Source organism: Cotesia glomerata, linkage group LG5, assembly GCF_020080835.1.
Source record: "Cotesia glomerata isolate CgM1 linkage group LG5, MPM_Cglom_v2.3, whole genome shotgun sequence".
In the NCBI taxonomy this organism is placed as follows: domain Eukaryota; kingdom Metazoa; phylum Arthropoda; class Insecta; order Hymenoptera; family Braconidae; genus Cotesia; species Cotesia glomerata.
In genome coordinates this window covers 23,252,361-23,396,539 of record NC_058162.1, presented here as the reverse complement: position 1 = coordinate 23,396,539, position 144,179 = coordinate 23,252,361, and the positions used below count along the sequence as shown (strand labels likewise).

At 29.2% G+C, this 144,179-nt stretch overlaps 10 protein-coding genes and 1 long non-coding RNA gene across 25 annotated transcripts in view; 7 read left to right on the top strand and 4 right to left on the bottom strand.

The window, feature by feature from the left end:
* LOC123265618 overlaps positions 1–10,343 on the top strand; it is a 101,232-nt gene extending 90,889 nt beyond the window's left edge. For 4 of the 5 annotated variants that reach the window (XM_044729412.1, XM_044729413.1, XM_044729415.1 and 1 more), the window contains 5 exons: positions 29–331; positions 400–717; positions 938–7,461; positions 8,049–8,235; positions 9,423–10,343. In XM_044729412.1, the coding sequence (XP_044585347.1) occupies positions 29–331; positions 400–717; positions 938–7,461; positions 8,049–8,235; positions 9,423–9,661 (7,571 nt within the window). In that variant the 3' untranslated portion in view covers positions 9,662–10,343. The remainder of the gene's footprint in view (positions 1–28; positions 332–399; positions 718–937; positions 7,462–8,048; positions 8,236–9,422) is intronic. The other variant, XM_044729411.1, reaches the window with a different exon arrangement.
* Positions 10,344–12,137: 1,794 nt separating this feature from the next.
* Positions 12,138–15,853, bottom strand: LOC123265632 (RNA-splicing ligase RtcB homolog). Its single transcript, XM_044729450.1, has 2 exons — positions 15,657–15,853; positions 12,138–13,711 (listed from the first exon to the last, which is right to left on the bottom strand). Exons 1-2 carry the CDS (start codon positions 15,750–15,752, stop codon positions 12,287–12,289), a joined length of 1,521 nt encoding a protein of 506 aa, XP_044585385.1. The 5' UTR covers positions 15,753–15,853; the 3' UTR covers positions 12,138–12,286.
* A 264-nt stretch (positions 15,854–16,117) lies between these two features.
* LOC123265637 lies at positions 16,118–19,734 on the top strand. Of its 2 annotated transcripts, none has more exons than XM_044729463.1 (2): positions 16,118–16,356; positions 18,187–19,734. In XM_044729463.1, the coding sequence occupies exons 1-2, from the start codon at positions 16,339–16,341 to the stop codon at positions 19,492–19,494; spliced, it is 1,326 nt and encodes a 441-aa protein (XP_044585398.1). In that variant the 5' UTR covers positions 16,118–16,338; the 3' UTR covers positions 19,495–19,734. The 2 variants fall into 2 exon arrangements, with proteins under 2 accessions (XP_044585398.1, XP_044585397.1); XM_044729462.1 differs by having other exon boundaries at positions 18,184–19,734.
* A 7,401-nt stretch (positions 19,735–27,135) lies between these two features.
* On the bottom strand, positions 27,136–46,762 carry LOC123265648 (transmembrane protein 47). Of its 3 annotated transcripts, XM_044729476.1 has the most exons (5): positions 32,401–32,473; positions 32,070–32,335; positions 29,954–30,017; positions 28,795–29,131; positions 27,136–27,908 (listed from the first exon to the last, which is right to left on the bottom strand). In XM_044729476.1, the coding sequence occupies exons 2-5, from the start codon at positions 32,081–32,083 to the stop codon at positions 27,613–27,615; spliced, it is 711 nt and encodes a 236-aa protein (XP_044585411.1). In that variant the 5' UTR covers positions 32,084–32,335; positions 32,401–32,473; the 3' UTR covers positions 27,136–27,612. The 3 variants fall into 3 exon arrangements, with proteins under 3 accessions (XP_044585411.1, XP_044585412.1, XP_044585413.1); XM_044729477.1 differs by lacking the exons at positions 29,954–30,017; positions 32,070–32,335; positions 32,401–32,473 and adding exons at positions 29,214–29,290; positions 46,745–46,762; XM_044729478.1 differs by lacking the exon at positions 32,401–32,473 and having other exon boundaries at positions 32,074–32,163.
* On the top strand, positions 32,316–33,156 carry LOC123265652. Of its 2 annotated transcripts, XR_006509621.1 has the most exons (4): positions 32,316–32,450; positions 32,527–32,674; positions 32,822–32,952; positions 33,033–33,156. It is a non-coding gene; the product is annotated as an uncharacterized LOC123265652 (long non-coding RNA). The 2 variants fall into 2 exon arrangements; XR_006509620.1 differs by having other exon boundaries at positions 32,527–32,952.
* On the top strand, positions 35,441–41,880 carry LOC123265643 (mitogen-activated protein kinase 1). Its single transcript, XM_044729470.1, has 4 exons — positions 35,441–35,718; positions 37,774–38,431; positions 38,578–38,766; positions 41,664–41,880. Exons 1-4 carry the CDS (start codon positions 35,594–35,596, stop codon positions 41,787–41,789), a joined length of 1,098 nt encoding a protein of 365 aa, XP_044585405.1. The 5' UTR covers positions 35,441–35,593; the 3' UTR covers positions 41,790–41,880.
* Positions 46,763–47,727: 965 nt separating the features above from the next.
* LOC123265629 (nuclear cap-binding protein subunit 3-like) lies at positions 47,728–53,088 on the bottom strand. Its single transcript, XM_044729447.1, has 3 exons — positions 52,874–53,088; positions 51,295–52,763; positions 47,728–47,917 (listed from the first exon to the last, which is right to left on the bottom strand). The coding sequence occupies exons 1-3, from the start codon at positions 52,991–52,993 to the stop codon at positions 47,794–47,796; spliced, it is 1,713 nt and encodes a 570-aa protein (XP_044585382.1). The 5' UTR covers positions 52,994–53,088; the 3' UTR covers positions 47,728–47,793.
* Positions 53,089–58,116: 5,028 nt separating this feature from the next.
* Positions 58,117–81,493, top strand: LOC123265628 (solute carrier family 23 member 2). 3 transcript variants are annotated; one of them, XM_044729445.1, is made up of 7 exons: positions 58,117–58,369; positions 58,448–58,561; positions 58,612–58,728; positions 59,070–59,186; positions 61,518–62,008; positions 64,067–65,207; positions 81,474–81,493. In XM_044729445.1, the coding sequence occupies exons 3-6, from the start codon at positions 58,711–58,713 to the stop codon at positions 65,181–65,183; spliced, it is 1,743 nt and encodes a 580-aa protein (XP_044585380.1). In that variant the 5' UTR covers positions 58,117–58,369; positions 58,448–58,561; positions 58,612–58,710; the 3' UTR covers positions 65,184–65,207; positions 81,474–81,493. The 3 variants fall into 3 exon arrangements, with proteins under 3 accessions (XP_044585380.1, XP_044585381.1, XP_044585379.1); XM_044729446.1 differs by lacking the exon at positions 81,474–81,493 and adding an exon at positions 66,732–66,818 and having other exon boundaries at positions 64,067–65,190; XM_044729444.1 differs by lacking the exon at positions 81,474–81,493 and having other exon boundaries at positions 64,067–65,293.
* On the bottom strand, positions 66,571–139,986 carry LOC123265635. 2 transcript variants are annotated; one of them, XM_044729457.1, is made up of 5 exons: positions 139,646–139,986; positions 117,405–117,458; positions 74,665–74,759; positions 73,971–74,357; positions 66,571–67,548 (listed from the first exon to the last, which is right to left on the bottom strand). In XM_044729457.1, exons 2-5 carry the CDS (start codon positions 117,442–117,444, stop codon positions 66,673–66,675), a joined length of 1,398 nt encoding a protein of 465 aa, XP_044585392.1. In that variant the 5' UTR covers positions 117,445–117,458; positions 139,646–139,986; the 3' UTR covers positions 66,571–66,672. The 2 variants fall into 2 exon arrangements, with proteins under 2 accessions (XP_044585392.1, XP_044585393.1); XM_044729458.1 differs by lacking the exons at positions 117,405–117,458; positions 139,646–139,986 and adding an exon at positions 77,349–77,800.
* On the top strand, positions 91,401–106,433 carry LOC123265633. Of its 4 annotated transcripts, none has more exons than XM_044729454.1 (2): positions 91,401–91,411; positions 104,952–106,433. In XM_044729454.1, the coding sequence occupies exon 2, from the start codon at positions 104,961–104,963 to the stop codon at positions 106,416–106,418; it is 1,458 nt and encodes a 485-aa protein (XP_044585389.1). In that variant the 5' UTR covers positions 91,401–91,411; positions 104,952–104,960; the 3' UTR covers positions 106,419–106,433. The 4 variants fall into 4 exon arrangements, with proteins under 4 accessions (XP_044585389.1, XP_044585388.1, XP_044585387.1 ...); XM_044729453.1 differs by lacking the exon at positions 91,401–91,411 and adding an exon at positions 102,455–102,483; XM_044729452.1 differs by lacking the exon at positions 91,401–91,411 and adding an exon at positions 102,575–102,619 and having other exon boundaries at positions 104,926–106,433.
* LOC123266143 lies at positions 124,064–128,205 on the top strand. The gene is made up of 4 exons (XM_044730172.1): positions 124,064–124,196; positions 124,402–125,187; positions 125,238–126,976; positions 127,186–128,205. Exons 1-4 carry the CDS (start codon positions 124,064–124,066, stop codon positions 128,203–128,205), a joined length of 3,678 nt encoding a protein of 1,225 aa, XP_044586107.1.
* Positions 139,987–144,179: the final 4,193 nt, after the last annotated feature.

The following is a 144,179-nucleotide window of genomic DNA, read 5'->3' as shown; positions in this document are numbered from 1 at the left end:
CTTGAATGTAAATGATTATTGACCCTAGGACCAACAAGCAACCCATGTGAACCTTCACCGTGTGGCCCTAATAGTGTTTGTAAGCGTTTCGGAGATCAAGTATCATGCTCATGCCTTCCCGGGTTCTTTGGCAACCCTCCAAGTTGTCGGCCCGAGTGCGTTGTAAGCTCCGACTGCGAGCAAAGTCGCGCTTGCATCAACCAACGCTGCCAAGACCCTTGCCCAGGATCTTGCGGGCAAAGCGCCCTCTGCGTCACCAGAAACCACAACCCTATTTGCAGTTGTCCGCAGAGATACTCTGGAGATCCATTCGTCCACTGTTCTCTAATGAGTAAGTCCCAAGCCTGATAAAATTTTTAGGAAATGTCCTATGAGCTAAGTTTACTTTGTTTCCCGTAGAAGAACCCGTTGAACCAGAGAGCAACCCGTGCAGCCCCTCGCCCTGCGGATCCAACGCCCAGTGCACTGTTTCTAAGAACTCGCCCTCCTGCAGTTGCCTACCCAATTTCGTTGGCTCGCCACCAAACTGCCGTCCTGAATGCCGGGTCAACAGTGAATGCCCTACCCAGTTAGCCTGCATCAACCAGAGATGCAGAGACCCTTGTCCTGGTTCTTGCGGCATCAATGCCCTCTGCCAGGTCGCTAGACATCAACCCTCTTGCTCTTGTCAGCAAGGATTCACTGGTGATCCTTTCACCCTATGCTCATTGATTACCAGTAAGAATTTTTTACAGGATTTTATTTACTGTGCTAATTAATCTGATTTGCTTTTTTGTCAACAGCGTTGTATATTTGTAGATAAATTGCTTGTAAATATCTAAGAATTGCATGAAATCTTATATATATTTGTAGATATGTCCATATGTCCATAGCAATAGAGCTTATTTAATAGAACAAAGTTTCCAACAGCAAACTAATCGGTTTTTCCACTTTCCAGCTCGACCCGAGCCACCAGTACCAGCCAGACCTTGCAATCCATCACCATGCGGAGCCAACGCATTCTGTCGGGAGCGCTACAACACAGCGGTCTGCGAATGCTGGCCAGACTACCGAGGAAATCCATACGAAGCTTGTCATCCAGAGTGTTTGGTCAACACAGACTGTTCCAACGCCCTAGCTTGCATAAGAACCAAGTGTCAGGATCCGTGTCCAGGAACCTGCGGCGTAGGAGCTGTTTGCACGGTCTCCAATCACGTACCAGTCTGCTCGTGTCCTCTTCCAACAGTAGGTGACGCGTTCACGCTGTGTCAAACTCCACCAACGAACAAAGTATCAGACCCATGCAATCCGTCTCCTTGTGGACCAAACACCATCTGTGAGAACGTCGGGCAGCGTGTAATCTGCAAATGTCTCCCGGGATTGCAAGGCGAACCTTCGAGCTTAGCAGGTTGTCATCCAGAGTGTGTATTAAGCTCAGACTGTTCCGGGGACAAAGCCTGCGAGAACAACAGGTGCGTTGATCCATGCGCTCGTGGAGTCTGTGGAGCTGGAGCTGTCTGTCGTGCCATCAACCATAGTCCAGTTTGCAGCTGTCCTGTTCCGTTGATGGGCAATCCGTTTGTCGAGTGTTTCGCTAAAGAAGAACCAGACCCATGCAACCCCTCGCCTTGCAACATCAACGGGGAATGCAGGGTTCGTAACAACATCGCTTTTTGCGTATACCCGGAATGTCTCATCAACTCAGACTGTCCACGCGACCGCGCCTGTTTCTCTCAGAGATGTCGCGATCCTTGCATAGGTGTTTGTGGAGTCAACTCACTCTGCCAGACCATCAACCACAACCCGATTTGCTCTTGTCCTGCTGGATTCACAGGTGACCCACAGATCCAGTGTAAGGTTACGGCCATTGAAGTACCAAAACCTGAATGCACGAGGAACTCCGAGTGTACCAACGACAAGACTTGCTGGGAACAAAGATGCATGGATCCATGCTCGCTAGGATCTTGTGGATACAACAGCAGATGCCAGGTGCTGCTCCATCGCGCCGTTTGCGTCTGCAATGAAGGAACCACCGGAAACCCTCAACAATTCTGCAGAGAAATTGGGTGTCGCAGCGACCACGATTGTCCAGTAAGTCAATCCTGCGTCAATGACCAGTGTACTGACACCTGCTCATTGATGCAGTGTGGAACAAATGCGATTTGCCGTTCTGATAGGTACCACAAGCCTCAATGCGTTTGCCTCGATGGTTATCAAGGAGATCCAAACCGTCATTGCGAGCGTACCGAGTGTCTACAAGACCCAGACTGCCCGAACTTCTTAGCGTGTAACAACAGCAAATGTACTGACCCTTGTTCTGGATACTGTCCAGCAACAGCGCAGTGTCAAGTGATCAACCACCGACCAGTATGTCGCTGTCCTCCAGGATTTGTTGGAGATGCCCAAACGAACTGTCAAAGAGATCCAGTGGAACTGCCAGAGTGTACGACTGACGCTGACTGTCCAAGCAAACTTGCCTGCTTTAGCGGCTCCTGCAAGGATCCTTGCAGGGAAACGCAGCCTTGTGTCACCAATGCCAAGTGTACTGTCGTTGACACTTTGCCAGTCAGAACGATGATCTGCGAATGCGCTCCTAACTTTATCGGCGACGCTACCGTCGCTTGCGCACCAGTAGCTCATCAAGTCGAGGAGATCTGTCGGTCCAACAGCGAGTGCAAGTCAAACATGGCGTGCATCAACAGTCATTGCGTTAATCCTTGCACCATCAATCCTTGCTCTAAATCCGCTGAATGCCGTGTGGACAACCATCAACACATCTGCGTCTGCCCTGCTGGAACCACCGGAGATCCTTTCGTAGGCTGCCACAGCCACACTCTAACACTTCCTGAGTGTACCAGCAACTCAGATTGTTCTTACAATCTTGCTTGCATCAACCAACAATGCCAGAACCCTTGCTCTAACGACAGGTGTGGGCTCAATGCTGACTGCATCGCGATAGGACATCATCCAACTTGTCACTGTCCTCAAGGTTACGCCGGAGATCCGCAGAACCAGTGCTTCCTACCTGAATGTCGGGTAGACAACGACTGTCCTTACGACAAGACCTGTAAGAAGGGCTTCTGTACCAACCCATGTAATGGCGACGTCATGTGTGGTCGAGGAGCCGAGTGCACTGTCGCTGACCACCGAGCTCACTGCACTTGTCCTCAAGGAACTCAAGGAGACGCGCGTATCGCATGTATATCCGCGATCTGTCACTACAACGAAGACTGTCCTGATGACCAGGCTTGTGATAGGTTAAACAGAGTCTGCAGACCTGCTTGTGACGATGAAACCTGCGCAGAAACAGCCACCTGCATCGCTAGGAACCATCAACCCAAGTGCGTCTGCGCACCGGGTACCACTGGTAATCCTTACATCGAATGCACCACCGAGCTCCAAGCAGAGTGTCGTGCTGACTCGGAGTGTCCTCCATTGCTAGCTTGCATAAACACGCGTTGTCAAGATCCTTGCGTGCTTTCAGACATGTGCACTTCAGAACAGCAATGTCGCGTGCTGAACACGGCTCCGCTCAGAACTATGATCTGCGTCTGTCCACCGGATACTTACACCAACGCAAACGGAAAGTGTCAGAAGATCGTCTGGCAAGACGTCCAATGTCATGTAGACGAGGAGTGCAGCAACCACGAAGTCTGCTTGCACGGAAACTGCGTGGAAGCTTGCTTGGCTACTCGCTGCGGAATCAACGCGCAATGCAAATCTACGTCGCACAGCGGAGTTTGTGTCTGCGCTGCTGATTTCACCGGCAATCCTTACATCGAGTGTTCTTCTAAACCAAGAAATCCTCTGCCTCCACCACTGCCAGAGTGTTACAGCAATAGCGAGTGTGCCAATGACAGACAATGCATCAACCTCAAATGCGTGAACCCCTGCGTGGCTGGTGATCCTTGCGGCAGGAACTCTCTTTGCCATGTCGACGATCACAACCCGATTTGCAAGTGTCCTATCAACTACATGGGAGATCCGAGAATTGAGTGCATTCCTCCAGCAATAATCCTTGGATGTCTTTCCAACGGTGAGTGCGCGGGTACAGAAGCTTGCGTCAACGGACGGTGCATCAATCCTTGCAACTGCGGACCAAACTCCAACTGCGTCGTCGCAAATCACTACCCATCTTGCGTTTGTCATCCAGGATACTCTGGAAATCCTCAGCTAGGTTGCACGAAATTGGAGTGTGAAACAGACAAAGACTGTCCTTATGAAGAAGCGTGCCACACTGGAAGATGCGTGAACCCTTGTCTCTTGGAGAATGAGTGTGTTATCAACGCGGAATGCTACGGAAAGAACCACCGTAGCGCTTGCCGTTGCGGTCCAGGTTACTTCGGAAACCCAGAAGTGCTTTGCGAGCGTGCTGAGTGCACCAGCAACCACGAGTGTCCTCAGAACCTCGTCTGCGAGAACAAACGCTGCGTAGACCCTTGCGTCGATCGTTCTCCTTGCGCTTCCAACGCCATCTGCTTCGTTAGAACACACACGCCATCTTGCAGATGTCCTGAAAGTTTCCCAGTTGGTGATCCGTTCTCCTACTGTGAAAGACGTCCTCCAGTAGGCGTTGAGGAACCGGAGTGTCGCAAGGACGTCGACTGTCCCAGCAAGCTCGCTTGCATCAAAGAAACCTGCGTAGACCCTTGTCATGTCATCAGACCGTGCCTTGAAAACGCCAGGTGCGGAGTCTTGGACACTGTTCCGGTTAGAACCATGGTTTGCACTTGTCCAGACGGGTGGGTAACAGACCCGGACGGAGTTTGCCGACAAATACCAATCACGCTCGTCGGCGCTTGTACGTCTGACTCCGAATGCGCTGACCAGGAAGCCTGCGTCAATCGCAGGTGCAGAGACCCCTGCAACTGCGGTCGCAACGCCAACTGCTTTGTTCGCAATCACAAACCAATCTGTTCTTGCGAACAAGGCTACCAGGGTAACCCAGAGGTCGCTTGCTACTCAGTAGAGTGTCAAACTGACTCTGAGTGCATGCCAGACAAGTCTTGCATCAACAGCAACTGCGTCAATCCTTGTTTATTCTCTCCCGAAAGTTGCGGAGTTAATGCCGAGTGCTTCCCTAACAACCACGTTGCAGAGTGTCGTTGCCGTGATGGCTACATAGGAAACCCAAGAGACAAGTGCCATGTAATCGGCTGCTACAGCAATGGAGACTGTCCAAGCGACCTGGCTTGCGTCAACAAACAATGTACTGACCCATGTCTCCACGCTAATCCTTGCTCAACCCGCGCAGAGTGTCACGTCAGAGGACATCTGCCAACTTGTAGGTGTCGGTCCGGTTACGAGGGCAATCCTCTGGTAGACTGTCGCCCAGAAGTCGAACCTGAGTGCCGAGTGGACGGAGATTGTCCTTCACTATCAGCCTGCTTCAACCAGAAGTGCCAGAATCCTTGCTCAGTAATCGAACCATGTCTTAGTCCATCAGAGTGTCGAGTCCTTGCAACTCTACCCGTCAGGACCATGATCTGCGTGTGTCCTCCAGGATACATCAGCAGCGGAAGCGGAACTTGTCAGCCTACAACACCTATTGTCCAAATCGGCTGCACCAGAGACAGCGAGTGCGCTTCTAACAAAGCTTGCGTGAACGCAATCTGCAAAGACCCTTGCGCTTGTGGCAGCAACGCCATTTGCAACGTCATCAACCACAAGCCAATCTGCTCCTGCATCACCGGCTACGACGGCAACCCTGACGTCGACTGCGTTCCTATCATTGGATGTCGCTCAGACAGCCAGTGCGCTGGAACCCACACTTGCGTTCAAAACACCTGCGTTCCAGCTTGCTCTCCTTTACTATCAGTCTGCGCTAAAGGCGCCGAGTGCTATGGCATCGACCACCAAGCCGTTTGCGAATGTCCTCCAGGCTACGCAGGAAATCCCCGCGTAGCCTGTAGCCTCCTCGGTTGCCGAAGCAACTCAGACTGTCCTACCAACAAAGCTTGCATCAACAACCGCTGCGAGAACCCTTGCACCAAGAATCCCTGCGCTGAGGAAACTCAATGCAGCGTTTACAACCACGTTGTTGAGTGTTCCTGTCCTCCAGGATACGCGGGAAGCGTGGAAGGAGGCTGCTACAAAATCAACGTCCAATGCAAGCAGGATGATGAGTGTCCTTCCCAAACTGCCTGCTTCGATGGAGAATGCATCAACCCTTGCACCAAGATAGAACCCTGCGGAATCAACGCAGAGTGTACGGTCCTGGACACCAAACCCGTTAGGACAATGATCTGCGAATGCATTCCTGGGTACAGAGGCAATGCAGTAGTGCGTTGCGACCCTACGCGTGTTTGCGCTGTAGAAAAGGGACAGATCAAGGACCTGGATGGCAATTGTGTCTGCCCACCTGGCACTGCTAAGAACGTCCAAGATATTTGCGCTCCTTGTCTTACGGATCAAGGCTACAAGGTCACTCCTGATGGAAGGTGCGAGTGCGCGCTGGAGCGCGGGTTCATTGTTGATGATCATGGAAACTGTATCTGCTCTACGGAGCATGGATGGCGGCTTGATCATGATGGTAACTGTTCTCCGATAGTCCAGTGCTTGATCGATGATGACTGTGCTGATAACAGGTACTGCAACAAGATCTCCAAGACCTGTGATGATCCTTGTCAGCCGTTCAACTGCACTCAGAACGCGACTTGCACTGCGATAAGACACCGCAGCGTTTGCACCTGCATCAAGGGCTACACCGGGAATGGTTACACTTTCTGCGAGCCTTCCAAGACTAAATTCAGGACTGATTTCCCACAACCTGACATGGACGCTCAGTGTCTTTCAGACGGAGTCCAGGTTCAGATTCGGGTTCAGTCGGAAGGATTTGAAGGTGTGTTGTATGTCAGAGGTCGCAGCAAAGAAGAGCAGTGCAGGAAGATCTTGTCCATACCCAAGCATGACAACACCCAGATGGAGACCTTCAAGGTTAAGTTTGGTAACTGCGGACTGGTTCATGTTAATGGTGAAGCCAGCTTCGTGCTTGTCATCCAGAAACATCCTAAATTGGTGACCTACAAGGCTCAAGCTTATCATGTCAAGTGTATCTACCAGACTGGTGAGCAGAATGTTACTTTAGGTTTTAATGTCTCCATGCTTACTACTGCTGGAACCATCGCTAATACCGGGCCGCCTCCGACTTGTCTTATGAAGATTGTTACTCAACATGGCAGCGAGATCCAGTCCGCTGAAATTGGGGATAATCTTATGCTGTCGGTTGAAGTTCAACCTTCGTCGATTTATGGTGGGTTTGCAAGAAACTGCGTCGCGAAGACTATGGAAGACAATCAGGAGAATGAGTATATTGTCACGGATGAAAATGGCTGTGCTACTGATCCTACGATATTTGGGGAGTGGGAACAGGACCATGAGACTCAGACTCTTATGGCGAGCTTTAATGCTTTCAAGTTCCCGAGCAGTGATAACATCAGGTTCCAATGTAACATTAGAGTCTGCTTCGGTAGATGTCAGCCTGTAAGTTTTTATATATTGTTTGGGATTTATTGATGATACTGAAGTTAGCTGACAACAGTCAATTGTTTTTATTTTTATAACTAGAAATTTAAATAGCGTGCCTTAATTTTAACCACTAAGGAATCGTGGCCCGTTTTTTGCGAGTTTTGAATTTTGACTAACTTCAAGACTCATGAATTTTAATTTAGAGGATCAATTATAATAAAAAAATGCTTTAAAAAATTTCCACTCATAATTTTTTGTAATTTTCACATGTGGAATTTTTTTATTAAATTTTTTTTATAATAATTTCATTGATAGAAAATTATTAAAAAATTTCTTTCAGTAAACTTCAGTGTCTTCTTTTTATGATAGTAAAGTTGCCTGAGAACTGTCAATTTTTTTAATTCTTATAACAATTACAATAAAAAAAAAATGCTTTAAAAAATTTCAATAATAGCTTTTTATAATTTTTACTTGTGGAATTTTTTTTATAATAATTTCATTGATATAAAGTTATTAAAAAATTTCTGTCAGTAAACTTCAGTATCTTGATTTATTGTTGATGTGAAGCATTGTTTGTATATAATGCTTGTTTTGATTTTTAGGTTAACTGTCGAGGATACAATGCGTTTGGACGTAAGAAACGTGAAATTGGTAATGATTATAACGACACAGCTTTGTCTGTTACTGAAGGCTTTGATGGCCAACTCAGGGAAGAAATTACGATACAATCCAATCTGATACGTACTGTTGAAAGGCGAGAGGAGAGATACACTGCTGATCCTGCTGAAAGTAAATATTTTTGATTTTAAAATAAAATTTTAATGCATGACATAATCTTCATTTGGTTTGAAGAAATTCAAGAAATGAAGTTGATAAAAAAAATTAACAACACTTGATTTTTTAATGACTAGACTAATTAAAAAAAATTAATTATTATCTAAAAAATATCTTCTTAAAAAATTTCACTTATTTTTTAACTTTTTCACATAGAATTATTTTTTTAATATTTATTTATTTATTTATTTACTATTCAATTTCAATGCCAAGGTAGTATAGCCAAATGGTAAAAGTATACAAGAAAAAAAAATTATAATATATAGTACACGTATGAATAATGAAGAGATAAAATTTCAAAATGTTAGATATTAAGAAAAATCGTTTTCTTAAATTTGGAATGTAGTTATGATAAAGAAAAAAAAATATAAATTTGAATATAAAAATTAATTTTGCAGAAATTTAATAATTTTAATAATACTGAAATCTGACAAAGCAAAAATCTGACATTTTTTTATTTTTATTACAAATCAATTATAAAAAAATATTTTTTCAAAAAATTTGTAATTTTTTTTTCATTTTTAGATGTGAATTTTTTTTAATAAATTTTTTTACCATTATTTAGTTATAAAAAAAAAAAAAAAAAACACCTATGAAAGATGTCTATTAATTTCAGAATCATTAATTTTAAGAATTTTTGTTACAAATAAATTATAAAAAAACGAAATGAGAAATAAAAATTGATATATAAAAATTTGAAAAAATTAAAAATGCAATTTTTTTTAAATAATTTTTCAAATCAAATTTTTTTGTTAAAAAAAAAAAATAAGAAATGGTCAAGTGACTTCTAACTTTGATTTTGAAGAAATAAAACATTTAAAAAATTAATTTTCATTCAAGAGTTTACTCAAATGACTTTTAATATTCAAATTTTAAATAATTAATTATGAAATTCATTTTATCAGACACTTGAAAATTTTTTTTATTCTTCTTTAATAATAAACTAGGTCAAAAACTAGTTTTTAAAAAATTGCATTTATATTTTTTTGGAGCTTTTAAAGATGAAATTTTTCAAATAAATTGTTCTCTCTATAATTAACAATTAAAAAAATTATCAAGTGTCTCTCAAGAAGTATCATAATTAATTTTATAAATTATTACCACTAATAAAAAAAAAACTAATAAAAAAATTTTAATTTCAGTCCCAGCAGCCCAGCGAGCTGAAGACATTTGTGTATCAACGACGGGCTTCATAGTGTCCCTAGTAATAACAGCTCTACTTGCTCTAGTAGCCGTGGCCATAGCCGTATCCTGCTGGCTGATGGCCTACAGACGTCAGCCAAAGACTGCCGGTCCACTGCCACATCCTCCGGAATTTCCTAATCCACTTTTTACAACGGAATCCGTTGCTGAACCCTCGCCTGACTATCATCTTTCATAAGTAGATAGTATTTAATACAGAGAAAAGTTTTTATATGAACAACTTTAATATAAATATAAATATGAATATAAATAATTATAAATATAAATATAAATATAAATAATGATAATTATAATTATAAATATAAATATAATAATAATAGGAATTTAGAGGAATGCATTCCCGACCACTTCGTCCTCACTGGTCGGCAGTGTATTTCGGAACGCATTTCCTCCAGTGACTAATTAGAATTATTATATTATTTTGTTATCTTTTACACGCTTTTACTCTTTATTGTCTCGTACTCACAACGGTGCTTAATTAGTTCATAAATTAATAATTAAAAGCGTGTTCGGGAATCATTGATAGTAATTAATGGTGACGGTCTTCGTTTCACTATCTTCCTTGTTATGAAAAAGTTTACATACTTTTTCATCGTGTTTTTCTATCTCTAGTCAATGGAGGACTTGTCTAATAATAGATTATTTAAGTAATAATAATTATATATATAAATAATTAATTAATTAATTAAATATAACAAATAAATAAATAAAACTAATTAATTATAAATTATATATGTAAATGCCACGGAGAATTTTATTCCTGTGCAAAAGTCAAAATAGTCTAATAGCTTCCATGATAAATAATGAAAATTAGACAAATTGTACATTATTTCTAATAAAAAAAAAAATAAATTAATAAATTATATATGTTTATTGGCCATTTTCCTTTTTCTGAATAAATTGTAAGAGTTGCAAGAGTACTTATTTTACGAAGATTTACCATATCAAAATTTGAATAAATGAATTCTATATGCTGACGGTCTGGAAAAAAATTTTTTTAATAAAAATTTTACTATTAAAATTTTATGAAATTTTATAAAATTATAATTAAAATCCAAAGGGTTATTGTAGGTATTAAATTTTATATATCTTCATATAATTTCAAGATTTCATAAAATTTTATCAGTTCATTTTTTGCATAAAAATTTATAAAATTTTAATAAGGTAAAAGACCCAGTTATTGACACTGGCCTAGTTGTTAGACACTTGCAATTTTATTCTAATTAAAAAAATAAAATGTTATTCGAAAATGCTCTATATCTATAGATACATAATTAAGAAATTACTTTGTATCTTGTGAACTATTAACGTTTTTAAAGATATAAGCTCACCCTGACATTACACTTATCAAGACCTTTAATTTGAGTACCCACATCAATTTTTTATATATCTCATATATTTATATATATGTATATATGAAAAATATATTAAAAATGCAAGTGGGTACTCAAATGAAAGCTCTTGATGAGAGAAACATCGGGATGAGCTTACATCTTTCAAAAAGTCAATATTTAAGAAAGTACAGTACAATTTAACATAATTAAGAAACGACCTTGTATCTTGTGAACTGTTGACATTTTTAAAGATATAAGCTCATCTCGATATTACACTCATCGAGACCTTTCATTTGAGTACCCACATGCATTTTGATATATTTTTCACATATACATATATATAATATATATAAATATATGAAAAATTGATGTGGGTACTCAAATGAAAGCTCTCGATGAGTGAAACATCGGGATGAGCTTATATCTTTAAAAACGTTAATATTTAAGAAAGTAAAGTGCAATTTAACAAAAGTCATTATTTAGTAAAGCAAAATTTTATTTATTTATAGTTCACAAGTCAAGGCAGTCACATAGTGACTGCACGGTTGCTAGTATTTATAAATTCATTAGAGTTTATTTTTTTTTTATAATTAAAATAAATGTGCCAATAACTGGGTCTTTTACTTTACTGAAATTTTATTAAATTTCATATAATTTGATTAAATTCTAAATAATTTTTTAAAATTTTATAAAGTAAGGTAAAAGCCCCAATAGATGATCACGTACCAGTATATGATCACTCCATGTATTTGTATATCTATATTCACAAATATAGGTATACAAATACATGGAGTGATCATATACTGGTACATGATCATATATTGGGGCTTTTACCTTACTAAAATTCAAATTTTATAAAATATACAAAGATACAAATTTAAATAAATAAAAATTACAATCATAATAAAAAAAAAATCGAATATTTATTTTTTCAATACCAATTTACTTAGCTTAAATATTCTAATTTAATTACAAAGAATGTTTTATACCCCAAATTTTCATCAAAAGTACAAAATCTTCAAGACCATTCATATGACCAAAATTTTACAAATGATCTTGAAAAAAATCAAATCAATAATTGAAAAACCTTCAACTTACAATTTTTATACAATCGACTAAGTATCATCTTACTTAGGAAAAATAATTAATTAACAATCAATAACAAAAAAAAGTCTTATAAAATACAAAATACACTTCAAAATGACTGACTTGTAGACATTAAAACACTAAAAAAAAAATTCTTCACTGAAGTGTAAATTTTCTTGGCTCAAGAAAATATTAAGGAAGATTGAAAATTTCTTGAATGAAGTCAAAGTTTCTTGAGCCAAGAAAATTTCTTGCTCTAAAATAACTTCTGTCTTCCTTAAAATTTTTTTGGCACAAGAAATTTGATTCTTCTGTGCACATCACCAACTTCGAAGCTCAAAAGAATGATCACGAAAGACTCCAGAGTTCACGAAAACCCCAAATCATCCCTTAATAACCGCAATAGGCCGTAACTTGATACACTTCTTCGAAATGCCAGCAGCGTGACAAGTATCAACAACATCAGTAACATTCTTATAAGACTCCGGGGCTTCCTCCATAACCAGCTTCGGAGAAGCGACCCTAATAGAAATCCCCATGCTTTCCATTTTATTCAGCACGTCTTGATAATCAAGATTCCTGCGCGACTTGGCCCTAGAGAGTGCGCGACCAGCGCCGTGGCAAGTGGAACCGAAAGTTTCGCGCATGCCCTGTGCAGTTCCAGTGAGAACATAGCTGCAGGTTCCCATAGTTCCTCCAATAAGCACCGGCTGTCCTGTTAACTGATAATCCACCGGAATGAGAGGATGGTGAGGGGGAAAAGCGCGGGTAGAACCTTTCCTGTGAACCAGGAGAGTCTTGAGCTTGCCATCAACTAGGTGTTCTTCAACCTTGGCGATATTATGAGACACGTCGTAGATAACCTGCATGTCCAGGTCATCGGGAGCCATGTGGAACTGCTTAGCAAAAGCTTGTCGACTTAAGAAGGTCATGGAGCTGCGGTTCACCCAGGCGAAGTTCGCCGCAGCAGCCATTGATTTTAAATAATCCTGACCTTCCTGAGAATTAATATGAGCGCAAGCCAGCTGCCTATCATTTGTTTCAATGTTATCACGCTTCATCGCCTTCTCCATGGCTACTAGAGCGTCAGTCGCCACCTGGTGGCCGAACCCGCGGCTTCCTGAGTGAATCATCACACAAACCTGGCCTTTCTCTTCGATCCCCATCTTGCAGGCCGCTGACTTGTCAAAAATTTCATCAACCACTTGGATTTCCGCGTAATGGTTCCCGGCACCGAGAGTTCCAAGCTGGGGAAGTCCGCGTTTTTTCGCGCGTTCAGAAACCTTTGAAGGATCTGCGTTGAGCATTCGCCCGTACTCTTCGCAGTGCTCCTTGTCTTCCGCCCAGCTGTACCCTTCGCGGAGCGACCAGTCCATTCCCATCTCCAGAGCCTCCTCCAGGTCGGCTGCCTTCATGGGAATTATCCCCTTGGAACCCACTCCCACTGGAATGTGGTCGAACATGCTTTGGGCTATTTGTTCCTTCACTGGAGCCACGTCTCTTTCCCAGAGATTCGTTCTCAGCAAACGGACTCCGCAGTTTATGTCGAAGCCTACGCCTCCTGGGGAGACTATGGACTTCGGGTCGTTTATGTCGAATGCTGCCATGTTTCCTATCGCGAAGCCGTAGCCTGAATGCACGTCTGGGAGCCCTACTGACCTTCCGACTATTCCTGGTAGCGCTGCTACGTTCGCGATTTGCTTCACTCCGGGTAGAAATCCGCCAACTGCTCCAGGGCGGCAGGAATTTCGAAGCTCTTCTAACATTAGTTTTTCTAAGGTTTTGTTCACGTAAAATACTCCTTCGACCTGGAAGTTTTGTAACGTTAATTATAATTTTCGTAATTAGTTTAAATGATTTAAGGAAGTTCGAGCGTAGCCAATGAGTCAAAATAGTGTTAAAATTTTTTTTAAATTTTAGTCTTCCCAATATTCGTCAAAATTCTTTATTTTAATTTAAAATAATTTAAACAATTTAATAATTGATGATTTTTACTTATTTAATAAAGTAAAGTAATAAAATGACTTTGGTATTTATTACTTGCCGGAATAAATAAACAGATTTGGCAATAGCGCGCTTGATTATAAGCATAACAGAGACGTGGATGAATGTGTGAGTTAAACATTTCTCTCTCTGTAACTATATTTCTATCCCTTTCTTTTTTCTCAGCTGTTGACGCGATGTTGTCAAATCTTTATTTGAATAAATGGCTGACGATAAACGAATTACAAACATAAAATTTGACTTTAAATATTTCAAAAATTATATCGGTAATGCATTATTATTAAATTGTTTTTATATTTTGCAATAATCCAAGTTTCTTGTGTATAGTTTTTTATCCGTTAAAGTTGGGAAGTTAATATTGAAAAAAATAATTAAAGTCTCGACAAAAGTTTGTCTGCCATAAGAGCCCGTGTATAAGGAGATAAAATATGTGATTTTTTAAATTTAATATCTAAGTAACTAACTGGTGAATCTTTTTTAAATTTTGGGATTAGATAAATTACGTATTTATTTATACGTATACTTAATTTCAAAGCTCAAAGTTGGAAATTATTTTTTACATTAGATTCACTCGAACCTCCTTAAATAAATGAAAATTAAATTAGCTGACATCTGAAAATATTTATAAATATTTTTATTGAAAAAATTGTTAGAATAAAATTAAACGAAAAAATTGCACATGTAGAAAATTTGAAGAATTATACGTACAATTTTTTAAAGTATTTTTTTACTTCCAATTTAATTGTTGAAAAAAATTTTTGAACGTCGGATAACTTTAATATCATTTTAAATTAAATAAAATGATTTATATGATCTAAATGATTTAATTTAAATAATTTAAATGTAATATATTGTTGTAGATTGCAGAAGGCGTTTCTTTTCAAATAAAATAATTAGAAGTAGCAAAAGTTTTGAAAAAATTTTTTTTCAAGTAAAATTACAAATGAGTTTTTCAAAATTTATATGACATTTAAGTTAGCAGTTACTTCACCATTTAAAAAAATTTTTTGAACACCAAATTTGCTCAAAAAAAATTATTTAAAAAAAATTGCATCTTCAATTTTTTTTAATTTCTACATGTCAAATTTTTTTTATCATTTTTTTGCCGTAATTTATTTGTTAAAAAAATTCTTAAAATTAACAAATGTCTGTTAAATTAATTTTCATAAATTTATTTTGATGAAAAATTGAAAAACATTTGACAGTTTAAAAAATTTTCTTAAATTATTGAATTTAAAAAATTGAAAACAATTTTATTTGTGTAATTATGAGTATGATTTTTTTTTAATTAATAATGAAAATTAATTTAGCAGATATTTAATAATTTTTGTAACAAATAAATTATGGTAAAAAATAAGAAAAAAAAATTGACACGTAGAAATTTTAAAAAATTAAAAATGCAAGTTTTTTAAAATAATATTTTTCCATAAATTTTTTTATTAAAAAAAATTAAAAAATGGTTAAGTGAACTGCTAAGTTCACATTGCTAAGTGAACTGCTAAGTGAACATTTTAATGTCATTAATTAATAAATAAAAAAAAATGTAAGCACAAATTTTTTTAATACTAAGAAATTTATTTTTTAAGCAAAACTAAAAAAATTGTCAGCTGTCTGCAGATCCAGTGTCTTTATTTTATTTATTTGTTGTTTTTTTTTTTTTTAATTATGGTAATTTAAATCAAATAATTAAAAAAAAAAGTTTGTAATTTTACATGTAGACTTTATTATAAATATATTTTTTAAAATTACCTTCATATTTGGTTGAAATCCCATTTTTATACGCCAGCAGTAATCATTAATTTTTTCGAGATATTTTAACTCATCTTCATACTTTCTTACAACCATTTTTAATAATTTGTTCTAACTTAATATTTATAAAAAATTTTCTTGATAGTAATTGTTCGCGAGCCGGCTGTCAGTTTGAGGTTACGCAGGTCGGAGTTGTAATCTGGAATAGACAGTTGATCAGAGGCTTGAAAAAGCTGACGACAGATGGCGCGAAATTGGCGCAAAAAAGCAAAATTCGGTTTAAAAGCGAACAGGCATGATACGCGGGTAGAGTTACTGTTTATAAAACAGTAACTGTTATTATAATTCTCTCAAAAGAATATCTATAAGAAAATAAGAAGTGTCTAGGATTCACACACAACAAAGTCCTAATAAATCCACGCCGCGTGAATGTAAGGACCTTAAATCCACGCGGCGTGAAGGTAAAGGTCCTTACATTCCCGCGGCGTGGATTTATCAGGACTTTTTTGAGTGTGAATAGACTCGTCTAGGAAAACAATGCAAGGTATACTAAATAAGCTCAGCCCAGTTAAGTACGTAGTGAACTTGAACGAGTCCTGTTTAAGGATTTTGGGATATAAATATAAAATAGTGCCGATTTATATTTAATAAAAGCTTGGCTCCGTATTAGCGTTGTCAAATTATGGCAAAAATATTTGAGGTTAGTTTTTTTTTATTACCTAAAAATTATTATATTATTTTGATAGAAATTAATGATACCGGAATTAGCCGACATATGTTAGAAAATTTTTGATTTTTTGAATAAATAAGAATTATAAGTAAAAAAACATCTTTAAAAAATTGCACTTGGAATTTTTCAAATTTTCAACATGTCAAATTTTTTGTTTTTATTCTTTTTAAAATAATTTTTTTCAACAAAACAATTATAAAAATTTTCCGATGCCGGCTAATTTAATTTTTGTTTAAAATTAATGAAAAGTAATTTAGCAGATATTTAATAATTTTAAGAATATTTGTAACAAATAAAATATAAGAAAAAAAAATTATTTAAAAAATTCCATCTTTAGAAACTCTAAAAAATTATAAATGTAATTTTTTGAAAATAATTTTCCAGACTTAGTTTGTTTTTAAAGAAAATTTAAAAAATTGTCAAGTGTCTGTTAATTTCAATGTCATAATTGTATTTCAACATAATATTTAAATCAGCTTACAATTTTACAATTTATAATTTTTTAATTTTATTAAAAATGAAGTAAGATAAAAGTCCTAATTATTGACACTATAAGAGACAAACTTATGATTTCATTTTTTTTTAAGCAATCAAATATCAATATCGCTGAATTTTGTTGGTGGTAATGTCTCAAATAATGTTTTTACTAATTAATTTCTTTTTTTTTTTAATGATAATCAGTGATATTTACTAATTAATTTTGAATAATTAAATAGAGTATCCAGATACACCAATTATTGACAGGTTAAAAAACTGATTAATCTAATTATTGACATACCTTAGTCCCAATTATTGACACCCGGATATACAAAGCATGCGTCGAATCATCTGCTTATTCTTATTTATCGAAACTTATTATTAAGTAATCAATATTATTAAAGTTTATTAATAATAATTTCCATAAATGATTAATTACTATTAAAAATATAAAAATTAATTTAAAAATAATTTATTGAATCAGAAGAGTTCAAACTCTTACTGTAAATTTTTATGTTAAAGTAAAAAAAAGGCGTCATATAGCGCTGTCGACTGGCTGTCAATATGAGATTCAACTTAAAAATTATCAACTAGTTATTGACGCCCATTATATAATTATTATAAAGCATACAATTAATTTCAATTCAATTTTATAAATTTTTCATATATTTTTAATTAAAAAAAAAAAGATCATATAATTTGATGAAGAAATTAATTTAAACTCGACATTTAAAAAAATGCTTTTCTAACCAAAGTTGTTAAGAAAGTAGACGCTCATAAGCTGGTTTGATGAACTGGTGCTAACTTTATTATTTTTAATAATTAATATTCAATATTTTGAACTGACAGTAATTTTTTTCAATTTTTCAATTAATTAGAATTTAATAAAAATTTATATGATAGTTATTCTTATTACAGATAATTAAATATATTTAAAAATAATTTAGGGTGTCAATATTTAGACTCCTGTCAATAATTGGGGCTTTAACCTTAGTACTGAAAAATAATTTTTTTTTAATTTGCATTCGAAATGATACTAGAACAGATACATGACAATTTTTGGATTTTATTCAAAAAATAAATTAGTTTTTTAATAATTTTACATATAAAATTATTCTTAAAAAATTTCGTTTATCAAACAAATTCTAGAAATGATTAAATGTCTCTTAAATTCATTATCATAATTCCAAGTAAAAATTTTTTTTCTCAAAATTTTTCTTTTTTATAATTAATTTTTTGATAAAATCCTAAAACCTATTAAGTGTCTGCTAGTTACAGTTTCATTAAATATAACCTAATAACATTTTATTTGTATTCCAGAAGTTATGGCTTCTGATTTCGTCAAAAACGACATTAAACCCGGGGAATACACCGTTACATTTGGCGATTTTGAAACAGAACACGACAGCGGTTGAAAAATTATTGGAAGAAGGCGCCGATCTAATGGCGGAAAATAAAAATCATCAAAATCCTCTACAAATTGCAGTCAATCTAAGCGTTGATGATGATAATGATGATATTGATGATAATGATGATGATGAGAATGAAGTAGTCAATCTTTTGATAAATCATATCTCTGAAGATAACATCACTAAGGAAGCTTACTTTCAATTCCTTCATGATTTGATCAACCATGGTCTACATATGCATGCTGAAAATCTTTTGGAGAAGTGTTTAACATTTCATATAAACTTATTTTTTCCTACACCTACTTCAAACTGTCTTTCATTTAATTTGAAGACTATCTTTAAATTAATAACACATTTTTTGATGACTTGTAATCCCGAAAAGGTTAAGGCTATACTGGAAAACGTCGAACAATTTGGTTCTCCAGAGATAAAAGTCAAATTTGATAGCGAGTTTCTGAATTGCAATTATTTTTTCAGATTTTTTTTAAAGGGCGAATATAACAAAGAATTTGATGACCAGTTAGGTATATTTATTGAGCATGGCCTTGATGTTAACATTCGGACCAAGGATGGTTGGTCTGTCATGCATTCTACCTTTGATTCAAGATGTACGGATAGAACTAAAAATTTTTTAAAATATGGCGCTGAAATGAAGTCTATATGCCTTAAAAAATTAACACCTGTTGACTTACTTTTTGGGGAAGTATTTCCAACCGAGACAGATGATCATTTGAAAGTATATAGATTTGCCAATTTTATTTCTCAGCATTTTTTAAAAATGAGGCTTCTGAATCAGTTCGTCTGTGAAAAAGACTATCAGAAAGTGATGAAAAAGGCTAACAACCTGTATCGGTATGAGGAAGAGTACATCAAAGAAATCGACAAGATGAAAGCTACGGTGATTAATAATTATGTCACTTATTATGACATTGTGCGAGCCGATTTATATAAAATGGTCAAGTATTTGGAAGATTTGGTTATTTTCGAAACATTGAAGTCTGGGAATTATGAATCTGAGTTTCCAAAATTCAAAATAATTATTAGTGGCTGTTTTTACAGAGCTTTTATTAGAAAGAAACTCCTGGATGAAGTTTCTTGCTACACTATATTTGATGTTATCAATACATTTCCGTATCCTTGTATGCGATCCATAATGGACAACTTCAGTAATCGGGATCTGAGATATTTGATCTATCAATTCCGTCTTTCGAAAAGATCTTAAATAGTTTAATATTGGATAAAGAATATTTTATTAGAAAAACATGAGTAATTACTTAATAATTTTATTTTGATACATATATAATATATATTTACTTATTTATTTTTTTATTAAAAACCAACAGTACAAGATCAATAACACAGTTACAAAAAGTTACATATTGTTAATCTAAATGGCACATGTAGCTAATGATTAATAATAACAATATAATTATATAAAATTATAAAAAAAAGTATTACAATAATAATACAGAGTTATAAAACATAATATTATAAAGTTATAAAACAAAATATTATAATATATATATACATATATGACTATCAAAAAAACTTTTTTTTTTTTATTAAACGTATCTTAAAAGTTTCTTCAATATAAAAAAAAAATCCCTGATTAAGAAATCTAATTTAAAATGATTCAAAATTATTTGAAATGATTTAAATGCATCGGATTTGAATACTATATAGATATACAATTAACATGAAGGTAATCATTTCAAATCATCTTTCTGAATCAGGGATTCTCCGAAAATTTGAACTCATCTCAAAAATCAAACTGGCACAAAGAAAGGTCTCCTTTTCCATTTAAATAACATAATAATTTTTTTTTTTTTTTTAAATAACTACACAAATAAAATTTTTTTTTAATTTTGCTCTTAACTACTTTATAGGAAATTCAATTCTCTACAAAATTGTCTAAGTCTATTTTTTTTTTAAATCAACAGAAACGAAGTTACAGAGGACTGAATAGGAGGAAAAAAATAATTAATGAATTATTACAAGGCCAATAACAAAGTTACAAAAAGTTACATATTGTTAATCTAAATGGCACATATAGCTAATGATTAATAATAACAATATAAATTATATTATATAAAATTATAAAAAAAAAGTATTACAATAATAATACAGGGTTATAAAACACAATATTATAAAGTTATAGAACAAAATATTATAATAATATATATATTAGACTGTTCAAAAACCTTTTTCTTCGATTAAACATACCTTAAAAGTTTGTTCAATATAAAAAAAAAAATTCTCCGAAAGTTTGAACTCATCTCAAAAATCAAACTGGCACAAAGAGGGGTCTTCTTTTCCATTTAAATAACATAATAAATTTTTTTTTTTTTTTTTAAATAACTACACAAATAAAATTTTTTTTTAAATTTTGCTCTTAACTACTTTATAGGAAATTCAATTCTCTACAAAATTGTCTAAGTCTATTTTTTTTTTAAATCAACAGAAACGAAGTTACAGAGGACTGAATAGAAGGAAAAAAATAATTAATGAATTATTACAAGGCCAATAACAAAGTTACAAAAAGTTACATATTGTTAATCTAAATGGCACATATAGCTAATGATTAATAATAACAATATAATTATATTATATAAAATTATAAAAAAAAAGTATTACAATAATAATACAGGGTTATAAAACACAATATTATAAAGTTATAGAACAAAATATTATAATAATATATATATTAGACTGTTCAAAAACCTTTTTCTTCGATTAAACATACCTTAAAAGTTTGTTCAATATAAAAAAATTCTCCGAAAGTTTGAACTCATCTCAAAAATCAAACTGGCACAAAGAGGGTCTTCTTTTCCATTTAAATAACATAATAAATTTTTTTTTTTTTTTTTTTAAATAACTACACAAATAAAATTTTTTTAAATTTTGCTCTTAACTACTTTATAGGAAATTCAATTCTCTACAAAATTGTCTAAGTCTATTTTTTTTAAATCAACAGAAAAGAAGTTACAGAGGACTGAATAGGAGGAAAAAAATAATTAATGAATTATTACAAGGCCAATAACAAAGTTACAAAAAGTTACATATTGTTAATCTAAATGGCACATATAGCTAATGATTAATAATAACAATATAAATTATATTATATAAAATTATAAAAAAAAAGTATTACAATAATAATACAGGGTTATAAAACACAATATTATAAAGTTATAGAACAAAATATTATAATAATATATATATTAGACTGTTCAAAAACCTTTTTCTTCGATTAAACATACCTTAAAAGTTTGTTCAATATAAAAAAAAAAATTCTCCGAAAGTTTGAACTCATCTCAAAAATCAAACTGGCACAAAGAGGGGTCTTCTTTTCCATTTAAATAACATAATAAATTTTTTTTTTTTTTTTTAAATAACTACACAAATAAAATTTTTTTTTAAATTTTGCTCTTAACTACTTTATAGGAAATTCAATTCTCTACAAAATTGTCTAAGTCTATTTTTTTTTTAAATCAACAGAAACGAAGTTACAGAGGACTGAATAGGAGGAAAAAAATAATTAATGAATTATTACAAGGCCAATAACAAAGTTACAAAAAGTTACATATTGTTAATCTAAATGGCACATATAGCTAATGATTAATAATAACAATATAATTATATTATATAAAATTATAAAAAAAATATTACAATAATAATACAGGGTTATAAAACACAATATTATAAAGTTATAGAACAATATATTATAATAATATATATATTAGACTGATCAAAAACCTTTTTCTTCGATTAAACTTATCTTAAAAGTTTGTTCAATATAAAAAAAAAATTCTCCGAAAGTTTGAACTCATCTCAAAAATCAAACTGGCACAAAGAGAGGTCTTCTTTTCCATTTAAATAACAATAAATTTTTTTTTTTTTAAATAACTACACAAATAAAATTTTTTTTTTAATTTTGCTCTTAACTACTTTATAGGAAATTCAATTCTCTACAAAATTGTCTGAGTCTATTTTTTTTTTAAATCAACAGAAACGAAGTTACAGAGGACTGAATAGAAGGAAAAAAATAATTAATGAATTATTACAAGGCCAATAACAAAGTTACAAAAAGTTACATATCGTTAATCTAAATAGCACATGTAGCTAATGATTATAATAATAACAATATAATTATATTATATAAAATTATAAAAAAAAGTATTACAATAATAATACAGAGTTATAAAACATAATATTATAAAGTTATAGAACAAAATATTATATTTATTATATTAGAACAATATATATATTGGACTGTCAAAAAAAAATTTTTTTTTTTCGATTAAACGTATCTTAAAAGTTTCTTCAATGAAAAAAAAAAATTCTCCTAAAGTTTGAACTCATTATCTCAAAAATCGAGCTGGCACATAGTCGGGTCTCCTTTCCCATTTAAATAACATTGTAAAATTTCTTTTTTTTTTTTTTATTTTTAAAATAACGAATAATTTTTTTTTTTTAATTTTGCTCTTAATTATCTTATAGGAAATTCAATTCTCTACAAAATTGTCTAAGTCTATTTTTTTTTAAATCAACAGAAACGAAGTTACAGAGGGCTGAATAGGGAGGAAAAGAATAATTAATGAATTATAATTATTAATATTATAATAACAAAACAAAATTTATTATTTTAACTTATCAATTAATTAACTCAATATACTTCATTATTCATAAAAAATTTTTGATTTTAATATTATTTCAAAATAATAAAAAAACAAAGTTTACAATAAAACAAAAATTAAATTACAATTATTATATTTATACATTTTTTGTTCACTGTTGACTAGTTAGATTTGTATATTTATGGATTTGTATATTTGTATATTTAGATTTGTGTATATATGTATATTTTTAAAACTATTTTTAACAAAGATATATATTAGTTACTAAATAACTAACTTTCTAATGTTTTTATAAATTATTTCTTAACAAAATATTGAGATATAATTACGATAATTATTTTATTTAATTATTAATAAATTTTCCCCTAATTTATTTTTTAAAGCATTAAAATAAATAAATGTATTTTATTAAACAATAATTATAAAAAGTGACACTAATAAAACCAAATTATTGCAAATTATTTCTGACCTTGATTAATTATTTTATTTCTCTCAAAAGATTTTATATTAAAATCAATAAATTTATTATTTATTCAACTATATGCAAGACAAAAGCTGTATGGCAAAAATACGTAAAAATTTTATAATCTTATAAGTACTATGATATATTTATACAAAGTTTATTTTAGTAAATTTAGAAAAATAAATTTCTTTACATTATTTAGAATTTTAATGTTCAAAGAAAGGAAATATTTAGTATTTTTGAAATCATTTACGTTAAATTTTTATAATTTGATACAGGTTTTAATAATTAATAATTCATTTAAATATGCAAGTCTAATATTAATTATTAATCCGAACAAAAACAGTTACACTGTAAAAATATCGTGCCAAGCCTTAAAGATTTCTTTTACACAGCAGCTGGTAAATTTTGTGCTGCGGAAGGTTTGAAAGAAATTTATATTATTTTAGCAAAAATAGTTAAAAAATTATTCACAAAAAATTGCATTTTTTAATTAATTTACTTGTTACAAAAATTCTTAAGAATATTAAATACCTGTTAAATTAATTTTCATAGATTTCACAAGAAGAGGTATTTACGAAAGTATTCTTTTCTGTCATGGAGAATAGAATCCTTGGTATGTAGCTCCAGAAGCTCTGAAGAAAGTTAGATTAAAGTGATTTTTTGTTGAAAATTTGCATGAAAAATAAGTTAGCCAACATCTATCAATTTTTATAATTTTTTTTTATTAAAAAAATAAAAAAAAATTTCATTTGTAAAAAACTTTAAAAATAAGTGCAATTTTTAAAAAATATTTTTTAATTCTAATTTAATGAATGAAAAAAAAAAATTTTAATGGCTCACTTTAGTATTATTTAAATTTGATACCGAAATCAGCAGACATTTGACAATTTAAAAAAATTTTTTTTTCAAATCAATAATAAAGAAAAAAAATTTTCAATAGATTTGCAGTTATAAATTTTTAGATGTGAAATTTTTTTATTAAAATATTTTTATAATAATTCAATTATTATAAAAAATCTAAAAAATTTTTAAATGTCTGTTAGTATCAATATCATTGATGAAATTTATATATTTAGTTAAAATATATACAAATACGGCTTTAAAATTTTTAATCCATGAATTTATCAATTTTTTCCAAAAAAAATACTCCAGAAAATTACCTTTAATTTTCTCTTCAGAATTGCAACCCATTGAAGAAAAAAAAAAGAAACATAATGAAAATAAAATATTTACTTATTGCTGAGTATTCTCCATGTTAAACTTTACAATTTTTTTTTTTTTTTTTATCTATTCTTAATACGTATTGCAAACTCAACTAATTATGTTTAAATAAATTAATACCTAGACTTCTATTATCTCTTACACTTAAATTTATACTGTTGAAATGTATAATGTTGCATATTGCCGATTGGCGTTTGTACCTAATAAATAAATAAATAAATAAATAAATAAATAAATAAATTAATTAATTAATTAATTAAAAAAAAAATTGATCGACGGATATTTTTATTTATTTTTTGTACAATACTGCGATATGCTCACAACAAATGACAATGGACAATAATTTGTTCTGTTACAATTAATAATATAACATCACTATATGATACACTCTAAAATATCTACATTTGATAGGCTGTTAATAAAGACATCTAACAATGAAATACTTAATTACCCGGCTCAACCATTTCTCCAATCTTGGTAACATCTCCGTCATATTTACTCATCTAACATTAATTAATAATTAATCATTACATCATAATATCATCTACATAAACATAAACTATACGCATAGATGATAACGATATGTTAGGTGATATGAAAGTGCCAAAGAGTTAACCAACATCTAAAATATTAAAATTACTTTAAAAATAATCTAATCGTCGATTTATCTATATTCGGAATTGTTTTTAAATATTTATATTTTAAAACCAGACGGAATTAGTCACAATCATATCACTAATCGCTTAATTATTTTTTTTCTATTCGAACATTCCTTTCTTCAGTAATCAGTAATACAATATAAATGTATATATTTCAGTCACATAATTATTAATTATTACAATAAATTTATTTAAACATTTAATTAATCAGAAAAACTATGTTCAACAGTAGTTCATTAAAAATATTAGTCAATTAATTTTAATTAACTTCGGTCTCACGGCTCTCAATAAGAAATCTATTATCTATTAATTAAGCATTATTTCTTCTCTTTATACGGAAAGAACAAGATCACACTGAATATTATCTCAGATTATAATCAGTGATATCTGTGGTGAAAAAAAATTTTAGATAGCTAAAAAAAATCCAGATTATACTCAATGTTATTTGGATTATACTAGCTACTATCTGAAATAGTGGCGCAAAAAAACCAACTTTTTTTTTTTTAAATCTCGAGTGAAAAAAAGTCAGTTTTTGATGTTTTAAGAACCCTCTCCAAAGAACAGCTTAAAAAGAAATTTTTAAGAGGTCGCTCCAAATTTTTTTAAATTTCAAAAATCGTCAAAAATCGAAATTTTTTTCTTTTTAAATTTTTTTTCTCGTTGCGTCATAATTTTATAGACCAAAAAAAAATAGGTTCCTGAAAGTTTCAATTCAAAATTTAAATTTTGAAAGTTCGCTCATAATTTTTTTTAAATTTTAGAGTAAAAAAATGCTAATCCAATTAAATAATCACTAATAAATTAAAAAAAATTATGAGCGATCTTTTAAAATTCACATTTTGAACTGAAATTTTCAGGAAAACCTTTTTTTTTGGTTTATAAAATTATGACGTAACGAGAAAAAAAATTTTAAAAAAAAATTCGATTTTTGACGATTTTTGAAATTGAAAAAAATTTGGAGCGACGTCTTAAAAATTTTTTTTTAAGCTGTCCTTTGGAGAGAGCTCCTAAAACGTCAAAAACTAACATTTTTTCACTCGAGACTAAAAAAAAAAAAATAGTCGGTTTTTTTGCGCCACCCTAATACTCATTATAATCTAGATTATTGTAATCAGGATTATAGTAGCTACTATCTGAAATTTTTATACTTTTTAATTTAATTTTTATACTTTTTAATACTCTTTAATTTTAATACTCAGTATAATATGGGATGATATCCAGTGTCATATTGTTTTTTCTATATAGATTAATTAATTAATTATTAGTGCTTATAATTTTACAATATATTCAATAATTAATTATTAATATTATAATTTATAATTATTAATCTAACAATAGCACTGGTACTATGACAATTATTAATTTTTATATATATATAATATATAATATATAAAATTTCTAAGGTATTATATACATATGCGTAATTATTAGTAATGCATATGGCGCAATGGATCGGTTTTGCCTGCCCGAGCTGCTTCTATTTCATTAACCGTTTGGTTTTGTACAATTAAATAGTAAAAATAAAAATAATATCAATTAATAATGATAATAATAAACTTTAGTACACAAGTACTGTTAGTCGATGAGCAATGATTAATATAAATTAATTACAAAAAAAAAATATATAATTAGTGATGTAAATAATTAAAACAGTAATATAACGAGGGACACAAAAAATAAACTATCTTGATAAGCTGCCTAATTATTTAAAATAGTTACTTGCTAATTTATTGAGTCTATTATTAAGCTGCTACTCTGTTCATTTTTTCAGACAATTAAATACTAAATTAATTAATAAAAATAAATTTTTATAATATAAAAAATATAAATAAATTTCTGTGTATAATATTTTACAATAGTAAATTATAATTTCAAGTCCTAATTGTAGAATTTATTTTATAAAAAAAATTCCTAGCTTAGATATTTAATATATATAAATATAACTACAAAATAAATAAATATTTTTAAGCTGCCGTACTTTCAATGTCCCTCACTTTCAGTTTTTTTTTTATATTTTAAAGTAAATTTTATCTAATTTAGATAATCAATTAATTAATCAGTTTTTTTATAAATAATTTACGCACTTTTGTAGCGCAGCAGTGGCAGTCACAGTTTTACGCGAATTGGTCTCCGATTTACGTTAATTAATTATAATTATAATTTATAATCAATAGATCTGTCGTTTTTTTTTTTTAATATTAAAAAAATTTTGAATTTAGCAACATAATATTAAAAATAAAAATATGTATTATGTGAAAAAATAAAATAAAAATAGGTTTTGTGAGAGAAAATAAAGAAGTGAAGAAAAAAATATCAATTGAAATCACCTAAAGGACAACATCGGGCAGGGTACAATGCCACTAGGCATGTTGGAGCCCAGTTCTCATGGTGCCATGGTGGCCCGCAATTCCGTGGCCAATCATGGCATTGTTTCCGCCACTTGTCATGTCTTCGCGCACTATTTTACGCTCTTTGTAATATACTTCCTCGCTTTCTTTGTCGAACCACAGGAGTATCACCGCACCGAAGAGGAATATCGCTGCACCCCAGCCAACCCCGTAAGCCCATCCGAACTCCCAGACTGTTCTATTCCCGAGATTCAGCTCCCCGGTGAAACACACTGGGTAAATTATCAACGCGATCAGCAGAGCTATCACTGAAAATACAAATTTAATTAGTAAATTTATAATTAAGTTTTTTTTATCGCTTGTTTAAGAAGTATTCTAATATTTCTTCTATTGATAATAAAATAATAAATTGATTCATGAAAATAGATTAAAAATAATTAAAATTAAATTGATGTTCTATATTAAGGAGAATATTAATCGCTTTTATAAATTTTAAATTAGTATGCTCAGTAAAAAATGTATTAGTAATAAGATTGTTGTAGAATAGCTAATCCTAAATTAATAAACCATTACATTATTATTATTATTATTTAAAAAAAAAAATAAAAAGTTTTCTTCATAACCTAAAAAGTTAACTGTGAAATTTTATAATTGCGATAACTTTTGAATTATATGATCAATTTATAAAATTCTTTTTTTATCTGATTTATAATTCTTATTAGAAAGTCCCCACAAAAATTTATCATCTAAAATTTCTTCTTTTAATTAGAGTTGCCAAAAAACGCTTAAAACCGGGCGCCCGCCATTTTAATAATACATTAATATTAAATAGTGACACCTAGATTTAATTTTGCGTAACAATTTAATTTTTTGAGGCGGGAATTTCAAAACTAAAAATAAAAAATTCAATTTTTATAATTACCTGAGCGTCACAAAATAAAATATTGGCTTTTTGGCAAATTTAATTTAACAAGAAGTCAAAAATTAATAATTTTCAACTTAAATTTAACAAAAAAATTTTTGTGCAGCTTGAGAAGGGTCATAAAAAAATTGACATATTAGAAGACTTTACTTAACAAGAAAAAAATTAATAATTGTCAATTTGAATTCAAAAAAAAATTTTTGTCACTTGGGAAGATAAAAAATAAGAATATTTCTCAAACAAGCCTAATAAATAAATAAAAAAATAATTACAAGCTAGTAACATGCAAATGACAGCAATCCTGTAGCAGCGATGTTTATTCCTGTGATCCTTGGACTTAAGCCCAAGCCAGGTCAGCAGCGTCCCCGCGATATCTGCCACCAGACAAACAATACACAAAGCAGCGACAGCTTTTATGTAGCCAACATCTCTGGCGGAATAGCATCCGGGTTCAGCTACAACGTTAAAAGGCAGCGGCGTGTCTGCACCATCCGCAATACAGTGTGTGAACAATCCTTGACGCCATCCCACCGCCATCAGCCAGTCCGCCGACGCCAGTCCCATTATCATCAGCAGGATCACGATTATTCCGCATACCAATGCTATCACCTAAAAAAAAAATAGATAATTATTCCTATATTTAATAGAACATTTTATAAAATCCAAACTGTCTATCAGTTGTCTTGGATACCTGGGCGATTTCATTCTCTCCCATGTGATCGTCTGCGACAGTATACATTATCATTTTGTTGAGTTATTATTTATTTACTTTAAACTTTATTTATTCACTAATTTTCTTTCAAAGGCTTGAAGTAAAAAATTAAATAGTTTGCAAGAAAAATTAAATATGTTTAATTTTTATTTTTATTTTTCTATGGAACGTCGTAGACCCGGTTTAGCCCCGCCATAGATCACTCACTCGTAGGGTGAGGCACGCTTCAGAACCCACCAAACTTATGACTTTCTTCCCTTGATGCCCTTATCTCAATATTACAACCAAACCCCAACTTGAAACTTGTAGCGGCTCTGAAGGTGTCACCAACCATTTACCAGTAATCACTTGTGAATAATTAAACTTAGAGTACTACTGGTGCTTCAGTTCAGGATCAGTGGGTTCAAAGACCTAATTTACATGCTCTATGCCGTTTCATATCTTTTTCTATGCCGTTTTCCGATTACGGATTTACGAATTACTATCGCCAGACTAGGACAGTGGGGTCTAGGGTGGCGATGCCGAGAACAGGGCGCAGTCGCCTTCGATTTTTCCACCCGAAGTCACGCTTGCGCGACTCACCTTACGATTTACGATCCACTTCACGTATTTAATCATAAGTAATAACTGATATTTATTTAGTCAGTGTCTAAGTGTCATCAAATCCAGGTCTTTGGTATTTATGTCATCGAAATTATTGATATTGCTGGGAAACTTACTTTAAATGGCTTGGTGATTGTCACTGTTTCTATTGTCATTGATTGGGCCATTGTTTTACGGTATCTGTAGAAGAAATAAATTAGTCATTAGCTCTATTGTTTATTATTAAAACAGTAAATTATTTTTTTTTGCATTGTTTAATATTGCAGAATTTTTTGTAGTGGATATTTATGCTATTTATGATAGCTAATGGGTGAATAAATTTTTTTTGTTGTATATGACAGCATTATGTAAATTTTTATTTACATAGCTTTAATAATTTTTAAATGACAAGGTTTTTTTATTGCTAAATAAATTATTTTTTAATAATATTGACATTAGTTAGCAGACATTTAAAAATTTTTATAACAAATTATAATTATAATGAAAAAAAATTAGAAAAAAATTCTACATAAAGAAATTTTAAGAAATAATGAGAATTTTTTTTTATAATAATTGATTAGTTGTAAAAATTCCAAGAATTGTCAGATGAATAATTTCAGTATCAATTTTTTAGATGAAAAATTGACAAAATTTTAAAAAATTTTTAATATTAAATTAAAAAAAAAATTAAGTATCACAATTAGAACTTTTTATAATGTTTTATAATTTATAAATTTTAATAATTAATAATGAATATATTATTAAAATTCTTTGAATATTTTTAGGAATTAATTGAAAAAAAAATTTCAATTTATTGCTTTTAATAAACAGATTGAATAAAAACATTTTTTAAATAACAAAACTGCTGAAAAAATTATTATTATTATTTTTTGGTGCTTGTAAATAAAATAAAAATGAGTATGAAATTAGCGAACAGATAAATTTTTTATAAAAACAATTAAAATTGTAATTTTTATCAAGAAATTATTAATAAACTTTGAAAAATTTTTGTAAACAAAAAATTACAATAAAATTTTCTTTTTAACAGGCGAGACCATCTTTTTCTCGCTTTGTGGTAAAATATTTTATTAAATTATCTATTATCTCTAAAAATGTTTTTTCAAAATTTCCATTCGTTTCGCTAAGCCGATTGAAACTGCAATCACTGGTCTCGGCTGTTAATAAATTATTATGAAAAAAATTTAGTAACAAAATTTTACATGGAGAAATAAAATAAAACAATGTTTATCAAATAATTAGTTATAAAAAATGATACTGAAATTAACAGAAATCTGTCAATTATTTAGATTCCTTTACTAACTAAATTATTGTGGATAATTTTTTTTTTTTAATTTCACATCTAGACTAAAAAAATTACCAGTGCAAATTTAAAAAATTATTTTTTTTTTTTATAATAAATTTACAACAAAAATAAAAAAAAAATAGTCAGATCTATGCTGATTTATGAAAATTAAATTAGCTGACATCTGAAAATTTTTGTAATTTATTTTATTGAAAAAAAGAAAATAAAAGAAAAAATTTCGCACGTAGAAAATTTAAAAAACTATACGTGCAATTTTTTAAAAATATTTTTTTAGTTCTAATTTAATGAATAAAAAAAAGTCTAATGAATAAATTTAAAGTTCTAATTTAATGAATAAAAAAAGTTTATTCTAATTTAATGAATAAAAAAAATTTCAGTATCACTATAAAAACTCCAAAAATTTTCATGAAAATTAAAGTAGCAGATATTTAATAAATTTTAGAATTTTTTAAAGAAATAAACTAGTGCAAAAAAAATTGAAAAAAAAAATTGACATGTAGAAATTTAAAAAAATAAAAAATGCAATTTTTTAAAATTAATTTTTTGGAAAAAATTTTTATGAAAATTAAGTTAGCCGACATTCAAAAATTTTATAATTTTTTTTTATTGAAAAAATGACTACAAAAAAAAAGAAAAAAAATTTCATTTGTAAAAAACTTTAAAAACTGTAAGTGCAATTTTTTAAAAATATTTTTTTGTTCTAATTTAATTATTAAAAAAAATTAACAAAATTAAAAACGTCGACTAACTTTAGTATCATGAAATTTTTTTGTTAAATAAAATTAAAAAATTGTGAAATGACTGCTAACTTTAATGTCGTAAAATTTTCAAAAATCTGCTAGTATCAATTTCAAAATATTAAAAAATAAAATGAAAATAAAGTAAACTATAAGTGCAATTTAAAAAAAAAATTTTTGAATCAAACATACTTACAAAAAAGCATACGCTTGAAGCACTTGTCAATTAGATAGTCTATCAATTATCATCGAAGCATTTGTGGGCACAAAACAAGTACAAACACACACTGGTATCATTAGTAATTATCTCGGACATTAGTAAGTATAAACATCACTAGTCAGTAGTGATGTGGGTCTGCTAATTACTCAAAAGGTAATGAGACACTGGCCACTGGACACTGGATCTGGAGACAAACTTTTACTGTCTTAGATGTCCAAGGAAACTGAGACGCCAGAGCCTGAAAAAATCACTGGATTACTATTACAACCTGGATATTGTTTTAAATACAATCGTTTCTTGAACACTTTTCAATAAACTCCAAGAAGATGATTAATGCCGATTACTAATCCTAGGTGTGAATGTTTACATCAATATATCTACACATATTTACGTTTATATTATACACTTACGCTTTTTTTTTTATTGTAGATTATAGATAAATTTACCAGCTATACTGTGTTTAGTTGGTTATACCTTATACTTGGTACTCCTAACTCTTGTGCTCCAACTTGGATTTTAGGTATAAGCCGTGGCAGGGTACACGCCAGAGATTGATGTGTCTCATTTATCCAGATCCGTAAGTTGACGTCATGCTGAAAGAGGACGCTGTGAATCAGAGCGTCAGAAATGACAAATATTTTTTTTTAATGCTCACTGCTTACAAGGAATTTTTCAACTTACATTACAACTACTTACAATCTGCTTGCTTTTTTAATTCAACTAGACTCTGCACTCGGAATCTACCTGCGTGATCACTCTTATCATTATCAGCAATTTTAATTTTTATCAATCATGCGTGATCATAAATCATGACCTAGATGAAGAAATTAAAAAATTAAAAATATTATTTTCAAGGTAACTAATTAATTTTTTTTTAATATTTATCATTATTAATATATATATAAAAAATATAAAAATGTCTACTTACATTTTAGGATTTCCCACTGTACCGGATTGAGGTAACCGGAGCTTTAAAATCCAGTATAATATCACCGTCCAAGATCAAAGTATCAGATGTTATAATTTTTAATCCACTCGTTTAGTTTTTACTAATGAAGTGCAGGTTCTTCAGCTGAAGAAATTTTTAATTAAATAATTTATTTATTTATTTGTAAAAAAACGCCCTCGGCAATTAACAACAATATGTTACATTTTCAAGTGTAGAATGTTTAGTAATGTTTATTAGGTAAAAGACCCAGTTCTTGACACTGGCCTAGTTGTTTGACACTTGCAATTTTATTCTAATTAAAAAAATTAAATGTTCGTAAAAATCCAATTTTCTTAAAATTTATTATTAAAAAATTATATTTACTAATTTATTAGCGATGATTTGTTTTTTTTTTAATTAAAATAAAATTAAAAGTATCAATAATTAGGCCAGTGTCAATAACTGGGCCTTTTACCTTAGCATCTGTAAAGAGAGAAGATAGGTTTAAGAAACTTAAGAAATTTTAAGAAATTTGAAAGAAGAGAAAAACAAAACGAAAAAAAAATTATTAGTAATTGATAATTGATAATCACTAATTGATAGTTTATAACTGATAATTTATAATCACTATTTGTACACCTGGATTTAGTTTTAATTTAATTTAATCATTAATTTAGATTCAATAATTACTAATGATTTATAAATACTGTTGATTAAGGTTAAAGTAATGCGAATATTTCTGTAATGTCGCTTGAGATTCACTTTATTCGCTTGCGCGTTAGGAGTGTTCCGTTTTTTTCTAGAATTTTGTTCAATGATTCTAAAATTAGCAAACATCTGGTTGATTCTTTTAATACTTTTTTTTTTTAGAACTCTATAGAAGAAATTTGTTGATGAAAAAAAGAGAAAATTATATACACGGGCTAATTTTTTGAAACTGAGGTTATGATCTTGACATTTCTTCTTTTATAATTGAAGAGATTCAGTAAAGTTTTTAATTTATTTAACGGCTAAAAAAGTTATAAGAATATTAAAGTTTTAATAATTTTAAATAATTCTAGACAAAAAAAACCCCAATTGTTTCCCAACTACTTTAATTTTAATTTTAAAAAGTAAAAAGCTAGATTATACATGGGACTAAATTGACAATATAAGTCGACATTACTTAAAAGTAATTCCGAAAACAGCACATGAAACTTTTGCCGATAATTACTTACACTTTAATAACTCCACAAAATTTTTAAACTTTAAATTAAATTACTTTTTTTTTTGTATGATACAATTGTTGCCGCCACACATCCTTAAAAAAAGCTATAATTTTTTTTTTTAATCTAAATGACTCAAATTTAATCTCATTTAAATTTAGATCTTAAAAAGCTATTATAAAAGATTTACGTTGATCTAAAAAATTTTTTTGTTCCAGGTATTTTACTAATCAACTGACAATTAAAATCAATTTTGATGTATAAGTTTTGATATTCATATTAATTTAGATGTAAACAAAATACCACAATAAAATAAAACATCTAATATTAAATACCTTTTGTTATAATTCATTTTTATTTCTTCTTCCATAATTTTAGAATTTGAATTCTAAAGAAGAGTTATAAATTATTTAATTTTTTTTTATCACCTGGATATGTAAAAAATCTATTCAATACTCGAATGTGTGTTTTTATAATTATAAATTGTTCATTACATTTTTTTATTAAAAAATTGTCATTTTTTAAAATTTTCAAGAAAAAAATGTATGCGACAATTTTTTTATTTTATTTAAAAAATAAATTAGTACCAAAAAGACATTTTAAAAAATTGTGTTCATATTTTTTTTATAATTTTCATGTTTAGAAATTTATTTAAAAATTTTCTTATTAAATAAAATGATCAAATCTGTTAATTTCAATATAATTTCATCATTTCTATTAAAATTAATGAAGTAAAACTCAGAAACTCCTTGAAGCGATCTAATCTAAAAAATGAAATTATTATATATATCAAATATTAAAAAACAATTACTCATTTATATATAAATTACACATTTTCTCTTTCTTTTTCTTTAATTAAATTCTAATTAATTTTTACTTTTTAAATTAATGTTATATAATTTGAAATAATTTCTACTGATGTATATAGCCGATAGGCGTATGTTGATTAATCAATAAATAAATAAATAAATATAAAAATAGAAAAAAAATTCAAATTTATCTCCAAGAAAATGTCTAATTATAATTAAAAAATTTCAAAACTCATAAATTAACCTTAAATTTTGATTTCTTCATATCTCTTGCCCAAAAACAGCATAAAAATCAGGGAAACCCCAGTTTCAAAATTAAAAATTTCCCGCCTTGCAATTCAGCGCCATCTTGCGCCTTATAGTCCCAAAAACGCCACCAGAGACCGCCAGAAGTCTCTCAAAGTGCTACAGACACAGCAGACGGCAAGCGAGAGGCTCAAAGTTTAACACAAAAGTTACAACAAGACAGGACTACAGCATCGCTGAACACTCAGCACAGAGCTCGGCTGCCCGTTGTTTCCAGCCAACATTAGTGACTTAGCGTAGTTGTCAAAATGGCGAATGAAGGTGCAGCTAATGTGAATCCGAATGCCGAGATTGTGAGAGGACAGGTGTTCGAAGTCGGCCCCAGGTACACCAATCTCTCGTACATGGGCGAAGGCGCCTACGGGATGGTCGTGTGAGTACAATTATTACTTAACTATTATTATTACTTAAACATAACATAACATAACATGTTTGTCTACTCTGTGAATCATCAACTTCTCTCCCCGCCCCACAGGTGCTCGTGTTTGTGCTGGTGCTGGTGCTGGTGTCTGCATGACAAGATAAATAATTAGAGCCAACCGTCTATCAAACATCGTCCATTACTATTCAAATTTATTCACCGTTTCACAATAGTTTATACTAATAGTAATATTGTTTTATCTTCTCTTGTCATTTTATTTTTACTTCACTTCTAGGACTACTATCTGCCGCTTGGTTCATCCGCTCCACTGTTATTTTTAATTTATCCTCGCTCTGATGGGGAATTTTTTCCTGGTACTTGTCAGGCTTTAAACCACATCACATCCTGTTACTAAATTCCTGATAAATATTATTAATTTTATTTTTATTTTTCTTATTTATCTTTATTTTTATCTAGATAATTGACAGCTTTTACTATTTTTTTTTAATTAGTTGGTGATAAGAAAAATTATTTTTAAAGAATTTCATTCATATTTAAAAACAAAATTTATTTACTTAGTATTTATATTTATTTAAAAAAAAAATCAGATATTTTAATTTCAGTATCATATTTTTTAAAATTATGAATTAATATAAATTTATAGTGATATTTAAATTAACAGATAATTGACCATTTTTTATTTTTAAAAATTGTATTCATAATCTTCTTTTTGATTTTTACACAAAATTTTATTTTTAGATATTAGATTTTAGATTTATTCAGATTTTTTTAGATCGATAGATCTTTTTTAGATCTATTTATTTAGATCTAAATCTAAATTTTTAAGTATTAATTTATTTATTATAAAAATTTATAAAGTTGTCAGATAATTTTCAATCTCAATATCATATTTTTAAATTCAAAATTACTATAAATTTGTAAATTAATACTTAAATTTGCAGACAATTTCCATTTTTTATTTTTAAATTCTATTCATAATTTTTTTGAATTTTTACATCAATTTTTTTTTAAGTATTTTATTTCATATTAATTAAATTTATTTTTAAATTAAAAATTATAAATTTATAGCAATACTAAAATTACCAACTATTTTTTTATTTAAATTATATTCACGATTTTTTTTAATGTTTTTCTTTAAAAACTTTATTTTTTATAAAAATTGACAGATATCTATAAATTTCTACGTCAAATTTTTAAATTATAAATGATAAATTTATAATAACACTAAAATTACCATTTTTTATTTTTAATTCAATTTTAAAAAAAATTTTTTTGTAGCAAATTTCAGATGCCTAATTTCGAAACACAGTAACTGAAAATTGAAAAATTTATTTAATTTTTCTTATTAAAAAAAAGTTTGCGCGCCAAATTGATAAAAAATTTGACTTATGAATAGAAAATACTTGAATATAAATATTTTTAAGAAAAAATACTTGAAATTATGTCTAAAAGTTATGATAAATGTAGCAATACTAAAAAAAAATCAGGTATAAAAATTTTGCAGTTACTGCACTGAAAAAAAAATTAACTTGATTCAAGAGGAAAATTATTGAACGAAGAAAATAATTTTGAAGAGGGTAATTCTCTAGAATCAAGACGGAAAATTCTTGAATCAAGTAAAATTTACTTAAACCAAGTAAAAATTTCTTAGTTTAAGAATTTTTTTATTCAAATCAAGAAGATGAAGTTCTTCAAAAATCCCTGATTAATAAATCTAATTTGAAACGATTTATAATGATTTGAAATAATTTAAAAGCATCCGATTTGAATACTATATAAATATACAATTAACATGAAGGTAATCATTTCAAATCATCTTTCTGAATCAGGGTTATATACTTTATTCAAAAACATTTTTTTTCAGTGTGTTTTAAAATTGGGCAGCCGATTTGTTTGTTAAAAAAAAATTCAAAAATGATCAAGTGACTGCAAAGTTTAACGTCATAAATTTTACAATTTTTTTTTTTAATTCAACTAATAAAGATTTATTATTTTATTCTATTAATTAAAAAACATTGTTTATATTAATGATAAATAATGTTTCAGGTCGGCTTATGATAACGTGACAAAAACAAAAGTGGCGATCAAAAAGATATCACCATTTGAGCATCAGACCTACAGCCAGAGGACGTTAAGGGAAATAAAGATCCTCACGCGATTTCGGCATGAAAACATAATAGACATAAGGGACATAATACGAGCACCGAGTATCGATCAGATGAAAGACGTCTACATAGTTCAGTGTCTTATGGAGACAGATTTGTACAAACTATTAAAGACACAGGCGATCAGCAACGACCACATATGCTACTTTCTCTACCAGATTCTCCGCGGGCTGAAGTACATTCACTCAGCCAACGTCCTCCACCGGGACTTAAAGCCCAGCAACTTGCTCCTCAACACCACCTGTGACCTTAAAATCTGCGACTTCGGGTTGGCCAGGGTCGCGGATCCGGACCACAACCACGCGGGCTTCCTCACGGAGTACGTAGCTACAAGGTGGTACCGAGCCCCGGAGATCATGCTCAACTCCAAGGGCTACACCAAGTCTATAGACATCTGGTCTGTGGGCTGCATCCTCGCTGAAATGCTGTCGAGGCGCGCTATATTTCCTGGTAAACACTACCTAGATCAGCTGAACCACATCCTGGGGGTTCTGGGCTCGCCTTCTGCTGAGGACCTTGAGTGCATCATCAATGAGAAGGTTATTTAGTTTTATTAATTTTATCGCGGTGAATTGTGAAGATGATTAATGATGATGATGATAATAGATTGGAGATTGTTGATTGTTGATGGATGAGGGAAGGGGAAAAGATGCTTGAGTGGTTAGTCATATTTATTTATTTGCAGGCAAGGAATTATTTACAATCGTTACCGTACAAACCCAAGGTACCCTGGACTTGTTTGTTCCCCAATGCAGATCCACGAGCGCTGGATTTGCTCGATAAAATGCTGACGTTTAATCCTAATAAGAGGATTGTTGTTGAAGATGCACTTGCACATCCCTACCTCGAGCAGTATTATGATCCCGCTGATGAGGTAATTATTTTTTTTTTTTATGAAAATTGCACATATCTGGTAATTAGATAGATAGAAAATTTTATTGATTCTGGAACCTAAGCTCCCTCAGAGCTATCAGTATTTAATACATTGGTTTGCATTTTTATATGATACAACTCAGTACAAAATTACTTAGTAATTAAGGGTTTACAATTAAGTTTAATTTTAAATTTTAGTAAAACAGAGATATATCAAGTAATACAAATAAGTAAATTGAGGATAACACAGAAAATAATATTTTCAATTTTTTAATTTAAAATTTTTACATTATTAATTTTAATTTTAAATAAGATCAAAATGAAACATTGCAATTACTGATTATCATATTGAAAAAAATAACTGAAGCAAGCATTAGAATTTTTTAAATGAGTTTTAATGTTTTTTGGATAGATTTCATAAAATTTATCTATTGCATTGGCCCTTGGGTCACAATTCACATAGAATTTTGTTACTATATTAATTATTTATTATTTAGTTGAGTAAGGCTTAAGAATGACATTGAGTTGAAAGTTTGTATATATATATATATATATATATATATATATATATATATATATATATATATATATATATATATATATATATATATGTACTATAACGCGCGGTTTGTGAAGACGATAACTCCCACAATTCTTAATGAATCTTCATGAAACTTGGTAGCACGAAGCCTAGATAGAAATCTATCTAGGATTCGTGCTTGGTAGACTCATTATACATACAATTAGCTTGAATGAGTTCAAAAATGAGCTAAATACATCAAATAGTTTAGAAATTGCAACCATTTGAAATTCTCGAAAATGTAAAAAATAATAATATTTATTCAACTAGCCATCGCTATTCTTTCGTACAATAATTAAATAAATTTTTACATATAATAACAATTTTTATAATATATTTACGACGAATTCACATCTTTAGTACATATTTTTGATTTATAAAAATCATGTTTGAGGACTTTACTAGGGAATAATTTTTCATTATTGTGTTTTAAAATTGGGCAGCCGATTTACGTTTCTCATAAACTTGAGGAATAATAATTATTATACTAATATTGTTATTAAAATCATGGATTATAGGAAATCTACCTTCCATCTTGGTGGATACCGAATGGTTTTATTTACCATTAAAATTGATAAATTTAATTATTCTTTTTTTTATTTTATTCTTTAGTGCGGTGAATTTTTGAATATTACTTAGCAAAAAAAATTTTTTGACATTGTTGTTCAATTGCAAAGGCAAAAAATACAGACTTGTCCTATTTTTTTATATATTAATTTTTAGAGAAAAATTATTACTCTAAAAAATTATTGATCGAATATCAAAGTTTACAAATTTTTTAAAAAATTTTTAATCATATAAAATTTTTTTTTAATGTTTAATTTTTTATTTAAAAAAAAAAATACTTTAAAAATTGATGTTTAAGAAATATTAATTTTTTTTTTAATTTTAAAACTGCCAAAAGACGATAAATAAAATTTTGTGAACTTTTCATGAATAATTCATAAGTTCGCTAATAAAAAAATAAAAATTTATCGCAGAGAACCTATGTCGTCATAGCGACTTTAAATAAACTTAAAAAACAAAAATTTAATTAAAAAAAATAGTAGAGCTCTTATTCAAACAATTGCAGGTAATAAATTGTTTAAAAAAATTTTTTTCACTTATAAAAATTTTAAAAAACTCTGATCAGATGTCTGCTATTTTTATTATCATTTATGAAATTTATTTTTAAAGACAAAATTATTTAAAAATATATCCTCAGTATGAAATTAAAAAAAAAATTCGTAAATATTTAATATACTTTTATTGAAATATCTTAAAAAAACTCACCTGGATATTTTTTTATTATTACACATTCTATTTATAAATTGTTTCCATTGATTATGGCTGATAATTATAGTTATTATCAACTTGTTCTGAGAAATGTCTTTTACAATGTGCAACAAGTCATTTTTCATATAATAAACTTTTTACAAGTATCAACTAAATAATGACGTATTTATTATCAATTTAAATATCAATGCATACTTCTCCGAAAGTCTTTTGAAGAAAATATGCTCTCAATAAAATTCAATCGGTTATTAAAATTTAACGAGATCCATCTTGCATTCAATAAAAGTATTATATAATCATAAAAAATTATCTTTATTATTTTTAAGAACTGACAAATCAAATAAAATTTTATAGGAAATTATTTTTTTAATTATTTTTTAAAAAAGCAATGTTTGATAAAAATCTTGCAAAATTTATTTTATCAATTTTACGATAAGTTATTTTAAGTTTATTTGTCTAATGTTGGAAATTACGGGTAATTTAACTCGTGTTGGAATTGGGGCTTCTTACTGAAGGTATAAAGTAGTTTTTATAGCTTTACCGATTTAATTGATGATATTTATTGCTTATTTTCAATTACCCGACTATGGCGTGTAAAAAAAATTTTTTTAATGATTAAAAATTATTTTATAAATTAAATAAATAAATTATGCAATTTAATTAAATTTTTATGAAAATTTAAATAAGTTATATGATTTAATTGAATTTTTATAAAAATCTAAATAAATATAAGGTAAAAGACCCAGTTATTGACACTTGCAATTTTATATTTTAACTAAAAAAAAAAAAAAAACAAATTAATTTTAATAAATTAATAAATATAATTTTTGAATTATAAATTTTAAGAAAATTGGTTTTTTGAGAACATTTAATTTTTTTAATTAGAATAAAATTTCAAGTGTCAAATAACTAGACGTCTTTTACCTTATATATTTAAATGTATACATAAATAAATAAATTGTATAATTAAATTAAATTTTTATAAAAATCTCAACTTACATAAAAAAAAATGACAATACTAAAATTTATTTTTTTATTTACAGCCTGTAGCGGAAGAACCATTCAGATTCGATATGGAGCTAGATGATCTTCCAAAAGAAGTTCTAAAGCAGTATATATTCGACGAGACCGCACAGTTCGCTGAAAACCACCGGGATAACCCAATGTAGTGAACTACACTTTAAAATAAAACGGAAAAACCTTGATCATCGGCGTAAACTTATCAAATTATTTATAAGATTGTGTTTAAATTTATTAGATTAAAAAAAAAGAAAAAATCGAGAATGAATGAAGTGATTATAATTAGTCAGTATCAATATCAGAATCAGGCACAGTCTAAAGTTTTAAAGTTTTACCAAGCGAGCGACGAAAACCGGGTGATTAAGGTCAAAAATGATCAATTTAATTAACTTTTTATATTATTGATTACAATTACTAATTAAAGGTCTCTTCTCTCATCTATCATCAGTTCCCGATCTCGTCCCACTGAGATGCCGCGCAAAGCAACACCGCGATGTCCAGTTGCATAATATTAATTTGTATGATATAAAACAATTATAGTTTTAACTCAACCAATATTATTTTATCCAGTCATAGCTCTAAATTACGTATCAGTTAATATTAACAACAATATTTAGTTATTAATTAATGAATTATTATATTAATTATAGTTAGTAGTTATTATTATTATAAAAAAAAAATACATCAGTCGATAATACCGATTAATTGTTATTCCAAACATCTGTCTGTGATTAAATCTCAAGCAATCACGTGATCGGTACGTCGATGTGAGAATATTATTTAAATAATGATTAATGAGAGAAAGATTTGAGAGAATGATTATTATTTATCATAATTAAGTGGGTATTCTGGTCTAAATGGAAAGAACAAGATGACACCGGTTATCATCTCAGATTACAATGTGTATAATATAGAGTACAATGAGTATAATCTAGATTACAATGAGTATAATCTGAGATGATATCCAGTGTCATCTTGTTCTTTTCGTGTAGAAGCATGAAATTTCAGGTAATTTTTGAAGTGCCTTAAGAAAAAATAAAATCAATATTTTTACTATTCATTTTTTGATAAGTTATTTATTAACATTATAAGAATACAGAAAGAAATTAAAAAATAAAAAAAGTTGAAAATTCGAAAAATTAGCAGCTGATAAAGTTAGGGGGGTCTCAAAAAATTGGCACGTGACTATACCCACGATTCCAACCCTTCTAGCAATCGGAAACAAGAAAAAAGATTATTAATCTAGAGTAATGTCGCTATAGTTGGAACGGTAATCGGAAAAAATAGACCTGGAAAAAATTTTAAAGTTATGAAAAATTCATATTATTTCATTAAAATTATTATAAAATAAAAAAAATAATAATAATAATTGTATCATACCCACAATTTTCCTGAAAAACAAGCTCCCCTAGAATGATCGCTCCATTTTTTGTTATAAAAAAAAAATATCATTATTATTATTATTATTTTATAATAATTTTAATGATGAAATAATATGAATTTTTCCTAACTTTAAAATTATTTCGGGTCTATTTTTTTCAGGATTCAGTTGGAACTACGGTCATCCCCAAATTTAAATTTTTACTATTTTTAAAAAATTCGAAAAAGTAAAAAAAAAAATGTTTTTTTTTTCTTTTTTCAAGCAGTTGTCATTTTATAAAAAATTTTTTTTCAACTTTTCCGTAGTTTTATCCATACTTTTATCAGCTGCTAATTTTTTGAATTTTCAACTTTTTTTATTTTTTAATTTTCTTCTGTATTCTTATAATATTAATAAATAACTTAGAAAAAAATATATAATAAAAGTATTGACTGCCTTTTTTTAGACTCTTAAAAAATTACCTGAAATTTAATGCTTCTAGACCAGAAAACCCCCTTAAAAATAAAAATCTAAATTTATAATTATGAACAATAAAAAAATGGCATTTAGCGTGTACTCTTGTCGCTGGGACATTTATTTGCATTTTATCGTTAAATTTTCGATGATCCAAGGATTGTATTATTTTATTATAATTCAGTTTTATTAAAAAAACAGTATATATATTATAAATATAAATAAAAAATTAATTTAATTAAATGTATATGTAATATATGTATGTGTGTGTATTAATTTAAAAATATACACGCATATATTTAAAGATTTTAAATGTAACTGCTGACTAAGCGTCAAGTTTTATCCAAAGAGATGCCTCGATATCATCGGACGTTGTGTGAATGCCTGGAGTGTGTTAAAAGAGATTAATTATTGATTATTAGCATTGTAATGATTAATGATAATTATGGTTTGAGATAATTAGTGTGAAAGAAGATATAGAGAGCAGTTTTTAGCTATTTCCATTATTCAATTCCATATTTACAAATAATCGCGCAAGCTATTGTAAATCTTGTTAATGTATATTACAAATATTATATTATTATAATTATTATTAATTATTTTTTATTGTAATTCTTAAAATTTCGAGATTTATTTAACTTCGTGTTCTTCCAATTTTAAATTCAGGATTTGTTTAAAAAAAAAAAATGGTTCAATAATAATATTCACTCGCAAGGTCATTTATAAATATGAAGGTAATCATTCTCGCGTTTATCGAGTTACTCGTGCGACAATTATTCGCTCAAAGCGACCGCAACATAAATAATTTTATTATTTATGAGCGATAATTAGAAGAAATTAATTTTATCAATATAATAACGATATCTGGCCTAATATACTTAAATTAAATTTTAAAAATGTTGTGTATTTGTTGTTGCTAAATCATATCGAGATTTTTCTCTTTGAAATTGAGTGTTGTGCATGTCTGTAATTATTTTTTAAACAATATGGCTCTTAGATGGCGCCACCTACATTTTAACCTTATTCAAAAAATGTAACCGCAGAAAAATGGATGAATAATTTAAGATAATGCAAGCAATAGTTAAAAAAAAGCTCAAATTTATAATTATACTACGCTGGAGATTAAAAAAAATATTATTTGCAATTGTTATTAATTATTAATTGATTAATATTTAATAAAAAAGTCTTGAGATGGGAGTTGTGATTCAAGATGGCGGATTGGTAACAATGGAGTTTTAAATTGTTGAGGTTAGGACTGTCTGAGAAATATATTAAGAAAAAATTTTAAGAAATGCATAACACTCGAAAAAAATAATTAAATTTTGGATAACTCCGAAAATAATCTTCCATTGAATAAATAAAATAATTATTAATAATTGAATAATTATTTTATTGATCCAGCTGCATTCATAGAGTTTTAAAAGATTGAAATTTTTAAAATTTTTATTAAAGAAAAATAATAAAGTTACTTGAACTGTAATGAGTTATGGTAAAAAAAAAAAAAAACCAGCCAACTCGTTAAGACTAAACCAACGTGCTGCCTTCGTAATCTTTAATTACTCGGACTTGTATTAATTTAAAAAAAAGTTAATGGGTAGTATTGATTATTGATAATTGATAAATTAATAATAAACACTCAAGTTCAGATATTAAATTGTTGTCAGTAAAAAAAAAACCTGTGAGTAATTAGTTTTTAAAAAATATGTGACGTTTAAAAAGAAAAAAAAAATATCTGCTTTTTAAGCTTGTTAGTGTAAAGAAGAAACGAAAGTAGCAAGTCAATGATCAAAGTTAACTTGAGTACCTTAAATTATAACTTATAAAAATGTTTATAATTGTAATTGTAATGATTATTTACTTGCCCATGTCAATATTTAATAAAACAATTCAAATCTTCATTTTTTCAAGACTAAGTAGATTTTTGTAGAAGCTTGTGTGCGTGAGATAAAGTAAGTTTATTGTTAACAAATAATAACTATACAGACAGAATATCAAAAAATAATTAAATATTGCGTGGCAAGTGCCAAAAGGGTGTATTACAGCAGTTGAATAGGATTTTTGGCTAAAAGGGTGGATAAATACATTTTTTTTGCCATTTAATTCAAAATCGTTTAAATGTAAAAATCAATGAAAAAGAAATTTTTTAAATTATAAGAACCAAAAAGAGTTTTAAAAAAATTTTCTTAAAAAGGGCGGAGATAAAAATGGTAAATATTTACAAGTGGGGTCAATTATTTTAATTTTCATTTTTTTGAACGACATTATTATTTAATTTTATTGATTTATTTTTTTTTTAATACATAAGAATATGAACAATTTAAAAAAAAAAAAATGTTGATTATCACAATTTTATAAATTTAAAAAAAAATTTTTATAAAATTGTGATATTCAACTTTTTTTTTTCATATTGTTGGATTTTTATGTATTTTTCAAAAAAATATAAATCAAAAACATAAAAAAAAAAAAAAATAAAATAGAAATTTTATCCAAAAACATGAGAGCCAAAATTTTTTCTAACTTTCAAAGATGATTTTTTAATTGAAATATTAATTTCTCGATATCCCCACCATAAATCCGCCATAAAAACCAAGAAGTTAAAAAAAAATTATGATGATCTATAAATTCATCTATTTTTTATGGTCAAAAATAGGTTTGACCTCACTTGTAAATAATTTTTTTTGCCATTCAATTCAAAGTCGTTCAAATGTAAAGATCAATAAAAGAATTTTTTTTTTAATTATTAAAACCAAAAAGGCGTATTTCGAGATTTGCGCCCTTTTGACTTTAAAAAAAATTGAGGTAATTATTTGCAAGTGGGGTCTACCCTATTTTTGGCCTTATCTAGGTGAAAAATTAAAATTACAAAATTTTGTTTTGATCCTGCTTTTTTTTTTACGACGCATTTATGATAAAAAATCTCGTGAAAGAAACAAATAAAGATTTTGATAGCTTCTTTGTCTTCAAAAGTTGGAAAAAATTTTGGCTCTCATGTTTTTGGACAACATTTCTATTCTATCTTTTTCTGATGTTTTTTATATATATATTTTTTTTTGAAAAGTATAGAAAAAAACGAACAATTTAAAAAGAAAAAAATGAATATCACAATTTTCTAAAAAATTTATAAATTTCTGAAAATTGTGATAATCGAATTTTCTTTATTTTAAATTGTTCATTATTTATGTATTTTAAAAAAAAAATTTATCAATAACATCAAATAGAAATTTCGTTCAAAAAAATGAAAATTAAAATAGTTGACCCCATTTATAAATATTTACTAAATTTTTTTTTGGCATTCAACTCAAAATCATTCAAATGTAAAGATCAATAAAAAAGAATTTTTTTAATTATTAAAACCAAAAAGGCGTACTTCAAGATTTACGCATTTTTGGCTTCAAAAAAATGCATGTTTTATTACAAAACGTTGATAAAAAATTCGAAAAATAAAACTAGATCAAAATAATACTCAGGGTCTAAAATTTTAGTTTTAAATTCCTAAATTTTCAAATTTCTAAATCCAAAAGGGCGTATATTTTTAGACATGAGCTCTTTTGGTTTAAAAAATTTTTTTTTATTATAAAGCTTAGAATATACTTGCAAAAATTAACAAAAAAAAAATATTGAGCGCCCTTTTGGCTTACAAATTTTTTTTTTTCAGTTTTAAGCTTAGAATATGTTTGCAAAGTGATTAGGAAAAAAAATAATTTATACTTCCATTTGGCATTTGTCACACGATATGTTATGTTACATTACATTAGCACAATGGGATCCTTTTTGTTTAATTAAATACTAGACTAATTACCCAATTAGATTTATACGCTAAGTTTTTATTTAATATTTGTATCAATCTATGAATGTAGCTTATATATATATATGTTTAATATTTAATTAATTAAAATACTATTAATTGATAAACTCGTACGTTTGAAGGCACAAGTGTCGATCTTTAAAAAAGAAACAAATTACTATTTAAATGAACTCATCTTTTTGTCAAATGTTCGTTAATAAATGTAAATGTGTATGTATTTAAAAAGAAATAATTATTAATGTATTGAAGATATAAAAAATGAATGACTTAAAAGTATTATTGTCCTAATAAAAAAAGGCTTTATTGGCCGATAATCAAAGTTTCATTGTTTCCCATCTCCTAGTTTGTGTTATTGCTAGGATTTAAAGCAGAGCAGAGTTTATTTATTTATTTATTAAGGCAATTTTATTGTAAAAAAGTTATTTGCCTTTTCATTTGACAGTTAAAATTAAATATCAGTATTTATATGTTCAATTAATTATAATTATATTATAGTTGTCAACGATCGTTGTAATTATTCCGAGTCACTTTCTTCAGCGTACTTGTCGTTTTTCACCTCTATTCTCAGGGGAGATCTTCCTCTGTTGTGGAATCCCAGCCGAGATCTAAGGTCACCTTTTACACTTTTCACTTCATTCCTGTAATTAGATTTATTTAATATAAGTAGTATTGGAAAATTTATTACAATAATTTAACAAAAATTACCTATTTTACTTTTTATAGTCTAATCTCAATTTACAACGATAGAAAATTTATTAACTGTTGATAAATTAATTTATTGAGAGACAATTTGTTCATTTATAAAATGTAACTAAATATTTTTTTATTTATTAATAAATTTTTTTTTTGGAAGAAAAGTACATTTATTAATTGTGAAGAAATATTTATTATTAGTTGAAAAATATTTATTAATAATTAATGAATTTTTTTGGAATGAAAGAATCTAATTATTTACGATGCGATGTAAAGATCATTCGTAATAAAATAATCTCATAGCTTTTTATAATAAAGATAAGAAACATTCATAATTTTCATTTTTTTTTTTTAATTAATATTCTTATAATTTATTTTATTTCTTCTATTTTTTTTATTAAAAAAATATTAATGACTCTAATCTAATGGAATTTTCAATTGAAGCTATTGAATTATAAAAAGTGTCAAAGTTTAATTTTTATCCTCACTCTTTATTCAAGAGTTTGAACAAATTTTTTTAACAATTGATAAATATTTATTAACTGATAGCAATAATTTATTATCAATAACAATAAATTGTGTTTAATAAATAATTTGTTAAATGTTGATAAATATTTTTTAACTATTTATAAATGTTTAGTAATAGCTAAAAAATATTTCTTAACATTTAATTAATTTTTTAAGAGTGAATACATCTTATTGTTTACAGTGCAATGTGAAGATTCATAAACAAATAATCCATAACTTTTTATAATAAAGATAAAATTCACTAATAATTTTTATTTTTTTTTTTATATACTTTTTAGATTCATTTGATTTCTTCAATTTTTTTATTAGAAAATTATTGATGATTCTGATCTAATAGAATTTTCTATTGAAGCTATTGAGTTATAAAAAGTGTCAAAGTTTAATTTTTATCCTCAATTTTTATTCAAGATTCTAAACAAATGTTTATTAACAATTAATAAATATTTTTAACTATTAAAAAATATTTATTAACTATTAATAAGTTTTATTTAATAAAGGATGGATTAACTATTAATCTATATTATTAAGAGAATAAGAAAAATTTTGTGGCCAGTGTATAAGTATTTAGGCTGCATTCGAAAATGCTTGATCTCTAGATACATAATTAAGAAATGACCTTGTATTTTGTGAACTATTGACATTTTTTAAAGATATAAGCTTTTCCCAATGTTACACTAATCAAGACCTTTCATTTGAGTACCCACATCAATTTTTATATATTTTATATATATATATATATGTCGGAGATAATATCGAGCTGGGTTTTCCTAGAGATAGGGAAATTCCCAATATTTTAGTTTGTCTGTTAGTTTTAAGCAAAATTGTAAAGCATAGAATATTTAATAATTATTTATAACTTAAGCCGATTATAATTTTTATGGTTATGGCGATGGGCTTGAGTCCGGAGTGACAATGGTCACCAAACGTAGCCGAGGTCACAGGATAGAAGTAAAAAGTATACAGTTAAAGATATCGACAGACAATGAGGGCTGTCGAAATATTTTTTGAGAGAAGAAGTACTTAGAGTACTGAGACGAATAGTTCTCGTTGAGCATTGATCAAGTAAAGACATCGAATATATCCTGCTGACTCCGGATTCGTTCTCGGTCTCATTCCCCGGCGCTTTTACCTTGTATATTAATTATATTTGGATAATTAATCGTAGTATTGTTTATACAAGTTAGCGTACATTATATTTCAAAATTTAGATCAGTGTTATATTTTAATTATTCTAAATTAATAAATAATTGAATAAACGAATCCAATGGACTGTACTAACGCCCCTAATAATGCTTTTCCGACATATATATATATATATATATATATATATATATATATATATATATATTAGGGTGGCGCAAAAAAACCGACTACTTTTTTTTTTGAGACTCGAATGAAAAAATGTTAGTTTTTGATGTTTTAAGAGCCCTCACCAAAGGACAGCTTAACAAAAAATTTTTAAGAGGTCACTCCAAATTTTTTAAAATTTCAAAAATCGAATTTTTTTTTTTTTAATTTTTTTTCTCGTTACGGTATAATTTTATAGACCAAAAAAAATAAGTTTCTGAAAGTTTCAGTTCAAAATTTAAATTTTGAAAGGTCGCTCATAATTTTTTTTTTTTTTTTTCTTCAATTAGTCATATCGCCGACTTTAAGTGTTGGGAGTGGTACGTTGGGGTCTTTTTGGTTTGAAAAAATCTTAACCTACGCGGCAAGGACAAATCTCAACCAAGCTGGTTTCTAAGACCAGCTTGGGATTCGAACCCACGCCTGGCAGTTGATTAAATAAAATTGTTAAATTAAAAAAAAATGATATTTTAAAAGTTGTGCTTGATTTTTAGTTCATCTCGTGATGTATTTTTATCGATTATTGTACTAAATAAAAAAAAAAAAATGCATGGAATTTTAATTTGAATAGTAAAAGGTCGCTCGAAAAAATCTAAACTAATGCACTAATAAATTGAAAAAAATTATGAGCGACCTTTCAAAATTCAAATTTTGAACTGAAATTTTTAGAAACTTATTTTTTTTTAGTCTATAAAATTATACCGTAACGAGAAAAAAAATTAAAAAAAAAAAAAATTCGATTTTTGACGATTTTTGAAATTTAAAAAAATTTGGAGCGACATCTTAAAAATTTTTTTTTAACCTGTTCTTTGGAGAGAGCTCTTAAAACATCAAAAACTAACATTTTTTCACTCGAGATTGAAAAAAAAAAAATAGTCGGTTTTTTTGCGCCACCCTAATATATATGTATATATGAAAAATATATGAAAATTCATGTGAGTACTCAAATGAAAGCTCTTGATAAGGATAACATCGGAATGAGCTCATATCTTCAAAAATGTCAATAGTTAAGAAATTACGGTGCTATTCAACATAATTAACAAACGACCTTGTATCTTGTGAACTATTGATATTTTTAAAGATATAAACTCATCCCGATGTTACGCCCATCAAGACCTTTCATTTGACTACCCACATCAATTTTTCATATATTTATATATATTATATATATGTATATATGGAAAATATATCAAAATGCATGTGGGTACTCAAATGAAAGCTCTTGATGAGTGTAACATCGGGATGAGCTTATATCTTCACAAACGTCAATAGTTAAAAAAGTACAGTGCAATTTAACAAAAGTCATAATTTAATAAAGCAAAATTTTATTTATTTATAATTCACAAGTCACGTAGTGACTCCAAGATTGCTAGTAACTATTAAATCACCTAATGTTAAAAAATCATTTATTCAAATTTTTTATTACCAAATAAAAAATCAAAATTACCTTTCAGAACTATTCTTCTCTTCATTATTCAATCTAGCCCAAACAGTAGAAGCAACTCTAGGTTTCGGCCGCGTAATAACCTTAATAACACTCCCCTTAGGACCTTGAACTTCCTTCTCCGAGACGTCGCTGCTTTCAGAATCCGATTCCTCAGGTTCCTGCACCGGTTCCTCGTCTTCCCACTCTCCTTCTTCCTTATCCTCCTCCTCCTCTTCTTCATTATCTTCCACCTCCTCAACCACCTCCTCCTCCTCCTCCTCCTCTTGTTCTTCTTCCTCTTCCTCCTCCTCCAAACGCAAATTCTTCCCATACTCCAAATTAGTAACAGTAACTCTAATAGGCTCATGATAAACCGCAGGTTTTCCCCTTCCTAACCTGGATCTCAAATCAGTTCCTTGAACCTTGTCCTGCATCTTGAGCTTCATTTGCGTGAGCCTTTTCTTCTGAACCTTCTCCTCCTCATCATCAGCGTGCATCCTCATCCTAAGAACCTTGTTCCTCTTATTCCAGCCATCATCACTGTCGCTGTCGCTCTGACTAACGCTGTCTTCACTTTTATCGTCAACATTCTGCGCCATGTTTATATTCATAACCTTGCTTTTAACCTTACCCTCCCTCTCCGTTCCTTCTATCAGTTGTTCCTTCGCTCTGACTCCCAACCGTTCCTTAATTCCGGTTCTTTCCAACAGAGGTCGCTCGCGCTGATAAACTTCAACCGGGTCGTTACTTCCCCAAGCTTCCGACAAAGAACCCCAGGGATTTTTGAACCCCTCCTTAACAGATTCCTTCTCTTCTTCCTGCCAATTGACGTCTCTGTACTTCCGCTTCCTGGACTGGGTCAAGATCCCCTTAATCCCGCCATAATTAGGGTTCCCGTGTTTTTTATAATACTCACTCATTTTTTCAGCATTCGCGGGCTTCTTATCCGACGTAGTAGCGAACCTCAGCAGCACTGTCTTGGATTTTGCGCACTCTACGCCTTTTCTCCAGATTCCTGGAGGCAGAGGAAAATCAATGTCCTTGATACTAACCGCAGGCTTCTTTTCAAGGCCCTCCATCGCGTCGTCCTCTTCCTTGACTGGCTCCTTGGAGGTTATGCGCTTGGATAAGCCTATCAGCGCCCTGGCGGCTGAAATTTTGTCCAGCCAGACGACGTTGCAAGAAATGTCGTTGATCCACTCGATTGAAGCTGGCGCGTAGTCCTTAAAGTAATCAAACACGTCTTGTGTACTCATGTTATCCGTACCTCGCATGTGCAAAGTGTTGAACCTCGTGTACTTGGCGCTCTCGTCACTCTCGGAGACTCCCATGCTCTCGTATAATTCTTCCTCGTCCTCTACGTCCAGTTGACGGGCATTTTCTTTCATTCCGAAGCGCTTCGCGCGCTCTTCTAGCTTTTGCTGCTCCTCTTTGCTGAATATGTCTATCCCGGTCGTAAATGCGCCGCCTTTATTTTCATATCTAGGTTGCTGGGATAAATAAAATTATTTTAATAAAAAAATAATTTTTTTTTTTTAAGAAATTTAGGAAATAAAAAATTAATAAATTAGAAAAAATAATAATAGTTTGTAAAACTTACCACTGTTAAATTGTCAGCTAATAAATTACGTTTTTGTATTAGAGTATCTAAATCTGTGTTTACATCGTCTGAGGCTTCAGTATAGGAGTCTGTGTCCATCGGCCCGGAAACTTCGGCCATTTTTAACACTATTTTATTATTGTTGAATATTAATATTTACAATTACTATCTTTTTTAACTCCTCATTTATTTGTTTACTAATTTATTTTCGGGTGTTAATTTTAAGGTTAATAATTACATGTTTTTTTTTGTGTAAGGTTTTTAATTTTACCGCCAGATAGCGCGCTGGTGCTCAGCGCGGGAAATTTAAATCTTAAAAATATTTTGAATATTTTTACAATCCCAAGCGGCACACTGGCAACTTAATAACATCAAAAAGTTATCTAAAAAAAGTTAGATGCCAACAATCTCCACTTTCAACAAGTTGACAAATTTTCTACCGAAATGTATCCTTAATGTCCTTATAAGAAGTTATCTCAAAAAGTAAAAAATTGATAGCATATTTACGTTAAAAAAATGTTAAGTAAAAATGATAACAAAATATAATATTTAAGATAACAGAAGGTTCACTTTTAGAAAACAAAATGTTATCTTTTTGTTGCGAAAATGAATAAATTTTTGTTAATATTATAGTTGAAAAATGATAACTTTTAATTATAGAAAAGTTACCCAATAGATGAGTATTAGTTAACGTTATTATTGAGGGATACTGTATATACGTTAAAAAATTTATGATACGAATATGAACAAATTGTACTGCAAAATTTGTATTAGACATAAATACTTATAGTTCATTTTTTTTATATTTCGTGTTACAAAATTTTTAACACAAAAACATAAAAAAATGAACCGTAAATATTTATATTTAATACAAATTCCACAGTACAATTTGTTCATATGCATACCATAAATTTTTCACCTGTATTCAATCAGTTATAATACTGTTACAAATGAATACTAATAACATTTTACAAGACATTTAAAATTTTTAATGAACATAAAAAGTACATAACTTTGATATTTACAAATCTGAATTTCTTTATCTTAATGTAATGACTATTAAATTTTTTAATTTAAAGTAAAGAAAACAAGCCTTAACATTATAATTATTTGATATTCATTCTAAAAAAACTATGTTTTTCAAAACATTTCTTTGCTCACAACAATGTATTGCAATTTTTTCATTATAATTGTAAAAAGAAGAGTCTAAAATTATATTTTTTTTTTTTTACTTTAGACCACTATTCAAACATATTACAATTTTAAATATTATTATAATTAGGAAAAACCAAATTTACTAAAATTATTAGTATTAAAATGATAAATACTCAAATCTTTGTCGACTCTTTGGGGTGTTCGGGTTCTTTAATTTTCTGTTCAGCTTTTAAGCGATCACTTCCTCTCTGAAACCATTCTTTAATACGATCTTGTACTTTATCCTTACTTTTCTCCGTACTTTTCCACCAAAAACTCTGTTGAAATAATTAACGGAGTTGGACAATTAAAATCATTTGAACACTACGCAATATAAAAATATCAATATATATATTTATATTTACTTGCCTTTGTCGATGTTATTTTCACTTAATCTTCGCCAATTAATGAAAAAAATCTGCATCCAGACTTAGAAATGCACTGAATATACTGAGTATAATTGATGTAGTCGGGACATTAGCTAAACTTGTAAGAGACTGCACGCGTTCTTGTATACGACTTATGGAGCAAAAGATTTTACTTGTTAAGTGGGTATTCTAGTGTAGAATTTCAAAAAAATCGATTTTTTTTTATATTTTCAAAGTTTAACTATTTAAGAATATGTCTACGAGAGGATTTTTGAAAATTTAAATTATTTTCGGAGCTATAGACATTTTACTGACCCGGCCTCCAAACTGGTTCGGTTGGGTCTAGTCGAACAAAAGACATTAGGGATTCTCCGTCTATCTGAATCTATATTTCTCAGTTAAACCTTTTGTCCACTTTTTGTCCACCAATTTATGACAGTTTATCATCAGAGGAATTATTAACTCGATGTTTAGGTTCTGAAACTCAAAACAACAATGAGTCTCTAAACTCGTTGATTTGGACTTTCGCGCCGAAACATATTCATTCTGGACCTAAGATAATTGAAATAGCAACATTTCTCGCTATTTGCATTTTTAATGAAGGTTTCATTCCAATTTTAAAAATGATGACCCTTATGGGAATGAAAATTGGGCCGGAAGCTCATTCATTTGCTGTGAGACGAGACAACGCCCGGATTGAACGCTCCGAAATACGTACATCCAACGCTTCAAAGGAGGCCAGAACTGCTCGATTGGAAGAGAGAAACGCAGAAAATAGTTTTTTTGAAGTAGAAGAAGGTCTGATGTATGAAGCAGGAATGGCAGATTGAATAAAAGTAAGTATAATATATCATTTCATGACTTTGACAGCGAAAAACTTTACGCGAAACTTTAAATGCGTTTTTCTCAGAACAGACTTTTTCAATATATTTGTCACGATTTCTCGAGTTCTACTGGACCGATTTACTTGAAATTTTCAGAGAATCTTCTTTATAGACCTCTTAAGAATTGGAACTAGCCTCATCCCCAAATTTCAATTTTGACTATTTTTTAAAAATTCGAGAAACTCAAAAAAATGGTAAAAAAAATCGTCTTTTTTTCAAACAGTCGCCATTTTGTCAAAAAATTTTTTTTTCTTTCATCGCTAGTTCTGATTCTTGCGACATCATTGCAGATTAATAATCTTTTTTATTTTTTTATTTCAGATAACTAGGAGGGTTGAAATCATGTCAAAACTCATCTGCCAACTTTTTGACGCCCCCCACTTCATCGGCTGCCAGTTTTTTAAATTTTTGACTTTTTTTTTTTTTTTATTTTTTTCTGTACTCTTGAAACATTAATAAATAACTGATAAAAAAATGTATGGTAAAAATATTGATTGCTTTTTTTTTACGACACTAAAAATTACCTAAAATTCATGTCTCTACACTAGAATACCCCCTTAACGAAAAGATAACTAAATGTTTACAAACAAAAAAATGTCAACAAATTGTTAGTTTAAAGTTGGCTCAATCTCATGACCAGTTGCGTATGTGTTGCAAAATTTAACGGACAAGTAATGGTTTACTGATTGGAAGTTAACCTTTAGTCATTTTTATGGATGCTCGAAAAGTTATACAAAAAATGTTAACTATTTGTCATACTAATATTATCATTTTTTAGAGTAACATTATTTCTAACTTGCTGAATAATTAAGCATTCTAGATTATTAACGATATCTCGCCACCTGTAAGATGACATAATAGAGTTAACTTTTCAAGTTGTTCATTTTGTTTGTTTTGTATTAACTTTTGTAATTTACTTAAAGTTAACTGAAATTGTTATCTTATAAATACCAAAAAGTTACTTGTGCCGCTTGGGATATAAATGAAAATTAAGTTAGCCGACATTTAAAAATTTTTAGAATTTTTTTTCTATTGAAAAAGTTATTACACATTGATAGAAAAACAATCTTGATTCAAGAAACTTTTTTTCTTCAAAACTTGAACTCTTGAAACTAGATATAGATATATTTCATTCAAGAATTTTTGTCTCTTGGTTCAAGATAGGCGATAACATTGATTCAAGATGTTACCGACTTGTGTTAAGAATGGCTTTTTTTTGAGTCATTAATTTACTTATTTCCAAGAAATAATTTTTTTTTGGTATAACAATTAAAGACTATTTAGTTTTTGAAATATACTTTGATGAATTATTTTGTTTTTTAAACGATAATGTTATTTTGATTGAAAAACTTAAATATATCAATTAAAGATAATATAGCTCTTAAGCCAAGAAAATCTAAATCAAGACAAGAAATTCTTAATGCAAAATAATCATTTGTCTTCCAAAATAAATTCTTAGATCAAGAAAATATCTCTTGAGTCAACATAAATTTTCTATCAGTGCAGAGAAATAAAAAAAAATTTTAATTTATAAAAAACTTGAAAAACTGTCAGGCAATTTTTATAAAATATTTTTTTGTTCTTATTCAATTATTGAAAAAAAATCAAAAATTAAAAACGTCGGCTAACTTTAGTATTATTACACTTAAGTTCTAATATTTGAAATAGAAAAAAAAAATTTTTTTTAATGTCGATTTTTCAAGTTTTGTTTTCCGTAAAATTATTTTAATAAATTAAAAAATAAAATTGTATTTGTCAAAATTACAAAAAGACTTAGGATTAAAGAAATTATAAAATACAATTGATTTATTATAATTATAATTGCTATTATTATTATTTTTAAAGTTAATGTTAAAATTTAACATAAATATTACAATTTAAAAAATTTTTAATCGTAAAATAATACATTTACTTATATAAAATCAATTAAAAATTAACAATTACAATTGAAAATTTTTTAAAATAAATTCTTTTGCTTATGATGAAAAAGTTCCAGACAATATTTTTAATTTATTCATAAATTGCATTAAAGTTATACCAAGTTCTTAAAATATTTCTAATATTATTTAATTTTTAATTTTTTCTAGTATACAATTTGTTTAAAAAAAAAAATATTTTTAATTTAATTTTTTACAAATCAGCCATTTTTTAGAATCAATTTCTCAAACAATATTTTTTTATTAAAACCAGATAAATATTATTTTATTTCTCTTATATTAACACAGGAAAAAACTTAAAAAAAAAAACAGTTTGAAAAATTCGTCCTTACCAAATATAAGGTAAAAGACCCAATTATTGACAATGTCCTAGTTTTGCTTGACACTTGCAATTTTATTCTAATTAAAAAAACAATTATCTTGAAATTTATAATTCAAAAATTATATTTATTAATTTATTAGAGTTGAAATGTTTTTTTTTTTCAATTAAAATAAAATTGTAAGTGTCAATAACTAGACCAGTGTCAATAATTGGGTCTTTCACCTTATTTTTATTTAGATTTTTATAAAAATTTAATTAAATTATACAATTTATTTAGATTTTCATAAAAAAGTGTCAATAAATGGATCTTTTACCTTATCTTCTAAAATTTTATTATTTTTTATTACTTTTTTTAAAAAAATTTTTAATGAACTATACTAAAGTTTCCGTAATAGCTAGTCATATTTTTTTTTTCAGAAACTTAATTTTTTTTATTTTAAAATTTATTTATGACGTAAGTAATTGTATAAATAAAAATTTTGAAAATACCCTTAACTTGAAAAATTTTCCGTCAGATAGCGCGCAGTGACCTTGAGCGGGGGAATTTAAACTCACTGTCAAAAGTTATTTAAGCGCGCGCGCTAAGTGGTGTCCGTAATCACTAACGTAATAATAAGTTATTTACTATTTACATTAGTGCTTTCATTTCGAAACTGTTAATAACATTCAAACTACCAAGTCAAATATTACAAAGCTCTATAAATAGACCCTAAAATAATATAAGTGCTAAAACTGATAATTTTCAAGATAAACACTTCTCATTTGGATCAACATTTAGTGATTTACTGCCTGTGAGTAAGCACATTAATTATGAGCTCTTTTTTTATTCCCAAAAGTAGTACAGTATACTTTTTTTTTCTTTCTCTTAGGTATGATCTGATATGAAGAAATTGTATCCAAGCTGACGACGCGTTATTATATTTCTGCAACAAAAATACATATCAAGTGTTGGCATTAATTCTAAATACTTCTGAGTATAATTTATATATATATATATATATATATATATATATATATATATATATATATATATATATATATCTAACTGTCTATTTTCCATTGAGTCAATTGCCGAGATCAAATAAATTGACGCAGATTATTAAATTTTAATTAGTTAATTAAAAATTAAAATATGGAGCTATCTGATGTGGTGAGTGTAATAAATCACGATTCCAATAATCGATACAATAAATTCAAGTTCATTATCAGTTTAATATTCAAGGTTCTCGGTAATTATTTCAAAGTTACATTTTCTTAATCATTTTTTACTCCAATTATGTAATATAATTGTTTAGTATCGTTGGAAAAAATTATTACAATAAATTTATTCTATAATTCTATCGAAATAATTGCGAGAACTGATGAATATTAATTTAACAGTACACAAAACATCATTAGTCTATTTCATGTTTTTTATCTAAGGAATTCAAGGCTGAGTAATTACCGATAGTAACACAAGTAAGTACTTCATAAGTAATTTTTATCTTTCAGTCAATGGACAACACTGATAATCCTCGGAAGAAAGAAAAACCCGAGAGACCCACGGGACTCACTTATGGGATCGATGACGCGCCTCCTTGGTATCTCTGTCTTTTTATGGCGCTCCAGGTAAAAATAATCTGAAAAAAATATGAAAATTTCAGATCAAGTCTGAAAAAACTTACTTTAAATCTAAATTTTGATTTATTATTATTAAAAATTTACTTATTGTCTTCCATTACTAATTAAAAACAGGTTATGGGCCCAGGTCTGAAGTATAAACGAAAGAATTTGATAATATAAGAAATTGAGCTATCAAAAATATTTTTATTTTATCTTATTCTTCATTGTGAAGAATAAGATTTTTTTCATCTTATTCTTCATTTATAAATTATTTATAAAAAGTTTAAATATTCTTTATTTGGAGTTTAAAAGTAAAAAAAAAATCCCTAATTGTTTTATTTTTCACTGATATTATTCAAAAATTAATTTCTAGAGTACCATACTATTTTTTTTCCTTCAAGAGTATGAAAAACTGGATAAATTATGTAAAAAAAAGCATCACCATATCACCCTCGCGGTTTTGATAATGCCGTAAAAATACCGTAATTTTTCGGCATTTATGCTCATGCCGTATATTTACCGTTATAATTCGGTAATAATGCGGTTAAACTATAGTTGTTTTGGCCAGTTTTTATACTGTAGTTATCCAGTATGTATACTGCACTTATGCTGTACAGTTACCAAAAATATACTATACAATTACCGCATTAATGCCCAAATTTTACCCAAAAAATTCCAAATAATTACCGTAATAATACAGTAATTTTGCCGAATATTTTCTGACATAATGGACAATTATTAAAGATTTAGTTTTATTTTTAGTTCACTTCTATGTTAGAAATGAATAAAATGAAAAATTTCAAATTTTGCTTTTTATTCTCCATCGCTACTTTGCAAAAACAAATACTGTTTTTGAATAAAAAATATGTAGAATATTATTTTTTAATTAGGTATTTAGCGATAATTAATATAAAATAATACATATGTTAAGTAAATATATTCTAATTTTAATTTCAATTTTTAATTTCTCACTTAGAAAATTGCAAATTTTCTAAAATCGAAAAGTTATATTGTTTCACATATATAATTATATTATTTAATTTTAAATATGCTTATCGTAAGATGGACGGTGTGGCTTAATGTATATAGAATAAGCAAAAAAACAATATGGTATAGACCGGGTAGCTCAAATGGTAGAGTAGCCGACATGTCCCCAGGAGGTTCTGGGTTCGAATCCCAGTCCGAGCGTTATTTAATTTGACACCATTTTTTAAATATGGTTTTAATACAGTCATTTTACCGCCTTATTACCGTAAATATGCCGCATTTTCAGCGTAAATGTATCGCATTTTTACGGTAAATGTTCCGTAATTTTTCGATAAAAAAACTGACCAAAACAACCGAAAAAATGCTGAAAAAATACCGCATTAATACTATAATTGCGACATTTTTTCGGCATTTACAAAACCGCTAGGGCATGATTAAATATTTTTCTGATTTTTAGAAAAAATTTGTGAATTCTGACCTTCCATGGATGGTTTAGAGAGGATAAGATAATTTTGAAATTGAACAAATATAATAGAAAAATTTATAATTCATAGTTCTTCAAATTATATTCATAAATTCATTGAAATGAAGAATAAAATGAAAATAAATAAAATTCCACTAATTTAATTTTTTGACTTTTTATGAACAAAAATCAGTGAAGACATCTGATCATTACATCTAATCAATTATCCAGAAGTTAAATTAAAAGAAAAAAAGAAAATGTAACACATCAACATAAGTCTAAAAAAACTTTTATACTAAGAGCTAGTTTTTCAATCAAAGATACAATTTTATCAAATCCTGAAATAATTTATTTTATAAAGATATATTTATTTTTTTTTTTGTATAGTTCATAAGTGAAGATATACTGACAATAATTTATTCTGGATAAAATTTTATCCTGGATCAAAAAACTGGTCCTAAGAATCACAATTTATGACATTAAAGTTAGTAGTTGCTTAACAATTTTTTAATTTTATTTAAAAAAAAAATTTGTCCCAAAAAATCATTTTTAAAAAATTGCATTTTTTATTTTTTAAAATTTCTGAATGTCAATTTTTTTTTATCATAATTTATTTGTTATAAAATTCTTACAATTATTAAATACATGCTAAATTAATTTTAATTCACAATTTTGATACCTAATTGTTAAAAATTTACTTACGGTTTTCCATTATATCAACAAAACAGGTTATGGGCTCAGACTCAAAAAAATATGCGAAAAAAAATATTCTTATACTTTATACAATATTTAAATTTTCATTAATTGAACATGAATGATCCTAAAACACAAAAAATTATCATTAAAAAATTTTAGATATTAATTAATAACAAAATGAAATATTTCAGCATTATCTTACAATGATCGGAGCAATTGTGTCAATTCCCTTCATTCTGACTCCAGCGCTTTGCATGGCAGAGGACGACCCGTCCAGGAGTTACATAATCTCGACGATGATATTCGTCACCGGTCTGGTGACAATGATCCAGACTACGTTCGGCTGCAGACTTCCGCTGGTCCAAGGCGGAACTATATCCTTCCTAGTTCCTACATTGGCGATTCTGAGTCTTCCACAGTGGAAGTGTCCTCCAGAGGAAGAGCTGAGCAAAATGAGCTCAGAAAACAGGACGGAGCTTTGGCAGGTCCGCATGAGAGAGCTATCTGGAGCAATTGCAGTCTCAGCGCTGTTCCAAGTGATCATCGGATTCGGAGGAATTGTCGGGTACTTGTTGAAGTTCATCACTCCCTTGACAATTGTACCTACTGTTTCTCTGGTTGGGCTGTCGCTGTTTGAGAATGCTGCTGCTGCAGCTTCTCAACATTGGGGTATTGCTGCTGGGTAAGGATTAATTTTTAAAAAATAATTATTGTAATTATAATAAGTAGTTATATAAAACAATATAACAAAAATTTGGTTAGAAAAGTTATTATTATTAAAACACTTTGTTTTATTAACTTGACGTGAAACTGAAGTTAGCCGACATCTCTGTCACTTTTGTGATTTTTACAACAAATAAATAACTATTAAAAAACATTTTTAAAAAAATTGCATCTAATGTTGCAACAATGCATTTTTTAACACACCGAAGCATTACATAAAAATGTTGACTTTTTATGAAAATTAAGTAGCCGACATTAAAGATTAAAAAAATTTTTTTTATTGAAAAATTATTACAAAAAAATAAAAAAAAATTTTATTTATAAAAAACTGTACTTAAGTGCAATTTTTAAAAAATATTTTTTTGTTTTAATTTAATTAAGATCCGATCCCATCTTTTTCTCGTGTCGCACTCACGGCGAGAAACGGTACTATCCTTGTTGCACTCGTGATGATAAAGCTAATTGCAGTTTTATGTTTCTCTCCCTGGAGGATCTGAAATACCGTAGAATTACGGTATTATACGGTAAAAATACGGTCGATATACCGTATGGCCACCGTAGATTACAGTAGCATTCTACTTGCAAGGTAGTAACCGTAAAACACCGTAACGTACAGTAAAGAACGGTAAAATACGGTATAGAACGATAAAATTACGGTACAATTACGGTAGCGTACGGTGAAAAAACGGTAGAATATATACTTCTGAACTTTCCGCACTACCGTATTTCAATGGTAACCTACCGTCAAATATACCTTATTTTAATGATAAGTTACCGTACAATTACGGTACATTACCGTACAATTATGGTACTTTAGCGTACAAAAACAGTACTTTTTTTACCGGATAATTATAGTATTTTACTAACAATTACGGTATTTTACCGTACAATCACGGTATATTACCGTACAATAACGGTAAATTACTGTACAATCACGGTACTTTGCCGTAAAATCTCCGTAATTTACGGTGTCATACTCTACCGCACTTTGGATCCGTCAGGGCTCTTAAACAAATGAGAATTTGGAAAAAAACGCTCTGATATAAAATAGATAATTAAAAAATCTATTACTTAGCAGAGCGTTTTTTTCGGAAATCTTCTGTGTTTAGAAGAAAAATGAAAAGCTGCAATCATAGAGACCGGCTCTTAATGAAAAGAAATCTAAAAATTAAAGACGTCTCTTGTGGAAAAATTTCTCTGAAATAACTGTGAAAAAATTTCAATAAGTACGAATAATAATTAATAGTTCATGAAGTTTTTTATTTTCTTAAAAAGTCAGAAAAATTCTTATTGTCAGAAAAACTCTTCATTCGACTTAAAAAAATCAGATTTTTTGCAAGATTTGGAACTCTGTCAGAAGAGTTATTAAAACTTCTTGTAGGAACCCTTGTGGAAATAATTCTCTGAAAAAACTCATGAAAAATTAAATTTTCCTTGAAATTAGGAACTTTCCCAAAGATAAGTTTTTAAGACTTATTCATCAGTTTTACAGGAAAAGATGAAAATATTTATTTTCAGTCGGCTAACTTTAGTATTATTGACTTTCTTGGTCTATTATAACTTCTTGAGAATTAAATTAGCCAATATATAAAACTTGAATAATTTTTCTCATTGAAAAAATTATTACAAAAAAATTAAAAGAAAAATTTTCCCATGTAGAAAATTTGAAAAATAACCTGTGCAATTTTTTTCAAATATTTTTTTACTTGTAATTTAATTTCTGAAAAAAATAAAAAATTGTTTAATGCCGGCTAACTTTAGTATCATACAAAACTAATAAATATAAAATAATTTTGAATTACATAATTAATCAAAGTTAAGAGGATGTAGGGTCTTAATAAAACGCTTTAGAAGACACTTTATTATTTAGCGACGTTTCGTGCACTTTATTTGCACTTTTACAATTTTGAATTACTTTAAATAATTTAAAAAAAAAATCATTTTATATTTTTTAGTTTGATTTATTTTATTTTTAAAAATATAAAATAAAAATAAACAACCTTTAAAAATATTCCAGGACAATAATCATGCTAACAGTCTACTCTCAACTGCTAGTAAACGTATCAGTGCCACTGATAGTATACCGAAAGAGCGAAGGCTTTAAGGTTATCTGGTTCGCCTTGTTCAAATTGTTCCCAGTACTGCTGACAATCGTAGTAATGTGGGCAATTTGTGGTATCCTGACAATCACAAATCACCTTCCAGTGGGACACCCAGGGCGAACGGACACCAAGCTGAAGATAATCGAAGACTCTCCTTGGTTCCGAGTTCCGTACCCAGGACAGTGGGGAACCCCAACAGTAAGCTTGTCGGGAGTGCTGGGGATGTTGGCAGGCGTGCTAGCATGCACGGTGGAGTCCATTAGTTACTACCCGACAACTTCAAGAATGTGCGGAGCGCCGCCTCCGCCAGTCCACGCAATAAACCGCGGAATCGCCATTGAAGGTCTGGGAACAGTTCTGGCAGGTCTCTGGGGCAGCGGGAACGGAACCAACACATTTGGAGAAAACGTCGGAACCATCGGCGTCACCAAAGTCGGAAGCAGGCGAGTAATCCAGTGGGCATGCGTGCTGATGGTTCTGCAAGGATTGATCAGCAAATTCGGCGCTGTTTTCATTATTATTCCCGAGCCGATCGTCGGAGGAATTTTCTGCGTGATGTTCGGGATGATCGCTGCCTTCGGGTTGTCAGCGCTGCAGTACATTAACCTAAACTCCGCCAGGAACTTGTACATTCTAGGATTTTCAATATTCTTCCCGCTAGTTCTGTCCAAGTGGATGATCCAGAACTCTGATGTGATAAAAACAGGGAACGAAATAGCCGACGGAGTAATTACTGTCCTCCTCAGTACCACCATCCTTGTCGGCGGGTTCGTCGGTTGTTTCCTGGACAATATTATTCCTGGAACCAGCGAAGAAAGAGGGTTAGACGCTTGGGCCAACGAAATGGCGCTCAACTTTGATGAAGCTGATGATAAAACAGACGGCGAATACATTCCAAATACTTTTGACTTTCCGGTCGGCATGACGCTTCTCAGGAAATGGAAGTGGACTTCGTATTTACCTTTCATGCCGACTTACCGACCCAGAGCGCGTAATTGTCGGAAGAAGAATAGATACGACGTAGAAAATTGAACTTTAGGTTAGAATTTAGTAACAATTTTTTTTTTTTTATAGTTAAAACGTTTATTTACTTGTTTATAATATTGATATTTAACATTTAAATAAATTAATAATTAAATAAATTTTTTTAGTGAATTAGTTTTTATAGAATAGATAATCATAAATTTATTTACAAATTACATACATTGATAGAAAGGTTAGCTTGACTCAAGACAAAAATTCTTGAACTAAGAAAATATTTTTAAGTTTCATTGTTTTGGATCAAGACGGAAAATTCTTTAATTAAGTTAAATTTACTTAAATCAAGAAAAATTTTTTAGTTTAAGAATTTTCTACTTAAATCAAGAAAATGAAATTATTCAAAATTATTTACTTGATTCAAGAAAATTTCTTTTTCTGTGTACTACAATGTAAAACAATAAATTTCTTGGGATAAGAAAAAAAATTTTTTAGTTAATAAATTTTTTTTTTAAACCAAGAATTTTATCTTTGCTCAAAAATTTTTTTTCTTGACTCAAGAAATTTATTCACTGATAAAAAAATGACTTGATTCAAGAAAAACTTTTTCTTCAAAATGTCATTCTTGTTTTGAGTACTTCAATTCTTTTGACTTAAAATTTGATTTTCGAATCAAAAAACTTGGTTGTTTTAAAATGAGATGTATACAACTTCGCCCAAGAATTTCTTTCTCTTGAATTAAAATAGACGGTAACGTTGGTTCAAGATATTACCGACTTAATATATTATTTTACTTGTTTTAAGCATATAAATTTTTGTATTGATCCCGGGAATTTAATACCACGACATCTGATACCGCGACTACTATTCCCACTGACAACTGATCCCACCCACCGTGTTTTGCCCTTTTATCATGAATTTTATGTGTATTTATTTGACAGTAGACCAACACATAAGCTTGTTAACGTGTTGTGCCTTTTTTCATGAATTTTGTGTGTGTTTATTCGACAGTAGACCAACACATAAAATTATTACGATACATATTTGATTTTATTTCATATTTTCTTTTACACATGAAACTTTTGAACAATATTTTTATATACAATATACAAATAAATAAATACGCGAAATTAATTGATAATATTATAAACTAGGTCACGACCATATGCCATTAATTTATCGCGCTTATATTCACTGATAACTTTACATATTCTCATACTTTTATCCCTGTACTTTTTACCCCTCTGAACCTCACGGTGGGATCATATTGACTATAATTTTAGGGATCAGTTGTCGTGGTATTAAATTGCAGGGATCATTTAACGTGACACCAAAAAAAATTTTTTTTCTGTATACTACAATGAAAACAATAAATTTCTTGGGCCAAGAAAAAAACATTTTTGAGTCAATAAATTTTTTTTAAACCAAAAATTTTATCTTCGCTCAAGAATTTTTTTTCTTGACTTAAAAAATTTATTGCTTTTCCTTATTATAAAATTATTTTTCTAAAGTCAAGCTAACTTTCTATCAGTGTAGTAATAAATCACAAGAATCCATGGCCAGCAATTACAGCAGGAATAAAACCTTCCCTACTGTCTCTAGACCTGACCCAGAACCATCCTTGGACATGATCGCTGAGCAAAGCAACGACATCGCCCTTGGAAACACTGATGGAATTACTTCCTCGGCCCTCGTAGTCGCTTCGGATGACCAGAAGAGTCTGCCTAGAGCCCTTGGTCCTGGCGTTGGCAGCAGCTCGAAGATACAACCTGTCAACACTGCGTTCTCCGCAGGCAGAAACTGCGTCGCGATGGCCACGACGCACCCTGGAGGAGCGTTCACGGACTCCACATTCGGACCTGGTGTCTCTGAGCTTCTCAGTGTCAGTCATGTTCCCGATGGGCCTGGGGAACACGTCAGTAGAGTCTTCCCAGCAGGGGCCACATGTGGGTTGAGGCAGGATGCCCAGAGGAAGGCACGCTGCGTACCCTACGTAGCCTTCCTGGCCATGAGGTGTCTGGACGTACAGCCAGGCTTGGTTCTTGAAAACCGCATTGACCACGGTGCCTAGAGGCAATGCTATCTCGTCTTGACCCCCACCTTGAGTCTGGTACAACGTCGTAGGAAATGACAAAACAACTGGAATGTTTGCCGGACGCTCTATTGACGCCTTTGTAAGAAAGGAATCGAGATCAGCGATCTCGTAACCAAATCTCGTTGGTGGTCGCGGGTTGTGATTTCTTTTGGTTCTTCGATGGCGGTGATGTTTTTCACGCGTCGCTGATTCTTTTAATGCTAAAAATGGCTCTGATACAGCGCGTTTCACTTTATCCGTCTCAGATGGATCTTTTGAGTCTTGTTTTTGGTCAGCTTTACTGCTTACTAGGGTTTCTGGTTGCTTGTTCAGTTCTTTCGCTGGCTGAAATTGGAATTTTGTAAATTAGTGTTTTTGTTTTTTGGATCGAAAAAGTTTAATCGCTGCATGTTATTGAAATATTAACAATTCAATTTTTTTTTATTCAAAGTTTTAGGAATAAATATTTAAAGTGATATTTTGTTTTACTGAATTTGGTTGTTAAATTTCGGAATTGTATTTTAGAATTTTTTTTTAATCAAATAAACAATCTTTTATAAATAATTACTTATTATCAACAGTTTAGAATTATAAATAGGTTACTTCATTATTATGCGCGCGCAGGTCGCCATTTTGTTGAACTTTGTACTCCATTTTCTTCAATACAAACTTTTTACTATAAAATTTGGATTTATTTGTGTATTTTGATAAATTAAAAATGCTAATTTTTGAATTCAGACTTATAAAATAGACAGAAATGAGGAAATACATAATTATTTTAATAATATTTAAAAATAAAATAATAAGTAACCAAAATATTGGAATTGAATTGTAAAATAACCTAAAATTTTACTGAACTAAAATCCAACAGACATCTGATTTTTAATTAATAGTTTTTTATAATTTCTATACGCAAAAACTTTTTTACAAGAATTTATAGATAAAAAATTCTTAAAAATTGTCAAAAAATAGATGTTGACAGTATTAAAATTTTACAATTTAAATATACGAGCAGCGATTAACTTTGACACCTTAAAAATAATAAAATAAATGATACTGAAATTAGAAGACGTCTTACATTTCTTCTACTATCTGAAATTTCTTTTCACTAGAGTCACTGAGGATAATCTGGAATGTTATCCAGTGTAATCTTGTTCTTTCCGTGTACATGTGGGATTTTTTTCATTATAATTTAATTGTTATAAAAATTTTTAAAATTAATAGATGTCTTTTGAATTCAGTATGATTAAAATATTTAAATAATACTAAAGTTAGCCGACGTTTTTAATTTTTTGATATTTTTTCATTTATTAAATAATAACAAAAAAATATTTTTTAGAAATTGCACTTATAGTTTTTCAAGTTTTTTACAAATGAAAATTTTTTTTTATTATTTTGTAATAATTTTGTCAATAAAAAAAATTCTAAAAATTTCCATTTTTTATCGCATCCAAAATCACAAAATACGAAAAAATCACATGTAGTTGGAATTAATAAATGACAAATTAAACAATCATGACTGTCGTAGTAAAAACGCATGTTTTATTTCTGTTGTTTTTTATTATTCACGAGTTTTATTTTGGTTTGTGACGTTACCAATTTTATTTTACATATTTATTTAATTATTTACAAAAAAAGGAAAAATAGAATGTGTTCTCAGATAAACAATTTTTTCACATACATTATTTGTTTGATTACTTTCATGTACTAGTTATGGTAAGATTTTGTTTGGAGTAAGGTCTTGAGTATAGACAAAAGTCTCACTAATATAATTTGTATTAATACAAGTAAAAAAAGTTTGGAAAATCCAAAAGTGCACGCCTCATAACGCTCATTCATTTTTTAAGAAAACAATTAATTGTGTAATTGATTAAAAAAAAAAAAAAATTATAATTAAGTAATTTCTTACAGAGTATTTTTTATTTTTTTTTTAAACATCGGCGCCCTTTTTTCTTGTCATATGCGCACGCAGTCTAAAAAAATCTAGCTTGATCAAGTGGTGCCATAGTTTTTACGTGACAAATAAGAAAAGTTCGTTTGGCTTTGTACGGTTGTATCGTAGTGAATTTTAATAAAAATTCAATTAAAAAAAAAATACGCAAACTAGGCCACTGATATGAAATACGGACCCAGTTCATCGAATTCTTAAACTAATAAAAAAGGTCCGGTCTTAAAATATCAATTTATTCGGGAGTAATCGTTGGTACATCCAAAATGGGGTGACATCCGGACGTCCACGTAAAATTTTTTTCAAAACGTTTTTTTTTTCAAAATAGCAACTTAAAATGATTTTAGAAAGTAAAAGATGGTTTAATTTAAGTGTTTTTTCGGTGTACATCTACTTATATCATTGTATAAGTGTAGTATGCTTGTGATAGAGGCATTTAAAGATCACAAAATTGCTTGAACTTGACGAGTCGAGTATAAAGCACAACCTCACGCGCTTCGCGCTATGAGGCGTGCAATTTTGAGTATCAATTTATGGTATTATCGGAAAACTTCGTCAAAATTATGGTTGCCGCTCATGCGCAAATAACAAATGAGGGAGAAGCCGGCCGGCACGAGTCAGCGTGGTTTGGTCGCAGTTCGGTTGTACAAAAACAATAGTAGCAATACGAGCCCTTTTTTCACGTCAAGATATTATTAATATTCATTTTAATTAAGAAGGGTTTACATTTTTCCTCTCTCTCGCCCTCTATTGGACAAACGAAAGTATCTCTGTCATACTTGTACAACAAATGGAATCTTAAAACGCATTTTATGCATAAATAAATGAAAATTTTCCAAAAAAGCGCTTCCCTCTTCGATAGATAATTTAATTATCTATCGAAGAGCGAAGCGTTTTTTTTTCGAAATTTTATCACATACATGAGAAAAACACGTTTGAAAATCAACTATAAACCGCTCTTAAACTAAAGATTTATTGCTGTCTACTCACTAATAATAATTAATCACGTTATTTATTCATATTCTGATTAACTAATACTTGAGATTTAATAAATATTACTGAGAATTAAATTAATAAACTCGGGAATAAATTAATTAATAACGCCATCGCGTTCGTCAATTGCGTCTTTAAGAGCGGTTTATAGTTGATTTTCAAACGTGTTTTTCTCATGTATGTGATAAAATTTCGAAAAAAAACGCTTCGCTCTTCGATAGATAATTAAATTATCTATCGAAGAGCGAAGCGCTTTTTTGGGAAATTTTCATTTATTTATGCATAAAATGCGTTTTAAGATTCCATTTGTTGTACAAGTATGACAGAGATACTTTCGTTTGTCCAATAGAGGGCGAGAGAGAGGAAAAATGTAAACCTTTCTTAAGACAAAGACACATCGGAGCAGCCATTTTAACCCTTCAGTACCCACGTTCTTTTTAGTGTCTCACTTGCACTGCAGCGACATCCTATAAGTTGAATCCCACAAAAAACAGTTTCACTGTAAACCGCCGCGCCAAGTACACGTCCAACTATTGTTACAAACTATAATAATTCAATTTTTACAAAAAACTATTGAATCGAAAAAAAAAAACGAAGTACAAAAAATTTTTTAGATTAAAAAAACATTAAAGACAGTAAATATTAAGGAAAAAAATTTAATGAATTTGGTGAGCATCATTCGAATACTTTCATTATCCACAGTTTTTAAAATTGATACTTGTAGTGTGAATTGTATAGCACACCAAGTACACTAAATTTTTTTCCTTAGTATTTACTGTCTTTAATGTTTTTTTAATCTAAAAAATTTTTTGTACTTCGTTTTTTTTTTCGATTCAATAGTTTTTTGTAAAAATTGAATTATTATAGTTTGTAACAATAGTTGGACGTGTACTTGGCGCGGCGGTTTACAGTGAAACTGTTTTTTGTGCGATATATCTTTTTTTTGTAAAGAGTATATTAAGTGACATAATCAAATATTTTATAAATATTTTAAAATTCCAAATATGTACTTCTCAAGTAATTCAGCTGATTCTTTATGCATGAATTTTTGTAATAATTTAATTACAAACAAAATTACTACAATACTTTAAATGACGCGCGTGACTAACCAATGTGACATCTAAAATATAGCGGTAATGATTTTGTGGCTCCACCTACTGTCATATATTGAAATGTTAAACTAAAGACCAACTACTTATATCGGCGCTAAGTTCAGTACTTAGTATATTAACTACATGGTAGAATAACAGGGTTAAGTTGTGCCAACTTGGAAATAAGAAAATTCGCCCTAAATTTGTAAAATCTCTCGTAGAGTCGAAAACAGGCGCAAGCAAAAGTTTTCAAACTGGCGATATATTAAATAATTGTTAAGATCCAATAATTTTTTGTAATATATGCATAATTGGTAAAAAGAAACTTATTAACAATGATGTCAAGTGTTAGTGTCTTAGCAATAATAAAAAAATATAGAGCTAAATATGTGAGGAGGTTATGTTGACATATGATGAGAGAATAGAGACACGTTGTCTCACGCCATATATTGGACGTGTACTTGGCGCGAGACACTATCGTGTCTCCGGATGTTGTTGCGTGAGAAAAATTCTCATAGCGAGGGTACTGAAGGGTTAATTAAAAGCGTCTTCAGTGAAATTAAATCATCATCATTTACATTTTGAATAATTATCTAATAAATCTATCATTATCTAGTTCATATACTAGTGTCAATTATAACTGGTTCCTACACCAGCAATTTTAACTGGTTCCTACACCAGCATTTCTAAAAGGCGGTTGAGCTCACCCCTATTGTGTTCTTACACACAATTATCAGATATACATACAATATTTATTCATAAACATACATAACACATTCACACCTACTCTGTACATCTTCGAGGAGTTTTTTCCTCAGCATTTACTGGGGTTTTTCTCCTCTTGGGGCAATAAATTATTATTTATGTTCCCTCTACACCGAGTGTAATTATTTCTAAAATAATAACCTAACTTTAACTCAATTTAAAATTTAAACTTAAGAAAAAATTACGGAATTACTCTAATTGAGTACTTTCCGACAAAACATTTGGTGCCTCCTGTGAGGTATGAACTCACGACCCCTGCACGGATTGATTAGAGCAAGGTGTTAGTCATCGTCGTATTGGCAGTGCCGTTTAGAGCATTCTCCATAAACGATGGTGCATCCGGGTTCTCTTGGTCATCAGATGAGCTCTCTTCTTCAGATGAGCTCTCTTCTAATGACCAAGAGAACCCGGATGCACCATCGTTTATGGAGGATGCTCTAAACGGCACTGCCAATACGACGGTAACTAACACCCTGCTCGAATCAATCCGTGCAGGGGTCGTGAGTTCATACCTCACAGGAGGCACCAAATGTTTTGCCGTTTAAAGCATTTTGACGAAGTTTTCCGACAATACCCGAAATTGATACTCTAAATTTTTACTTGTATTAATACAAACCGAACAAAAACAGTATCACTGTAAAAAAATCGCGCCAAGTCCACGTTCATAAGACTATTAAGAAAAAAAAAAATTTTTTTTTTCTTTACAAAAAGATATAAAATAGAAAAATTAAAAAATCCAAGTAACCGATATGATTGTATATGATTTTCGGAAATTAAAAAAAATTTTGTTGTAAATTTAAAAATTAAGAAAAAAATTTTGGAACGTATTTAGTGTGCGTGGTTGCAAAATATTTTACATTTCATGAAATTCGTAAAATCTATTTACTAGGACTTTAAAAAAATTGAAATACACAATGACGCACACCAAGTACGTTCCAAAATTTTTTTCTTAATTTTTAAATTTACAACAAAATTTTTTTTAATTTCCGAAAATCATATACAATCATATCGGTTACTTGGATTTTTTAATTTTTCTATTTTATATCTTTTTGTAAAGAAAAAAAAAATTTTTTTTTTCTTAATAGTCTTATGAACGTGGACTTGGCGCGATTTTTTTACAGTGAAACTGTTTTTGTTCGGATTTCAGTATTTTTTGTAATTATAATAAAAATTTGCAATTGGTACCAACTTAAATCTCAAGTTGGCTGCATTTTTTATAGCAAACTATCCCCTTGAAGCTACAGTTTATGTAAAAATAATTGCAGCGCACCCTGGCGGGTGTAGATGCAAGCTGTGAAATTTATTTTTTTAACTGTAGTTTCCCATCTATTGAAGGATTACCATGCATTGTCGAATTACTTAGTCTGTGGCATGTCACTTTTTACATCGAAAAAAAGTCAGGATCGAAATTTTTGAGCTTGCTATAGTTTGTGCTGATAAAATTTAATAATTTCAAGTAGATTAATTGTCATAATTGAATATAATTAATTGGTATCAGTAAAATAAAGTATGAATTACTGTTATAATATAAAATTTAGGAACAAGAAGTACCGTAGAATTAAATAAAATTTTGCAACCTCGAAATACCGTTCTGCTTACAGTAAACACACTCGGTAGTCTGGCGCTCCGTTTACAACGGATTTGAACGGAACTTGGCGCCAGATTCTACCGAATCTGTGGATTATATTAGTGAGACTTTTGTCTATACTCAAGACCTTACTCCTAACAGATTTTATAGTTGTTATAATATCTGTAATAGAACATAATAGAATTGGATTATTTTTATAAATTTATGTATATATTTTTCAGAGCCTGATGAAGACTCAATAAAGAGTCGAAACGTCGCAATAATAACAATAACATGATTGTTTAATTTGTCATTTTTATTAATTCCAACTACCTGTGATTTTTTCGTATTATTCTAAAAATTTTTAAATGTCGACTAACTTAATTTTCATAATATTTAATACCTTTTCATGTCTTACAATCTTATCAATCTCTTGCAAGACATTGCAGCGTTCATGTTTATCCCGATCAATAATCTCGGTACTTTCCTTGGTCTTGATGCTCTTGATACTCTTGACACTCCTTCTAGACGACCTATCTTTGCTCTTGCGAATAATCTGAGAGTCCTGAATGCTCGCGGTATTGTTAACTTCATTGTGTTGGTGCTGTTGTCCGCGAAGTACCCAAGTCAAGGATATTTTAGGGCGCAAAAGTGTGCTGGGACGTTGGCCCATGCTCTTGTAACTTGACGACAGATAACTTGGTGCCGGCGAGGGCGTACGCGAGGGTGTCACTCGTAACAGCGGACAATTCGCCACCAAGTCCACCTCCTGCAACGTACAGGCATCCTCCTAGAACCGATAATGTTTTATGTTTAAGTAAATGCAATACTAACCTCAAGTATGTCTCGACTAACAATAATTGTACTATTAAATACATTTTATCGGTAAAAGGTAAACCTTTACTGCAACATTTACCTCTCATGAGAGCCAGACAGTAAAAACCCAAACAAAGGATAAAAGTTAATTATATCCTCGTAAGAAATAATTATTATAGTGGAATTATATGTTAGCAAAACACCTCGTCTCAACTTTTATATTTAAAAGGAAGAAAACCTCCACTGAGGGATTTAACTCTCGGAAATAGTTGTCTTAATACCTTGGGAGAGTCGTTATCCTCTTCAAGGTTTACTTGCTCCGTTTCCTCGTTTCTAATATCCTCATCGACGTTCCACTGTCGTCGCTTCAAGTCTCCTGAAAATAAATAATTCACATTAAACTATTTACTATTTATAAGAAAAAAGAAGATATAATAGTTTGCCATCACCGTTAAGGAGTTTATGGCCTAATAATTTTACTCTGGCAAGCTACAGATCATAGGCATGTATCATTTGATTAAAACAAGCTTGGAAAATTTTAAACACACCACAAGGCCTTATTAGAATTTTTAATTAGTAAATTTACATCATTTAATTCAATAGTTTAAAATTAATGTTTGTAATTAATATTAATAGTTATTTGCACGAAGTTAACTAAGTCGATTTAGTTGCGGGTATAAATAAATTTTTATAATGATACTGAAGTTACCCGGAAAAAAAAAACTCGAAAAATTAAATTATAAATAATAATAAGTGTCCCATCGTATTCAAAACTAGAAAAATCACAGTTCGAAATAATATTTTTCTAAATTCAAACTTTGAATGTTAATTTTTAGAACTTTCAATGTCATATTTACATTTTACAATGTAATTCTTATAAAATCTGTAATAATTACAATCTGAAATTATTCGCCACGTTACATTATATAATGTAATTTTTCTATTTTTCTTTTTTCCGTGTAGCTGACAACGTCAATTTTTTTTTTAATTTTTTTAATAAATCTATCACATTAAAAAAAATACTTTTAAAAAGAAGAAAAAGGGAATTGTTTTATTAAATTTTTTTTCAATTGACTAAAGTTAACAGACATTAGAAATTTTTTTATAACTTTTTAGTATATAATGAAATTACTATGAAAAAAATTTAATAAAAAAATTCCATTTATGTGAAAAGTAAAAAAAATTATTAATGCAAATTTTTAGAAGCATTTTTTTTATTGTTATTGATTTTTTATAAAAATAAAAAAAATTGACAGTTGTTAGCTTTAGTATCACTTTTTTCATAATAATTTCATCGTTATAAAATTATAAAAAATTTCTAATGTTTGTCAATTTCACGGTCATATTTTGATATGGCGCTAGTATTATTTTTTTTTATAAATTGTGACTCTGATGAAGATGATAGACATTAGAAATAATTGTTTTTTAATTTTATAGCATCAATGAATTTGTTCTGAAAAAAAATTCAGTAAAGAAATTCCACGTGCAAAAATTAAAAAAAAATACTAGTGAAAATTTTTAAAAGTATTTTTTTTATTGTAATTGATTTTTTATAAAAATAAAAAAAATTGACAGTTATTATATAGCTGACTTCAGTATTATGAAAAGTTTCACATGAAGAAATTAAAAGAAAAATAAATAAATTTTTTAAAAATACTTTTTTAGTATTTAATCAACTTCTTTAATTTAATTTAAACATTTTCAGATTTTCCCTTACTAGGTATGGCGACTTTTTTGCCATGATAATTAGACATAACCTCAATTTATGTATAGCAATTATTTCACTGGATTCATTAAAAATTGAAAAATTAAAAAAAAAAATTGTAAAGTTAGTAAACAGAAACTATTTTATGTATTTATAGAATAATTTATTAAAAATCTTATTTATTCCAAATTTTCTGTAATTGGACAAAAATTCACAATAATATATTCATAAATATAGAAATTTTAAGTAAGAAGAAATTTTATAAAAAACTGTGATAAAAATTAAGTTAGCCGACTTTTAAAATTTTTTTTACTAAAAAAAAGTTATTACAAAAAAATTAAAAAAAAATTTCATTTGTAAAAAATTTGAAAAACTGTAAGTGCAATTTTAAAAAAATATTTTTTCGTTCTAATTTAATTATTGAAAAAAAATCAAAAAATTAAATTTAGTGTTATCAATTTTTTTTAATTTTATAATATATCAATTACAGTAAAAAAATGCTTCTAAAAATGTTCATTAATAATTTGTTATACTTTTCTCATATGGAATTTTTAAATTAAATTTTTTTGTAAAAAATTTGAAAAATTGTAAGAATAATCTCAAAAAAAATTATTTTAGTTCCAATTTAATAAACAAAGAAAATAAAAAATGTCGGCTAGCTTTATTATTCTAAAACTGTTTTTAAACATAAAATACATATTTATCAAGAAAAAAAACTAAGTAGCACTTAGATAAATACGGAAGAAGAAACATTTTTTGCTAATGAGAAAAATATTTGCTTGAACAAAAGTATCATACAATGATACTATTGTTTGCTACTTTCATTGATTCTTTCTCAAGATGTGAAGAATATACATTTAATTGAAAAAAGTGATAATTATGGTAAGTAGAACAATAAAAAAAAAATTAATTATTTATGGAATGTAAAAAATAAACTTTGAAAAAATGTTTAAGTTAACTAAAAATTTCTTAATTAAAAATCAAACTAAAATTAATAGGTACTAAATTATATTTTTAAAAAATATAAATGTTTTAATAACACCAACTGTTGATTTTAAATAACAATTAATTACCGCTTATCAAAGTACCACATCTATTAATTAAGTAATCCATAAATAAAAAGGAATATATATTTATGAAAGATAAAAACCACCTAATATATAATTTAACTTTCAATAATTTTTCAAAATATTTAACTGTTGCAGGATAACCATTCGCGATAAACCCGATTGAACACAAGACACTCTACTGATGAATTACCTGCTAGGCCGGAAAAGAACCGCCCCGTGGTTGGTTCAATAGTAAAGAGATTATCCTGGGGCAAGATTAAACGCACTTGAGCTACGCGATAATGTCAGAGCATGTTAAGATTTACGAGAACCACCTTTTTATCAATTTCCATTATTTTAAGGATTATCACCAACAATTAACAAGCACTGAATCACATTGTGGTATCAAAGACTAATTTTTGGTAAAATTAATCAACTTAACTGGGTTGATTTTAAATATTTTTAATATAATATTATTGATTGTAAATTTAAGTGATAGAATATTAATTATAAAGTTTTTTTAAAGGATAACTACACTCGGTAATTCGCGGAGGACCGTAGATGCAGGAAGGCAGCGAAGACTAGACTAAAGCTGAGGGATCACTGGATGTCGGAACTCAAGGTTTCGTTGCCAGTGAGAGATCCCTAGATGAGAGAAAGCCGAAGATGCTCGGGAACGACGTACAAGGCGGTTTGCTGTCAAGAGGAGGAAGAAAGACAGGCCCAGAGAAGAGCATATAACACTACATCGGAGGATTGGCCTCCTCAATTCCCGCGTAAAGCACCCGGCCAATCGGAATTCGCCCTTTGCCAGCGTAATTGTTGGGTACCGCGTGCTCAACGATACGAGCCAAGGATTTGTTTGGATTTTATAAGATTTTGTTGGATTGAAGGAATTTATTTTTGATTAACATTTATTGTGGGGGATTAATTTACATTCCTTTATTAAACAAAATTATTAGAAATGATTTATAACAGTGAAGTTAGAAGGTCTAAAAATTTTTAATTTTTTTTCATTAAATAAATTACAACTAAAAAGATATTTATAAAAAATTGCACTTATAGTTTTTCAAGTTTTTCACATATGAAATTTTTTTTTAAATTGTTTAATTGAAATTTTTTCAATAAAAAATTTTGAGATGTCGGCTAACTTTTCATAATGATTTCACAGTATTAAATGCTCATAGAAGATATGATTTAAAATTACTTAGATGATTTGACAGGATTAAAAAGGATTATAAAATTAATCATTTTATTTAATCAGGATGATTAATCATTTTTATGATTATTATTGATGAAAGTTGATGTGTAATTATAAAAATAGGTAATATCATATTTTTAATAAAATTTAATTGATGGAAAAATTTATTTCTGGGATATTTTTCATTGGCAACACCGAAAGAAAAATTTGTTTGTATTTAACAAGCTTTATTAACTGGTAGTGAATGATTTTTTAATATTAGTTAATTTAATCTATATTATTAAGAGAATAAGAAAAATTTTGTTTCCACGATAGTCACATGATAAAATCGGTTTTTTTGGTGTAATTTAGGGTCATTGCAAAGGTATTGACTTGAATTTGTATCTTTTCAAGGTTTTATTTCATTCTCACCGATAGTCAATTTATTATGATAAGTATTTATATTTAAATATTTGTAAATTTTGCCATTCGGCTTGCTGCCTTGGCATTTAAACCAAATAAATAAATAAATAAAATAAAATTTAGGCTGCATTCGAAAATTCTTTATTTCTAGAAACATAATTAAGAAATGACCTTTTATCTTGTGAAATATTAACATTTTTAAAGATATAAGCTCATCCCGATGTTACACTCATCGAGACCTTTCATTTGAGTACCCACATCAATTTTTCATATATTTTATATATTTATATATATTAATATATGAAAAATATATAAAAATGCATGTAGGTACTCAAATGAAAGTTCTTGATGAGTGTAACATCGGAATGAGCTTATTTCTTTAAAAACATTAATAGTTTAGAAAGTACAGTGCAATTTAACATAATTAAGAAACGACCTTGTATTTTGTAAAATATTGACATTTTTAAAGATATAAGCTCATTCCGACATTACACTCATCAAGACCTTTCCTTTGAGTACCCACATCAATTTTTCATATATTTTATATATTTATATATTTCACAAATACCATATTTATAAAATATATAAAAAATGCCATGTGGGTACTCAAATGAAAGGTCTCGATGAGTGTAACATCGCAATAAGCTTACATCTTTAAAAACATCAATAATTAAGAACTGACTTTGCTATCTTGTAAACTATTGACATTTTTAAAGATATAAGCTCACCTCGACATTACACTCATCGAGACCTTTCATTTGAGTACCCACATCAATTTTTCCATATGTTTTATATATTTATATATATATGAATATATGAAAAATATATCAAAATGCATGTGGGTACTCAAATGAAAGCTCTTGATGAGTGTAATATCGGGATGAGCTCATATTTTTATAAATGTCAATAGTTAAGAAAGTACAGTGTAATTTAACAAAAGTCATAATTTAATAAAGCAAAATTTCATTTATTTATAGTTCACAAGTCTCAGCAGTCACATAGTGACTGTAAGATTGCTAGTAAATATTAATTAACAATGAATTTTTCGATAAGTGAATTATCTAAAATATTTATTGCATCTCATGAAAAAATATTAAAAATATATTTTCTTTTCTAACCAGATATTGATTAGTGAATTAAAGTCTGTTTCTTCTTTCAGACCTTGGTTATATTCTTTTTAACACTAGTTGTAGAGGCTAGAAATAAAAGTGAATGTACTTTTCTTAAAAAAAAATATTTGTCTATAGTTAGAAAATATTTGGTTATATTTAATAAATTAACAAATTTTTTCTAAATACATCAATTTATTAACAATTAATAAATTATTCTTAGTGTAGATAAGGTTTTTTTTTAATTAAATCTTTTAATAGATTTGAAATTATATCAATTGCTTTCTAATAAATTTTCTTAATTATTGCAGGGTTGTTTTCTTCGGAAAGAATTCGACGACAAATAGCAAGGAAGAATGAAAAGAAGAGACAGTTTGGTAAAAATTTGAGTTTGTTCGGAATAAGCTGCCCTGGGGCAATATTCTGGGGCTGGGTGGGCGCCTCGAAGGTTGTCGGTGCGAAGAGAGAAAGGTACCGAGTAAGTCTTGGCAGATGAAGAGGAGGAGAACGTCCAGTATAAGAGTAAAGTAAGAATAAGAATGAGAATAAGAATAAGAATGAAAATAAGAATAAGAAGAAGTTAAGAAAGAGGAATAAAAAAAGGAGGAGGTTCCCGCGACCTGTGACCCTCTCTGGGAACTTTAACGGCAGGAAGCTCGGCTCGTGAATCGCACGATGGCCCGACTGCAACCAAAATATATCCCGGTCCGAGCGTGCGACTCGGAGATGCCGATCTTGAAGAATCTTCTTCTTCTTCATTCCTTTTATTTCTTCGTGAAGTTTTATACTTTTTTTGGCATTTTAGCGTTATCGCTATCCTGCTTCCAACATCCAGCTACGGATACGTCTTAGTTCTCGAGTCCTGTTCTCCTCTAATTCCCGGTCACTCCGATACTTGACCGATCTCGGGAACGGAATTATCGAAAATTGAATCGTTCTGAAAGCAACACACTCATCGCTTTAGCTCTTTAAATTAAAATTTTACGGCATCATTTCATTCGCTGGCAATCATCTGTAATCTCATATGATCCTCCTCTATCAAAAGCTTTTATTTTTATAACTTTTAAGATAAATATTGTTATTAGTTTCGATACAATTTAAATTATTCCAAATGTTAATATAACGATATTAAAACTGTACTTTTTTTAGAACACCTGCACACTGTTAAAAAAAAAAAGTAATTTTTTTCTACTGATAGAAAAATTTATTAACTGTTTATAAATTCATTAATTTAAAAATAATTTGTTAATTTTTTAAGTATTAATAAATATTTTTTAATTACTAATAAATATTCTTTTGAAGAATAGAATAACTATTAACAGCTAAGAAATATTTATTGATAGTTTAAAATTACCTATTTTTTAATTTATTTATTTATTAAATATTTTGTAACTATTAATAAATATTTTTTTAAAGAAATGTATATTAATTAAGAAATATTTAATATTTGATGAATTTTTTTGGAGTGAAAGTATCTTATTGTTTACGGTGCGATGTGAAGATCATTCATAAACAAATAATCCCATACATTTTTACAATAAAGATACGATACACTAATAATTTTCACCGCTAAAAAAATTCTGTAATTTATTACAATTGTTTAATTATTAATTTTATTTCTTCTATTTTTAACTTCCCGCTAAGAAAATCGAAGATTTTCAAAAATCGGGAAGTTATTGTTTTCACCCCGTTTTACGAAAATCGAGTTTTCATCGAATCTCGACGTTTCGAGGTCCTAGGAAGCTTCCCTGACTATTCCCGCGATGGTGTCTGTATGTATGTAGGTTATTGTGTGTGTGTGTGTGTGTGGATGTATGTAAACTTCTTATAACTTTTGAACGGCTTGACCGATTTGATCGCGGTTGGTGCCATTCGAAAGGGCTTGACCAAACTTAGATTTTGAAAACTATTTGTACCGATTCAGATCAATAGATTTTGAGAAATCTTCAAAAACTGAAAAAATTTTTTTCAAATTTAGTTTTTTAGGAATAACTTTTAAACGGCTTTACCGATCAATTCAAAAAACTAATTAGCTCTTAACATAAAAAAACCACGTCGATCGCTGACAGTCCGGTCAAAATCGGTTGATTCTTTCGTGAGTTATCGTTGACGAAAAAAAACCGAAAAAAGTGTTTTTTCGGAATTACTCCGAAATTTTTGGTTCTATCAATTTAAATTTAAAAATTCTTCATAAAACTTAAAAAACTGCGTCAAATGCCATCAACTGTGTGAAAATCGGTTCATTCATTCAAAAGTTATTGCGATTTGAAAATTCAAAAAATAGTGTTTTATCAAACTTCTATCAAACTTTTGAGCTCGAAGAGCTCAAAAGCATACAAAAGCTATTTTTTTGAGCTTGGAGAGCTCAAAATAACACACAAATTGTATTTATGAGCTCGAAGAGCTCAAAAATGTCATAAGTGAAATTTCAAGCGTTTAGGTATAGGATTGGCGGGAAGTTGCAGGGATGGCCCTTAGGGTCAACCTTTTTCCTAATTTTTTTAATCAAAATTCATTAATAATTCTTTAATGGAATTTTCTATTGAAGTTATGGAGCATAAAAAGTGTCAAAGTTTAATTTTTAAACCCACTTTTTATTCAACGGTCTGAAAAAATAATTATTAAAAATTACTGAATAATTATTAACAGTTAACAAATATTTTTTAAGTATTAATAAATATTTATTAGCAGTTATAATAAGTTGTGTTTAATAAACCATTTTTTAACTGTTAATAAATTTTTCTAATTATTAATAAATATTTATTAACTAATTATGGATTTTATTTATTAAATAATTTACTAATAACAGTTAATTAATTCATGTATTTGGAAACAACTTGTTCATTTATTCAATACAAATAAAAATTTTTTAACTATCTATAAATATTTCTTGGGAAGAAATGTACATTTATTAACAGTAAGGAAATATTTATTAGCAGTTATAATAAATTTACTTAATGAATATTTTATTAACTAATAATAAATATTTATTAAATCTCCTATTGTCAAAAAATTATCTGTTCACAATTATTAAAGCTCGTTAAATACTAAAAAAATTCTTCTATCAGTGTATTTTAATTTTTTATAATTCTATTAACAAAGTTCTCGATTTTTACATCTTTTTGTCTTGTAATCTTACCAATATTTTATAAAATATACAATAGAATTCTATTTAAACTGTACATATACAAAGTAAATTTTATAAATAGATTCCAAACTTATAAAACAATATTGTAATATTACTATCATAAATTATAAATTTTTTTCGATAATTTAAAAAATTTTCTAACAGTGTATGATCAAAATTAAAAACAAAATTACCTTCATAGGTGAGAAAATCTACTAAATTAATTATTTTATAAAAAAATTAGATGAATCATCACGAAACTCTGTTGAAATACCAAAAAATCTAATATTTTCACACCTACCAAGGTGTTGATTCAAGCCAAATTTCTAAATTCATCATTTCTATTAATTCTACATAAAAAAAAAAGTTTAATTCATGTCAGATAGTCATAAACTTTTCAATAATTGTAATTTCTACCCAGCTATAAATTCACAGTGACTCGATATTTTATCGCTACAAAACAAATCAGTAAGACCATACAAAATTTAATGGCAGTATAAATTACAACTCAAATTATCATAAAGAATCAATTTCATCGAATAATTTTAATTTAACATAAATTTAAATGACTTCCTGTAATAATTATGAAAATTTTTCCTGTTTATAAAAATTTAACAAACAAACATAAATATTTATTTAAAAAAAAAATCAATAATAACAACAAAAAAAAGTAGAATTAAAAAAAAAGAGAGCAATTTTATGTACGGTCGGTTTCACCATCCGGTATTAACGCAATACGTCGATTCCTCTCACTTAATTCTGAAGCAAACGTTTAGCTCTTAACTTAAAACTTATATGTTCAATACTTTTAGGAGCAGAGTACAGAATAAAGAGGACCTCGAGAACTATTAGCCGCATTCAATCACCATTACACGCTCAACGACTTTCTTCGGCAAGCCCTTAAATCCTCAATGTCCATGGCCAAAAATTATTGCCACGATCTGTTTTTTTTATCTCAGCGAAACTTTGTTTTACAATAACCTCCATACAATTATTATGGGCTTAAACTTTCCACATCTCTTAAATCTGACTGTAAAAGACAGCTTTCGTGAGACGAATCACCACGAGCTTGACACCCTAAATCTTGTTTTTATCCTTTTTTTCCATTCACCTTTTATCTTCTTAGTCTACTCCTTCTTCAGCGCAATTCTTTTATTTTTTATTTTTATCCTTATTCTTATTCTTAATCCTCTTCCGTTTCGTGTCGCGGTGATTGCCGTGTTTGCTCGCCCATCTGGTGCGTGTCCAGGTAGCTAAAAAAAGTAACCATTTGAATTAATTTAACATGTGTAGCGAATAAAAATACAAATACCTTTTGAACCCTTACCTTGAATAAGTATTCACAAGACTAAAAACAGTAGCCGTTTTTTTTAAAATACACACACTCTGATAGGAAAATTTATTAACTTTAATATAAATTAATAAATTTATTTATTTAGAAACAATTTTTTAATTATTAACTAGCAACCTTGCAGTCACTATGTGACTGCCGTGACTTGTGGATTATAAATAAATAAAATTTTGCTTTATTAAATAATGACTTTTGTTAAATTACACTGTACTTTCTTAACTATTGACATTTATGAAGATATAAGCTCATCCCGAGGTTACACTTATCAAGAGCTTTCATTTGACTACCTACATGCATTTTGATATATTTTTCATTTATATATATATATTAGGGTGCTTCATTTGAGACTATTTTTTTTTCTCACTCCATTGACGAAATATTGTTCTTTACATAGAAAAAAAAATTCTCACCAATGGATAGTTCTTAATTTCAGTTTTAAGTACTCGCTGGATGAATTTGAAGTTTTCTCATATAATTAACCCGTTAAAATAATTTTTTTTGCTTAAATTATCTATAGCATAGCGACATTTCATGATATTCATTTGACCATGGGCGGAAGTTGTAGATTGATCTGACACCAAAATTGCAAAGGACCTTTTTTGTAAAGAATTTAATTTTCTACAAGATAGATTGATAGCTTAACCCTTTCAATGAATTGCCTCTGAGATAAATTTAATTAATTACAAGAAAACAATAAATGACACTATTTTATCGTAATTTTTATACTTTTTAATAAAACAACAGTTCATAAAAAAAAATTATAACATTGTATATTTTTATAATCAACCATTGTGATATCGTTATAATGCCTAAATTTGTAAAATTTTGAATCATCTTACAAATATTCTAATAAATATAGTTGTTACATAGAATATATCCAAAATATATAGTCATACATAACTCTGGCTCACAAAAAAAAAAAGTGGTATGTACTTTGGACCGGACCTACCTATTGAAATAAATATTGACCCACTGAATCCGAATTTCAAATCCGTCTGACCCGGTCACCCTCCAATTTTGAGCATAATGCAAAAAACCCCAAAAAATTGCAAAAAACTGCAGTCACAGCGATGAAAAAATTCTTGTAGACCCGGATCAAGTATGATTCTTGTGTATTTCAATTTACTGAATCTAAATCTGAACGTTAATTAGCCCAGTGTCACGTTAAAGTTTTAAAATTAAAAAAATCTCAAAAAACCAAAAAAATCAGGAAAATTGTAGTTACAAGTATGAAAAAACAATCCATAAAACATGATTAAATACTTTTCTTGTATTTATTCACGCATGAAATACAAGAGATAATAACAAACGGAAAAAAAATTTCTGCGTAGATCGTTTGAGAACAAAAGAGTTCGATACCAATGAAGAACAGTTTGAAATTCGAGAAAATTGTTTTCTTTATTCTAGTTATACGTCATTTTTTATAGATATTAAAATTTTTTATATTTTCGGATTCTTAATTTGTATTTTATGCGCGAAAAAATACAAGAAAAGTATTTAATCATGTTTTATAGATTTTTTCTCATATTTATAGCTGCAATTTTCCCGATTTTTTTGGTTTTTTGAGATTTTTTTTAATTTTAAAACGTTAACGGGGCAAAAAAACTTCAGATTCAAATTCAGTGGATTAAAATACATGAAAATCATTCTCAATCTGAGTCGAAAAAAATTTTTATCTCGATAACTTCAATTTTTCATGATTTATTGCAATTTTTTTGGGTTTTTCGTTTTTTTCTTTTTGCAAATTTGGTCGGCTCACCAGGTTAATTAACGTTCAGATTTAGTTTCAGTAAATTAGGATACATGAAAATCATACTTGATCCGGGTCCACAAGAATTTTTTCATTGCTGTGACTGCAGTTTTTTGCAATTTTTTCGGGGTTTTTTGCATTATGCTCAAAATTGGAGGGTGACCGGGTCAGACGGATTTGAAATTCGGATTCAGTGGGTCAATATTCATTTCAATAGGTAGGTCCGGTCCAAAGTACATACCACCTTTTTTTTTTGTAAGCCGGAGTTATGTATGACTATATATTTTGGATATATTCTATGTAACAACTATATTTATTAGAATATTTGTAAGATGATTCAAAATTTTACAAATTTAGGCATTATAACGATATCACAATGGTTGATTACAAAAATATACAATGTTATAATTTTTTTTATGAACTGTTGTTTTATTAAAAAGTATAAAAATTACGATAAAATAGTGTCATTTATTGTTTTCTTGTAATTAATTAAATTTTATCTCAGAGGAAATTCATTAAAAGGGTTAAGCTATTAATCAATCTTGTAGAAAATTAAATTTTTTACAAAAAAGGTCCTTTGCAATTTCGGTGTCAGATCAATAGTTTACGAGAAAAAATCAAAAAACCACGACTTGTGAGCAAAAATCGAATATACAATTTTTTACTGGCGAGATAGCTCATAAATTGGAAATAAGCTGTCAGAGCTTTTAAAGAGGAAGGATCCCTCTACAACTTTCGCCCATGGTCAAATGAATATCATGTAATGTCGCTATGCTATAGATAATTTAAGCAAAAAAACTGATTTTAACGGGTTGATTATATGAGAAAACTTCAAATTCATCCAGCGAGTACTTAAAACTGAAATTAAGAACCATCCTTTGGTAAGAATTTTTTTTTCTATGTAAAGAACAATATTTCGTCAATGGAGTGAGAAAAAAAAATAGTCGTCTCAAATGAAGCACCCAAATATATATATGAAAGATTGATGTGGGTACTCAAATGAAAGGTTCCGATGAGTGTAATATCAGGGTGAGCTTATATCTTTAAAAATGTCAATAGTTTACAAGATACAAGGTCATTTCTTAATTGTGTCTAGAGATAGATCATTTTCGAATGCAGCCTAAATACTTATCATAATAAATTGAATATTGGTGAGAATGAAATGAAATCTTGAAAAGGCACAAATTCAAATCAAGACCTTTGCAATGACACTCAATTTCACCAAAAAAACCGATTTTATCATATGACTATCTTGGAAACAAAATTTTTCTTATTCTCTTAATAATTGTCAAACATATTTCTCTAAATATTTGTAAAACACTTTACAACATATATTAATGTATCTTTTTGTAACCTCATAACTGGCCATACAGGCTGTCAGGTTTTGTTAATAAAGAAATAAATAAATAAATAATAAATAAATAAATAATATAAATAACTATTAATGAATTTTTTTTACTCAGTTTTGATTTTAAGAAGAAGATAATCAAGGTTTGAAAGAAGAAATAGACTTTAATTTATTAACCAATTTCTGGATAAAAAAGAAGATATATTTTTAATATTTCTTCATGAGAAAAATTTATCAACTGTTAATAAAATAACATATTGTTATTGAAAACATTATTTCATTTAGTTTGTATATTAAATAATTAATTACCTAAAATTTTTATTTGCATCATTTCCCGAAGAAATATCAAAAGTATATCTTCTCTATCCAGATATTTATTAGTGAATTAGTTTATTTCTTCTTTTAGACCTTTACTATCTGCTTTTTAATTTCAGCACTGAAAAAAAAAAATTTATTATTACGTTGAGAGAAAAAAAATTGGCATTGTTGAGACAAGAAATTAATTTTTTTTTTCAAATTTGTCTTACAGCAACTTTCTTGTTAAAAAAAAATTTTTCCAAATTTAGAAAAAATTAATTTTAAATAAAAATTTGCAATTTGTTTAAAAATTCCAAAATTGTTTTTTCCAAATCAAAAAGATTTCTTTTTAACAAGAAAGTAACTGTGAGAAAAAAATTTTTTTTTCTTCAGCTAAGAAAAAATTTTAAAAACGATTAATTTCTTATGACAAAGCCCAGGTTTTTGGAAATAAACTTTTTCTTTCAGTGTATTAAAATAAATTTCTCCTTTAAGTGTATTAAAATAAATTTTTTTTTTTAGTGTTAAAATTAAAAAGCAGATTATCAAGGTTTGAAAGAAGAAACAAACTTTAATCCACTAATAAATATCTGGATAGAGAAGAAACATTTATAATATTTCTTCACAAGATGATACAAATAAAAATTTAAGGTAATTAATGATTTAGTATAAAAAATAAAATGAAATACTATTTTCAATGAGAATATATTATTTTTCAATAGACTGGACCAGTAACACAGTGAATAAAAATGCGCTGAAAGTATTACATGGAAGAAAATAATAATAAGAACAAGTAGGTTCGAATCTTTTAGCTTCGGCGCTTTTCATGCTCACTAATTTTACGACGTTCCACGTAGGAACGCTGAGAGTTCTCGGCAGTTTCCCCCGAGCCTGCAATCTCGCCGTGAATACTCTTCACTTAGCTTGTATTGTAACTTGTACCTAACGACGGCATCAAGGCTGCGGAATTTCTCTCACACAGGGAACGAACGTAAAACTTCTTAAACTCGATAAATATATTACACACACGATAAACGATCCACGATAAACAAATTTTTAGTTACTCAAATTAGAAAATAATGGATTATAAAATTACGAGCCCGAGTACGCCCGATAAATATTTACCGTAATTTTTTCAACGAGTCAATAAATTTACCAGCCGTTCAATCAATTATTTATAGCAAGACTTGGTCGGGAGTTTGGGGTGCTCTTTTATCACAATCTTCGGGCCGTAAGAAAAAATTATCGAGATTTTTTTTAAATCTTCCAATAATTAATTGCTCAGAAATATATTAATTTCATTTCTTCTTTTTAAATCTTTTTTTTCAACCTCAGAAGGATTTGTTAACAATTATTAAAGCTTTATAAATGATTTTTTAATACTAGGTGATTTAATAATTATTTATTTATAATTAATGAATACTTGTTAACTGTTAATAAATTTTTAGTAATTGTTAATAAACATTTCTTCAGACCTTAGAATAAAAAGTGAAGTTAAAAATTAAACTTTGACACTTTTTATAATCCCATAGCTTCAATGGAAAATTCCATTAGAAAATCATTAATGATTTTCTAAAAAAAAAATAGAAGAAATAAAATGAATAATCAAACAATTGTAATAAATTACAGAATTTTTTAGCGAAGAAAATTATTAACGTATTGTATTTTTATTATAAAAAATTATGAGATTATTCGTTTATGAATGATCTTCATATTACGCCGTAAACAATAAGATGCCTTTACTCCAAAAAAAAATTAGGAAAACGGTTGACCCTAAAGGCCATCCCTGCAACTTCCCGCTAATTCCATACTTAGGCGCTTAAAATTGCACCAATGACGTTTATGAGCTCTTCGAGCTTAAAAATACAATTTATGGGTCATTTTGAGCTCTCCGAGCTCAAAGAGATTGCTTTCCTATGCTTTTGAGCTCTTCGAGCTCAAAAGTCTGATAGAGATTTGATAAGACACTATTTTTTGAATTTTTAAACCGCAATAACTTTTGAATGAATAAACCGATTTTCACGCGGTTGGCAGCATTCGACGCAGTTTTTTAAGCCTCATAAAGAATCTTAAATTTTGAATTTATCGCGCTAGGAATTTCGGAGTTATTCCGAAAAAACACTTTTTTCGGTTTTCTTTCGTTCACGATATCTCTCGAACGAATCAACCGATTTTGACCGGACTGGTGGCGATCGATGTGGTTTTTTGAGGTTAAGAGCTGATTAGTTTTTGGAATTGAACCATAAAGCCGTTTAAAAGTTATTCCAAAAAAACCACATTTGAAAAAAATTTTTTTTTCAGTTTTTTGAAGATTTCTCAAAATCTATTGATTTGAATCGGTACAAATAGTTTTCAAAATCTAAGTTTGGTCAAGCCCTTTCGAATGGCATCAACCACGATGAAATCGGTCAAGCCGTTCAAAAGTTATAAGCGCTTCACATACTTTCACACACACACACACACACACACACACACACACACACACACACACACACACACACACACACACACACACACACACACACACACACACACACACACACACACACACAGACACCGTGACAACCTCACGGGGATAGTCAGGGAAGCTTCCTGTGACCTTCAAACGTCGAGATCTGATGAAAACTCGATTTTTGCAAAACGGGGTGAAAACAATAACTTCCCGATTTTTGAAAATCTTCGATTTTCTTAGCGGGAAGTTAAAAATCATCAACTGTTAATAAATATTCTTTTCTTTTTAAAAAATATTTATTAATAGTTAAAAAATACGTAATCATATTTAATAAATAAACAAACTTTTTCCTAATCAATTTATTCATTAACAATTATTAATAAATCTGAACTGGGATGGCTCTCGATAAAGAGTCGTCGAATTTATTTTACTTGTTGTTACTTTTATAAATTATTAGAAATTGGTAAACCTAGCTATTTGCGCGAATTATTTCAAGAAGACCTTACTGTAAGACGATCTGAGAGACTAGCAGCCAAGAAAAATAATATTCTCTTTAAATTCCCAAATTTCAGTACCACTCATTATGAGTCTTCTTTCGTAATTACAGTTATACGATTATGGGAAGAACTACCAGAGGACATTATAAATTCATCAAGCTTGGAGGTTTTCAAAAATAAAATTTTTGATTATTTATTTAATTTAGATGTTTGATCATAAACTGTTGTAAATGCTTCTATCATTATTTTATTAATCTTCAAACTTCGTTAACCTTCTTTATATAGCTTCTTTTTAATTTAAAGTTTCCTACCTGTCTCTTTAGTAACATCAAAGATTCTTAAAATTATTAGTTAATTCTTTATAAATTAAATTTTTATATTAATTTTTAATGTAGTATATAATATTATCACCTATCTAAAAATATTATTATGTCAAACACTCTACATATTTATAAGTTAAACTGCACAATAATGTAAAATTATATGTATACTTACTCTTTGTCATTCGGCAACTGCCTTGACATAATTTTGTTAATAAACTAAACTAAACTAAACTAAATCATTAATGTTTAATTTATGTAATTTAAGGTTCAGGTTAATAACAAAAGAAATTTAAATTTGAATGTAACTCATCACACATAGCCTTAATTCATTTCTTCTTTCTAGTTATTAAGCAAATTTATTAACTTATGGTATTTAAGGATAGAAACTTTGTTTACATAGAATCATATTATACTTAAGTACTCTCACTCTGTCACAATCTACAACCTTGTATAAATTGAGTAACCCTGTTAATAGTCCTTTGGGCTATTGGGTTCAAATAGAGGTAATAAATTAACCAATTAATTAAATGAGATTCATTAACTGTTAAGAAAAATATTTATTAATTGTTAATAAACATTTCTTCAGACCCTGGAATAAAAAGTGAGATTAAAAATTCAACTTTGACACTTTTTATAACTCCATAGCTTCAATAGAAAATTTCATTAGAGAATCATTAATAGTTTTTCAACATAAAAATAGAAGAAATAAAATTAATAATAAAAAAATTGTTGTAATAAGTTACAGAATTTTTTTAACAGTAAAAATTACTACTGTATCATATCTTTATAAAAAATATGGGATTATTTGTTTATAAATCATCTTCACACCGCACCGTAAATAATAAGACGCCTTTACTCCGAAAAATTCATCAACTGTTAATAAATATAATTTTTTTTTTTTAAATATTTATTGATAGTTAAATAACATTTACTTCTATTTAATAAATTAAGAAATTTAATCTTTTTAAAATTTCTTTAAAATATATAAAATTATTTCTTAATTAAAAAATTAAGATATTTTATTAAGAAATTAATTAATTAACTAAAAATTAAAAACATCTTCTATTAATGAATTATTTATTGATACCATCTTATGAAGAAATATTTAAAATATATTTTCTTCTCTATCTGGATATTGATTAGTAAGTTCAAATCTATTTCTTCTTTCAGACTTTGATTATTTGTTTTTTAACCTCAATACTGTTAATAAATATTTGTTAAATATTTCTTAACCATTAATAAATGTACTTTTCTTCCCAAAAAATATTTATTAACAGTTAAAAAATATTTAATTTAATAAATCCTTCTATCGCTTCAATAATTATACTTAAAACTAGAATCGATTTTCCTCAAATTTCCTATTACAACTCTGAATCCCTATCAATAACCAACAATCTCTGAACTCTTCGGGAGTGCCCGATCTTTACTCCAAGTTAGCCCATACCCTTGAACATCTATAGATACGCAATATTAATTACAATTATTTCCCGGCATTCGAGCGAGATTTAAATTATAGATATCCAGTATCGCGATACAACTCGACTCAACTCCAGCTCCAGCTGGCACAGCGCACCATAACCGCGATCCCCGATGATGAGAAGAAGAAGAAGAAGAAGAAAGCAAAAAAAGATAAATATGATTGCAGGGTCTCGGGTGATTTCGGGAATGAGCCGGGTCGTAGTTCACGTCCTCGAAATTCCAGGTAGTATTAAACCTAAAAAAAAGCAAGATAAAATTCCAATCGAAAGTTACTCGAGATCGGGATGTTAAACTTATGATGTCGGAAAAGCAGGACATTTGAATTCCTTTTTATCATTCTATCCCAAAGGGTGTCTTTATAACGGGCGTAAATCACGAGGTGGTGGATGCCGAGTGTGAGTAGGCGTTGCTGCTCCAAAGACTGAGTCATAAATTTGATACAGGTTCATTGTGAAAGTCACCAGCTCTGCGGCTTACATTACATATTACATGAGAGTAAACTTTTTTTTTGTATTTCTTCTTTCTCATATAATAATAACTAGCAACCGCAGTCGCTATGTGACTGCCGAGATTTACAGATTATGAATAAGAAAATTTTGGCTTAATAATTTTTTGATAATTCTAATTGCACTATACATAGTTTAGATACACAGAAAGAAAAATTTCTTGACTGGAAAACAAAATTCTTGGCTCAAGAAAATTTTCGGGTGCCTGAAGGAAGACCGAAGCTGTGTTGGCCGAAGTAAAAATTTTTCTTGAAATTCTATTCTTGGTGGAAGTAATTTTTTCTTAATAATTCAAACTATCATGAATACTTGATACAATAAATTTTTATATTTGATCAAGATTTTTAGATACTTTAGGGAAGCAGCGCCACTTACTTCAGCGGAGAAAAAAATTTTCTCACCTTGAGAAAATTTTTCTTTTGAATATTTGATACCCATTTTAGGGTAGATGTACCGTTTGCGGCCACTTTAAGCGATTCCATATTTTTTATTTAGAATTTAATTAACTTAAGTAAAGTATATAATAACGTAATATAGATTAATGATATCTTTAATACATTAGTTATCGAATAATTAAAAGCAAATACCTTATAAACTTACTTTAGTTTAAAAAAATAGAAATAATTAATCATACCTGTTGTTTCACCAGTAGTGGCCATAGAAGTACTACTTTTGGTCATCGGTTGCACCACTTGTGGTCATAATAAATAAAAGTTTTTGGTGGATGGAATATTATTAATATTTACTCAATTAATTAGCAAAATATCAATTTATTTTTAACGTATTTTAACATAAAATAATAAAACTGTTACAGGTAAAGAACTTTAAGTTAATTTTTAGACATTTTTCGCGGTTTTACAGATTTTTCCGCAGGTAATTCTTTAGCTAATTTTTTTCTAGCTTTTTCCTCTAATTTCTCTTGTTTTATCTTTTTATTTTTTTCAATTCTCTCTTCGCTTTCAATTTTTTTAATTTTTTTTTCTTCTTCTTTGTCATTTTTTTCTTTTTCTTTAGCTTCCATAATTTCTATCCACTTATCAGCTGTTATTACTGAAGGCAAATGTTCAACTGCACGTTTGCGCTTTGATGACTGTTTTTTAGACTTAGGCCACATAACTATTTCATTTATGACTTCGTCTAATGATTTTCGACGCATTGTTATAGTATTAGGATTAGATACATTTTCCGTGATAACAGAAGAAACAGCATCAGGTTCTGTTACCTCAATAATAACAGGTGATGATTGGATAGCGTTATCACTGGAAGAAAGAATTGGTCTAACACTGGGAGAATCATTATCAATATCTAAAGGGATAGGAGGTTCAAGTAAAAAAGGAACTCCAAAATCTGAATTTTGGTTATGACTGTTTTGTCTAATCATATACTCACCTTCATCAAGAATAGGCTCTGAAAATTCAGGAAACGGAAATTCAATAATGTCGTTGTCATTGGGAATCGAAGGATTAAGATCTTTAGACGCGAGAGTGAGGCACGATGAAGATTGCAGTTCATTATCAACATTTTTATCATCTTCTGCAGCCTTGACCCAAAGATCATACAAAAGCTCGTATTTATCATCAGCTTCCCAACCAATGCCTGCGGCTCTTACGTTCTTAAATCGTTGTAAAACTTCTGCATCAATTTTACTTTCAACGAAATGTCGATGAGATGAAACTTGTGATGATTTTTGTGAATCAGATTCGTTAAAAATATTGTGATCATTTTAAGATTCTTTCATCTCAACGCATTTAGTGTAATCAACTGCGTCAGCATCGAATGAAACCTGGATCTCCCCGATTACATTGAGATCTTTAGACGCGAGAGTGAGGCACGATGAAGATTGCAGTTCATTATCAACATTTTTATCATCTTCTGCAGCCTTGACCCAAAGATCATACAAAAGCTCGTATTTATCATCAGCTTCCCAACCAATGCCTGCGGCTCTTGCGTTCTTGAATCGTTGTAAAACTTCTGCATCAATTTTACTTTCAACGAAATGTCGATGAGATGAAACTTGTGATGATTTTTGTGAATCAGATTCGTTAAAAATATTGTGATCATTTTAAGATTCTTTCATCTCAACGCATTTAGTGTAATCAATTGCGTCAGCATCGAATCAAACCTGGATCTCCCCGATTACATGTCAGGATGCTTTTACCAGTTAAGCTACCGGGTCATTCTCCGATTCCTGGCTTGGTTAATTTTTCATAGATTTTTTTCAAAAGTTGCCCTTTATTCTCAGTAGCTTTCCATCGTTAATACTTAACATATAGTCGAACAGATACTAACATTCACCAGCTAACTATTGTTCAAGTTCGATGGTTACCCATCGACCTAACTATCTGAAGACGAATTGTCTCAAATCGTTAGTGAAGATGGAAATTTCCATCCACTTGAAATTAGATTTATACTAGCATAAAAATGACCGAATAGGTGATAACGGGTTAGAAGAATTATAATAAATCACGGTTGATAAAATTAATAAAAAGTTTAAAGATTTTAATAACATAAAATTAATGTTGACAGTGCAGAAAACAAATGGCGTCATTTTAACAAACTCATCGGACCATTTCCATTTCCTTACAGGTTGGAATTCTTCAACGAGCCATTTGGTGAACTCAGCATTAGCATCAGCACCAGATTTCAGTAAAATTTCAGCAATTTTAGTATCTCCTTTAAAGACAAGCTAAATGTATGGGCTGATGAGCACCATCAGCTCCCACGCCATTTACATTTGGTCTGAAGGTTTTAATGAATTTTTCCATATCAAACCTATAATTTCCACATAATATTGCAAAATGTATAGCAGTATACCCAGATGTAGCCCCAGTTCTACTTAAACTGGCATTAATATCGCCGCCGTTGGCTACAAATTCGTTAATTACTTTCCAATTTTTTTGTTGTATGGCTTTAATCATGTCAACGGATTTTTTATGCATTCTTAGCATGTTGGTATTCTCAAACAATATTATTTAATTAATAAGTTAAGGATTAATAATTAAAATCAATTCTAACTTTGTTTATTTAAGTTTTGTATTGGCCCAAATAGTTCAGAAAATTTTTATAACCTAGAAATAAATTTATAAAAAATTAATACACTTGTTCATTATGAAAAAAAAAAAAAAAAAAAAAAAAAAAACTTATCATCTTACCAGACTCCGGGAAATTCATCCTCATAAAATTTGTCAATTAACTAAAGTATTTATTTGGCAATTTAAACTATCTTCAATTAATTGTTTTTAATCTAACACACGTGGCACCTAATTTTTCTTCTGTACGTAGTATATACGTTGTACTTGTCTAAATGTTCCTACAGAAGAATATATATAATTTCATGCTCATTATATATTTTATTAATCTTCCACTCGAGTAGTACGAAAGATTTCATACTAACTTTACCATCTCTCTATACCTCTACCCTGGCAGATCTGAAATACCGTAGAATTACGGTATTATACGGTCTATATACCGTATGGCCACCGTAGATTACAGTAGCATTCTACTTGCACGGTAGAAACAGTAAAACACCGTAACGTACAGTAAATAACAGTAAAATTACGGTACAATTACGGTAGCGTACGGTGAAAATACGGTAGAATATATACTTCTGAACTTTCCGCACTACCGTATTCCAATGGTAACCTACCGTCAAATATACCTTATTTTAGCGATAAGTTACCGTACAATTACGGTACATTACCGTACAATTATGGTACTTTAGCGTACAAAAACAATACTTTTTTTACCGGATAATTATAGTATTTTACTAACAATTACGGTATTTTACCGCACAATCACAGTATCTTACCGTACAATCACGGTAAATTACTGTACAATCACGGTACTTTGTCGTACAATCTCCGTAATTTACGGTGTCATATTGTATTACGGTAAATCACTGTACGTACCGTACTCTACCGTAAATTTACCGTATATTACCGTACTCTACCGCACTTTGGATCCGTCAGGGTACGTGTAAAAGATGCAATTTCGAAAATTAATTACTCAAAAACGGTGCGGTGAATTGATCTGAAATTTTGCTGGTGAATTATATTTATCTTTCGATAAAAAAAATTCCATAAGTTTCATGGAATATACTTTTCGTGGAGGTACTACCTTAAGGAGATCCAAGTACCCTCGTAGATAGATAGATAGATAGATAATAAATTTTATTGTTCCTAGAGCCTAAGCTCCCTCAGGACCATCAGCAATAATAATACATTGATTGACATTTTTACGTATTATAGTAAAACTAAGTACAAATTAATTATTACTTAATGAAACGTTCACATACAGCTTTTTAGTGATAGACAGAAGGATCTTATAATTATAAAATATAATTTAATTTAATATCAATTTAAAGCAATAATTCAGAGTGATAATTAAAATAATTACAAATAAATCTAAGACGCATAGGTATTCAAAAATTCCAATTGAAATTGAAAGTGAAAATCGAATTTAAAAATAATTTAATTTAATTCAAATTTAAGTATCACATTGAAAGAAATGATTGAAGCAATTTACAAATATAAATAATGCTGTGAAGCAGGAAAGAATAGGAGTTACGGTAATTATTACGTGAAGCGTTCCACATTCACGTAACAGGATATTGGTAGAAAAGGATTGAGAAAGGAGGATCATCTTAATGTGAGTTTATAGATTATGCGAGAAAAAATTATTAGATAGCTCGGACTGGGATTCGAACCCAGAACCTTCCGAAGACATGTCGGCTACTCTACCATTTGAGCTATCCGGTCTATACTAAATTTCCTTTCGATTATTCAAGCATTTTTAAATTCAACCAAATTATCCACAGCCACAGTCTCAGCTGGCAGAGCATTCCAAATTCGTATGCCATGAACTAAAAATGAATTGTCATACATGTAGTGTAAAGTCGTGTAGTGTAAACTCGTAGTGTAAAGAATATCTATAAAAAAATAATACGAAGAAATACTTTTGTTATGCATCTTAAAATTAGTTTTTAAATTAATTATTAACATTTTTAAGGAAATTTCCGAAAAATTTATGGAAAAAAGTAAACTTTAATAATCAACAGTCGATTTATAATAAGTAATGATCAGCTGCTAAAAATTACCATTTCAAACAGTAAAATCGTGATTTTACTATTCACTTTATAATATTTACCATTTAAACGTTACAATTTACTTTTTACATGGAAGAAAATACTATTTCAAACAGTAATAATCGCTATGTGAATGTCTAAAATGTTAAAGTATAATAATTAAGAATTAGACTTTGATATTTATCATTTCCTACCTAAAAAATGATCGTATGATATGTAAAAAGTATAAAATAAAGTTAGTAAATTTCTAATACAAGCAACGTCAATATTTACAAAGTAAAATGGTAAATTTTAAACGCAACACTAAAAATCAAACTATAATTATTGACTTGCTTGGACTGGTAAAATGTATATTTTAAAAGTATAATTTTTACTGTTTCAAATGTTAAATTCTCCCAGAGTGAGACCCCCTTCTCCTCATCTGAGTTCCCCTTCTCTTCATAATATAGACTATATATTGAAATGGCAATTTTTACTGTTTGAAACTGTAATTTTTTAAGATGAAAGAGTCGCTATTTACTATAGTGAAAGCTACTAATCACTTATTTTGGATATTAAATTATAAATTGTGGCTTTAATACTTTCTACATTAAGTTCTGTAATATTCATATTTTTGCCACCTCGATGTCCGCTTTACTGTTTGAAACTATAAAAGTTAACCGGAATCCGAGTGAATATTACAGTTTACTTTTTTCTGTATACTCATTAAATAATTATTAACATTTAATTGACTAACAAAAAATAACCTTAAAATTTATTTATGTTTACTGTTTAACTAAAATGACTAAGAACTGTAAGTTTGATAATATAACAACAGCAAGGTTTTAAAGTTACCTAAATACAATAAAGTTACTTAATAAATTTACAGTAGTTAGTTAGTAAATTTATAAACACTTTGAGACACTTTGAAATAGAAATTATAATTAATTAAACAAATATAATAATGATTTTAATTGTCATTAGCCAGAAAAAATGAAAAAGATGCATTTTGAAATTCAGGAAGATTATCTACAGTTGTCAGCCCAGGTAGCAACGTGTTCCAGATACGTATACCCTGATAGCCACAGTTTCAGACCAACCAAGTTGGTGTCAGATAGTTGCCACCAACTTAGCGACAACTTGCGGTCAACTTCCGAATTTGTAACTGTTGGCGCCAAGTTGGCTACAAGTTTCTGAGAAAAAAGAGACCAATCTACTGCCGCAATATGTCGCCAAATTTCTTGAGAAACTTATCGTCAACTTGGTGTGAAAAAGTTTCAGAGCAACTTTTGCCGACAACTTGGTGACAACTTGGTGAACAAGTTGACACCAACCGAGTTACTTTCCAAGAGTTGCCGCCAAGTTGGTGACAAGTTGCGGCAGTAGATTGACAGAAAGTTGCGGCCAACTTGGCTATCAGGGTACCATTGATTATAAAAGATTGTTCATACATATTACTATTTGCTCTTGGCAAACGCAAGTAATCTTGTCTAATGTCACCTCTACGCATTGATACATTAAGATATTGAAGTCCTGGGCCAAACAACTGCCGATAATTTAGCCTTATTTCTTTAAAAAACAAACATGCTATGAAATAATCTCTTCTCTTACTTAATTTTAGCCACCCTAATTTATTATAATACGGGGTTACATGTTCATATCTGGATAATTTGAAAATAAATCTTACGCAAGAATTCATTTTTCTTTGCAACCTAAGCAGCAGCTTTTTCGACATGTTGGTAAACGCAGCACAACAATAATCAAAAATCGGGAATATAAGTGTAGTCACTAATTTTACTCGCAATTGTTCATTAAATATTTCATTGTTAATTTTAAGTTGAGCTAACGTCTTCATAGCTTGATTACAAGTCTTTAATACTTGGTGTTATTTATAGTGATATAATAGTTCATTTATTTATTATTTACTATTAATTGCTAAAAATTATATGGGGTCAATTGAACTAGCAGTCTCAGGGACGAGTAAACAATACGGAGAAGCATGGGACATGCGCGCGCATCTTGACTCTACGTGAAAAATACTCAGGGAAAATAACCTAATTTGATGAACTGAATTTATACTGAAAATTATTTTTAACCCTTCGTTGGTCGCGTCTTTTTTAGTTTCTCGCTCGCACTATAGCGAGTCTCTATAGGTTGAGTAGTTGTTAGGCGGCGATTCGCTCATAGCGCGACCAACGAAGGGTTAATTTGATTTTTAATTCATTTAATATAATATCTGTGCAATAAAAATGTGCAATAGTAATATTAGCAAGTAACCGGGTCATTCCATGTCAAATCGACCAATAGTTGGAATCGACCCCTTTCGATTTGGATGAATTTTGGTCAGAAGTTTTCTTTTATCATAAAACGAAGTTCTGCCAAAGGAAAAAAAATAAAAAAATTTTTTTCAAAAGATATGCAAATTCAAAATTTCGCGATTTTTCCAGTTTTTCAATTTTGTTTTTGCAATATCTCGAATGCTATTACAGATACAGGAATTGTCTTTCGTTTGTTTAAAAGGGGACACTTGTGACTATTGAAAAAAAAATATTTTGGAAAAAAATTTTGAAAAATGCCAAATTTGTCAAATTTTGAATTTTTGAAAATCGTCAAAAATGAAGACCACCATTAAAATTTTGGCTCAATTTTTTTTGTATGATACCTTGTTATGATCTTAAAAGATCCTGAAATTTTTGGATAGGGGTTTTTTTTTCTTTTTCAAAAATATGAATTTTTTAATTTCAAAAAAAAATTTTTTTTTTTTTTGCAACTTCTATACAAGTTAAAGTTATGCAGATACATATTATTGTAATTTTGAGTATTTAGAAATCAAATGTACGACGTGAAAATATTAAATAATAAATTAATTTCAACTTTTATTCATTTTTTAGACATAATCTAAAAGTCAGGCTTAACGCATGATATAATTTTTTATTTTCTTAACGCATGATATATTTTGTCCGTTTCTTCACTTCAATTACAGTTTTTAACCTCAAATAACTCAAACAGATATTAATTTTCTATAAAAATTAGAAATGATTTCATGAGAATATCAATTTTTTTCGTTCTTTCGAATACTTATTTACTTACGAATTTCTGCACAATCATAGTTCTCAATCTCAAATTACAAATTATTCCCATGTTAATAAGACGACAAGTGGCATCAACAACTTTAAATGAAGTAAATAAAGGACAATTAACGAATTCTATCATGCGTTAAGGATGACTTATTTTAAGGATGCAAGATTATGTCCAAAAAATAAAAAAAAGTTGAAATTAATTTATTATTTAATATTTTCAACGTCGTGCATTTAATTTCTAAATACTCAAAATTACAATATTATGTATCTGCATAACTTTAACTTATATAGAAGTTGCAAAAAACAAAAAAAAAATATTTTCTGAAATTCAAAAATTTTTTTTTGAAATTAAAAAATTCATATTTTTGAAAAAAAACCCCTATTCAAAAATTTCAGGATCTTTTAAGATCATAACAAGGTATCATACAAAAAAAATTGAGCCAAAATTTTAATGGTGGTCTTCATTTTTGACGATTTTCAAAAATTCAAAATTTGGCATTTTTCAAAATTTTTTTCCAAAATATTTTTTTTTCAATAGCCCCAAGTGTCCCCTTTTAAACAAACGAAAGACCATTCCTGTATCTATAATAGCATTCGAGATGTTGCAAAAACAAAATTGAAAAACTGGAAAAATCGCGAAATTTTGAATTTGCATATCTTTCGAAAAAAATTTTTTTATTTTTTTTCCTTTGGTAGAACTTCGTTTTATGATAAAAGAAAACTTCTGACCAAAATTCATCCAAATCGAAAGGGGTCGATTCCAACTATTGGTCGATTTGACATGGAATGGCCCAACCATTAATATATTATTTATTAAAAGTTATAGTTTAAGTTTTAAATATTATTGATTCAATTGGCCCCCGCTCGGGGGCCAATTGAACCATTCAACGCGTTTGGATAAATCAATAATTTTTTTAAATTCACGTTGTTTATTGACTAATTTATGTATTTTGATATTGATAGTATACTAATAAACTACCATTCAAAAAAAAAAAAAAAATTATTTAGTTTTAATTCGAATAATAAAAAATTGCTAAAATTTTTTTGTTTCAATTGACCCCCTTCCTTACTATTTTTGTCTAAAAAATTAAACTACAACTTTTTTTCTAAAACTAATAGTTTATAATGTAGGCAAACTATTCGTAACGTGATTAGTCAAATATATCATCAACATAAAAATATATAATTTCATACCAACGTTCAGACGCGCGCTTGCGCGCGCAACATACATTGGTGGGATAATAAAGTTTGTTGACACATTCGTTGGGTTCAGAGTTTAGCAATTAATTTATTACAACTAAAACATCAATTAATATTTCATTAAATTGATAAATTTTGTGACTACAACTTCCTTGGAGTCAGGTAAGATTATAATTTTTTTTTTTTATAATGAACAAGTGTATTAATTTTTAATAAATTTATTTCTAGGTTAGAAAAAGTTGCTGAAACACTTGGGTCAAGATTGAATTTAAATAAACAAGGTTATTATTGTTTTTAATTATTAATCTTCAATTTATTAATTAAAAAATATTGTTTTAGAACACCATCATCCCAAAAATGCATAAAAATTGTGATCTCACGGCAGAAGATTTAAAAAAGCTTAATGAAGAGCTCGAAACCAAAAGAAAGAAAATTATAGAGATTCAAAAGTCTCAAAAGGAAACCCTGGAGAAATTTACCCTGAGACGTGAATTTGGATTTCGTGTTTCTGAAGAAGAAATAAAATCTATGGAACAACTACTTGCTAAAACAATATATTTTAAAAAGATTGTGAAAAACTTTCAGGATTTTATTAATACTTGTTTAAATATACCTTTCAATGACAGTATGACTTATTATGATCTTTTGATTCAGGTTTTCAACAAGAAAAGTTTGAAATTGTTAGTAAAAGATGATAAACTTGTTCAAGATTACAATGACTTCTTTTTAAGCAATTTCCAGAAAGAGTCTAATAAGTTCTGTCTTTTTAATAAAATGTTTTGTAAAATTCAGGACGCTTATGAGCGACAGAAGCTTATGGAAGAAGTTGAGAAAATTTCACAGCTCCAGAAAATTATACCTTTACCTTATGAAGTTATTTTGATGATTATTGAGTATTTTGATAATAATAATTTAAAAAACTTTGCCAACTCTTTCTACGAATATCCCATTTGCCAATAAATTACAATCATTTCATCTAAATATATGTATTTTTAATAATGTTATTAATTTAAAGTCAAATTTAGGTGTAAGTTCATTCGTATTTTTTTGTACTTTGAATAAAAATTAAATCTATTTAAAAAAAAAACTAGTAATTTTATAAAATTATTGTTTTTTGTCCTTAAATCTCTATAAATGTTAAAAAACTTTTGATTTCTATTTTTGTCTAAAAAATTTAACAACTTTTTTTCTGAAACTAATAGTTTGTGGGCAAACTATTCGTAACGTGATTAGTCAAATCCGAACAAAAACAGTTTCACTGTAAAAAAAAATCGCGCCAAGTCCACGTTCATAAGACTATTAAGAAAAAAAAAATTTGTTTTTTTCTTTACAAAAATATATAAAATAAAAATTAAAAATCCAAGTAACCGATATGATTGTTTATGATTTTCGGAAATTAAAAAAAAAATTTTGTTACAAATTTAAAATTAAAAAGTTTGGAACGTATTAAGTGTGCGCGGTTGCAAAATTTGAAAAAATTGAAATACACAATGACGCACACCAAGTACGTTCCAAAATTTTTTTCTTAATTTTTAAATTTATAACAAAATTTTTTTTAATTTTCGAAAATCATAAACAATCATATCGGTTACTTGGATTTTTAATTTTTAATTTTATATATTTTTGTAAAGAAAAACAAATTTTTTTCTTTATAGTCTTATGAACGTGGACTTGGCGCGATTTTTTACAGTGAAACTGTTTTTGTTTGGATTTAATATTTTTGTAATTATAATAAAAATTTACAATTGGTACCAACTTAATTAAATCTCGCGTTGGTTGCATTTTTTATAGCAAACTATCCCCTTGAAACTACAGTTTATGTAAAAATAATTCCAGCGCACCCTGGCGGGCGTAGATACAAGCTGTGAAATATCTATTTTTAACTGTAGTTTCCCATCTAATGAAGGATTACTATGCATTCTCGAATTATTTAGTCTGTGGCAGATCACTTTGCTCATCGAAAAAAAAGTCAGGATCGAAATTTTTGCGTTGCTATAGTTTGTGCTGATTAAATTTAATAATTTCAAGTAGATTAATTGTTATAAGTGAATATAATTAATTAATAACAGTCAAATAAAGTATGAATTACTGTTATAATATACAATTTAGGAAAAAAAAGTACCGTAGAATTAAATAAAATTTTGCAACCTCAAAATACCGTTCTGCTTACAGTAAACACAGTCGGTAGTCTGGCGCTCCGTTTACAGCAGATTTGAACGGAACTTGGCGCCAGATTCTACCGAATCTGTGGATATATCATATATCATAAGCATGAAAATATATAATATCATACCGACGTTCAGACCCGCGCGCAACAAATACCAATGTAATAATAAAGTTTGTTGATACATGCATTGGATTCAGAGTTTAGCAATTAATTTATTACAACTAAAACAGCAATTAATATTTCATTAAATTGATAAATTTTGTGACTACAACTTCCTTGGAGTCAGGTAAGATTATAATTTTTTTTTTTTATAATGAATAAGTGTATTAATTTTTAATAAATTTATTTCTAGGTTAGAAAAATTTTCTGAAACACTTGGGTCAAGATTAAACTTGAAAAAAAAAGGTTATTATTGTTTTTAATTAGTAATCTTTAATTTATTAATTAAAAAATATTGATTTAGTATAGCACCATGCCAAAAATGCATGAAAAATCTGTCGACATAATAGAAGCAGTGAACAAAGGGTATTGGAATGTCATTGACCAATTTGTAGCCAAAGGTGGAGATATCAATGCCAGCTTAAGAAAAACTGGACCCCAAGCTGGGTACACTGCTCTACATTTCGCATTCTTAAGTAAAAATGATACATTTAATTTGGAGATATTGGAGAAATGGATAAAAACCTACGGAGCAAATGTAAATTGCGTGGGTGCTGATGGTGCTCAGCCAATTCATTTAGCTTGTTTAAAAGGAAACTCTTATGAAGTCGGAATGTTATTGAAATCTGGTGCTGATGCTAATGCTGAGTTTACTAAAGAACTCGTTGAAAAATACGAATCTTCAAAGGATTGGAAATGGTCTGATGAGTTTAATAAGATGACGCTCTTCGTTTTCTATAGCATTAACGTAGATTTCTGCATTTTAAGAACTTTACTTCGATACAGCGTCAACGTTGGAATTACCGGGAAAAATAACAAGACACTGCTGATGCATGGTGCTGAAATAGCATCAATGAAACATTTAAATCTGTTTACTGAAGAATGGGGCAACAAGTGCAAACCGGAATTTATCAATGCTAGAGACGATTATGGACGTCACGCTATTCACTATTTGCTGCCAAATGAAAAATTTGGGGAATTTCGGTACGCAAGAACAGATCCCATTTACCACCTTCTATGGGAGTTGATGGAAGCTGGAGCAGATATCAATGCAATGATTGATAATGATCCAGACACTCTCTTACTCAACAGAGTGGCCTACAGATGCGAGTACGATACGTTGGAGGGCTTTTTGAAACTTCTTTATCCTTATCCTGCTGAAGGTAGGCCTTTACACTATTGTATGATTCCAGTTGATCCTGAAAAGTTTGTTGAAGACTCTGATGACAGAAGAACGTTCGAAATAGAAAGAAATCGGTGTTTTAAGTTAATCCTAGAGACTTATACCCTAAGACGTGAATTTGGAATCTTTGTTCATGAAGAAGATATAAAATTAATGGATCAACTAATTGCTAAAGATACGGAAGTTAGAAAGCTTGTGGAAGACATTCAGGAAGATGTTATTAATACTTATAAAATTATACCTTTCAGTGATAGTATGACTGTTTATGATCTTGTGATTAAAGTTTTTAACAAGAGAAGTTTGAAATTATTGGTAAAAAATGATAAACGTGTTCAAGACTACGCTGACTTCTTTAGAAGCAATTTCGGGAAACAGTATGATCACTTCTGGCTTTTTCTTGCAATGTCTGGTAAAATTCAGGACGCTTATAAGCGAAGGAAGATTATGGAGAAAGTTGAGGAAATTTCACAGCTCAAGAAAGTTATTCCTCTGCCTTATGAAGTTATTTTGATGATTATTGAGTATTTTGATAATGATAATTTAAAAAACTTTGTCAACTCTTTCTACGAATGTCCTATTTGCAAATAAATTACAATCATTTCATCTGAATATTTGTATTTTTGATAATGTTATTAATTTAAAGTCAAATTTAGGTATAAGTTCGTTCTTATTTTTTTGTACTTTAAATAAAAATTAAATCTACTTAAATTAAAAAAAAATAGTAATGTCATAAAATTATTGTGTTTTTTGTCCTTAAATCTCTATAACTTTTAGAAAACTTTTGATTACTATTCTTGTCTAAAAAATTTAGCTAGCATGATAATATATATCCATTCTTATAATTTATCCACTCTTATAATTTAGATGAAAAATATGAAAATATATCATGCAAGCAAACTATTCGTAACGTGATTGGTTGAATATATCATAAGCATCAAAATATATGCAAACCTTATGGAGAAAGTTGAGAATATTTCACAGCTCAAGGAAGTTAGTCCTCTGTCTTATGAAATTATTTTGATAATTATTGAGTATTTTGATAATGATAATTTAAAAAACTTTGTCAACTCTTTCTACAAATCTCCCGTTTGCAAATAAATTATAATAATAGTAATGTAATAAATTATAATAATCATTTCATCTAAATATTTTTTTCATTTGTATTTTTTAGTACTTTTAATAAAAAATGACATTTACTCAAAAAACTAGTAATTTCATAAAATTCTTGTGTTTTTTGTCCTTAAATCTCTATAACTTTTAGAGAACATTTTATTACTATTTTTGTCTAAGAAATTTAACTAAGGTAAAAGACCCCATTAGTGGCACTTTTAACTCCTATTAGTGGCACATTTTCTTTCAATGAAAAAATGTTCTATTTGGAATAAAAATTAAAAATTTTTTTGATCTAAAGGTCTTAAAGATTACAAATAATATATTTATTATTGAAATTAATCATTTCATTAATTGAATAAGTACCAAAATCAAAGAAAGTGTCAGTAATGGGGTCCCCGACACTAATGGGGTCTTTTATCCTACAATTTTTAACTTCCCGCTACGAAAATCGAAGATTTTCAAAAATCGGGAAGTTATTGTTTTCACCCCGTTTTGCAAAAAATCGAGTTTTCATCAGATCTCGACGTTTGAAGGTCACAGGAAGCTTCCCTGACTATCCGCGTGAGGTTGTCACGGTGTCTGTATGTGTGTGTGTGTGTGTGTGTGTGTGTGTGTGTGTGTGTGTGTGTGTGTGTGTGTGTGTGTGTGAAAGTATGTGAACCGCTTATAACTTTTGAACGGCTTGACCGATTTCATCGCGGTTGGTGCCATTCAAAAGGGCTTGACCAAACTTAGATTGTGAAAACTATTTGGAATGATTCAGATCAATAGATTTTGAGAAATCTTCAAAAAACTGAAAAAAAAAATTTTTTCAAATGTGGTTTTTTTGGAATAACTTTTAAACGGCTTAATAGTTCAATTCCAAAAACTAATCAGCTCTTAACCTCAAAAACCATGTCGATCGCCACCAGTCCGGTCAAAATCGGTTGATTCGTTCGAGAGATATCGTGAACGAAAGAAAACCGAAAAAAGTGTTTTTTCGGAATAACTACAAAATTCCTAGCGCGATCAATTCAAAATTTAAGATTCTTTGTGAGGCTTGAAAAACTGCGTCGAATGCTTCTAACCGCGTAAAAATCGGTTTATTCATTCAAAAGTTATTGCGGTTTAAAAATTCAAAAAATAGTGTCTTATCAAATCTCTATCAGACTTTTGAGCTCGAAGAGCTTTAAAGCATAGGAAAGCAATCTCTTTGAGCTCGGAGAGCTCAAAATAACCCATAAATTGTATTTTTGAGCTCGAAGAGCTCAAAAACGTCATTGGTGCAATTTTAAGCGCCTAAGCATGGAATTAGCGGGAAGTTGCAGGGATGGCCTTCAGGGTCAACCGTTTTCCTAATTTTTTTTTTAAAATCAATAGTTTATTTAATAAAAATTCCAATAAAACTTGACTTTTGAAAATAATAATTAAAACTTGAGATTAGTAACTTGTGGAGAAATAAACAAGTTATGAAATTGTTTATCAAAACGATAAAGTAAATTCTCAGAAATAAATTTTTTACAAAAGTTTACCTGTGAATAAAGTAGGAATATACTTTTTCGTTCTTATTTAATGATCTAGTTGTCATGAGTGTTGGTTCAAATTTGAACAATTAATTTTATTAAATTAATACAGTAATAAATATCTGAACAAAAACAGTTTTACTGTAAAAAAATTGCGTCAAGTCCACGTTCATGAAACTCAACTCAATAACATTTGCACTTTACAAAAAAAATAAGATCACAGGATCAATTATCAATAATTAATTTTTTACATAAAACCACATTTATATTTACAAAATAAAATAAATAAAAAAATTTTGTTTATCGCGAAATTCTGATCTATTTTCAAATACTTTGAAAACTTATCATAATAAATGAACTATTTTAGAAAACCATATGAAACAATGAAAAGGCACAAATTCAGATCAAGACCTTTCTATTCATACTAAATTTAATTTAAAAAACTCATTTTATTATAAAAATGGGTGATTCTCTGTAAGGACGTCTTAAATCTGTACAAAATTGTCCGACCAAATTATTTTTGATTTTATTATAAAAAAATTTAACAAGGGCTACAAAACTATCAGATTAATGATAATAAATAAATAGCCAATTTAATTTTTGTTTTTTCGATATTTGTATGTCTTTTGCTACATAACATGACAGGGAACTGTTTGCCATGGGACTGTTTTTTTTTTATCAAATTGAGAAAAATCAAGCAAACTATTACAATGCATTCAACTTTTAAAGTTCTCAATGAATATTTACATTAATTAGAATAATATTAAGATTCATGGATCCAATTTTATAAATAAATTATAAATAAAAATAGTTGCCAGGGGACTGAGTTTTGAAGTGGCCCAGACACATATTTCCAGCACAAACGGTGCTTTAACACCAAAGAAAATGGCGATAAAGCGCTAACAGCCCTATGATTATTAACTTAAGGCTAGTTAGATCTTTATAAATCTTACAAAAGGTAAAATAACACGCTGGATTTTTTTTTTTGGCTTTGAACTTCTGGCAGGGGACTGTTCTTAAAACGCCTGGGACAAACTTTGGTTTAATGAATTTAATGAAACAAATTAATTTTCGGTACTTTTTATAGAAGAAGATTGTTAGTTAAAACTAATTAAGTTTATAAACATTATGGACCAAATTATATATTATTGACGAATAACTTAAAATTTAATCTTAAAGTTTTTATTTTGGGAATGGGACAGCCCAGGGGACTGACATTTCGGTGGTTTACGAATTTATAGCAAAAAAAACAAAATTTATTTCATTTTAGTTTTCAATAATCCAAATAGAATAGTATATTACATACCTAGGGAAGTAAAGTAAGAAATGTCTCAGATCACATGTAATTGTTGACCGAGGCGAAGCCGAGGTAAACAAACATGTGATTTGAGGCTTTCTTATTTACTTCCCGTGGAGTGTATACAATTTTTTGTCCGGCGGAGGCGGAAAGCGGCAACTTTTTAGCGCAGCGGGACGAAAGTTACCACTTTCCGCCCGGAGGGCAAAATGTTTTGCTCGACGGGCAGAAAGCGTCAACTTTCAGCCCGCTGCGCTAAACGAAGTTGCCCCTTTCTGCCTTCGTCGAGCAAAAATAGTATACACTCCACATGAAGTAATAGAAAGCCTCAGATCACATGTTTGTCGACCTCGGCTTCGCCTCGGTCAACAATTACATGTGATCTGAGACATTTCTTACTTTACTTCCCTAGGTGTGTAATATACTATTTTACTTTTGTAACAAATTTTTTTTAGTAACAAAATAACAATTTTTCCAATAAAAAAATACCTGGGACAGTAAAAAACATCCTTACAGAGAATCACCCAAATACATCAAAGACAAAATTTTTCTCACTCTTTTAATTATATAAAAAAATAATATTTCTTCTCTTTCTTCAGAAGAACTAATTTCGCTGATGCCGATCCTGACCTATTAGATAAATAAAAGTAATTAGCATCCTTACATACTTAAGATCCTGAGCTCTTAAACTGGCTCGGCAGGATCCAGCCCGAGATAATCGAGATTACTTGGACATATTAAGTCGTAAAGGAGGAGCTGGCTATCTTCTTTCCTTTCTGGGTTTAATATTCCCGTGCCACCAGGATCCCGAGATAAGCTCTTCTTCTTCGAAGTTTCCGCTGGTTAAACGTCCGAGTCACAGAGCCTAATAGCCGTTTTAAATATTTAATTCAGTGCCTCATATCGAGAATTATTTTATTAAAATATTCACTATTTATTCAAACGGTTAATTATTTCCAGTGTATTGCACCCAATGCCGTTTCTTTTCCTGCAGCTTGATAACAAATCGTCGGCAATAATTTTTATTTACTCCGGTACCGCGACCACCTTCATAATTCACGATTCCCGCATCGATATTAGGGAACCAGCATCTCCCAACTTGTATCTTGTACATACGCTTTTATTTATTCTCTTCTTGCCTTGTTTCTTTGTATTTTTTTTTTTTTTTTTAGGTTAAACCAGCACTTAATGTGTGTCTGAAACACTTACATGTTGAACAATCCTTGGCATTTTAATCGCTCTCGATGTTCAATTGCTACGTGTGCCCATAATTCACCTTATACTGTATTTATGAATTATTATACCAACAAATAAAATCATACATTATTATTCCCTTGCTCTTGCTCTTACTTCAGCTTTTACAGGTTAAGGTACTCCTCTTTGATACTTAATAGTGCTTTTTTTTTTCTTCATTTCATTTCATTTTATTTTATGATTTCTTCTTCTACTCCTCCGCCTGCTGTTACGGCAAAATAATATTCTTCAAGATCTCTGCAATACTAAAACTAAACTATTTATTTGAGGTTAATAAATTATAATACTAATTCCATAAAATTTATTTATGTAATATAATAAACATTGAATTATTATTAAGAATTTTTATTATTTACGTCTGATTTAATGAAGAAATTTTTTTTAAAATAATCTAATTTTATTAAATAATTTTGTATTGTTAGTTTTTAGTTTTGCTTTATTTCTTCTTTTATAGTAAGCTTCACCAAATTAAAAATAATAACGAAGTTAATATTATTTTAACTTAAAAATTCAATAGAATAAATTAAAGAAATAATTTTCATAAGATCAGACACTAATGACTAACAATAACTTAATTTTGATTATCATGTAAAATTATTAGTTTCATTAAAAACTTGAGAGAGCAGTCAATTTTTAAATAGTTAATTTAATAACTAATTTGATATTATTTCAGAATTATTTAAAGAAATTTACATCCTTTTTGACATCATTTTAATGTTTTCTTCATTGTTGGTCCAATAAATCTCTTTTTCTCAAATAAAAAAAATTAGGAAAACGGTTGACCCTGAAGGCCATCCCTGCAACTTCCCGCTAATTCCATACGTAGGCGCTTAAAATTGCACCAATGACGTTTTTTAGCTCTTCGAGCTTAAAAATACAGTTTATGGGTTATTTTGAGCTCTCCGAGCTCAAAGAGATTGCTTTCCTATGCTTTAAAGCTCTTCGAGCTCAAAAGTCTGATAGAGATTTGATAAGACACTATTTTTTGAATTTTTAAACCGCAATAACTTTTGAATGAATAAACCGATTTTCACGCAGTTGGCAGCATTCGACGCAGTTTTTAAGCCTCACAAAGAATCTTAAATTTTGAATTGATCGCGCAAGAAATTTCGGAGTTATTCCGAAAAAACACTTTTTTCGGTTTTCTTTCGTTCACGATATCTCTCGAACGAATCAACCGATTTTGACCGGACTGGTGGCGATCGACGTGGTTTTTTGAGGTTAAGAGCTGATTAGTTTTTGGAATTGAACCATAAAGCCGTTTAAAAGTTATTCCAAAAAAACCACATTTGAAAAAAATTTTTTTTTCAGTTTTTTGAAGATTTCTCAAAATCTATTGATCTGAATCGGTCCAAATAGTTTTCAAAATCTAAGTTTGGTCAAGCCCTTTCGAATGGCACCAACCGCGATGAAATCGGTCAAGCCGTTCAAAAGTTATAAGCGGTTCACATACTTTCACACACACACACACACACACACACACACACACACACACACACACACACACACACACACACACACACACACACACACACACATACAGACACCGTGACAACCTCGCGGGGATAGTCAGGGAAGCTTCCTGTGACCTTTAAACGTCGAGATCTGATGAAAACTCGATTTTTGCATAACGGGGTGAAAACAATAACTTCCAGATTTTTGAAAATCTTCGATTTTCTTAGCGGGAAGTTAAAAATTATTAATAAAATAATAATAATAATTTTTAATGATATTAAAAAATACGTAATGTAAAAGACCCAGTTTTTGACACTGACCAAGTTGTTTGACACTTGCAATTTTATTCTAGTTAAAAAAAATAAATGTTCTCAAAAAACCAATTTTCTTAAAATTTATAATTCAAAAATTATATTTATTAAATTATTAGAGTTGATTTGTTTTTTTTTTTTAATTAAAATAAAATTGCAAGTGTCAATAACTAGGCCAGTGTCAATAACTAGGTCTTTTACCTTACAGACTTTTTGTTAAATAATTAAGACTAAGATAATACATTACTATTAATTAAAAACCTAAAACTTTCCTGATTTTTGTTATTTTTAACACAATTAATTAATTAGTTGCCTAAATTAATTTATATAATAACAATAATTTAATTATCATTCCCAATATTTTTTATTTACGTCTGATATAATGAAAAAATTTTTTAAATTTCCAAAACAATCTAATTTTATTACGTGACTTTGTATTGTTCATTTTTAGTTTCGCTTCATTTCTTCTTTCATAGTAAACTTCACCAAATTAAAAATATTAATAAAGTTAATATTATTTTAGTATAAAAATTCAATAGAATAAATTAAAAAAATAATCTTCATAAGATCAGAAACTAAACATATTAACAATAACTTAAGTTTGATTATTATATAAATTTATTATTTACATAAAAAACTTGAAAGTAGTCAATTTTTACGTATTTAATTTAATAACTAATTTTACATTATTTTATTCAAAATAATTTAAAGAAATTTTCGACATAATTTTGATGTTTTCTTCATTATTATTCTAATAAATCTCTTTTTCTAAAATAATAAAAATTATCAATAAAATAATAATAATAATACCTTAGCTAATTAATGTGCTAATTAATAATACCGTCGACGCCTGCAGGTCTTCTTCTTTCTCAACTTAAAAATTTTTTTACCATACAATCTCTCAAGGCCTGCAACTTCAGCTTATTCCTTCTTTATATTAAAGAGCCCGTGAGTTATGATGTTAACCATCGAGTATAAACACTAAAAAACAAAATAATTGTACCAAAATAATAAATATAAATAATAATAACAATAATATAATGTTATTTTAAGAGGATACCTTTTTTCCGGCGTCAGGCGCTGAGAATTGCGCAAGAACAATAATAAAAAACCTCGGTGGTCTGGCTTGTAATCAAACTCGTTAAATTATTTCGTGTAATATAAAGTTTAAATGACGGGCAACAGTTTTGGGCTTTATAAAACCGTTCCGGATCTTTGATGCGATGCTTGCTCTTAACTTCTTAGGTATTTCTTATTCGCTCGCCGATTTATACGAATCTCTGTAAGTAAAACAGTTTCAAGACTTATATACTGATGCTCAAGATCGTAAAGATTTAAAAAAAGTTAATTCGTAGTTTGGATATGGGCTTCGGGCCCACGCGACCATCAACACTTTTATTCCCACGCTTCTTTCTTCATGACCTGTGCATGCAATCTTATTCTGCTTTCTGTTTCTCTTCTGAAGTATCTAGGATAATTAATTTCACCATTCCAGTTTGTACTTATTCCTTGTCTTTTTATTTCTTCAAATATGTCACGTTTTTTATTCACAAAACTTTCTTTTATTAAATCAAATATTTCTTCTTTTAGGTAGAAAAAATATTCACCAATAACTAGTGATACAATTTTTTTCTAATTGCCACGGAACAAATTATTGACTTGCGCAGAAGCATAATTTGGCGGTTCCAAATGTTTCTAGAATTGGCGCTAGTGACTGATTCTTTGGAACCAAGTAACACATTTTCTTCAAATGAATTCTTGAGAATATTTTAGATGAAGAAAGATACTTTTATTAAAAAATTGATGTGATGTTTTCATTATTGCCGCTTTTCGTTGCTATGGTGACCACTTTGGCAATGGTTACCATAGAAACGGTTACTATGACAATGGTTACCATAGCAACTGTTACTATGGCAACGGTTATCATAGCAACTGTTACCATAGCAACGGTTACCATAGCTACTATCATCATGGCAACAGTTACTATGACAACATTTACCACAGCAGCGATTACCATGGCAATGGTTAAATATTAATGAGTTGAATTTGTAAAAATATTGATTAATTAAGTTGTCAATAATAAACAATTCGACGGAAGCGCGCAAAGCGCGTTCGATTTTCTAGTTTTAATAAAAAAATAAAAATTTTAATGTTAATAAATTCATTTTTTTTTAAAACAATTTGTTGATTTATTGAATATAAATAAATTTTCAAAATTATTAATACCTATTAATGAATTCATTTTCAGTTTTGAGGTTAAGAAACAGATAATCAAGGTCTGAAAGAAAAAATAGATAGATAGATAGATAGATATATTTATTTATGCCAAAGCCTTAACTGGCCAGATGGCAAAAGAAAAGCTTACATTATATTAAAATATTTTAACGATATTTTATAACTTAATAAATACTTAACTTAATGTATATTTTGACAGAGTAAAAGAAGAATATAATTTAACAATACAGATTGAAGAATAACTTAAGATTTAAGTAACATTTTTGTTTGATTACATATTTTTTGATGATTTAACTGAATTTAACAGACAATTTTTAAATATCAAGTTCGAAGAGGTAATGAAAGGTTTATAATAGATTTAATAGACTATTAATAGACTTGAATTTACTAATCAATATCCGGATAGAGAAGTAAAAAATTTATTTCAAATATTTCTTCATAAGATGGTACCAATTAATATTTCAGATAATTAATTAAATAGAACTTAATGTTATTTAACTATCAATAAATATTATTTTGGAAGAATAGTACATTTATTAACACTAAAGAAATATTTCTTAATTGTTAAGAATATTTATCAAGAGTTAATGAATTTATTTGAAGTAAAGGCGTCTTATTGCTTACAGTACCATCTGAAGATCATTCATAAACAAATAATACGATTAATTTTTATAATGAAGATATAATACACTGATAATTTTCACCGCTAAAAAAATTCTGTAACTTATTACAACAATTTTTTTATTATTTATTTTATTTCTTCTATTGTTTTATTATAGTATTTTTTTTTACCTAGGGCAGGAAAATAAGAAATGTCTCAGATTACATGTAATTGTTGGAGGTTTAAACAAAACCGAGGCGAAGCCGAGGTCGACAAACATGTGATCTGAGGCTTTCTTATTTCCTGCCTGTGGTGAGAATACTATTTTTCTCCTCGACGGAGGCGGAAAGCGGCATTTTCGTTTAGCGCAGCGGGAGGAAAATTGACGCTTTCCGCCCGGAGTTGAGAAAAAATATTAATGATTCTGATCTAATAGAATTTTTTATTGAAGCTATGGGGTTATAAAAAGTGTCAAAATTGAATTTTTATCCTCACTATTCATTCAAGGGTCTGAAGAAATGTTTATTAAAAACTAATAAATATTTATTAACTATAAATAAATATTTTTCAAGCAATTATAATAAATTGTGCTTAATAAACAATTTTTTAATTGTTAATAAATATTTATTAAATCACTTAGTGTTACAAAATCATTTACAAACAGTTAATGAAGCTTGAATAATTATTAAAAAATCCTTCTGTGATTAAAAAAAAAAAGATTTAAAAAGAAGAAATAAAATTATCATATTTCTGAACCATTATCAAATATATCAACTGTTAATAAATGATTTATTAATTGTTAATAATATTTATTAAATCACTTAATGTTAAAAAATCATTAATAATTAATAAAGCTTATTATAAATATTAATGTAGTCAAACTTTTTACTCCAAAAAACAATTTCTTCTTTCCTAAAAGTTTTTTTGAACAATTGTGATCAGAATTGAATCAAACCAATCTTTTGTTCAATAAAATAAGATTTACAAAAATAAAATAAATCTGTAATCCATTTAATAAGTGAATTGAAGTCAGGTTAATAATCTGGTGATTGATCAGAGTTTTTTGCAAGTTATCTTGTCTGATCGGTCGCTAATAGAGTTAAACAACTCAGTGACATTGAATAACTCGATTTAATTCTTGTATTAAGTTAGTTTACTTGTGTCTGGAGTTAAATGTGGACTTATTTAAGTCTGGCAGGTTTCTTTTTTCCCGAGTTTCTTTTTCAACTCACGTCGGCGACTTGACATCAACCGTCGAGCAAGAAAAGGAAGCCAACTGAGTAGATTTCCGTAGCGGAACTCGTACTTAAACCTGAATAGAGATGGAACAGAGAAGACAAGTTTTCAAAGGCCGGCAAGTTTGAATCTAAGAAGAGGATGCCGGACAGTTGATTGGAACCTGGGAGGAAAAATAGTTGAATAAGAGAGTCGTAAATCACGGGGATCCTCTCCCACGGCGGGTTGAGGAAACCAGGAGCTTCGGCTTGAGAACCCTAAGAGCAAGAGTAAGAGTTAGTATAAAGAGCAAGAGTAGGTATAAAGAGCAGGAGGATAAAAGAGGTTGATGTTAAGGCTCAAGCGGTGTCCATTGTCCGTTAAACATAGTTCGCGGGCCACCGCGGTACTAGACTCTTACGTGTATTAATTACCAGTACGTCTCAAGCTCAAGTCTCGAGACATAAATGATGTAAGAGTCTTTTATACATTATTCTTACAGCTTTTTAAAAATAAAGTCTAGACAAGACAACACAACGCAACATGCTTGTACATTACTTGACATAAAATATAAATAAAATAGCGACGTACCATCAGAAGCGAGACGACAGAGCCGAGCGAACATCCTCATACCGATGGTTACTCCTAAAATAAAAACAGTTTTATTATTTTATTGTAAAGGCAGCGGTTTATGCCATTTTTACTCTTACCAGGCACATAAATTTTACTTTTTTTCAAACACATCTTTAGATGGGTCTGAATAATTGTTTTTTACTAAATAAGGGTTTAAAGCTAGATAGTTTATTTCGGTAAACGATTATAAGAAAATATCTAAAGTTTCTTTTTCACTAAAATAATGTAATAAATTATTTAAAATCATATATTTTTCGTTTTTGTAAAAAAAAATGTTTTCTTCCTTTGATTTATTCGCATTTATCTTCCTTTTATGTGTTTTTGGTCCAAGAGCTCTAAGTTTAGACAAAATGGTGTCAACTATTTAACAAAATGGCAATTTGCGCGCAAAAATATTCAAATCATATGTATCTAAGCTCTATTATTAATTTCAAGAAAATTTTTGTATTAATACTTATTTCTTCACAGTAAAATAACCTGAAATTTAATAAATATCGTTAATATCAAAAACTAAAAATATCGAATCTAACCTCGACAAATTTTGTCATTGTTTCACAATAAAATTGAAGTTTAATTTTCTTCTTTTAAAAACAAAAATAGAAACAATATTTTTAATTCATTTGCTCAATCGTATATAGTTCCAATTGTTGATAAAACTTAACCAAGAATTATAAATTTTGTTTTTTCTCCAATACAATTCTCCAGATAATTCAAAAGATTGAAAATTTTTTCCTGTTTTATAAAAAAAATTATTTTTTTCTTCAATTAAGTCACTTTTATGTCCTTTTTATTTATTTTTCATCCAAGAGCTCTAAGTTTAGACAAAATGGTGTCAACTATTCAACAAAATGGCGACTTGCGTGAAAAAACATTTAAATCATACATATCTAACCTCTACTATTTATTTCAACAAAATTTTTGTATTAATATTTATTTCTTCACAGTGAAATAAGCTGAAATTTAATGAATATCGTTAATATGAAAAACTAAAAATATCGAAGCTAACTTCGATAAATTTTGTCATTGTCTTACAATTAAATTGAAGTTTAATTTACTTCTTTCAAAAACAAAAATGAAACAATATTTTAATTTATTTCGTCAATTGTATATAATTCCGAGTAAAATATTTAAATTCATAGATATTTCAAAAGATTGAAAATTTTCTCTTATTTTTATAAAAAAAATTTTTTTTTCTTCAATTTAGTCACTTTTATGTCCTTTTTACTTATTTTTCATCCAAGAGCTCTAAGTTTAGACAAAATGGCGTCAACTACTTAACAAAATGGCAACTTGCGCGCGCAAATATTCAAATCACACATTTAGCCTCTACTACTCATTTCTTCACACAATTGAACCCTGAAATTTAATAAAAGTTAAAATATAAATAACCAATAAAAAAAATTAAAAATTTCAAGGCTAACCTCACCAAATTTTCTAATTCTCGCCAAAAATTTCAATTAAAAAATATTTTCTTCCGGAACCGAAAATTCCAATTAAAATTAATTATAATAATAAAACTTCTAATCAAACGCTTCTATATTGTTCCGCACAACATTCAACATAACCCCATTAAGTTTTTTTCTTCCTAACAAAAAAAAAAAACTCCTTAAGGTTATCTCTAGTGAAAATCAATTTAAAATCACAGGGTCACGATAGTCGAACCAGGTACTGGGCGTATTTTCTGGTGCAGGCAATTATTCCGGTACACATTCATTAATTAGTAACGCTAATTACGTTAGTCGACTCCACGCGAGTTTATATTCCCCATAGCTTCGATTGGTTTCGATAAACCATGCAAATCTAGGTTCAAAGTTTACTGCTTCTTTAATTAAGCCTGTAATTAAAAACCAGGACATAAATAAACAAAATAAAAACAACGCATGCTAGGTGAATTTCTTCCTACGAGTGTTGCTCCTGAATACCTTCCAAGTAGTGAGTTATTGCGATGGTCATGGATAAATGTGACGTCTGACGTGCCGATCTCGAGTACCAGTACCAGGGAAAGTCCTTGCCCGCAGCGACGAACTGGTTATGTCAAACGGGTGTCCCGGAGAGCGAGCAACCGGTCCACGAGTATACTAAGTACACTTCACCTTTTATTCTCCTTCTCTTTCTTCTTAACTTATAGTTTATCTTTTATATAAGTGTCTTCTTAACCTAAGACGGTATTAACTTAATTGTCATTTAACAATTAATACAAAAAATTTTATTGTACCAGGAGACGCCGGTGTTCATCGAATCCAGATCTTCTCAGAGCATTCACGGGAATAAAGTCGCTGTCATTTGTTGTTCCAAGAATTATTTATAAAAAGATAGTATACAGATATTAGATAATTATGATGACGTTTAAATAATTTTTAATCATTTCCAGTTAATCCAAGTATGTACCGATGGAAAATGGCAGATGAACTTTTTAAACTTTTTGCATGATACTGAAGTTAACTAACTGTTCATTTTTTTTATTTTTATAACAATTATATTTTAAAAAGTACTTTAAAAAATTTCCACTAATATTTTTTATTAATTTTCACATGTGGAATTTTTTTCATAATAATTTAATTGCTAAAAAATTTTCTGATGTCAGTTAAATTTCACTGTCTTACTTTTATGATACTGAAGTATGAAAATTAAATTAGCCGACATCTAAAAATTTATAGAAGTTTTTTTTAATTGGAAAAATCATTACAAAAAAATCAAAAAAAAAAATTCATTTATAAAAAACTTGAAAAACTAGAAGTGCAATTTTTAAAAAATATTTTTTTGTTCTAATTTTTCCAATAAAAAAAAATTAAAAACGTCGGCTAACTTTATTATTGTTATACTGAAGTTACTTGAAAACTTTCAATTTTTTTTATTTTTATAACAATTACAATAACAAAAATTCTTTAAATAATTTCAAAATAAAACGTATTTGATCCTACTTTTAATACAGAATCATAACTTTGTCTCTAATTCTTCTAACCCGTTATCACCTATTCGGTCATTTTTATGCTAGTATAAATCTAATTTCAAGTGGATGGAAATTTCCATCTTCACTAACGATTTGAGACAATTCGTCTTCGGATAGTTAGGTCGATGGGTAACCATCGAACTTGAACACTAGTTAGCTGGTGAATGCTAGTATCTGTTCGACTATATGTTAAGTATTAACGATGGAAAGCTACTGAGAATAAAGGGCAACTTTTTGAAAAAATCCATGAAAAATTAACCAAGCCAGGAATCGAACCTGGATCTCCCCGATTACATGTCAGGATGCTTTTACCAGTTAAGCTACCGGAAATTTCCATCCACTTGAAATTAGATTTATACTAGCATAAAAATGACCGAATAGGTGATAGCGGGTTAGAAGAATTATAATAAAATCACGGTTGATAAAATTAATAAAAAGTTTGTCTCTAATAAGGTCAAGTTCCCAGTAGTTGAACAGGTTTTAAAGTAAAACGTATTTGACCCTATTTTTAATATATAAAGAAGTAATTATTAGTTCAAATTAGTGATTTTCATGAAAATATAAATAATTTTGAATTGGTTGAAGCTCAAAATAACAAAGATAATTAAATATTTATATTTTGACGTTTTTAAGATAGACTATGAAAGGAGTAGCTGTTGAACGATCAATTCTGACAAGCCGCAGTAGTTGAACTAATAAAATATATAGCAATAGGCACACCAAAAATTTTCAACGTTTTATTGAAATATCTAAAGAATTATAACATATTATTGAACAATATTGAAAATAATACTATGAATATTTAATATATTCATTTAAAAATAAGAAAAATTTATATTTAATTTTTTAATAACATTTTTTATGAATGACAACGCAAATTTACAATTATAAATCAAAAAAACTCAATTCAAAACGTTCAAAAATTTTTAACTACACTAATTTTTAGCTATAAAACTTATTTTATTTGCAGTAATTAATACAAATCACAATGCTGATCACTAGTCTATAAATCTATTAGAGATTAGAGTGCTGTTAAAATTATACGGCCCCAGCTTGTTCAAGTTCTGGTTACCGCTTTGAAAATTTGGAGGTATAGTTAGACGCTAAAATTTAATATAAAAATTATAGTTTATGTCTTTGCGAAAAATATATATTATTTAGAGAAGATTATTTCATTGGGTGGTACAATTTTTAACTTCCCGCTAAGAAAATCGAAGATTTTCAAAAATCGGGAAGTTATTGTTTTCACCCCGTTTTACAAAAATTGAGTTTTCATCGAATCTCGACGTTTTGAGGTCCTAGGAAGCTTCCCTGACTATCCCCGCGGTGGTGTCTGTATGTCTGTATGTGTGTGTGTGTGTGTGTGTGTGTGTGTGTGTGTGTGTGTGTGTGTGTGTGTGTGTGTGTGTGTGTGTAAACCTCTTATAACTTTTGAACGGCTTAACCGATTTGATCGTGGTTGATGCCATTCGAAAGGGCTTGACCAAACTTAGATTTTGTATATACTTTGGAACGATTTGGACCGGTAGATTTTGAGAAATCGCAAAAAAAAAATTTTTCAAAAGTGGTTTTTTGGAATAACTTTTAAACGGCTTTACTGATTAATTCCAAAAACTAATCGACTTTTAAAATAAAAAAACCACGTCGATCGCCGCCAGTCCGGTCAAAATCGGTTGATTCGTTCGTGAGTTATTGTTGACGAAAGAAAACAGAAAAAAGTGTTTTTTCGGAATGACTCCGAAGTTTTCCGCTTTATCAATATAAACTTAAAAATTTTTCATGAAGCTTAAAAAACTGCGTTGAATGCCACCAACCGCGTGAAAATCAGTTCATTCATTCAAAAGTTATTGCGATTTGAAAATTCAAAAAATAATGTTTTATCAAATTCCTATCAAACTTTTGAGCTCGAAGAGCTCAAAAGCATACAAAAGCTATTTTTTGAGCTCGAAGAGCTCAAAATAATATAGAAATTGTATTTATGAGCTCTAAAACGACATAAGTGCAAATTCAAGCGTTTAGGTATAGAATTGGCGGGAAGTTGCAGGGCCTTCAGGGTCAACCGTTTTCCTAATTTTTTTTACTTAAAATTATAATAAACCGTTTTTTTTTACTGATTGTTCGGTTTACGATTCAGTACCTTTTTCATGAAAAAAATAGCATCTATCGACTATTCTCGACTTGAAAACTTTTAAGGTAACATAAATCTAATTGTTTTAATTTATAATTGAAAAAACTTACAGAAATCAATTACTGTATCATTGAAAAATTATAATAGACGCATATTACTCATAATAAATATACGAATTTTGTATTACAACAATTCGAAAAGTGTGTTCAAGTACTGGTCCCATTTTTCAAAGTGTTCAAGTACTACACAGAAAGAAAAATTTCTTGACTGAAAAACAAAATTCTTGGCTCAAGAAAATTTTTGGGTGTCTGAAGGAAGACCGAAGTTATGTTGGCCGAAGTAAAAATTTTTCTTGAAATTCTATTCTTGGTGGAAATAATTTTTTCTTAGTTCAAATTATCATAAATACTTGATATAATATATTTTTATATTTGATTAAGATTTTTAGATACTTTAGGGAAACAGCGCCACTTACTTCAACTGAGAAAAAAATTTTCTCACCTTGAGAAAATTTTTCTCTTGAATATTTAATACCCATTTTATATTATTTTAGCGTGCAATTATACATATTGAATGAAAAAAAATGAAGAAATATTATTTGATCTTCCTATTTGACATGTTATTGATGAAAATTTACTTCTATTTTTATATTTAATTTTTTGGAGCAAGAGAGAAATTTTCTCAAGACAAGAAAATTTATTTCTATCAAGAACTAAATTTTTTGGAGCTAGAGGCTAAATTTTCTCAAAACAACAAGATTTTCTTGACTTAAATAAATTTTCTTGGATCAAGATACGTTTTTCTTAAAGCAAGAGAATTAATTTTGTTGGAATAAGTGAAATTTCTTGTGTCAAAAAAATTTTTTTTCTCAAGAAAATAATTAGGAAGAAATATTTGTTCTTGGCTCAAGTGGACCTTTTTTTTCTGTGTAGGTACTTTACCTTAATAATTTTTTTCAATTTAAAAATTTTTTTCATAATAATTTAATTGCTATAAACTAATAAAAAAATTTCTAACGTCAGTTAACGTGTCTTACTTTTTACAATATTTATAACATGACCAATCACCAGGAGTTGAGCATAGTCTACTAGTTGATGTACACACCGTCGATGGTCAATGTCGAGACAAGTGATGGGAGCTTAAACACGTAGCACGGTCAAATTGACAGCTGTTGAACATTTGAGATAAAACTCATGCTCGTTAGCTTTTCCTTGTTTGCGCTGACAATCCACCACCTGGTTCCGTTCTATCAATTATATTACGAGTCTCGTCCTTCGAGATTACATTATAGATTACCTTGTAGTACCGCTACTTCGACTAGTTTTAACCACAATTTTAGAGAATGAATTTTAAATTTACTCCGTCTCCCGCCACGTTTGCTTACCCTGCGCCCTCGCGGTTACTCTTCATAACGTTTTTTGTGCTAGACAAAGCCACATGTTGAGAATTTTTATTGCATAAAATAATTATTTATTACTAAAATAATTAAAAAATTTACGCCAATTAAATAGAGCGTAATCTTCTATCTATACTGCGATAATGGGAAAAGGTAAAAAACGCAGCAGAGATCGTAGTAGAGAACGGGACGGCGGCGACAATGACAAGCGGATAAGGAGGTTAGAAATGATGGTTCAGACGTTGGTTGATGCTGTCATCAAAGATAAAGAATCAGGTAAATAAAATAAAAATTTTAATCAGACGAAAGTCAAAGTACATGACGTTAGAGACTCAGAAAGTATGAGACTCGACGGGCGTGTCAGGCTGGTAAAATTTGCACGTAGGAGGCAATAACAACCAGCGCTGAAAATTTTCATCTGGCATTTTATAAAGAAAAAATTTCTTTTTTGCAGATGAAAATGAAAAAAGTGCTAATAAAGTAAATTTACCGGAGACTCGACCTGAAGAGACTCTGACAGAGCATGAGGGAGAGTCTGCCGAAAATTTGGTCCTTCAAGAGACTCCCAAGAACGACCTTCCAGAAACCGTGGTCAAAGAAAAGGAAAACTTGGAGGTTCAAGATCTATTACCAGAGGCTAAAAAACTGGATGATGAGATTGAAATAATTCTAGGAGACGACCCAGGGGCAGAAAAGAAAAATCAAGTAGATTTACATGAAAGTTTGGTATCGAGGTGGACCTCTTGGTTAACTGAGGGGTTACCTAAGGAGATGAAAGAAAAATTAATTGAAGAATACCCACGTAAGGGAAACGTGTGTCTGGAGGCACCAGAGTTGAATCAGGAGATTGTGTCGTCTCTTAATGAAACAGGTGTCAAGAGAGACCAGTACTTTGTCCTGGAACAAAAACTGGCTGGCTCAGCCTTGTCCGCTTTGGGTCAGGGTATCACGATGATTTTAAAAGACGCTGAAGAGCCATTAGATCGTCTAGAGTTATTGAAGAAGCTAGCTGATGCTGGAAAATTGATGTCTCAGCTACATTTTCAGGTTTCTTCAGCGAGAAAATCTTTCATTTCTCCTACGCTTACTAAACCTATGAAAAATCTACTTCAGTCAACAAAACCAGGTTTACTTTTATACGGAGAAAACCTGACAGAGAAAATAAAAGCCGCAAAGTCGATTGAAAAAATCGGAAAAGAGATAAAAAATGCACCTCCAACATCAGCACCTCCTCAAAACAGGAAGACAGACAGACCAGTACCAGCCCGTACTTTAAACTGGCGGGGCTCGAATATGAGATCGGGGAACTCATATCAGAGCCAAAAACAGTTTCAGCAAAGAAATCCCCAGACAACCTATCAAAACAACAGGGGCGCGTACGGCAATGCATCCAGGGCGGTCAGCAAGACCCAGAAATCAAACTTTGTGGACAAGAAGAAGTAGACAATCAGGTGAGATTAGTAGCTGGACGATTAAGTCATTTCCTCCATGAATGGAGACAGGTAACCAATGATAATTTTATTCTAAACTGCGTAAAAGGATATGAGATTCCTTTCCACACAAAACCACCACGATCTCTAAGCTTTATAAAAGAATTACAGTTTCCGGTTGAGGAGGAAGCGTTTATAGGTAAAGAAATAGAAAAGTTGTTACAAATGGGGGCTATAAAGAAAGTGAAAGCGGCAGAGGACCAATTTTTATCACCTTTTTTCTTGGTTCCAAAACCAGACGGCTCTAAGAGATTTATTTTAAACCTTAAATGTTTAAATCAGTTCATATTAACTCATCACTTTAAGATTGAAGATCTCAGAGTTGCATTAAAGTTAATTTATCCGGATTACTTTCTCTGCAATCTGGACTTGAAAGATGCCTACTTCCTGGTGAAAATTGGTCCAAATACCCGAAGTTATTTAAGGTTTTCGTTCAAAGGTCAGGTTTATGAATTCCAGTGCATGCCATTTGGGCTTTGCACAAGCCCATATGTGTTCACAAAGTTACTAAAGCCAGCTCTTAATATTCTGAGAGAGAGAGGTTGGATATCAACAGCATATTTAGATGACATTCTGTGTATCGGTAGATCAATGACGGAATGTAGAAATAACGTAACTTGTACGAGGAAAATCCTTAGTAAATTGGGTTTTATCGTGAATGAAAGAAAGAGTATGCAAATACCAGAACGGAGCTGTAAGTATCTGGGATTTGTAATAGATTCTAAAAATATGACTCTGTCGTTACCAGAGGAAAAGAAGTTAAAATTGAGAAAGATGATCAAAGAATTTTTAAACAAAGATTCCTGCTCTATTAGAGAGATGGCGGGTCTGATTGGAGTATTAGTTGCAGCATGCCCAGGCATTCCCTATGGGATGTTATATACGAAGCTCTTAGAAAGAGAGAAGTTGAAGGCTTTAATTATAAATGAGCAGGACTTTAATAAGAAAATGTTAATTCAGGCTTGTGTAAAGAAAGAGCTGTGTTGGTGGTTAAGTAAAATTGTTGGGGCCAAAAATCAAATTAGAACCCTTAGTTACAGACTAGAAATTTTTTCGGACGCGTCGCTGACTGGCTGGGGGGCGCATTGTAACGGAGAAAATGCTCATGGGTTTTGGACACAGGCGGAGAGAAAACTCCACATTAATCATTTAGAGATCATAGCAGCCTTCTTAGCACTTAAATGCTTTGCGAAAGATTATAAAAATTGCGAAATTTTACTTAGAATTGACAACACCACGGCAATCTCGTATATTAATAGGATGGGGGGCGTACAATACGTAGAACTCAATAAACGAGCTAGAGACATATGGACATGGTGTGAGGAGAGAAAGATTTGGATATTTGCTTCCTACATACCCTCACGTGAAAACACAGAGGCTGATAGAGAGTCCAGGAGAGCTAACGTAGATACAGAATGGGAATTAGAAGATCAATCATTCCAAAAAATAGTCAATAAGTGGGGCACGCCACTTATTGACTTATTTGCATCAAGAAACAATACCAAAGCCAAGTGGTTTTGTTCTTGGAAGCGTGATCCAGAAGCGCTTTATATAGACGCGTTTACGGTAAATTGGAAGAAATATTTTTTCTACGCCTTCCCGCCTTTTGCGATGGTTGCAAAGGTGTTACAAAAAATTAAGACTGATAAAGCTCAAGGGATAGTGGTGGTTCCTTATTGGCCTACACAGCCGTGGTTTCCCTTGTATAAGTCTATGCTTATCGAAGAACCCTTAAATTTTTCGCCATCCTCACACTTATTATTCTCTCCTTGCAGGTTAATGAGGCATCCACTAGCGAAAACTCTTTCCCTGGTGGCAGGGAAGCTCTCCGGCGCTCATATCGACAAAAACTGATACCAGAAGAAGCAGTAGAGATCCTGATCGCATCATTAACGGAGTCGACGATAAAACAATACACCTCAGCGCTCAAGAACTGGTGGTCCTTTTGTGAGAGTACCAACCAAGATCCCTTACAACCAGACATTTACATAGTATTAAAATACTTAACCTTTCGTTTTAATCAAAATGCGTCTTACGGCACTTTAAACTCAGAGAGATCTGCCATAAATTTGCTCAGTGTAGTCGATTTAGGTAACGATCCTTTAATTGGTCGTTTTTTCAAGGGAGTGTTCAAGAACAGACCACCGAGACCAAAATACAATGAAATATGGAACACAGAGACACTGCTGAACTGGGCTGAAGCTCTAGAACCTCTGCACACCTTGGACCAAAAATCGCTCACCTACAAGCTAGTATGTTTGTTGGCATTAGCAACGGCACACAGGGTACAGACATTGTCGCTAATAAAAATTAGTGACATAATAATTTCAAAGAATAATGTAGTCATAAAAATACGAGAGCAGATTAAAACTTCTCGGATAGGATCACTCCAACCTTCCTTTACCTTACCTTTCTTTAATGAGCGTAAGAGTGCCTGCGTGGCTACAACTCTCCTAAGTTACCTGGAAAAAACCAAGGACCTAAGAAAAGGTGAAGATCACTTGTTCATAACTTTCAAGAAGCCCTTCCACAGAGCAACGTCACAGTCAATCAGCAGGTGGATAAAGACCTGTCTACTATCGGCGGGAATAGACCCAAGATATACTGCTCACAGTACACGACACGCGTCAACATCCGCTGGTGAGGCAAGAGGACTTGATGTGAACATTATAAAGAGCACGGCGGGATGGTCTGTAAATTCACAAGTTTTTGCCAAGTTTTACAAAAGACCAATCGAGCCAAGAAAGGAATCCTTCGCAGAAACAATACTGTTGAATAAGAAAGTACAAAAATAGTCCATAATATTATGTAATTAAGTTAAGTGTAAGTGGACGCGCATAATAAATTAAACGTATGATAATGAAAAGCGTAATCATCATTGTACTCTAAACATCTACAAGGTAATCTATAATGTAATCTCGAAGGACGAGACTCGTAATATAATTAAAAATCAAACGAACTTACCTTAAGTGAAGTTCGATTGTAATTATATAAGAGTCTCGTCCGAGATGATTACATCCCTCCCACCTTTTGATTTTCAAAATGGTTTTCCCTCCCAAAAAAAAAAAAAAAAAAAAAAAAAGAAAAGAAGCTTAATTCCATAAAATTTAGGAATGCTTTAAACTGTATGAAGAGTAACCGCGAGGGCGCAGGGTAAGCAAACGTGGCGGGAGACGGAGTAAATTTAAAATTCATTCTCTAAAATTGTGGTTAAAACTAGTCGAAGTAGCGGTACTACAAGGTAATCTATAATGTAATCATCTCGGACGAGACTCTTATATAATTACAATCGAACTTCACTTAAGGTAAGTTCGTTTGATTTTTAATTTTATTAAATTTATATATATTATTATTGTTGTTCGTATCAGCAGTAACAGTCCGAGAGTTTTCTCAGCAATAGCAATTTACAAGTTAGGGATTTTATAATCTCGGATGGCGGACGTACATCGGGAACCTGTTACTTGGTTTGTATAGCAATAATAAAGCCGATTATTAGCAAACTAGCGGTAAACGGCTTCCGCGTTAAATTTATATACGATATGTACATACATGAATAATGGTGATTTTTGATTCTCGTGTCGTTCGAGACCGTGACTGGGTTCTGTTCTGGGTCCGCGCACGTACGGACCGGACGCAAGACACAAGACACAACACATGCCTGCACGTGTCACGCTCTTGTATGCTGGATATCGCGAGCCTTGAATACACAATGCAGGACACTCTGCTCGTGTTTATTCCCGCCGGTTAAACTTATTTCCCAGTTTTAAACATCAGCATACACGCCATTAAAACCCACACTCATTTACATTTACAAACTGTTTTGCAATCTCTTGTGATCCCACTGTAATACAGATTAGCGGTGGAAATTCTGCTAATTTCTGATTCATTGGATCTTTTTTTTTTGTAATTATGCTAATTTAGGAAGACGTTGAAGTTAGCTGACATTAGAAATTTTTTTTTTAATTTTATATTAATGAAATCTATATTATTAAGAGAATGACCTTGTATCTTGTGAACTATTGACATTTTTAAAGATATAAGCTCACCCCGATGTTACACTCATCGAGACCTTTCATTTGAGTACCCACATCAATTTTTCATATATTTTATATATTTATATATATTATATATATGTATATATGAAAAATATATTAAAAATGCAAGTGGGTACTCAAATGAAAGCTCTTGATGAGTGAAACACCAGGATGAGCTTATATCTTAAAAAATGTCAATAATTAAGAAATGACGTTGTATCTTGTCAACTATTGACATTTTTAAAGATATAAGCTCACCCCGATGTTACACTCATCGAGACCTTTCATTTGAGTACCCACATCAATTTTTCATATATTTTATATATTTATATACTTCACAAATACCATATATATAAAATATATAAAAAATGTCATGTGGGTACTCAAATGAAATCACTTGATGAGTGTAACATCGGGATGAGCTTATATCTTAAAAAATGTCAATAATTAAGAACTGACTTTGCTATCTTGTGAACTATTGACATTTTTAAAGATATAAGCTCACTTCGAGATTACACTCATCAAGACCTTTCATTTGAGTACCCACATCAATTTTTCATATATTTTATATATTTATATATATATATGAATATATGAAAAATATATCAAAATGCATGTGGGTACTCAAATGAAAGCTCTTGATGATTGAAACACCAGGATGAGCTTATATCTTTAAAAACGTCAATATTTGAGAAAGTACAGTGCAATTTAACAAAAGTCATTGAATAAAGCAAAATTTTAATTTTTTTTCAATAAAAAAAGTTATTAAAATTTTTAGATTTCGGCTAATTTAATTTTCATTAGCGAAAGTCTAATTCAAATGAAACTAAACTTCGCAGACATCTGTCATTTTTTTATTTTTACAACAAATAAATTACTACTAAGAAAACACTAAAAAAAATCACAACAATAATTTCTTGACACTTCTACAAGTGGCATTGTTTATAAAATTTTTTTTTACATTAATATATTTATTGAAAAAATTCAAGTGATTCAAATTAAAAAGAAAATAATTTCTTTTAATTACAAAATGTCCCAAATTATGATACAGACCATGAAATTAAACAATTACCTAATTTTTACTGTCGAAATTATTTTCAGTTTAAATTATTGTTTCAAGTAAGTTAATTTTTATAAAATTTCTACATCAAAAATTTTTTCAATATTTTCTTTGTAATTTATTTTTGATAAAAAAATTCAGATGATCTTCAAAACTTTTCATTAATTATTGTAATTTTTTTCCAGATTTTGTCTTAAAGAAAATTCCTGACTTATAAAATTGATAAATATATAAAAATCTAAATCCATTAAAAATTAAATCACAAATCTATTGAAGAGTAATTGTAAATAGATAATTCAAACAAATAAAATTTTTTCTAATGATTTGAATGACATTCAGGAGGATGAAAATTGTTTTCCAGCAAACAAGGACTAAGAGCACTCCAGAAGAAATTAAAAAATAAATAAAAGGCTAAAGTGATAGAGTTGACGGATAAATGACATGTTGAATGAGAGATAAGCATCTCGATTGCTCAGTGGCCAGATAGACTCGAGCCAACCATCAGAGTTTAAAGTAGACAGTTGACAGGTAAGCTAATTCCCATTGTATACTTGAGTTCTTAGCACTCAGTTGGAGTATCCGGACCTCCCGGTGAACTAGGTGCGTGTCGCATCTCAACGAGGAGCTCATTCTTGACCGTTTGTTGCATTAAAACGTCCTGTCCTCCGTGCTCAGAAGTCAAGATTTTAGGATAGTCCCCTCATTACCATTTAATTCTTATATTTTGTTTTTAATTCTTGCTTTCGTCCATACTTGTATCGCTCAGACGCTATTTTATTATTTTTAAAACTTCCAGGACTCGGGGTCAAGACGGTCACTCTCCCCACTTGGGTATTTTTCGTTCAACCGGTCGACTATACTTTTAGCGCTAAAGTTGTCCCGGACTTGTTGCTCGCTTTCATTTAATTTACTTTATTATTTTACAGGTTATCTAGCCGAGAGTTCAACTAAAAGCAACTTCAGGAACAGATAACTTTAAAGGTACTCTTACGTACAGGATGCAGCTGAATATTGCAGGTAATTTCAATTATATTTTATAACTTGTTCATACAATTTATTTTCAATAAATAAATTGTATAAGGTAAAAACCCCAATTATTGATAGGGGTCTAAATATTGACACCCTAAATTATTTTTAAATATATTTAATCATCTGCAATAAGAATAACTATCATATAAATTTTTATTAAATTCTAATTAATTAAAAAATTGAAAAAAATTACTGTCAGTTCAAAATATTCAATACACTGATAAAAGGATTTGTTAATATTTAATAAGCTTTATTAACTATTAATAAATGATTTTTTAACATCATGGGATTTAATAAATATTTATTAACAGTTAGTAAATTATTTATTAAATATTAATATATATTTGTTAACAGTTAACAAATATTTATTAACAGTTAATAAGTATTTATTAAGTAGAATTTATTAACTGTTAATAAATATTTATTAATAGTTAATAAATATTTGTTAACTGTTAATAAATATTTATTTAGGATAAAAAGCAAAAATATCAATTTTCTTTTGACACTTTTTATGACCCTATAACTGGAATACATGATAATAATTCAATTCACTTACTAAATAAACGTTTTTAATATTTAAAAATATAAAAGATAGTTATGAGCTGTGATAGAATTTGGTAGTTTACAATAAATGTTATTATAATGTAATATAATTAATGCAAATAATTTATAAAGATGATTTTTGTTTATAAGCAACCTTCATATCATATAACATTGCAAGCCAAACAAATTCACTCAACAAAATATTTATTAACTGTTAATAAATATTTGTTAACTATTAATAAATATTTATTAAATATTAATAAATGTATTTTTCTCCCAAATAAATATTTATTAAATGTTAAAAAATATTTATTAAAATTTAATAAATTGAATTATTATCTTCAAATAAATCAAATTATTAATAGTTAATAAATCCTTCTATCAGTGTATTAATTATTAAAAAAAAATAAACTTAGCACCAGTTCATCAAACCAGCTTACAAACGTTTATTTTCTTAACAACTTTGATTAGAAAAGCATTTTTTTTAAATGCCGAGTTTTAATTCATTTCATCATCTAATAATATGATCTTTGTTTTTTTTAATTAACAATATATGAAAAATTTATAAAATTGAATAATCGAAATTAATTGTATGCTTTACAATATTTAAATAATAGGTGTCAATAACTAGTTGATAATTTTTAAGTTGAATCTCATATTGACAGCCATTCGACAGCGCTATCACGCCTTTTTTTTACTTTAATCTAAAAAATTAACTGTAAGAGTTTGAACTCTTCTGATTCAATAAATTATTTTTAAATTAATTTTTATATTTTTAAAAATAATTAATCATTTATGGAAATTATTATTAATAAACTAATAGGTTAGCAATAGCCTAATCGGCTCGGTACCTGCATTTCGAAAGAGTGGGACCAGGGTTCGATTCCGGCGCGCACCAATATTTTTCAATGATTATAAACTAAGAATATGTACGTTTCATTGCCAGCCTCTGTACCGGTCGGGTTTTCTGTGGTTTTCAGCATAGTTATGGAGGTAAAATGTCATTATAGAAGTACCTCCATACTATTTAAGACCGTAATGCAAATGCAGGTACTGATTATAACGCGTAAGTCGGCCACAGTCGCAGCACATGTGTGTCGAGCATGAAAGAAAAAAAATCCCGACATGCAGGGGGGTGGGGACGAAAAAGTGGTTGAGAGTTATAATGACGGGGTTGAGAGATTATATTGCGGAGAAAAAAGTGGAGAGACAATAATTCCCCACCCTCCCTTGTAAAACACTCTACAGTGATACAAGTAAAACCATCCTCAATTATAACCTCATTATTAATAAACTATAATAAAATTGATTACTTAATAAGGTAAAAGCCCCAATTATTGACAGGGGTCTAAATATTGACACCCTAAATTATTTTTGAATATATTTAATTATCTGTAATAAGAATAACTATCATATAAATTTTTATTAAATTCTAATTAATTAAAAAATTGAAAAAAATTACTGTCAGTTCAAAATATTAAATACTAATTATTAAAAAAAAAATAAAATTAGCACCAGTTCATCAAATCAGCTTACGAACGTTTATGTTCTTAACAACTTTGATTAGAAAAGCATTTTTTTTAAATGCCGAGTTTTAATTCATTTCATCATCTAATTATATGATCTTTTTTTTTTTAATTAACAATATATGAAAAATTTATAAAATTGAATAATCGAAATTAATTGTATGCTTTACAATATTTAAATAATGGGTGTCAATAATTAGTTGATAATTTTTAAGTTGAATCTCATATTGACAGCCATTCGACAGCGCTATCACGCCTTTTTTTTACTTTAATCTAAAAAATTAACTGTAAGAGTTTGAATTCTTCTGATTCAATAAATTATTTTTAAATTAATTTTTATATTTTTAAAAGTAATTAATCATTTATGGAAATGATTATTTATATTAATCATTTATGGAAATTATTATTAATAAACTTTGATAAAATTGATTACTTAATCATAAGCTTCGATAAATAAGACTAAGCAGATGATTCGACGCATGCGCAGTATAGGTATCAATAATTGGGGTGAAAGTATGTCAATAATTAGATCAATCAGTTTTTTAACCTGCCAATAATTGATGTATCTGGATAATCTATTTAATTATTTAAAATTAATTAGTAAATATCAGTGATTATCATTTTTAAAAAAGAAATTGATTAGTAAAAACATTACTTGAAACATTACCACAAACAAAATTCAACGATATTGATATTTGATTGCTTAAAAAAATCAAATCATAACTTTGTCTCTAATAGTGTCAATAATTGGGGCTTTTACCTTAATTGTAGTAATAATAACAAATTTTTGGCTAATGACTTTAAATTTGGTGCTACTTGTCATGTCTTTAGTTCTTTTTTAATACATTTTTTTTCAGTTTTGAAGTTAAGAAGAAGATAACCAAGATCTGAAGAAGAAAGATTCAGATTTAGATTTAAGTTTATTAATGCCAAGTCACAGGCCAAATGGCAACTTTACAAATATTACATGATTATACAAAATACAAAGCAATCTGCACAAGGCAGAATTTTACATTCGGATTTTATATAGATTTGATTTTAATTTTCAATTTAAAGTTTTTTAATTTTTGATTTTCGATTTAACAATTCGCTCAACTTCACTAAAATGATTTATCAACTTAAAAATCAGTTTAAAAATCTAACTCTAAAAAATAATCATAAACTTTGTTTTTAAGGAAGTCCTTTCGCTCCAGTTGAGTCATAACAACTGTAGTAGTAAATTTTCAATAAATTAAAATACAAAACCCATAAAAATTCCTAAAATTAAAAAATAAATAGTATATGAGGCATTAATCGTTGAAATTTTGTAAATTAAAAAAAAAATAGCTAAATACAAAAATTAATTTGACTGTTGTAAATCAGCTGTTAGTAACCTGTCCGTGATTTGGCAACGCTTTATTTCGGTTGTTTACATTTTTATTTGCACAATATAACCTTAACCGTGTTTAACTTTTTGCAGTCAGTGTAAATAAATAAATTAAATAAAAATGTTTAGTCACAAAACCATAACATTCTAATGTCTCATAGCAGGAATGCTGGTATTTTTTAATTATTGTTTTATTTTTCAATTCTGAATTATGAAAATTTGTTAACAATAAATTAACTAATAAGTATGCATGAAAAACATAAGCGCGTTAAAGTTTAGTTTGAATTTATTGAATGGTCTGAAGCTCGCGCGCTACGCAACGTTGCCAAATCTTTTGACTCCATTTTATTGTAGGTAACTTGAGAATTTTTTGTGATTTTTAAATATTAATTTCTCAATAAATATCTCGGTAACTGAGATATTTTATTGCAAAAAAAGAAACCTGAATATTTCGAAAATCTGATTTTTAGTTTTTTTTTACTTCATCTAATCCATGACTGATAGTATAATTCGAGAAATACTGCAAATGTCTGATTTTCTCGTAAGACTCTGAACAAATACTAACATTTAAAAATTTTATTTTTTCAAAAATTTGTCCGGTAAAGTATAATTTAAACCTCACTATAAGATAAATAAGGACCTTAACTATTAGAAAAAAATTAAATTTACTCATAATCTAATATTTTTTATTTTACATTGGCGGCGAAAGGACCTCCTTAAATACTTGAAAATTCAATACTACACTGTTAAAAATTTTTGTAAAATTACAATCATATTACAAAACAAATGATATGTAAAATTACAAATCAGTGTATAGCAATGCGAAATAAAATACAATTTATGTAATTTTCCAACACCTGTCAGGAAATCTACTAAGATGTATTGTAATTTTACAATCTTCTTGTATAAACCTAACACGCATTCTAATATTACAGAACTGTTGGTCAATTTTTAAGAAAAAGCTTTTTAATTTTGCAAACATTATTTGTGATCTGATTCGGCATAATTATATGTAAAATCACAAAAAAATATTGTAATTTATATTACAATAATCTCATAAAAAATTTAAGAAGCTTTTTTTATTTTTTTACTTCACTGTTTTCCAATTTTAAAAACAATACTTTCCAGTTTTACAAAAATGAGACTGATGTATCAAAAAATAACAATGTCCTTCATATTTATTTTTACTAATTTTTAGTCTATGGCTGTTTATTTGCAATAATAAATTCGAGGCATCATTTATCTTTTATAAATTTTAATATTACGCTCAAACGATCATTTCGAAATCAATATATTTTAATGAGTATATGTTAGACTTTAATTTTTATAATATTCAATGAATTATAAATAATGTGAAAGTTAGTTATTTTCCATCAATAAACAGCATCAAATAACACAAATAATGTAAATAATAAATAATAAGCCGTAATGCTCAATCACCACATAGGATTATCTTATAAAAATAATAAGATGTTGAACCACCTATCGGTTGTACGGCGTAGGGCGTTAGGTATCGGTCTGGCAAGCGCGCGGCTCGCGTTCGATTTTTAGTTAGGGTAAATATTATTTTCACTTTATATCATCTAAGTTGTTATAAATAGGTCTACGTGAGATTCAAAACCTATAGTCAGCGCTTGATAAAATTAAAATGACAACAAATATTAAATCAAATCTTTCTTTTTTATTATTTCAGTTAAAACAAAATTCAAGGAAAGTATTATAATTTTACAAACTTAGCTAATCTAAAAATATTTGTAAAATTACAAAACCGTTTCGTAAAATTAGTAACCTCACAGAGCTATATATGTTTTGTAATATTACTATAACCGATTGTAATTTTAAATAAATGTTTTGCCTATTAGCTTCCAATACATATCTTGTAAAATTACAATAGAAATTTTTAACAGTGTATTTGAGTTTACTATATCACTAGGTAATTCTTCCCATACTCTTATCACAGTCACCAAAAATGAGTGTTCCAAAAATAAGTCGTCGTAAAGCGCGGTAATTTGAAAAAAGTGTGTTTCTTCGCTCCTAACCTATCCGAAAGTCTTACTGAAGAGAGTTCTGGATACTTATAAAAGGCGACAATGATAATCTAACAATGAGTGTCCTCCGATGATGCCAAAAGATGGAGGTTATACCTTTCAACGATCGCTTTACTGACAACAAGTGAGCCAGTGTTGTTCCGAGCGTGGCGCCCATGGGAAATTCTTCTGACGTGTTCTACCCATTAGGTTTTAGTACACATATAAATTGTCCATCGTTCTGGAGTCTATCTCATCAGCAGGAAGAGATCGAATTACATTAAGAGCGATTGGGTTTCAGGAATCGGAGCTGGTTACTTCTCGCAATCCAAACGCCTTATTTTATTTACCCTTACCCTGATCCTCTCCTCGTTTTAATACTTATTCTCATTCTCATCCGTGTGCTGTTGTTACTCTTGACTCTTAAGTCGCAACACAAGAGCATCATCACCGACTTGCTAATGCTCTAGTCACGATCATCACGAGCTCCAGTCTCAAACACTATGTACTCCTGGACGGTTCAATTTCTCGCACCAACCATCACTACGTCCTTTTTATTTTTATATTTATTTCTTCAGCTTCTTATTCCGATCCTCATTTTACTTTACAACTCGTATCACACGTTCAGTGACTCCCAACTTAACTGTTTATTTCTTCTCAATGTATTTACACCACAATAATAATAATTATATAAATGTGAAGAGAATTAAACATCGTTTAAAGCTAGTGTCTACAAGCCATATTTATTAAATATTAACATTATGGCTTTTAAGGTAGTTAAAACTATAATTTGTACTCAATTAAAGAAGCATCAAATTATCTTTAACAAGTGTACTAAAAGTCATATTTTAACGAATTTATATCTGAATATATTTTTATAAAAATTAATATTTGTAGATTTTATCTTTTATTTCTTCTTTAAAAATTTGTAGAAGAAATAAATACAACGAAAAGTAAAAAAATTACAATCTAAATAAAAAATAAATACATTAAAAAAAATTAAAATTTAAAGAAGAAATCAATACACTTAAAAAAATTGTAATCTAAAGAAGAAATAAGTACATTGAAAAAAAATAAAATTTAAAGAAGAAATTAATACACTGAAAAAAAATTAAAATTTAAAAAAGAAACAAATGCATTGCAAAATAATTAAAATCTAAAGAAGAAATGAATATACTGAACAAAATTAAAATTTAAAGAAGAAATAAATACATTGAACAAAACTAAAATTTAAAGAAGAAGTAAATATACTGATAAAAAAGTTAAAGTTGAAAGAAGAAATAAATTGAAAAAAATTAAAATTTAAAGAAGAAATAAATTGATTGAAAAAATTTAAAGAAGAAATGAGTGCATTGAAAAATAATTAAATTTAAAGAAAAATAAATGCATTTAACAAAATTAAAATTTAAAGAAGAAATAAATATACTGAAAAATTAATTTTATTCAAGAGAAAAATTCTTGATCTAAGAAAATCAATTTTAAGAGTTTCATCGTTTTGATTTAAGTAAAAAAAAATTTTTGAATTAAGAAATTTTTTTTGATATGAGTAAATTTGATTCAAGAATTTTTTTAACTTAATTCAAGAAAATTAGACTCTTTAAAATAATTTCTTGGTTCAAAAATTTTTCTTTCAGATCAAGTTCACATGCAAGATAGTTAGAGATCTCCCGGTTAGAGATTTACCGTTTAGAATTCGATAAAATTTGACATATTAGTTAACTATAGTAAGATAATAAGCCCACTAAATTTTTGAAAAGTTCTAGAGAAATAGTCAAAAAATAATGACCTTTTAAAGTTAAACATTGTCTTCTAAGAAATAAAATTTTTTATTTTATTTTACAAAAATTACCATTCATATTAAAATAAAAATTAAGATGATGAGAAGAAATAACATATTGAATGGTTTGCATGATCAAAAGTACAGATTCAGAGCATGTGATAGTAATAATTAATAAAAAACTTTTAAAAATAATTTCTGTCTCTCCCTAATGCAACTTTTCACAAGAAAATCAACTATGTAAATTTTTTTAGAGTAGAAATAAACTCTACAAAAATTTGAGCAATCATAATTTTCTGTATTTGAATTTAAAATAGCAATAGTAATGATTATTTATAGCTCAACGTGTACAGTAAAAAATCTTAATGTCTTGATGGTATTACATGAAGACAGGAAGACATCTGTGATATGATAAAGAATGATGTATGGTGGTAATTAGGTGGAATAGCCAAGTAAATGTAAGCATGATATCATGCATATGGCGAGTGTTGATCGTTTTGCGTAACGAGTGTATTACCGAGAGTATATCACGGCCTTGAGGTAGTATCTTAATCGCCTTGAGATAAATCTCTTGTTTTTAGTCATCGTAACAAAACTGCAGTACAGGTAGATAAAGAATTAGTACTACAATAATGATAATAATTATTAAATGTTGTTTCAGATAATCCAACAAATTGGTGGATGCTCAGTAGAATAATGAACAAGTGCAATAATAAAATTAGCGAGCCGCTAATTTATTGATCACTCATCTGGTCACCTGGAGTCCAACAGGTAGACTTAAATATTGATAAATAAATATAATTGCCGGGCAATTGGGAAGCTTAGCCTTATCTAATGCCTGAAATAATTAACCAAGCATTAATGATAATTTACCTGGTGAATTAATTACTCTCGGACATCCTGAAGACTCCGTCCACCTGCCGGTTTATCGCAACAATTGTAACAAGGTAGGTTTGTCCTGTTAGTTGTGTGAATTTAAACAAAAACAATTACCACTAGATTGGAGTCCAAACCGCGGCACCTTGCGCGTAGTTTAATGCGGGCGTAATGAAACTAAGACAGCGGTAGCGCGGGTTTGTGCCTGCAGGCGAGCCCGCCGAGGCCCCTACTGGTCTGCTGGTCACCTTTCCTCTCTCTTTCCCGGTGGAGTTGTCTGGCCTGGTTGAAAGAAGATCATGTGCCCGCAAGGCTACGGCCGAGCTGATGGACTTCCGAAGCGCACCGTGTTACCTTTTCCGAGGAGTTCTTCTCATTATTTATGCCTTCTGTTGGAATGGTCACCTAACCGTCAGGGGTCCCCACGAGACGGATCAGCCACACGGGATGTCGGTAACCAAGTATTCCCAGCAGGACTGTCGGGAGGTGGATGAATATTAAATGGTAGTGGATTAATTATGATTTTATACGGGAAAAATTGTTGATTTGCACTTATAGAAAAAGTTATTAACTGCACTGAAAAAAAAAATTAACTTGATTCAAGAGAAAAATTCTTGATTCAAGAACATTTTTTTTTCTGTGTGATGATTAATTTATTTATTTAGATAATTGATAATTGATAATTATTTTATTTACTCTTCAAGCTTAGCTTACAGTAAATTTAACAAATTAATTGACTTACAAATTAACAAAAGATAAAAACATCAGATATACAAAGCGGCTAAACATCGAATTTTAAAAATCTATATGTTGCTTACAAATTAGTTTTATATTGTCAATTTTGATAATTAGTAAGAAATTAGAATACAATATTTAACATTGTTAATAAATACATCAGTCTTATATGGATTAAAAGGCAAAGATATTGCATTAGTAAGTTGGCTAGATATTATTTTGTACTCTTAATACTAATTATCAGGCTTAAGATAGCAGGACTATATGAATAAATAGAAAATCTTGCTTAAAAAGTCTACCTAATTCTTTGGCCAAGAGTTATACAAATAATACAAATCTGTTCTCACACACTTTTTTATATTTTTATATTTGTATTATATAATTTTATACTTCTGTATTTGTATTATTTATTTAGAAACAGTTTTTTTTTTATGAAGTATCATTAAATATTTTTCTTTGGAAGAAAAGTACATTTATTAACATATTTAAGAAATATTTATAAATAAAATTTTATTCCTGATTGAAAAACTGATCCTAATAGTTGAAAAAAATTTATTAACAATTCTGTAATTTATTACAACAATTGTTATATTATTCATTTTATTTCTTCTTTTTTTTATTTGAAAATTTTCAATGATTCTTTAATGGAATTTTTTAGTGAAGCTATGAGGAATTAAAAGTGTCAACGTTGAATTTTATAGTCACTTTTTATTCAAAGGTCTGAACAAATGTCTGTTTATAATTAATAAATATTTATTAAAAATTCACAAATATTTATTAACAGGTGATGAATTTTTTTGGAATAAAGGCATCTTATTATTTACGGTGCGACGTGAAGATCATTTATAAACAAACAATCCCATAGATTTTTGTAATTAAGAAATGGTACTCTGATAATTTTCATCGCCAATTTTTTGGAATTTTTTCTGCAATTATTGTTTTTTTTTACACATCTATTCTTTTGTATATTTTTATTTTACTTGTAAATTTGCCATTTGGCCTGCGCCCTCGCATAAATAAAGATTAATCTAATCTAATTTATTACAACAATTGTTTTATTATTCATTTTATTTCTTTTTTTTTTTATTCGAAAATTTTTAATGATTCTTTAAGCGAATTTTCTATTGAAGCTATGGAGTTGTCAAAAGTGTTAAAGTTAAATTTTTGTTACTCACTTATTATTTAAGTTTCTGAACAAATGTTTATTGACAATTAATAAATATTTATTAACATTTAACAAATATTTGTCAACTATAAATAAATAAATCTTAATTGTTAATAAATCTCATTTAAAAAATGATTTACTAACTGTTGATAAATATTTATTAAATTCTAATAAATTTTTTTCTCATTGTTTATTTATTAAAAAATTTTTCAAAAAAACTTTCGTTATGTCAGAAGAAATTTTCTTGAGATAATTGTAAGCGCCTTGGATTAAAAGCACCAAAAGTTCCAAGAGTGAAATGAAGTTCTATACATCTTCTACAAAGAATTCCAAAATTAAAGTCATTGTTTCCTAGAAAAATCTACTTAAAACTAAAGCAATGGTAATGGGATCAAATAACAAAGTAAAAGCTCTTATGCGAGAAGGTATTCCAAAGCTAGAAATTGATGGTGTACCTCTACCTTCTATTGAATCAATCAAGTGCCTTGGAGTTCATTTTACGTGTAATCTATCGTGGAACTTACACACATCAAAAACTATAAGTAAAATCAATTCGGCATTATATAGCCTGAAATTACGTAGAAATATTTACACTTCATCAATTAAAAAATTACTTATATCGGCAACTATGGCATTGATATGCAACTTATTAGCTAATAATACTGATAGAGCACTTGATCTCTTTGGATTCAATCAACCCATTACGATCGGTGCTTTGGCGTCTATTCTTACTTCTATGAGGGAATAGCAAGTCTATAATATTAAAATTTAGACTTTACCAGGTTTCAGTAACTCTTTATTTCATTATAACATTATACTAATTAATCATCTACTTTTCTCACTTTTTTTATATATAACCATGTAAGTTGCACCGTACAATGTCATTATTTTGAGCTTTAAGTTTATTATATTTATAAGGACACCGATTATTTTGTATATGTAAGTGACCCTGTCAATGGCGTAAGCTGTTGGGTCTATAATAAGGAAATAAATAAATAAATAAACTATTTTACCGTTAATTGATTATTGCTCTATAGTATTATTAAATGCAACTGATGAAAATGATTGTAAACTCCAGCGTTCTTTAAATTCAGCAATTCGCTTCATCTTCAATTTAAAGCGAGATGAACATGTCTCGCCTTATAGACGTGAACTGGGATGGCTCTCCATAAAGAGTCGTCGAATTTATTTTACTTGTTGTTACTTTTATAAATTATTAGAAATTGGTAAACCTAGCTATTTGCGCGAATTATTTCAAGAAGACCTTACTGTAAGACGATCTGAGAGACTAGCAGCCAAGAAAAATAATATTCTCTTTAAATTCCCAAATTTCAGTACCACTCATTATGAGTCTTCTTTCGTAATTACAGTTATACGATTATGGGAAGAACTACCAGAGGACATTATAAATTCATCAAGCTTGGAGGTTTTCAAAAATAAAATTTTTGATTATTTATTTAATTTAGATGTTTGATCATAAACTGTTGTAAATGCTTCTATCATTATTTTATTAATCTTCAAACTTCATTGACCTTCTTTATATAGCTTCTTTTTAATTTAAAGTTTCCTACCTGTCTCTTTAGTAACATCAAAGATTCTTAAAATTATTAGTTAATTCTTTATAAATCAAATTTTTATATTAATTTTTAATGTAGTATATAATATTATCACCTTTCTAAAAATATTATTATGTAAAACACTCTAAATATTTATAAGTTAAACTGCACAATAATGTAAAATTATATGTATACTTACTCTTTGTCATTCGGCAACTGCCTTGACATAATTTTGTTAATAAACTAAAAAACTTTTGTTTCAATGCACATATATTCTTCTCATTAAATTGATTTTTATTAAAAGTACTTGAATTAGTAAAAATTTTAATTAACTGTAATTACAGTGAGATTAATTATAATTATAATAAAATCTGTAACTAGTCTAGACTGCATGTTTAATTATAATTGAATATTAAATGAGTGTTTTATATTGCAGATACTGGTAGAAATTATGGCGCTCGAAGATCTTTAATTTAACACTTGGAGCAAAGTTATGCAAGTTACGGTATGAAGCTCCAAGTTTACAAGCTAAATCAACCGCGAGGTCATGTGAGGCATTTAAGTTAAAAGATAGAGAGGGTATCAACGAGCTAAGGGGCTAAGTTATTATATAGTAGACTTGTATATGCCCTTGCACGCGTGTGTCGGAGACTTTAATGGAACTCATAACTCGTTTAGATAGTTAGGTAATTCACACGAGGAACGAGAATCACATTTTTTATTTATTTTTTAGGTAAGAACTAAATATAAAGAATATTTTTGTTAAATCGACAGAAATTTCACCCGAACAAAGAAACTTTGGCAGTTTCTTCAATCTTCTGAAGATGCTCATGAATGTGATGAATGTTTTAATTTTAGATGTGAACATTCCGATGATTTATATCATAAGCCACTACTTTACTGATTAGTACGCTGATAGAAGAATTTATTAACTATTAATAATTTCATTTATTATTAAGACAAATATTTAAATTATTAAATTTTAATAAATATTTTTTAACATTCAATAAATATTTATTTCGGAAAAGAATACATTTATTAATAGTTAATAAGTATTTATTAATAGTTAATAAAT

Excerpts from the sequence above, each read along its gene's own strand:
- LOC123265632 (XM_044729450.1), bottom strand. The coding sequence starts at position 15,752 with ATGGTTGTAAGAAAGTATGAAGATGAGTTAAAATATCTCGAAAAAATT. Across the intron at positions 13,712-15,656 it reads GATTTCAACCAAATATGAAG|GTCGAAGGAGTATTTTACGT; the intron begins GTAATTTTAAAA and ends CAAAACTTCCAG.
- LOC123265648 (XM_044729476.1), bottom strand. Across the intron at positions 29,132-29,953 it reads CAATCACCAAGCCATTTAAA|GTGATAGCATTGGTATGCGG; the intron begins GTAAGTTTCCCA and ends TTTTTTTTTTAG. Across the intron at positions 27,909-28,794 it reads CATTTGCATGTTACTAGCTT|TGATAGCTCTGCTGATCGCG; the intron begins GTAATTATTTTT and ends TTGTATTTTCAG.
- LOC123265643 (XM_044729470.1), top strand. The coding sequence starts at position 35,594 with ATGGCGAATGAAGGTGCAGCTAATGTGAATCCGAATGCCGAGATTGTG. Across the intron at positions 35,719-37,773 it reads GGCGCCTACGGGATGGTCGT|GTCGGCTTATGATAACGTGA; the intron begins GTGAGTACAATT and ends ATAATGTTTCAG. Across the intron at positions 38,432-38,577 it reads AGTGCATCATCAATGAGAAG|GCAAGGAATTATTTACAATC; the intron begins GTTATTTAGTTT and ends ATTTATTTGCAG.
- LOC123265629 (XM_044729447.1), bottom strand. The coding sequence starts at position 52,993 with ATGGCCGAAGTTTCCGGGCCGATGGACACAGACTCCTATACTGAAGCC. Across the intron at positions 52,764-52,873 it reads TAGCTGACAATTTAACAGTG|CAACCTAGATATGAAAATAA; the intron begins GTAAGTTTTACA and ends TATTTATCCCAG. Across the intron at positions 47,918-51,294 it reads GAGAAGAATAGTTCTGAAAG|GAATGAAGTGAAAAGTGTAA; the intron begins GTAATTTTGATT and ends ATCTAATTACAG.
- LOC123265628 (XM_044729445.1), top strand. Across the intron at positions 59,187-61,517 it reads GTCTTTTTATGGCGCTCCAG|CATTATCTTACAATGATCGG; the intron begins GTAAAAATAATC and ends GAAATATTTCAG. Across the intron at positions 62,009-64,066 it reads CATTGGGGTATTGCTGCTGG|GACAATAATCATGCTAACAG; the intron begins GTAAGGATTAAT and ends AAAATATTCCAG.
- LOC123265633 (XM_044729454.1), top strand. The coding sequence starts at position 104,961 with ATGCCAAAAATGCATGAAAAATCTGTCGACATAATAGAAGCAGTGAAC.
- LOC123265635 (XM_044729457.1), bottom strand. The coding sequence starts at position 117,444 with ATGAGGATGTTCGCTCGGCTCTGTCGTCTCGCTTCTGATG. Across the intron at positions 74,358-74,664 it reads AGGATAACGACTCTCCCAAG|GAGGATGCCTGTACGTTGCA; the intron begins GTATTAAGACAA and ends TATCGGTTCTAG. Across the intron at positions 67,549-73,970 it reads AGATTGTAAGACATGAAAAG|CCAGCGAAAGAACTGAACAA; the intron begins GTATTAAATATT and ends TTCCAATTTCAG.
- LOC123266143 (XM_044730172.1), top strand. The coding sequence starts at position 124,064 with ATGGGAAAAGGTAAAAAACGCAGCAGAGATCGTAGTAGAGAACGGGAC. Across the intron at positions 125,188-125,237 it reads AGACAGACCAGTACCAGCCC|AGCCAAAAACAGTTTCAGCA; the intron begins GTACTTTAAACT and ends AACTCATATCAG. Across the intron at positions 126,977-127,185 it reads TTTATATAGACGCGTTTACG|GTTAATGAGGCATCCACTAG; the intron begins GTAAATTGGAAG and ends CTCTCCTTGCAG.